This window comes from Zonotrichia leucophrys, chromosome Z, assembly GCF_028769735.1.
Source record: "Zonotrichia leucophrys gambelii isolate GWCS_2022_RI chromosome Z, RI_Zleu_2.0, whole genome shotgun sequence".
In the NCBI taxonomy this organism is placed as follows: domain Eukaryota; kingdom Metazoa; phylum Chordata; class Aves; order Passeriformes; family Passerellidae; genus Zonotrichia; species Zonotrichia leucophrys.
Window position 1 is genome coordinate 56,573,596 of NC_088200.1, and position 144,179 is coordinate 56,717,774.

Below are 144,179 nucleotides of genomic sequence, written 5' to 3' on the forward strand. Positions count from 1 at the left end.
ACAAAGGTCTGTGTCTCAGCAGAAAGCAAGAACAGCTCTGCCCTGAGTGGTCAGTAAATCCAAACATCCGCAGGAGATCAATCACGGATCCACCTGTTGCATTCCACAGCAGCAGGTAACCATTGTTTACATTTGCTGCTGAGGCCACAGCTTCTTGGAAGGGAGAAAAATCCTAAAGAAAGGATTTTTATGAAAAGATGTCTGTGACACTTGGGGTTTTTTGGAGCAAGGCTATGCACTCTCTGGCCTGGAGATGAGGCAACCCCCTGAGACAAAGTGTACATGTCCCCCTCCCACTGTCCCACCGTCACAGGGACTTTCAGCATCTGGAAGGAAAATGCGCCTGAGCACCTCTACCAGAAACACATTCCCCTGAGGAGAGACCCCCTCTGATTTGGGTCAATGCTGCTATCTGCATCTTGCAAACAACTATTGTAAGGATGTGACTTATTTGTGTGTACCACCTGAAACAAGTCAAGCGCCCTCCAAAACATCAGAGAAACCTTTGCCATCCTGTATTATCTGTGCAAGCAAACCCCAACAGATCCTGCTTTAACAAGTGCACCCTGTCTTCCTCCTTTTTCTCAGGTAGTGTCAGGTCTAACAGTTAGTAGGAATGGGAGTTCTTCTGTCTCAACAATATGATAATCATTCTCTCTCTGCCCTACTTCTAGGTTTCTGGCATTCAGAAAGGTCAACAGTTCAATTCCTAAAGGAGCTGAATACATACTTCTTTTGTATCTGAAGAACTGAATAAAACAGAGGGTGATTTTTTCTTGAGACTGTATATTGGGGACAATCTAAAACTTTCTTGTTATTCTAGTTCCCCTGGCATAGCTGCAAAGAAGTTCTACCAGCAAAAAACACCTTTTGCCAACTGGTGTACAGCATCTGTTTTGTCCATGGTTAACACACTTTTTAAACAACACTCCTTTGTGAAAAGGAGGATGTAGCATCACTGTGCTGGAGGGGAGGGGTGTCAAACTGTCCAAGGAGTTGGTGAAAGAAGGAGGAGCAGTGGGGAGTGCAAGAGGGCTCAAGCATGGGCTTGAGAGCCCCTGTGAACATACCCACAGCTGTGCCGTAGAAAGGATGCTGAGTGAAACCTTCTTAAGGACCTTTGGAAACTCTGGCTGAGGCTGAATGGAGTTAGTGCTGGTATGACATGTGTGCCATGGAACTAACTATCCTGCCTGGAAACTGCTACAAGCTGGAGGGAATTCATTTACTATGCCTTGATTTCTGTTAATCTGATTATGAGTTTCCTCCAGAGCAGGTTGTTCAGTGCCTGTTCTGACAAAAATCTGTCCCCAGCGTGGTCCATGGTATCTTCACACACCATAGCGAGTGTAGCCACAACAGAGAGATGGTCAAAACATCACTTATGTTTGTTCAGGCTGAGCAGGAAGGTGAAAAAATGCGGGTCACTCCACCCTAGTGGCTGGATGACTTGCTCTGCTTCCCTTGCATAGGTAAGAAGGAGAGAGGTTAGTGCCTACTGCTCCCACTCCAGTCTCAGCAGGCTAAATATCAACATGGTGGTGACCCTATATGTCAGGCAGTTTCATGAGGATGCAGATCATGTGCTGCTGTTTTAGCAGATTTCCCAGGCACTGGTCTCTGGATAAGAACTGAGTTCCAGGGGTTAGCTCAAGAGAAGGCAGACGTTGCAAAGAAACTGAACTTAGAAACTATGTATTAAAAATGAACTGTGCATTGCAGCAGGTGAACTGAAATGAATGCATTATAAATAATAAATAGAATAAATAGCATGTGATTTAAATCCTATAAATATAACAGAAGGGAATACTTGTGTACTGAACATTTTGAAATCTTGAAAATGTTAAAATACCACAGATGGGTAGCCAAACATTGCAGAGACTTCTGATAAAGCTCAATTTTTTTACTTTGGTTTTACAAGTGCTAGTCTGGATTGTAGGCAGTTTGAGGGCAAAAACAAAAAAAAAGGGCTGCATTACTTCCATAGCTTCTTACTGAAGACCACATTCTCTGGTTCCTCTTTCCTCTTTGATCCAGCTTAAACTGAAGGTCTTAACATAATACTCATAATCCTTCAAAGAAATCTAAGACTCTGAAAGAAATGCAAAAATTTATTGCCTTTGCTACTTTCCTACTTCCCTTTTGTATATGCAGCTTGGGATTAAAAGCAGCTGCTCTTGGTTTTTGTTTGCACAACACCCAAATCAGCAGATTTGGTCCATCTCTGGGTTTTCTATATTCTGCTGAAAAGCCTCATTTTCTAGGCAACCATCAAGCTTGCATTCCTGCAGGAGCCCAGACTGAATCTGCCTGCCTGAAGGCAGCAGCAGGTGCTTTGTTCTTGCAGCCTACTTTCCCTCATGCCACTTCTGAAATGACACAGCTGTCCTTACAAGAGATCTCTGCTTCCATTTGCATCATCTGCACCAGCCTGGAAAGCCATAAATATTCCCACTGCTTGTACAAACAGCTATATGGTAGTGCTTATTGTATCCCATGGCAGTCGTGGAGCCAGATGATCTTTCTGGTCTCTTTCGATCCAAACCATTCCGATGAAATGATTCTGTGTTTTTACTTCAGTCCTTAAGCAAAATCTCAGGCACTCGTGTGAAAAGATCTGCCTTAAATGGGGGATCACTGCCCTGGAGGCTTTGTGAAATAAACTTCAGTTGTATAACATAGTAAAACAAGAAGCTCTGAAAGCATTTCCCTATTGGTGCTACATCATATTGTCCTTTCCTTGATTTCCACGTAGTCTCCTGTTTCCTACAAACTTCAAATTAAGAATTTTTTTCTATCAAGAACATACTGCTGCTGCTGCTGCATACAAGCTGCTGCTTGACCACAGCTCTTGAATTTAGAGATGTGTTGGTGTTCTTTTCCTCAAGCAGTCCTGACTTAATAGAGCATTGTGTGCCACTCAGTGCCTGACCCCAAGACTGGCCCCGTGCAAATAATCAGAACTTCCCACAGAATAAAGTTCTGCTCATTCTGAGTGAAAAAGCAGGTCCTTCATTAACTTTACTGCCTTTTACTCATGCTATTCTTATGAGAGTAGTCCCCAGATGGCACTGTTTGGCCATTTAATATGATTATTTCTTGTCTGCTTTTTATAAAGTTCATATGCAATGTAGTCTTTGAAGAAATGCTACAGATTCTCTCCATACAGAAGGAAGGGACTGCTTCCTAGGAACCATGGCTTGATGATGGGATTATTTATTTCTTCTTGCTTTTACAGTCTCCCCCTCAGAAATGGCTTCATTCTTTTTGAATGTCAGTGTTCCACAATTCTCTGCTCTCCAGGAGCCCCTTCTTCCTACGACAGATCTCCTCTCTTGCCTTAGAATGTTCTTCAAGTATTGCAGGCAGCCAGAAGCTGACAGCAAGGCCCTGCTCTACTTGGCTAGGTGGCATATCCTAAAGCATCATACTCATAGCCTGCCATCCTTCTTTGCAGCTCCAGATTCCCATACTTATACTGTCAAGGGTGTTTATGTTTTCTTCCTTTTTTAATGTCTTTTTTTATGATTGCTTCCATTGTTAAGTCACACTTCAACTACTTACAGGAAAACCAAGGTGACTTTGATACATTTTTCTCCAGACAGAATTTCAAGCTGGTGAGGGACTTTTAAACTGTTAATAACTACTAAGATTGTTACTGCTATGGTTTGACAAAAAGCCAAAGAATAATTTTTCTTATTGCATTCAGTGCTCAGGAACGGGATCCAGAACCAGATAAAAACAGGGTAGCACAATGGGCAGAAATATCTGGGGAAGGATGACACGCATAGTGGCAGTGAGACCTTTTCTTGGGTGGAAAGAATTAAGTTCCTCATTTACTAACGAAAATGATGAGCGTCAGAAGCAAAGAATGTGTCTATTCAGTAAAGTCATGTTAAAAACAACAAAATGAGGGAGACAGATTTACAGGTACTCCTCTTGGGATTCTGAGGAATAGCTGATTAATAGAAGTCAGGGGTGGTAGGTGCTGACTGCAATAGCCCATTTAGAGACAGGACTGATCTGTGCTGTCCTGTGGATGGTAACTTGTTTACATTTTTACTAGTGATTTTTGGCACAAGAATTAGAACTGGATCATTTAAGGAGATGAGAGCAATGCTACAACAAGAGCTTCAGTAATCCCAAGTGATAAGATTATGGTCCTGAGAACCAGCAGTTAGAATCTTTGTGTTCAGCTGGAAATACATCAGAGGTCATGTGGTGGAACAAAATGCATGACAGCATGCCAGTCACAAAATGATCAGAGAACTGGTGGGGCACAGCTGGGAGAAGATCTTCAGATATATCATGGCCACTGCCAGCAGAGAGGAAAGAGACTCTCAGGGTCACTTGGGACCTACTGAGGCCTTCTCCAAACATTGTGGGCAGTGCTGGCCACTTGCAACATTGAAATGAGGGCCAGTGAGAGAAACTATAACCTAGGTGGGTGCAGCACAGCCAAAAAGGGTCAAAGTGTGGTGTCAGTTTTCTCGACAAAGTTACCAGTGCAGGGAGATGAAAAACCTGCTGAGAGTGAGAGGAGATAAACTGGATGACATGACATTCTGGCATGTGAACAAGGGATCCTCAATATGCTGACAGCGGAAATTCACATCTTCCCAGTAATTGTAATTCATCCTCTTGGACAACCTAAGAAGCCCAAATAACAACAACATAGATTGTGACTGGTTTAAGGAAGCCAGCATGTAAGACGATACGAAAATGATGAGATGTGGCCCCTTCATCTATTTCCCTGTGCCATTTTCTTGAAAAAAAGAGATGTGATTTTTCATTCTTCATTCTTTCTTGTAGGGTTTTTGGGACTCAGCTTAATCACTGTTACAAGCAAAATAATACAAAAAGACCCCTCCAAAAACAAACCAGAAGGGGAAAAAAAAAAAAACCCAAAAAATCTAGACCTGGTATTGTACCTATTACACTGTGTGGTTTTGGTGTTCTGCCTATGTTGATAATTAAACTCACAGCAGAGTCTGCAGTTTAAAAGAGAGTGTGTAAGGAGGACTCCTACTTCAATAAAAGAGGATACGCAGATACCTGTCCTAATAACACAAGCATTCAAGGAATGGAAAACCTTTCTTACTAGGGGCTGAATAGAAAGAAATCTCATCTACTTGACAGTTTTTGATTCTTGGTTATAGTAATTCTTGTGCTCATTGAAAGCTTTCAAAATTTATTAAAATGGACACAAAACTACTGGGTTTTTTTCTTTTTCTACTGTCAGGAGCCCTGGTTATCTTTGAACATCTTTCAAAAGCTCAGCTGGTTCCAGTGTTGCTGAGACCCAAGTCTCATTCTCCATCTACATTTTGAGAACACAGGCACTGAGAACAGCCTGAGTAAGAAAGAAATCCTGCTTAAGCTTTGTCTCATTTGATGGATATGCCAGAAGCTGTCTTGGAAATGGAAAAAAAAAGCTCATACAAGGAAACTTTTTCAGTTTACTAGCACAGATAAGGTTAACAGCCTGCAATTAGATGTAAGGAGTTCTTGACTTATTTCCTCTAGAAATAGAATTTACAGGCTTATAATGTCTCTGTGCGGCACTGTCAGTCCATCTTAACACTTTATTCCCCTTATCAAGTACAAAGAAACATGCAGAGAGGCAAAAATGTTGCATGAGTTGTGGAGACAGGTGGCTGAGTAAGGCAGAGAGGACCTATGAAAGGCTGGAAGTGATATTGAGACCCTCAAGATTTGGACGTCTCAAGAGCTGAGTCAAATGTCACAATTTTTTGTTGTTGTTGTCAATCAGTAGATGTAGATCATAACTAGACAGCTATGATTAAGCAATTGCATTGTGAACATTATATGCTTGGCTAGTGCCTCTTTTAGGGAGAAGGAAAGGCAATCCCAAGATGAATGGCCTGTCTGGATGAGAGCCACCAGGAGTAAGGTCGGGACTGAGCAGTAACTGGGGGAGAGGAAATTCCAGCAGTGGCCACCAACTCAGTGACCACCTACTCCAACCAGACCCCAGAGTCAGACAGAGGGAAGAACTGCACCGGCAGACTAATTAGCATGGCAAATAGGGAGTTGAGTACTAATTAATGAAAGTCACGTAATCTGTAAGCATGAATGCTGATGTTTGTTTGTTAAAATGTACAAATCCTGCAAAGTTTTGATGACTGGGGAGCCAGTCTTTTGTGGGCTACCACTCTGCTCCCTCCTTTGCACAAACCAGAATAAGAGGTAGAAATACCTCGCCTGGGTGTGTGAGAAGGTGCTACGCAACACAGAAGGAGACCACAGTTGGCATAAGAGAAACACTAAAGCAAAATTCTGTCCTATTAGACCTTAGAAATCCATGAGACATCGTAATTGGCTCAGTTGGGTGGGGGAAGCAAGAGATCCAGCCATGTAAACAAAGGAAACTCTGGAAAACCTAGATGGTTCAGTTTTTCTGTCTGGCACTGTTTTCGTGGCCTGGCTGCAGTGGTCAGGTGTGAACACAGGTAATTGCAATATGGTAATGCAGATAGTCTGTCCCAGGATCTTACTTCCCTTGAGTGACACTGCACCAGGCTTGGCCTCCTGTGACCATTCAGGCAGGTCAAGTTCCCTCTGATCTTCTTTGCTCCTTCACAGGGCAGGCAACAGCTGACAGCTTCCCTCCCCAGAAAACACACCACTCTGCCATTGCAGAAGCAAGCTGGGAAAACCCCAAAATCAATGCTCTTGAAGAGCTAGTTGATTTAGGGCATGGAGGAGAGAGGGTCCAGGTGTGATGACTCTAATCCATGAAGGAGCAGCTAGACTTTTTCCACAGGGGAGGAAATGGGTACATCTGTATGGCAGGCTGTTACTCTGTGGCAAAGCTATCAGATCAAGACATTCTAGGTGTACAGCACTGGAAGAGATTTATGCTGAAACTATAAACACTTGAAAACCTTTTTCAGAATTTGCTGATGCCAGGGCTTGATGAGGCTGATTAATTACCCTAGGTGACTAAAGACAGCTAAGCTGCTGTTTCTTCCCCCCTCACAGACACTTTTGCTTTGGATAATTTAGCAGCTGACAGTGTCTTGTTTTCCTGACCTCCCTGCAGCCACTAACACATCTTATTAAGGCCCCTTGGATAGTTTCAGCTTTCCCCTTGGCGATGACTTGGCTATCCAGCGTGAAATTTGACAAAGTGCACACTTCAGCTAGCAAGCACACCCTCAACGCCTGCCAGCCTCCCTCACTCTCTGCTTTCTTAGCTCAGACAGTTGAAGAGCGTCGGAGCATTAAGATGAGCAGGCTTGTGATGCTGGCTTGGTACAGCACAGCAATTCCCTACAGTGAAAAGCAACACATAAAGATCTCTCTCCTGGAAACAACTGCAAGACGAAGTGCCAGAGAAGAAGATGGTTTCTGAAACAAGAAGTGCTTATGTTATGTTTTGGTATTTTTTAACACAGTGTAGTGTTTAGCTAGTAAAAAATACCTAGGCCTAACGTAAATAAAGGTAGTATCATTGAACATCTGGCACCTGCAGGTAAATCACTTAAAAATGAAGGTTTTGGCTTAGAGAAGGGAAAGATGTGAGGCAAGAAGTCTATGAAGATAAAAAAATGCTTTACTAGGATATTTTAGGAATGTTATTTTAGTAAAGTCATGTGTCATGGAAGAATGCAGCTACATTTCCTACTTCATGGTTGTAATTTTTTATCACCATTGCTTGCAGGGACACAGGAAGAGAGGATTTCTGCAGCCTGAGAAATTCTCAGTCGGATAAAGACAATGTGAATAAAGAAAGCCCTATAGCACTAGGCATATCAGGCAAGCAAGGAGGATTGGAGGGAGTTGAATTCATCACCTGCATGCTGAGTATAATGTATTAATGTCATGGAGAAGCAGTAGCTAAGCAGGAAAAGGGACAGTCCGATTTCTTGTAGTAGCAGGGAGGAAGTGCTGGATTCCCTGGTAACCAAGATGCAAACATTTGGTTGTTTTGCACATGTTTCTGGATGGGATGCTTTGGCACCTGATAGGGAGTCAGCTTACACAACAGGCAGTTTCCTTGATAGGGGCACTGACAATGTCTGTTTACTGCTCCAGTCATCATTAAATCAGGAAAAACCTAGTATCACTGGGTTCCCTGTTCATTACCTCTTCAAAAAATAGCTAAGGCTGTCAGGAAGAGCAGGAGAGAGATAAGAAAGAAAGTGGGATTGAAGGAGGGTAAAAGATAAGTAAGATTAGTGGGTAAAATTGTAAGGATGAGAGATTATGGCTAGTTTTCATCATGCAAAGATGTTGCTTCAGTTGAGCCCTGATGTGGTTCCATCTCTCAGCGCCTGCTCTGAAGGCTAGATGACTGGCATTACTCTAACTTGTGGAGTCTGCTGACATTTGGAGGAAGTTTCAGACACTAATACTATCAGAATCAGTCCATCTGCTTAAGTGGTTTTGGAAGTTTTCCTTGAGGTTTTATTTGTTTTCATTCACATTTTAACCAGTTCATTTCGACTGAATGAAAAACTTACTTTGGGTCAGTATCCCATGATGTGTTCTAATCAGCAGCACATATGGGGTTCATGCTCAGTGACCCCAGTTTATGGCTGCAGCTCTGAAAGAACCTGCCTGGATAAGTGCACAAACACAGCTCTAAAGTCAGGGCTTTCTCAAGTAGGAATAACTAGTTACATCTCTGTACAACCCTGTGAAGAGAAAGAGGGATGCAGATACTGCTACTAAACAGCGCAAGCTTTGAGTGCAAGGCTCTGGGGGAAACTAACAAGCAGCTTCTTTCTCCAATTAATTCTTGCTCTGCAGCTTTGCTTTCCCTTCAAAAGCAAGTAATCTCATACTGCAGCAAGTAACAAGTCTGCAGTCCACAGAAACAAACCAGGCTTTGGCTCCCGACAGCTCACCAGCTGTCGGGTTATCTTCTTCAGTGATCCCTGGTTGCCTCAATCTCAAATCCCATAAGCTCTGCAAGCAGGGTTTCCAAAACAGCTAAATCTGAAGGCAGACTTCTGTGCATGTGTGCATGTGTGCACACGTGCGTGTATGCACAAAGATAGACAATCAATTATTTGATGTGGATAAAGTTATTGAATTATTTCTTAACATTTTTTTTCCTATGTGAAGAAATTTCAGAAGTTGGGTTTACAATGCAGTGCTTTTGCTTTGTCTTTTGCCTCAGCAACTACAAATCTCTGGAGGCTTTGCAGTGCACTAGAATGGAGGAGGGAGAGTCACACTTCAGCAGACAGTCTTTTATAACCTTTTCTGATGTTTTACTGTGTCTTAAATACAGCAGAGACCTGACATACATTCAAATTGCCATGTACTGAAGAATGGAGAAAGGATAGGAGAGAAAAAAATTACTGTGTGTCCTTCTGAATTTCTAACTACATCACGGTGCTTTCAGAGTGTCAGATCACCTTGGGAAGTCTCATTTTTTATTACAGTTTCACTTAATTTTGAATTAATTCTTCCTCACACCCCTTGCATGTAAAAATGATTGCTTTTGCTTATACACACTAATTTTGCCACTGTCCATATTCTTGCTCCACTTGTGTTTTCCCCAATACAATATTAAATGTATTAGGGACAAGTTTAAGAGTTATCAGTCCTTACAGAAAAGAGATGCTTGTTTAAACCATTGGCATGAGGTGCTCACATACTGTCAATGCTCACATTGTCAGTGTCAGAAGAGATGTGCAGGTTTCACATAAACACACATATTCAGATGTGAAATCCTGTTAAATTAGGCCCAGAGAGGAGAATAACTGAGGCAGTTCAAAAAGCAAGGTAGCAAGCAAGATACCCAGAACTTATCAACAGCAGGTAAACAGGCCTGAGAGCAAAACTACAAGGGAATTATTCAAAATAAAGCTAAGTAAGAGAATGGAAAAATTGAAAAAAAAAAAAAAACCCTGAGGAAACTGACTGCATATCATCTGTATTTGAAACTAGAGGAGAAGGGAAGATAGGGCCTGTTTTTCTAGTCAAATTGTGATGCATAAGAAGTAAAAGAATCAGGAGAGAAGGAGCTGGGGAAGTAGACATGCTGAGTGCTGACTAATGGGCAGCGTTTCATTAAGGGGTGGCAGAGGACACAGAGACTGTTGGAAGTGGGTGTGCTCCTCCCTCGCAGGACACGCCAATTTTTTACTGGTTGACTCGGCAGAGAAAAGCTGAGGGATGCTGGAGCGACTAACAGATCACCTGGCTGCTTTGAATGCTGGTGGCAATCACTCTCACCAAAAATGTGTTCCTACTGGTTCCTATATTTACCTGTTGAGGACAAGGCTTGGTTGGCTTTCAGTCTGCTGATTTCTCAGCAGATGTGGGAAAATGCCTCTAGAGAGGGCTCTGCACAGAGCACTAAATTCCTTCTCCCTCAATACACAGAAATGTAAATTTGCTTGAGTGGCTCTGCACAACAGCAGTAGTAGCAACATGCTCTCCTATAGAGAAAGATGCAAATTCATCTCCCACAGGGATGGGTTGCACCATGCTCTAAAATGTTTGCTGGCTCTGATAAAACAAAAGCCTTCTGAATCACATGAAGTGCACTGTATTGCACCTTTCCAGACATTCTGGCATGAACCTTTAACCTTCCAAAGACTATTTAAGTCAGCCAGTACCCATTGACACGAATTGGTGCACGCAGCACTTTCTGTGCACTTACAAACTGGCAAGCACACAAACACTTCCTCTGAATGCTCATGAAATCACCAGCTCTCAGGGCGTAAATGCGTTACGCACAACAGAGGGGCTTATACCCAAGAGCTTGTAAAACGGCCACAGCAGCGCACAGCAGTGACTGTCAATACATTATGTTGCAACATGCTTGTAGGCTCACAGACAGGCAGATTTAAAGTGTGGTACAACGCTAAGGATTCTCTCTGTGTCTGACCCCTGCAGTTAAGTGCTACAGTAATGGACTTGAAAGCATGTTGCTGCAAGAACTTGCCAAATGGCGATGGCACCCAGTAAATGCCCAGTGATAGGTCCCAGGGAGTGCGAATCACATGCTAGATACTGTTTTTTATGTCTGTAGAGAAATTCTTTTTTCCTGAACACAGAAATTCTGATCTTCTGTGGGAATCTGAAGGTTTGAATGACAGGAGAAAGATGTGGTTTGGCGAATTTCCACTTACTGAAAGGGAAAGTAAGCTTTACACATGAATTAAAAAAAAGACAGACATTTCTTAGATGTTGTTTTGTGTTGCATAAACATTTCCTACATTAGGTTGCTTTATATTTGTTAGGCAACCTTTCCTAGCTTCCGGTTGGAGAGTCTCACGAATTCAAGGTTTAAAGGAGAGGAAAAACACCCATAAAAAAGCAACCAATACAGCTTCTCTTGGATGCACAAATAACGTAACTTTAAGGCATACTACCTAAAGTAATTTTAAAGTTTAAATACAATGGCCCAATACATGGCTTTTTGCCATGTATTACTGTTTCAAGCAACATTCCTTGCATGGTTTTTTATTCTGAATTTGATTGCACAGCACATAATCAGCTGAAGTTAATTACTGAATACTGACTTTCATGGGCCTTCAGAGTTGTGCTTCTGCAAAAAAACAAGTGAATAGTGTCTGCAGAAATGCAATTTCTTTTAAAAATAATGGGTTTCGATCATCTCAAGAAGTGGAAACGCTATCAGTATTCAAGGCAGAATCATGAAGTGGTAAAAGGTAGCCTAAAAGTAGCACAGTGCTCAGGGATGCTCATACCTAAAGAGCATGAAAACACAGGACTCAGGCTCCTTGATTTTTTTTCTTTGTATTTGGAGACCCTATGAAAGGCCAAACCCAAAGCTTTTATCCTCAACCCACTCACACATGCTTCTCACATCACAGCAGCTTTGCCTTGTGACAGGTATTGCAAATCCCAGAATTAACAGCTGGCCAGGGTAACTGGCAGTAAAACCACAAACTGACCAACTGCAGCAGGGAAACATTTCTCAAAGCACAGTACAACGCATTTGGCTTAGGTTTACACAAAACAGATAATACATTATGCTGAGGGAAAAGACCCAGTGGGAAAACCACCCTGGTGTCTGCTCTCGTGGCTCTTGCAGGGTCGCACGGGAGCACAGGCACACAGCTGTGGGTGGTGGCTGCAAACTGGCGCCACGCCAGCAGCAGACTGTGGCAGGGCAGCTTTGTCACTCGGGAGTGACAAAGGAGACAAGGAGACACGTCCAGGTGTAAGTGGAAATGCAGCTGGCAGGGTGCTGTGCTTGTTAGATCAGGGAAAACGTGCCACTTACAGGTAAAGCCAAGGACTGTGCCCACTGCAGAAACATGAGCCACATCTTTCAAGCACAGCCGTACAAAAACTTCCTGTGTAGGAATAGGAGCAGTTTTCTCTGGGAGAATGAAATTTTGAGGCTATCTTCCTATTTCAGTATACATAGCAAGACCAGTATAAACTCTGCTTCACTTTGCAGAGATTTGGTTTCCTTTTTCAGAAAATGTAAGTTTAAAACTTACTTCCCCTCATCTTCTGATACGATCTGCCTACCGTGGTCCATTTCCATTCCAACGGAAAGATTAAGAGATACCACTATCCAGTTTTATCAAGAGGTGTGTGTTTGCGCGGCGAAAGACTCTGCTTGCCAATCACCCGCCGCAGCCACAGTCCAGGCATGACTCCTTCCTGCCCCGTCAAGCACTCTTTGCTGCAGCAATTCCACAAACCTGCTTTCCGCTCCCGCCGGGGAACGCGGGGTCGGGACGAGGAGTGGGATGAGGGGTCGGGACGCGGGGTACGATGTGGAGTTGGGTCGCAGGTGTGGGACGCGCGACCGGGATGCGGGAGGGGCAAGCGGCGGCCGGAACGCAGAGACCGAAAGCGCAATGGGACGCGAGCCCCGGCGGCGAATTGCAGAGGTGCAACGAGGATCCAGGAGGCGGGTCCGGAGGCGGGCCCGGAGGCGGGACGCGGGTCCGTGAGGCGGGCTGTGGGGGCGGAACGAGCGGCTGTACTTCCGGTTCGGTGTTGCTGTTACGCGCTCGCGGAGGGGCTGCCGGGCCGCTGGCCAATAGCGAGGCTTGGCGGAAGAGCGCGCTGGTCGCTGGTTGGCCGGTGGCGGGCCGGAGGCGGGGCCAGGCGGGCGGGGCCAGGCGGGCGGGGCGGGCACGCCGCAGGTACCGCCCCGTAGAGCCGGCGGAGCGCCGGCCGTGCCGGGTCGGGTCAGGTCGGTGCTGCTGTAGCTGGTGCCGAACCAGGATGCGGCTGCGCTCCGGGGTGTTCGCCTCCTCCTGCCTCCTCGTGCAGGCCTTGGGCGTTGCGCTATTCCTCCGCGGCTTCTTCCCGGTGCCCGTCAGGTCCGTGCCCCGCAGAGAGGCCCGCGCGGACCCTCCCGCCGAGCCGGCCCCGCCCGGCCCAGGTAACGCGAGCAGCTGCCGGGCGCGCCCGTCGCGGGGTATCGCGGAACATCTTTCTGTAGCGCCCTCGTGTTTCCAGACCAGTTTCCCGAGTAGTTTAGAACTTAACTGGTTTTCACGTAGTTATGGATCACAGGCAGGTGTACTTGCAGTCGAAAAGCCTCAAGCGTCAGCTGTCACTTTCTTGAAAGGTGTGTTTTCCTGTCGTTTTGTTTCCCTCTCCCTGACTCTGATGGAGCTGTGATACCCGGGCCTGTTCAATGGCACTTTTTTGCATTAAACGATGCCACCTCAGCTAAAACGCCACACGCTTTTCCTGTGATCATTCGCTGGCTGTGTTGTGCCCGAGAGTCATTGTTCATTGATGTTTCTGTGGTGTGTGTGTGTCTTAATGCCACCTCAACGAGACCTCAGTAGTGACAGAGCAACTGTAGTAATGCAGGTTGCAATATGTACACTCTTGCCATCCATCACTGTTTCTGTGAAATCGCTGTCTTTACAGGTCATACTCTGTTCCAGAGCTGAATTTGTGAAAGCAGAATTTTCAAAAATCTTTTTAAGGAGCCTATAGAGGATGTGCTAAAAAAGTAGTTGTCTCATATGTTCAATCACAAATTGTATTAAAGTAATGTGAAGAGGACTGTGTACTTGAGGGACTGTTTTTCACCAGTTTGGAGCTTGTGGGGTGAAACTTCAGTTTCACTTGGCAGCTAGATCAAGTTGTATTTTGCTTATACAAAGTTCTTGATTGGAACACCAAGTTATGGTTAACTTATTGGAGCAGGACTCTAAGTGCCAAACTGGGTCTTTAGCTGCTTGATATTTACTGTTAATTCTTCTGAAGTGTGTGACGTTGTGCCTGTAGGGACAGGCTTACTTAAATTGCACAACACAGTGGAGAGAACAGAAGGCTGTGTGGTTTAGAGTGTGGTGTGCTGGTATTGGTTAAGCAGGAACACAAAGAATCTAGTCTGGTAACAGACTGAGTGGTTTCTGCTGAAAGGCAGGTTGATTTTTAGCTGGAGTTTACCACGACTATCACAGAAACTTGAAAGGCTGCTGTGAGTGAAATATTGCATTCACATGTGATTATTAGCAGAAGACTTAATGTAGAAGGAGATTGTTCGGGTGGGAAGGAGATGTCAGACAATTTGGTTTTGGAAAGAGTGGTTTGTGTTGAAGAGTGGAAATGTGTGCCACAGGGCTCTACAAGCAGTTTAAATTTAGGCATGTCACATGCAAGTCTAGGTGTAGTAGGCAAAAATGGAGTGACAGTAGAAGAATGCTTACTTTCTGTAGTACCTGGTTACACTATGCTTGCAGAGTGATGTCTGGATGATATTGTCTAAAGGCAGGGTATTGCTTACTAAACCATTGTGCAGAAGGCTTTCAACCTACTTTAGACCTATTCAGAAAACAATATTTCTCCAGTGCTTCTTTAATTCCTGAATGTTTCACTTTGTGAGTCCTGACTGCTGTTGAGTGCATGCTGTCGTAGCTGTAAGAAGGCTTGATGCTGAATGCTTGCAGCACGTTATTGTAGTAAGTTCTTGGTAGAGAACCTGTGGTTTTCTTCACAGGGTTCAGGTTCATTTAGAGTAACAGTTTTCTAAGTAACCCTGGCAGAGATAAATAGGCATGCTGCATGGCAAGACTTGGACAATGTGTTGCTTTAGCTGTCTTACAGTAAGTATTTTCACATGGCTTGTAAATGACTCCAAATTCATTTGAACTTCTCAACACTTTGACTTTCTGATAAATCACACTGCAGGAGGAATTTAGGAGTAGGGCATATGTGTCTGTGATCTGAACATTTTTGGTGTCCAGCAAGCTTTCTTTCACTAAGCAGTGGATAGGGAAAAGATGTAACTAACAGAACATCTGGTGATGCCTTCTTGTTTTTCATAGAGAGCCAAAGCATGCCTGAGAAGTTGATAATTCAAGTCCTGAAAAAAACCCAAATTATCAGTTTAATTAGGATTGCTTGCAGTCAGCATTTTGTTGTTGTTGAGATTTCCTTCTTCTCCCTGCTGTGTCCTCCTCCTCTATTTTCTGATCTGGAAGAATCACTAGCAGTAACTAGTCTGTGAATGTCAGTTGGTTGATGCTTCTCTGTGTAACCCCAAAATAAAATTTCTGAGGTTGTTTTTGATGTTGCTGTGTTAGACACACCATTATCTGCAACCTGTCCAAACTGTCAACCATTTTGCAGAAAAAACCTTTACTCTGAAGGACTGTAAAACCCCTAACTTTATATAACACATTTACAGAGCGGTCAATTCATCACAATGGTGTCTGGGTAGAGGCCTGTGTGTAGGATTCTGCTTCCATTTTGCCCTTCTGTGTTTTTTCCTGATAGAGAAATGAGACGTGTAGTCGTTGGAGCAAAAATGTTGCTGTAAGACCTGAATGTCACCCTGTGGACCAAGTTCAATGCAGATGAAGAGTTGCTGTGGCCAGAATTAAATCCATGCAAGAGAAAAAGGTGGCATTGAAGGCATGACATTGCCTACTGCTTGATGCACAGCACCATTTTTCTGTACCCACCTGTATGTTCAGGGAATTCTGGAATTGGATTTTGGCCCTGCAGCTGCCATCACTGAAGTAGCCTGTCATACAGTCTTCTACCTTGAAGGGAGTGAATGTACATAAATCTGTTTGATTCAAGTTTCAGTGAAATTGTCTCTTTGTTTGTAATCTTCCTGTTATCTTATAGTGAAATTTCATGCAGAGGCATTGTTTATGTTGTGATGTGAAAAACTGGGTATTAGCACTGGTTAATGCTATGTCTTTTTTGTAACAGAAGTTGTCTGTCGTATACAATTAGTTCAGCTTTACTGAAGTAAAAAGAGAGAAGGTAGCAACTGTTACTTTGAATGCTCTCCATTACAAAGCTTTTCCTTAGTTTTCTCAATTTCATGTCACACATTCCTTTCACATCGTATTTTACTTCCTAAAGGTGATATTGGAGTTGTTGTGTTATTCCTGTTCTGGATGGCTTGAAAACTCTTCTTCAGATTACTTCTCAGGTTTGCTGTGTGCAGCTTCTTGTTTCTGGGTGTAGAATTAATAAAGAAGTTGAAAGCACTCATTTATATGGCCAAGTTGTCCTTTAACTTCTGTCTTGTCTTTGGTGAAATTTTTGGTGACTTTTATATGCCCTGTTTTTGTTGGTTAGGAATGATTTCTAACTGGACCAAGATTCCTCCACCGCTTTTCAAAAAAGTTGTCATTGTGCTGATAGATGCTTTGAGAGATGATTTTGTGTTTGGACCCAAAGGTAAACAGTTCATGCCGTATACTACTCAGGTTGTTGAAAAAGGGACTTCCTACAGCTTCATTGCTGAAGCCAAGCCACCCACTGTGACTATGCCTCGAATTAAGGTAAGTGGAATTTTTTTCTATCATTTCATTGGAGAAGCTTTTGAAGTATGAGGTGTTTCATATGCTTGGAGTTGGCATAAAGGACATGTGTGTGGTGTTAGTGCAATCTATGGCTGAATGTCTCTGTGCTGTAGTAGTGCATGTGATAGACTCCTGATTTGCCATGGGCAAGAGGTTAAGGACACGTAAGGCCCTAGTCCAGGCTTAAGTGATCGATGTAGCCTTTTTATTTGTAATCATGGGAAGGCAGTAGCCTCTTCGTTATCCAGTTTTCCAGAAACATTTTTATTGTATTTATCTAGAAACATTTTTATTGTATTTCTCTGTGTTCTTGTAACTTCTGAGAGAAAATCCAGTTAAGTATAAAATTTTTTTGTCATAGTAATGTTTCTGAAGAGCTTAAAAAGGAAATTCTGCCAAGTTCCAGATAAATAAAAGATGAATTGTGTTGGTGTCATCAAAATACTAGATCATCCAGGCTTATCAGTGGTAGATCTGAGTAGCACCTCTGCACTGAAGAGGCCAAGGCAGTGATCAATGGTAGGCTAACTAGCAGGAGAATGAAGGAGAGACAGTCTGGTAACTCTTTATAGGTGCACTTCAGTGCTTCTTCTAGAAGTTTCTTACTTAGTGTTTTGAAGGTACTGTTGTTGTTAATGTTGAGTCAGTTTACTTACACCTAAATTGTCTTTTGATGGTTTAATGACCAGCAAACATCAACTTTTTCAACTGTTTCTTTGATGAAAAGACTGAAAGTCTTTTTTCTGTCCATTAATTGAGATAGTAATATTTTTACTTTCTGTAAAACAGTAATCATGTACATCAACTAGCAGATGAGGTTATGTGGCAAGACAGCTTGTGTTCTTTTACTTCATTATATTTCCTTCCCAAAAATGTGATTTGTCTACCATCTGGCTTATTCCTTCCATAGCTACTGTCTTCTGAGCACTGGAAGTTTCCTGTTTAATGTGTCTCTTTTCTTTCATTAGGCTTTGATGACAGGTACCATACCTGGTTTCATCGATGTTGTTGTGAACCTCAATTCTCCTGCTCTCTTGGATGACAATCTGATATGGCAGGCAAAAACAGCTGGGAAAAGAATCATATTTTATGGTGATGATACTTGGGTCAAATTGTTCCCAAAGCACTTCGTGGAATATGATGGAACAACATCATTTTTTGTGTCAGACTTCACAGAGGTGAGAGGTTCTGTATGATCTCAAGTTAAATGAAGTGAGTACAAACAGACAGTGTCAGTTTTTGAGAATGAGTAAATAAAGCTACCCTTGTTCTGAGATATTCGCCTTGCAATTAAATAGAAATTGAATTTCTATGTCATTTTGATGTGGGTGCTGTAAAGCTAAGCATTTGAATCCCTCATGCATCTGCTGTAAAAAGTGTTGGGATGATACAGTAATCATCAATTTATCACTCTATAATTTAACTAAGCATGCCGTTTTTTCACAAAACTTGTTCTGGTTGGAAGTTAGACTAATTGCTTTGTTTAAAAATTCTGCTAACCACATTTTCATTTTGCTATCAGATATTTTTAATTAGTGCAATCTTTAAGAGGTCCATTAATATATTAACTTGGTGTCTTAAAGGTGTACTTTTATAGTATTGCATCACTTTTGTAATTGCAATGGAAGCAGTGTTTCTTTATGTTGTAAAAGAAGGAGCATAGAAAGTAAGTGAAACAAATGCTGATAATTTTTACTCCGGGCACATTGGAAGAGTAAATGATTTGACAAATTTACTTCATTTTTGAACCTTTATGATTTTTAAAACCTCAAGTCATTGACCTGCTGCTACTGACTGAAGTATTTTATTATTTAAGAAAGTTAAAAAGGTCTAATGTGAATTGGAAGACATGTTTAATTATTTATATTGTTGAGAGTTGCAAAAGCTTCTACCTGGAGTAAAAAGTACCAGTGTTCTACTATGTGGCTCTCAAACTCTTTATTGCAGTCCTTATGCTGTCAATGTAGTGTATTAAACACAGCTTTTTACAGTTCTTTTGGTAGTTATATACAGACTCAACACAGTAGTATCACATGGAAAATATTGTAGGGATTTTTAATAACTGAAGAGAATACATGCAACTAAAAATGTATTGTCAATCAGAGCAGGAAAAGTTAAGTTAGTTGACTTAGTTTGAATAGTACTTTTCAGTTTTTCTTTCTCACTATGTTGTCAGTTATTTTACTTATAGCAAGTTCCACCTTCTTGTATTTGCGCACTAGCAAAAATGGAGCTGAGAAATTAGGGTTTGTTGTACCCCCAAGCTTCCCATCATTAAACTGAGATTTTGTTTGTGCTTGTGATATGATGTATCACATGTGAAGTGATTAGCTGGAATGTGCAGGGTGAAAGTGACTGTAAAGTTCTTGGGACAGTTTTTAAAAGTTTCTGTGGAAGCTTTGCAATCAGATTGCCTTGTCTGCACGTAACCTGGTGTGTCCTTACCAAAAAAGATTAAATGGGGTGAAGAATCTATTTTGTTAGACAAATATATTTGAGTGCCTGACATTGAACTAATCAATTTTTTTTCTTGTTAACATTGCCCATGTAAGCTCATCAACTTCTATGAAATTTTCATGGGTAGTATATGGTTAATTTTTCTGTGCTTTTTAAAAGAGGGAAGGTTTTTTTTACCTTATAGTTGTTTGCCTTTTCTTTGAGGTTGATGATAATGTTACCAGGCATTTGGATAGAGTGCTAAAGAGAGAAGACTGGGATCTCCTAATACTGCACTATCTGGGCTTGGACCATATTGGTCATATGACTGGGCCAAACAGCCCATTAGTGGGACCAAAACTTCGTGAAATGGATAACATACTGAAGAAGATTCATATTTCCCTTATTTCAAAGGTAATACAGCTTCTGGGGTCAGTGTCTGTTAGCTGTGGACTGACATTAAAATGCTTGCTGGTTGTTGTTGTTAGCTTCTTTATTCATAGATTAAAGCGTGTATTCTGTTCTTTGGTTTCCTGGGCTATTTCCCAGTGTAGTATTTGTAAGGATTTGGTGGCTGACCTTAATAACATCTGCTAACAGCCTTTTCTGGGCAGCTGTGGGAAATAACATCCCCTTGATGTGCAGGAAGAGGAGAGGAATGCCTGCCAAAGTTCTCTCATCACTTGTGAATTAAAATGGTTGTTGATGTTCTTTCAAGTAATGAAATTGTGCAGAAGGAGGAATGGACATGTGTAGCTAATGGCTCTGATGTCCAGAATTATGAAGGCATACGTAATTCTTAGATAGCTGATACATTCAAATGGAAGTGGTGGTCTTAATCTGCATTTTTTTATGGTAAATGTAGCACATCTGAATCTGTTTTTTAGATTTGTAAATATTAGTTGTCACTTACCTAAGCAGTCTGGATACTGAAATACCAAGTCCTAGTTCCAGGAGGCCTGAAGCTCTTTTTATTGTTTGTTTTTGGCTACTGCAATTCAGAATAGCTGATCATGAAATTTTAATAATATTTTTAGTCAAGTGGGTACTATAACATGAAAAAAGGGTTAAATCCTCTGTGTGGAAGTTCCAGGAATGTTACAGTTTTCTGCTTTTTAGTGTCTTTGCTTTTGCCATTTATATTCAAGCCTTTATCTCTGTTTTAGAATACAGACCTAGTAATAGCACTTTATTTTTTGGATAGCGTGTGTACTGGTGATAACTAGAGATGATACAAAAGTACTTTGTTGTTGAATGACTGTCAATTTTCTGCCACTTTGATTTGTTAGCTCAAAATTCTTGGACAGGCCTCACTTAACTTTCTGTTTCTCTTTATTCAGAAACATACACCTCATTCAACATCATTCTTCAACAATCATTATCAATTAGTCTTCATTGACTGTTAGATTTAAATCCCAAATCAGTCAGATTTCCATCCCTAAAGCCCTTGGGAAACTATCAACCATTAGAAACAGGATTATTTTTTAATAATGAATTAATATTATGTTAGTATTCACAATATTAGTAATTTGGCATTTATATTAAAACTTAGTGAAGCCGAGGGAATGAAGAGGGGGATTATTTCTGTGTTAATGATGCTCTTCTGGGATGCCTGATTTTCTTTTCATGGTGATAGCCTTTATTTAATCTTCCAGAGAGTTTCTTGTAACTCTATAAATTCAAGGTGTTTTAAAATAGGTTTTTTGTGCCTTTTGTTTTTTTGCTAAGATACTGGCAAACATGTTAGATATGAATATGCCTTAACTTTTAAAAATTACTATTACTGAGTTACACTTAATTGCAGTGATTTCTTATTATCTGTCCCAGGGTGAGCAAGTTTCAAAACTGAAGTTAATTTTGAGACATATTCGTGTTTGAAAATGATGAAGATAGTGAAATGAATATAAATGAATTGTGTTTGTATGGTAATGTAGATTTTTTTTCTGTGATTTGCAGGAGGAAGCTTCTCTTCCCAATTTGTTAGTTGTTTGTGGGGATCATGGAATGTCTGAAACAGGCAGCCATGGTGGTTCTTCAGAAGGAGAAGTGCACACACCCCTTCTGTTTATCAGCTCTGCTTTTGGGAAGAGAAGTGGTAAGGATCAAAGACGCATGACGTTTTTTAGAACTGTCTTAGTTTCAGATGGAATAGAGTTAGTTTTCCACTTAGTGGCTTGTACAGGACTGTTTTCTGGATTCAGTATGAGAATAATGTTGATAACAGACTGGTGTTTTGGTGTTTACTCTGAATCAAGGACTTTCCTGTTTGCCATGCTCTGCCATTGAGCAGGTGCAAGAGGAGCCATTAAGGAGCATAGCAAGGACATCTGACCTGAACTGGCCAAAGGGATATTTCATGCCATGGAACATCATTCCTAGTATATAAACTGGGGCTCCCAGTCACTGCTTGGGGATGGACTGGACATTGGTCAGCAGGGGGTGACAAATTTTATTGTGAATCACTTGTTTCTCTTGGGTTTTATTCTTCCCCCGTCTTCTTTTCATTACTATTATTGGTATAATATTTAATTTTGTTTCAATTCTTAAAATGTTCTAGTCTCGACCCATGAGGTTTACCTTTTCTTTCTCCTCCCCACCAGGATGTGGGGTGTGAGTGAGTGGCTGCATGGTGCTTGGTGTAAGGCTCCAGTAGATACCAGTGCATAGTGTACTCTAATAGGGTGGAAACACTACTACTGTATATAGCTGTAACAAGAATAGCAATAATAATTATGTATAGATTATAGTACTTATTATTGTAAGGGAAAGGGGGGAGAAAGAGGAAAAAAACCCAAGAGAAACATGTGATGCACAATGCAGTTGCTCACCACCTGCTGATTGGTGCCCAGCCCACCTTCAAGCAACAATCGACAGCCCCCAGTCAGCTCCCTCCAGTTTGTATACTGGCTGCGATGTGCTATGGCTTGGACTATTCCTTAAAGCAGTTCAGGTCAGCTGCTCCTACTGTGTTCCCTCCCAGCTTCTCTTGCTCGCTGGCAGAGCACAGGACATGAAAAGTTCTTGATTTAGCATAAACCCTTCTTACCAACAGCTAAAACATCAGTGTGGTATCAACATTATTCTCATACTGAATCCAAAACATAGCCCCTGTATCAGATACTAGGAGCAAAATCAACTCTGTTTCAATTGAAACCAGGACAAGAACACACTGGCAACTCTTAATTTATATTATGCTAGAATTCTTTTTGAAAAGTGCTTTGGTTTGTTTTACAGTTACTTTGGAAGCCCATTCTGTGTGGTCCAAAACTCTGGTTTCAACTAAAGTTAGCATCTCTATCTCGGTGAATCATGAATGAAGCTTTGTAACCAGTGAGAGAATTGTGTATTTCTGAGATGATAATCTTTTACAGCACTGTCCTATCCAAATGTTGAGCGCTAATGAGATGTTTTGTCAGAATATTGAGCTAATGGTAAATGAATAGGTATATATCCAAAATCCTATTTGAAGTAGGTTGAAACTGTGTCTTTCATGGCCAGAATATTTCCTTGGCCTCTATTCTTCTCTCTCAGGCAGCTAGGATAGAAGAATGAAAATTTCTCACACAGAGTCCCCCAGAAGGAGGAAGAAAGCCCTTGGGATACTAGAGACTATTGGAAGTAGGATTATTTGATTATTTTTTAACATTAAATTGATCTGACCCTTGTGAAACGGTGAGAGGTGATGACACTGATAACATAACTATTGATTGCTAAGTCTTAAGGATAGAATATGGACCGTGTTTACAGTAAACCATTTGTTTACTGTACAGGCTGCTTAATTTTATATAACTGATGTGAGTTCACATGGTTCTAAAGCTGATTTTCTACTTGTAGGTAATGACAAAAACCAAAAACCAGACAGTTAAAGGCAAGAGGCAATAAAGAAATGGGGTGATAGAGAATCTTTAGTCTACTTTGTAGAGTTTGCTTAAACAAACTTCTTGACTGAGTGGGTAGGTAGAATGCAGTTATACCAGGAGTGAATATTTCCCTCAAAATAATACTCCCTTCTGCCTTTCATTCTGCTGCTTGTTAATTTCCATGTGATTTCTTTTCTTCTAAAACCTGTGTGCAGAAACTTGATTTACTTATCTTGCTGGAAGTTCCTGCAGCACGGTGGAGGTAGATTGTCCTGTAAAGTTGTTATCCAGCTGCAGTAGAAAGCACTGCTTGAGTAGTCCTTGACCTCTTCTCAGGTCTGTAAACAAAACAAAGTCAAGAGTGGATCAAAACTCTTGGCTAAATTTTTATTTTATGAATTTCACTAGCATGTGTTGACAGCCAGGCCACAAGAGTATAGGTTCTGTAAATGCAGTCTCCTGTTCCTTGGAATTAGTTTCTGTGAGGTTTAACCTGAATGAGCAGTTCTTACAATTCAGTGAAATGTATCTATTTACCTGTCTTTTGGGACAGCATTTGTGATTTCTAATGCCTTTGTAAATATCCAGCAGTTTACTTTTCATTGGTACAGTAATCAGGATTCTAGCGACTGCTCCTTATGATCCTACTATAAACAAAATGTACTGTGGTTAATTTGGTAGACCTCAAAATAGTTATCCTGTGGGCTTTTTACATTTAGTATGCTGTCAGAGTATTACTTGTATAGCCTTCTACAGAGATGTGTCACCCATGATTGGCTAAATGTGTTTGGGTAGTTTGGCTTTTTTTTTACCAGTTAAAAACTTGCCTTTAAAGATAAAATCTGAAAACTGCTGACATACAGGCACTCATGCAAAGAGGCTTTACGGATTATAGATGGCATTCTGTACAAGTATGGGATTAATCAGAGCTCAATGAGAAATGAGGCAAATTTTAATGCTCTTAAAAGCAGCCTTGAGAGGAATAAAGACTATATAGAATTCTTTCTATACTGCGTTTAAGTCAAAACACTTAATGCTTGAAGTTACAAAGAGGACGAAATAAAAGCATATAGAAAACCAATGTTACCTAACTAGTTTAGCATGAAAAGAAACAGCTGGCAAAACAAACAGAAGGTTCATTATGTTCATAAAATCATTCATGTCTGTAGATTTCTGTGGGACTGAAGGCTAATCCTGATAACTGCAGTAAGTTAATGGAATCTTACACAGGACCCTTAAAAAATCACTAGGTTTTCCTGCAGGTAGCCATGGATTTGGAGCCTCAACATTCTTTACCTGATGTCTAGTTCTGTTTCCCTAGCAACCTGATATTAATTAAATCTTGAGCTGTTGTCATATCAAGATGCTTCTGGAATGCTGTCAGCATTATTTTAGGTTCTCATTCTTTGTTCATATATTAAATTGACCTACTGTTGTGTTTTCTATTATTTCTAATGTAAAAGTTATGAAACCCTCTTAGGATGTAGGCTGCAATTTGATACTAAGGTGATGTCCCGGACCATCTGTTTTCTTACTGCTACTTGTATAACATTTATTTTATGTTTACAGTAGTTATTAGCATTAAAGAGTGGCACTGGCTAAGAATTTAATAAATATTGGATTTACAGCAGCAGAGGATGGCAGCTGAGAAAGATCAGTCAGCTCTCTGTAGACCACTTAAAATAGCTGATCTAACACCAGTGAAACAATTTTGAATCTAAAAAGGTGCCAGCTGTCTCTGGAGAAATAGAATGGGCTTGTTATTGAAACACTTCTTTTCCTCTCTCTTTTTCTTTCTCTTTTTTTTTTGGTCATTCTAGCTCCTCCAGCCCAGCCTGAACATGTGCAGCAAACAGATTTAGCTAGCACACTGGCAATAGGTCTTGGCCTACCAATTTCAAGAAACAGTGTTGGGAACCTTATATTGCCAGTTGTTGGAGGCAAGACAATGAGAGAACAGCTACGTTTTGTGCACTTGAATGGGTTCCAGCTTAGCAGATTGCTGCAAGAGAATACGCCTGCATATGAAAAAGGTAAATTAGCTAAAAAGATGTTACAGATATACTAAAAGGAGATTGTTTATAAAACAGTTTGGACTTTTAAATTCAATAGTATGGCATTGCACTGCAAGTTAGCTATTCTTTTGAGAGCAGGATTCAGAACAGTTGTACTGAATTCAATCTTTACTGCAACCTACTTTATACTGCTTCTGAATACAATTTTTTTAATGACTACTAATATTCCTAGTTGGCAAAAGAGCAAAAATAATGATGGAGTAAGATTAAAGTAAAACTGCCTGTGTAGTTAAATCTCAGTGGTTTCATAACTGCTCTTTGTGAGGTGTTCTATATAGGGCACACTGACTCTGAGCTATTTGGAGAATTAACACAATGGACTGAATTTTCTAGTTTAAATAAAAAGATGCTTCAAGTAAAGCTGGGAGATAATTTAGGGTAAGTTATCTTTTTATTTCATTTTTATGTATTTACTTGAAATGAGAACCTAGAGAACTGCTTATTAAAAATGCACATGTGTGTGTGTGTGTGTGTTTATTTGGAGGAAAGAATAAAAAACAAGTAGAAAAAATAAACCAAACCTAGCAAAATGTTGTATTTCATTAGGAAGCATGATACAAACTGCAGTATAAATAATGAAGTTAATATGATAATTTTGTTAAAAAAATTGAGTCAGAGGGTGAAGGAGAATGTTTTACCATTGACATTAGAAGATGTTGTCTTAAAGTGATTCTGAAGCTTGTCAGTTGATTTGTAATCTGTTGAATTATTAAAATAACTAGATGAGAATGCAGAGCTGTTGTATTGCTAGGAATAATTAAAGTGAATACCAATGTAGATTTAGCAAAATGATTGTTCTAGGTCAAGAATCAATTATCTTTCAACATCATGGCTTCAAATCATAATTAAACCTTGTCCAGGAATCGCAACAGAACAAATTCTGCTTGTAGCAGCAACATGCCTATAGCAGGACCCATGCTTGCTTGTGACTGCAAACTTATTAAAGGGGCTACCATACTGGAAAGAGTTTGGGCGGCAAAGCACCCACAATGGCTTTCTCTCCTTTCAGTAATGGAAAGTCTCAATAACATGGTGCAAATTAAGCTTTTTTTATAGAATCTTAATGTCAATTTCCCCTGTTTCTGTTGACTTCTTAGAGGGGGTCTTGTTTTTCTTAGAGTGTCATAGATGTGCAAGGCTTTGGTCTGTTCAGTTAAGACTGGCAGGGAAACAATATGTTCTGTTTCTTTAGTGTTTGATTGATGTGGATACTTCAGGCCTAGTACTACTAAAGACAATGTCACTAACTCAGTGACGTACATATGTAACTCAAGAGCTGCATGGATGGCCATTTGTTTTGCATAGCCTTTAAGTGGAGATAAATGCCATCCCACTATCCCACTACAGAAACATGGACATCTCTCCGGATTCCCCTAGTGGGAGGTTACCTTGCAGAGAAGTTACTATATTCAGTAGTCTCATTCATGTTCAAGAAGGTTGCCTGCTCTTTAAAAAAGGTAAAAAGGCTTCTGGGAACTGCTTAACCAGTCAGCCTTACCTCTGTACTTGTTAAGATCACAAAACAGATCTTCCTGGAAGACATATTAAAACATGTGGAAGACAGAAAGGTTGTTGGAAATTATTGATACTACTTTGCCATGGGAAAATTGAGCCTGGCTAATTTAGTGTCCCTCTATGATGGAGTAAATGCATCAATGGACAAAAGATGTGTCATCTACTTAGACTTTTTTAAGGCCTTTGCTAAGGCCTCCCTAAACATTCAGCTAAATCCTACAGCTGGGAAGAAGTAATCCAAATGTTTCATAGCAGATTGGGTTTTGGCTGATTGGAGACAGCTGGAAGAAGCACCATGGGATGACAGGGGATACCAAGTTGAATATCAGGCAGCAGAACACCCTTGTAGAAGGAAGGGCAATAGGAGGCATCCAAGGTGGCATTAGGAGGACAGTCATCAGCTGGTCAGTCCTGCCTCTTCTATCAGCTGTGGTGAGCGGGCATCAGGAGTCTTGGGTCTGGTGCTGGGCTTCTCAGTACCATAATTTAGTGGATGTAATGTAGTAAGTGTAGTGCGTGGTCATGAAGGTGATGAAGGGATTGGAATGTCTGTCATATGAGGAGGGGCTGAGGGTGCTAGGACTGTTTAGGAGGGGTCTTATCAATGTAGGTAATATATGATGGGAGGCAATAAACAAGATGGGACCAGGGTCTAATTGGTGATCCTCACAAAAAATTTGGAGGAAACCTTTTTAGGTAAGATTTGTCAAACACTGGAATGAGTTGGCAAGACAGGTTGTAGAGGCTTCATACCTGTAAACATTCAAGACCTGACGGGACACAGGTCAGAGCAATCTTCTTTAACTCACCCTACTCAGAGCCTTTTAATCTGTATTTATGGAGCATCTGAGCACTCAGCAGAGTTGTGCTGACAGCTCTTGAGCCCTATAAATTCTGAATTCCACAGACAAGGTCTTCTGCCAGGTTTTTTGGAGTAATAGAAACCCCAAAAGATAGTTGGATTCAGCTGGACATCACTCCCATTTGCTTTGTTGGACATCACTCATATTGAAACTGCTGCTGCAGTTTCAAGCTTTCCAGTGCGGATTCTCCTCTAGTAACAACTAGTGGATCAAAATATTTCCATTTCAATGCTAAGAGAAATGCCTGTACTTGCAAGGATAGCATAAGCCTTGGTGCTTTAAAAAAAAAAAAAATATTTTTGAATCTTGAAGTCCTGTCCAGTGCTGTAATTTACAGCATAGAGATTAGAGCACCAGCTGTTGGGACCATGAGGATGATGACAGAGTGAGGAAAAGACTCACCCATTTTAAGCTATATCATAAAATGTACATTCATTTTTGGTGGAATATTGGTTTCCTTCTTAACACAGTGATATGAAGTCAGCTGTCAGTTGAGTTGAATTGCTGTCAGATGGGAAGGCAGAATGATTTTAACAAGCTGTTTCATAAAGAAGCCATGGGTTTCCCTGAATTCAACTGCTCCAATGTTAAGAGCAAACTGTAACAGTACACAAAAATTTAATCTTCAAGTATGTTTTAAATATATCTGTTAAAATAAATAAAGAGCAGAATGAAGGCGGGTCAGTAACTTCCCCCCCCCCCCATGTTTGTTTGCATAAACATGCATTTTCAAACAAAAATGTTGCACAACATTTAATGGGACTTGGGCTTTGCTTTATTGAGGTTCAAAAGAATCCTCACACTTATATCATCAAGTAAATGAAATTTTACACGGGAAAGTTGGAGATTGACTAAAGGCTTTATTATTTAAAACATATATTTTTGAAACATGCTAATAAATTGTGATGTGAGGCATGAGATTTTCTTTTGATAGGTGTGGATACATGCAGCTAAAGAAAAAGTCTGAAAAAGGAGAATAAAAATAGCTAGCAAAAATTAAAAAGCTGAAAGAAGAATTATCTAAAAGCACACTTTGGGTTTTTGAGCAAGTTTATACCTCAGTGTAAGATAGGCAGTCCTAGGTATCTAGCAATGCTTCCCTTATGTTCTGAACTTCTGAACATGTAGTTGAATGATAAATTAGGACCTCGTCTTTGAAAGACATTTTACAGTGGAATGAAGAGCCATTCTGCAGAGCAAGTTGGCTGGTGTTATTAAAATGAGTGCAAGCTTTTCAATTTGGGACTGATCCTGAACTGGTGGTAGATTGAAATAATTTGACTTTTACTGGGACAAGTATATGTTGAAACTGGAGAAGTCACTTTTACATTATTCATTCTTTCATATAACTCTTTTTAAATTATTGTTGCCTGTGACTGGAACTAATTGAAATTATTGTCAAACATGCTTGCAAAGCTTATCCATTTGGTTGTGATAAGATGGTAGTGAGGCTGAAGCAGAAATTACTAATGTAATAATATGCAGGTAAAACATTGCCAGTGCTTTGTGAAATATGCAGCTGGGCAAGCTTTCTTTGGATTTTGCTTCAATTTTGACTTGTTTTATAAGTATCTTGTATGAGAGTGACTTCCCAATATTACCTATCTGTTACCAAAATGCTTCTCCAACAACTTAATGCCCATGACCCGTATTATTTTATGCCTTCTGCATATAAATGTGCCACTTAACCAATATAGCTGGAGTTCTCCAATGAAATTTGGCAACCATGGTCTTCTATTCCTGTCTGAAAGATCTTTAAATAATTCATTCATGAGAGTTTGGCTAAAAGTCATCTTTCATAGCAGGGACACCATAGTTTTGGTGGGCAGTTAGCATGGAAAGGAATAGATGAGAATGAAATAAAAATGCTGAAGGGGCTGAAGAGGGAGACTAGTCAAGAAGCATGAAAAGGGAGCAGAAGATGTGGAGAGAATTTATTTATGTTTCAAAATATAGCTTGAACTCATTTCAATCTTCTTTATAATGAAAAAGTGTCGTGTCAAATCTCAGTTTGATTAAAGCTCATTTGAGATGATCCTTTATGGATGTCCTCAAACGTATGAATATTTAACTCTTATTTCAAATATACTGAATGAGAAACTTTACAGGGAAGTTAAAAGAATTACAGGAAGGAAATAAAATTGTCTGTGAGCACTGGCAGCTATCTTGATAAACAGGTGTTTGCTGCTGGCTGGATTGTGCTTTCTGGCAGATTCCTGCAAGTCCCCTGAATAGCAGGGTCAGCATGCCTTGGTGTCTGCTAGAAGTCTTAGGAAAACAAACTGCACATTTTGAGTTAAACACTGCCTTTTAAAATTCTCACCTTGAATTCAGCCCACAGTAAATGATGAAATGTCTTGTATGGTAAGAGACATGAAAATAGTAAGCACAATTCTTTCATGACTATATGATTTGAGAATAGAAATACTTCATTTAGCTTCATTCACTTGAAATAAAATTTAAAATATTTCTAGATTTAATAATGCACTTTTGTTGAAAAGGCTTAAAAAAATAAAGGTTTTTTTTTTTTCCAAGTAGAATACATTGATCATCTACAAGGAGTGAAAAAGAACTGCAACTTAAGTCTTTGTGACAGCAAAGTTATTTCACTCATTGTTTTAACCTTTCTTGTCTGAAACTGTACAGCAAATGTTTCACCCTACTTAAAGCTAAAGAGGGAAGAACTGCGCATTATATAAAATTTCCAAATTGACTTTTTCTACTTAAGTTATCATTACCTCTCAAATCAAATTGCAGGGAAATAGCAAGTACTATTAGTGTGAAGTGAAATTAAACATATATTTTTCAGAAAAAATGCAGATAAATGTGAATATTCATGCATAACATAAGTTCCAGTGAGCTGTGATGTTCTGAAAATTATGTTCTTGCTTTCCATGTGTTATCAACTGAATTTGTATTGTGAATGCATACTGTATTAAATGATCAGTATTTGAAAAGCAGAGTCACAGACTAGGTAAAATAGGACTGGATCACTGCAGGTTATTTAGTCCAACTGCCCTGCTTGAGCAGGATCCCCTACAGCACATTGCTCAGGAATGTGTCAGACAACTTTTGCATATCTCGAGAAAGGGGCTCTGCAAACTTTCCATGCAACCTGTTCCAGTGCTCAGCCACCCACAGAATAAAAAAGTTCTTCCTCATGTTTAGGTAGAACTTCCTGTGCTCCTGTTGCCTCTTGTCAGCAAGCAAATTTCTGCCTGTTGCTGGGCACTGTGGAGAAGAACCTGGCTCCTTCCTCTTGGAACCCTCCTTTCAGATACTTACAGACATTGATGAAGTCCCCTCTCATCCATCTCTTCTTGAAGATGAACAGGCCCAGCTCCTTCAGCCTTTCTTTGTCGAAGAGATGCTTCAGTCCCTCATCATCTTTGTTGCTCTCCACTGGACCTGCTCCAGGAGCTCCATGTCTCTCTTGTCCTGAGGAGCCCAGAACTCCAGATGTCCCTCTGCTCACCAGGGCTGAGCAGAGGGACAGGATCACCTCCCTCAACCTGCTGGCAATGCTCTCCCTAATGCACCCCAGGATCCCATTGGCCTTGGCCCCCAGGACACACTGCTGGCTCATGGACAGCTTGTTGTCCACCAGGACCCCCAGGTGCTTCTCCACAGAGCTGTTTCCCAGCAGGTCACCCCCAGCCTGTGCTGGTGCCTGGGGTTGTTTCTCCCCAGGTACACGAGGATTACCCTGCTCTCGCCTCTGTTGAATTTCAGATGTTTCTTTTCCTGTCCCTCTAGCTTGGCATGGTATTTTTGAAGGGCTGCACATCCCTCTGGGGTGTTGGCCACCCCCTCAGCTTTGTGTCGTTAGGGAACTTGTGCATGGGTGGCCTCTGTACCTTCATCCAAGTCGTTGGTGAATAAATTAAACTTCTTTGGACCCAGTGTTGATTCTTAGGGGATGCTGCTACTAACAGGCCTCCAGCTAGATAGACTTTACACTGCTGATTAAAAACCTCTGAGCTCTGCCTTTCTTTTAGTTCTCAGTCCACCTTCACCATCCACTCGTCCAACCCGTACTACCAGCTGATGTGACGTGTGTCATTTGGTGTTTTCCCTAGACATCAGCTATTTGATAATTTCCTACTTAGCTTGTACAATGTGTTCCGGTCGACAGCATTGCTTTCTTCCCCCTCCAGTATCTGAAGCATTTAAATTGTTTGTCCTGGAAACATTTTGTGAAAATGAATGGTTATTCTAATAAGTTTGTCAATTGTTAGAGGTCTTGACAGTTTATTAGGTTAGAATTAATTGCTTTTATTCCAAGTAGCTGGTATTGCTGCAGAAAGATAGTGTAATTTTGTACCCATGAAAAACTTCTCAACTGCCATACCAGTTATATGTTTTTATACATTTTACAAGCAAATATAAAAATATGATCACATCTCCAAGTAATCTTTGTTCATGGACCCTCTTTCTTCTTTTCTTATCTCTCTTTCTCTCCAGATCCTGGGTATGAACATTTTAAGATAGCAGAAAAATCCCATGGTAATTGGATCAAACTGTATTTAGAGGGGAATAATTCAGAAATACTCTTAAATCTTGGCAAGAAGGTCCTGAAGCAATACTTAGAGGCCCTCAAGACTTTGAGTTCTTCATTAAGCAGACAAGTGGCGCAATATGACATGTATTCAATGATGGTGGGGACTGTGATCATCATGGAGGTATGAAAATCTTTTCTGTGTAAAAGTTAAGTGCACAAAAGTAAAGTATCTTGGTGTTGGATATGTAATGTATACACTTACTATTCTTTAAAATTACTGAATGTGGGTTCTTAGGGTTGACTGACATTCTTCTTGCGTGATCAATACTCCTTTTAAAGTACAATCTGGCCTTTAAAATTATTCACGAGTGCTTTTGATATGAATTACTTACATTTTAGTGTATCTAGTTACCGTAGATATGCAGATGTGCTGCAACTTTAATTACTCCCATATTAGTTAGCCTCCTATTTTTGAGTGACTTTACTGCATTAGGAAAAAGAAAAAGAGTCTGGCAAGTAAATCCCTAGCTGTTCCTCTTTATCTAATATTGAGTATAGCTGCTCCAAACAGGCAATACCTTATATGGAAAATTCTCACAGTTCCAGGAATTGTTCCTTGTACTGATAGATTTAGAGCCCTGAAATAAATACTTGCTGTAGGGTTACCTCTTCATATCTCCTGTAGTTACAAGGATAAGATATACCAAATCTTTAATTTTAAGTGGATCTCTCCAAGTGATGTTTTGGGGAAAATTCAAGTACTGGGTCTCCTTTGTCCTGGCAGGGCTCTGTGCCTTGTCTCCCATGCACTGCTCTCTGCATACAGAGAGCTTCTGAAATGGCTTTCTGGTAGAGTGCTCAGTGGAGTTAGTCACTCTGCTGATCACTTCCCAGGAATGAGTTCCATGGTGCCCTTTGTTGAATGTTACTTTAGATATTTTTTTTTTTGGACTGCAGTTGTAGATGCTTACTATTTCTTGAAAACAAATCTTAGGTGTAATACACAATCAGTCTTCATCAAAGAAATATGCAGCTACTAACCACAGAAATTTTTGTTGAGAAGTGTATGCTTAGCGTAGCTGTAAGACTCCAGCAAAATGGCTGGAGTTGTTTATTTTCTCCAGTGCAACACTAAAGAAACTGCCTTGCTCTCCAAAATGTTTTTGCCTTGATATTGATTTTCCACCTTCACTGAATAAATAAGAGTAGAGGAACTCAGATGTCTCTTCAAACTACATTATGCTATAAATGCCATTTATCCTGTACTTCGGATGAGGAGAATACCTCTGAGATGTGAACTGGTAACAGTGCATTTGTTCAAAAGACCTAAATTTAGTTTGGTAGATACCTACAGTTTCAGCATTTTCCTGCCATGAGTGCTGTTTTGGTTTTAAGTGATGGGCTGAAATGTAAGACTTAAGCCATAACTGCATATTTTCATAACCAAATGAAATATGCAGTAGAATATGAAGAAACAGCAGACTGTTGCAAAGCTTTTTTTTTGTCTACTTTACTATGTCTCACTGTAGTGTGGGAAAAATTTTAGGCATAGGTCTTCACAAGTGACAGTGAAAGATTACAGGTTGACAGTGGTCTGATATAGTTATTTTTGTTTGGATTTCTTTTAATCTTGCTCTAGCACCAACTGATTGAGGTCAGTGTAGTCCTAGCTCCATCTCTGCAGCTTGCAAACATTTCAGCGTGTGGCTGAAATTTCCCACTTTTTGATAAAGATTTGTATACGAATTGCAGAAAGTTTCTTTGTGTTGATCATCTCTGCTGCCACAGTTATGTAAGAGAAAACTTGGAGTTCTGCTTGATCTGTGTGCAGGTCAGAGCAAAGTGAAAGTAAAACCTATAAATTCAGCTAAGATCAGGAGAGATAAAAGAAGTACTGGGAGAATTCATAAACTAGAAATTCAGCATACACTTGTGTGATGGTATGAGAACTTCCCCTCATCCGGGAAGCTATTTAGCTCAGCAGGATCTCATACATATGTATTTCTCATACAGGAAATAAATTGCCTTTGACAGAGTGTATTAACTTCAGGCATTTACAGGTGACAAACAATGGGTCAAATTTGCTTGCTTAGGAGCTATTTTGATACTGGGAGTTCAAGATCTTTTACAGGGAATGAAGGTCATACATATGATTGGTTGCCACAGGTGAGGAGGCAAATTATGATTTATTAAACTTGGTAACTTGTGTGTTTAAGCCCTTAATAAATGAAAAGACAATATGGGGTTCTCCCATTTATATGGTAATATCTTACTGGGGGAAAAGAATTCCAACATAATTCTTCATAGCTTTTTTTACAAAGTATGCATATTAGCATAGGGACATGGATGACAGCAGCATGATTTTTTATGTGAATTCTTAGTGTATGCTTTAGCTAACCCCAATTTTCAAAGTATTAATTCTCCTTTTTTTTCTAGGTTCTGATACTGCTTTTGCTCAGCGTTCCAAAAGCCTTGAGCAAGCGGGCAGAATTTGAAGTGCCCCTCTCCCCTCCACTGTTCTCTCTGCTGTTTTACTTGATGTGTCTGATGCTGTGTGCTGTTCATGTCATTGTATGCACATCAGCAGAAAGTTTGTGCTATTTCTGCAGTATGTCCTGGTTAACAGCAGTTGGAGTGATGATGCTGATTTCTGCACTCATGTGTGGTATTTTATCTGCTGTTGCAAAGATCTTAGAGAATTACAGACTTCCACCGAAGGTGAGAGCGTGCATTAATTGTGTTTCAAAATATTTTATCTTTCATGTACTGTCTTCTGTCTTCCATAATATTGTCAGTTAAAATTGTGTTTTCTCTGCGTGTGCTTAAAGAAATTCTTATTTGTAATGTAATATGAATATGTATTATTATTTAAAATTGTAATTGAAATGTGTTGTTGTCACTGTGGCATGATACTGACCTGATGAAGATCTAAGAAGTGCTTTTTTTGACATGATTTGAAGAATTTTTTTAAAATATTGTACAGTATTTTCTGGTTGACTTTATGAGATTGGAAACAGTTATGCATTGTACAAATCCTATGCTTTTACATAGTTAGGTTTCACAATTGCAATTAAAGCAAGATGTAAAATGCTTTACAACAATATGAACAAAGGAAAAGTGATGATACAACAGAGAGTAATGCTGTAAGTATACCTTGTATTTGTGTTACTAATGTTTGGGGTTTTTTAAATAGTTTTGAAAATGCAGCAGAGAGAGACAATTTAATCTGTCTTTTCTACTTTTTAAGCTTAAGAAACAGAGTTTGTTAAAATCTTTGGAGTTCTTGAAGTATTCTCAGTGCGAGGAGTTACCTTCTCTATGTTACTTGATGAGTTTTATTGTTTGTGTTCAGTAGAATACAGGTAATTCAAAGGAAAGAGAATTTGCAATGCCTTTTCTTGCACTGTGAAACTTAGTGTGCTAAGAGCTGTCTGTCAGATCATAAAATACGCTTCTAGCTGTTTTTCTACTGCTTGTTAGTCATATTTTTCAAAGGTCTCTAATGTTCAATAGCTTCACTGCTCACAGTACTCCATTTGATGGTGCAGCCTCTATGCAGTACAGTCCTTCATCAATCTGTTTCATAGAATCAAGCTTGGGGGTTTAGTACCTTTTTTTAGTGTCTGACAAAATATGGCAAGTACATTGCTTTTATGATATGACAACATGCTCTATCAAAGAAAAGAGCAAACTTTCCAACTTGAAGAAACATTTTGTAACAGCTATATTTCTTACAATTCAGAAAATTCAGAATTCCTCTGTAAAGATTTATTTTGCTGTCTGTGCAGATATGTGCTATAACTCCTGAGTGTAGATTTAAATTCTTATAAGTAGGGTTGCTAATATATTTTATTCAAACTATGCCAGATTATATTTTTGTTTCCATAATTTCTAAGTGGTTTTTTTTCTTAGAAAAAGAAGAAAAATATAATCTTGAAATAAGTAGAAGTACAGCTTCACTGTAGAAATCTCACATGTACTTGGTGTGCAATGACAAACACAACTACAAAAGATTAACTTGTTTTTCATCTTGTTACTAGGTTTTCTACTTTTAGTAAACAGTAGAAATCTAAATACGATGCATTTTGTGGACCTCCATAAAATTTACGTACATACCACTTCAGTAGCATGGAAAGCAATTGCAAGAGATGATACATTTCTTCTCCAGGGGGATAGTCTGAAAGAATCATGATAGATCACAGAATGATATCACAGAATCACAGAATGATAGAATGGTCTGGGTTGGAAGGGATACAAAAGATCATCTGGTTCCATATCCCTTCCATGGACAGGGACACCTTCCGCTGGACCAGGTGCTCAGAGCTCTGTCTAGCCTGACCCTATTGGGGCATCCACAGCTTCACTGGGCAACCTGTTCTAGTGTCTCACTACCCTCAGACCATCTGCTTCAAGTTGATAATACACAAATGAGATTTTCAGCAATGTTTTCCAGGTTTGTTATGTGTTTGTTTTTCCAGGTCTGGGGCAGATAGAAATTAAAAATATTGGATTCTCCATCCCAGGCTGTTCTTGTGATTTTATTCCTACCTGAGATATATCTGAAAAGGGGGAAGCTTAAGTAAATCTTATGAAGTTTAGGCAATAGTAATTGTGGTTGGGCAGACATGACTTTATATTCAGACCAGTAGAAATACATTTTTGTCATCCTGTCTTCACTCCTATTCCATAGGTGACTGAATTACTGGATGTATCTCATCACATCAGTCAGGGAGGCTTTGTTGTGTCTGTTCAAGTTCCAAACACAGCTTGAAATATTTCTTGGGTTTAGTTGGTATGTGCCTGCATTCCAGATATGTGTAAAAACAGTGACTTGGTTCTGAATAACATTTTTACCAGTCTCAAGACTGTTGTAGAATGATGTGGTGGGGTTTTTTTGGGTCTGCTTAGACAAATACAGAGTCTGGAGAAGGTGAAAGGAGCAGTGTATAAATCTGGCGCTGCTTGTCATGAAGATGTGTTCCAAATGTTCATCTACATCTTTCATGCCCTTTCCAGTAGAATGCCTAGGTTTCAGGGAGAAATGGGTTGTTTTCATATGCTGTGTGTTGATCTCAAGGGGCCTTCTGTGTGAGTTGTGAGTATCACTTATGCTAAAATATCTCTGAATCCAAGTGTTTTGCGACCGGTGCATCTCCATATTGTGAATCTGCCTGTGGAGTCCACTTCGGACAGAATTCTGAAGCTCTCACCTTCTGATGGTGGGAATAGAATCCTGAATCTTGGCCTTTCTGGTTAAAAAAAAAAGCTAAAAAGCCTTTTCTAAGCTCAAGCTATACGATAAAATGCAGGTATTCTAAAAGTAATTAAGATAAGCTCTCCTGTTAATAGCTTCAGAGCTTTTTTCCTTCAAATTGTTTCCGTTCTCTTCTAAAGATTTCTCTGAAGTGCTTCTCATTTGTAATGCTTTTTTTTCCCCACTGTGGCTGAATATAGAAACTGATTACCAAGTTCATGAATTTTCTGAAGACCAGTGCAGGGAGTGTTAGCATCTGCTTCCTGATGGTTATTTATAGATTCTGATTGCTGTGTTTCTAGCAGAACCAGTCCCTTCTTTTAGTGATACTTCAGGCTTTAAATAGTTCTGCAGCCCTTTATGAATTCCAGAAAATTGTTAAAAATTTTAACTTCTTGTTCATAGTTTCACTGTAAGTGCTTGGTAGTTGATATAAGCATGGTATTTACTACTACTAATTGTGGTTTTTTTCCCTGTTTCTGTTAGAAATAAAAACTAACCATTTTTTTGAACTAGAATACAGAAGTTAAGGCTTGTCAAGTAGAGATTTTGAGAATTTTCATTATGCAGAATTATAGTGGGTTTTTATCATATATACAAAATGTCTTTCTTTCAGTTTATTTTAAAGCACCTGTTCATATAACAGTACTTTTGATTTTCCTCCTTTTTTTGATATTCTTGATGAATTGAACAATGTTACATTTTTTTGCATTTGCACCTAAAATACTTTTCTCATTTTCTGGTCTGGGGAGAAAAAAGCTCATTGGGTAGTGTCTTTACCAGGTAGTGTTCAAAAATTATCCCAAACTGCTGTGAAAATGTAGGAGCAAGTGTGATCTGTAGTACTTTGTCATGGAAAAGTTACCATCATAGATAATCATGGGTTCAGGGAGTGCAAGTATCAGAAGGGAACATAATGATAAGTGTTTAAATTGTGAGTGATGGTGAGCATGAAAAATAAAATGTTTCTCCTCTGAAAAGTAGTAGCAGAATTTCTCAGGCATTAGCTGTAGATGGTTAATCACAAAAAAAAAAAAAAGGTAACTGGAATAAGACTTAGAGTGCAGGAGGCTTTATTTCAAAGTGAAGAAGTTTCAAAATTTAATGATCAAAGGTGCATGTACTCTGTCATTTATGTACTGACACTTTTGCAAGCTGGCAAGGTATGTTCAAAGATGGGGCAGAGAGGTCAGTTTCCATGTTGCTTAAATATTAGTGCTGATACATCGGTTGTTGAAGTTGCCTTGTCTTAGGAGATGATATGTTTACATCATTTGAAGCCTGGCATTTAAAGATTTCTAAGCAAAAGCTTTTGTTTGAAGTTTTTTTGCCAAGATACCAAACAAACTGAGAGTAATACTGTTTTTTTAGTGTCTGGAGTGTCTGCTGAGTTCCTGAGGGCTGGAAATGTTCAGCAGCTGGAAAAACAGAGCTGTGAATATCAGAGTAAGACCTACATTTCAATGCCTTTAAATCAAATCTAAAAAATAGGTACAATCTTAAAAATCGAAGGTTAGACTGTGTATGACACCATACTCATGGCATTCATAATAAGGCACAGTTAATACATAAAGAATTAGAAGTAAATGTAGAAAACCTTGATGAAGACATTTCTAGAGTTTCTGAATATCAGGGCTCGGGAGATTACAATTTGCATCATAATTTTCAATTTTGCATAGTGATTTAACTCTGATCTGAGATGTGGTTTATCAGTAAATGTCGTTGGATTTTAATCCTTTGATGTAAATATAGGAGTAATTTTTTTCTCTTTTCACTGAAGTTAGGAGAGACAAGCAGGCAAGAAATACAGATTTCTGATCCTGGGACATTTCACATTAATGCCATCATTTTAATGAGGTTTTTGTATGTTCCCCATTGATAATGCATCACTTCTTCAGTTTTCATGTCGGTTGCTGACAGAAACCAGATACAAGAGACCGGTCCTTCGATGGATTTTATGTTATGTCTTACAAAGAAGACAAATTATATCATGGACTTTTTCATTCTCATTTATTTAGGATCTCAGATTTCTTTGTCTCTGCAAGCTGATGGTGCTTACATGCTCGTTTATTTAGTTAGCCAAGATCTTTAAGGTCAGCATGATAGAATTATTGGGATTTAAACTTGCTGAAGATCCATCATGTACTGTTCTTGTCTCAGCTTTGTGAATTTCATGCTCTTTGGTCTTTGCAGAGACTACCTTGTCCTTTTGTTCCAAATACCAGCTTATGGTATTTGCTTTTCAGAACAGAATACTAAATAAACCTGAGTTTGTTCTTCCACCAAAGAAATTTCAAATGCTAGTAAATTTAGATTGAACCTGGGCTTTTTTTTCTGATTATTGGCATTTTTCTCTCCATTATTGTTGTGTGTAACCTCATGAAGACTTTTTTGGTTGTGTGGGGTTTTGTTTGTATGTTTGTTTGTCTTGTTGTGTTGTGTTGGTTTTTGTTTTAAGTTAAATGAGTTTAATGTAATGTATTCTTTAAGAACACAAAAAATGAAGAAGATTTGAATAGGTCATAATTGTAGTTATAGCTCCTGCATTCTTTCACATACATCTCATTAAATTTCAATTTTGCAAAAGTTTTTTTTTTTCCTAAAGCAAAACTTTTTCCTAAAAAATTTTTTTTTCCTAATAACATTAACTATCTTCTTGCATCATGTGTTTGTTGTCCTCTCGGTGGTACATTGTCTTGCTTATTGACAAAAATACATATGCTGCTGTCAGTAAGTCATAAACACAAGTGATACTTGCATTTAAGATGCTCAGAGCTACTTGTATTTTTTATACTTGCTTACTTATTATTGGCTCAAAGGTCAGTTTGGTTTGATTTTCTATTAACATGACTTAAACTGTGTACTGTACTATTATACACTGTGCCTCTTTTAATTTAGTAGTTTCTCTGTGAAATTTATCCCTGTGAATATTCAAGATTTTTAAAAAAGTTTTTTCATAGGTCAGATGTAGGAGGATGATGTAGTTAAAATACGCAGTTAAAGAAATGAATGTGAAAGTAGTTTCAGATATCTTTGTTCTGAAGTAAAAATGGCATGCAGTAATTTCAGTCTGGCTTCTAAATTTTTGATTCACTAGGTGCTTCAAATACATTATAAGAGATTCTGCATAATATTCTGTAATAGTGCAAAATTAGATAAAATAAAATAGTAATGTGTGACAGTGTATTGACAATGTCTTTCCCAAAATTCTTCAGAAGCATGTATGCTAGCCTATTCATTAAGGTATTGTTAGGAAGCTCCTGGTGGTTCCACTGTCCTCTGGTTCTTGCTTTTACTTTTTCTGGTCTCAAGTTTTGACATACAGGCTTGTCCCCAGCTACTCGCAGTTGCATCTTGAAACACCCACAGGTGGGACAGGGAATGGGGTTGAACAGAATATAGGAGAGGATTTGGTAAGAGAGGATAGACCACAGTGACCGGGCACACGGCTCAGTCTGAGATGTGCACTGGCTCCTGCTTTTATGTAACTGAATCCTTTCTCCTTTCCCCTCTTACTTTGCCCCTGCTTCCAGCATGTTCCTCACCACCCCCTCTTCCCCACCCTTGACATTCTTGAAGCTCTCCTTAATGATTTGATACAGATCCACAGGCGCTCAGATATCTGTAACGCCCAGGTGCTGTCACTTCTCCCTTATCTGTTACAGAGTCCAGACTGATGCTCTTCAGAGCTGTGCCTGTGATTTCTTACTGGCCTGTCAGTTAATGGCTGAAGAGTTTTGGTCATCTTTATGATCTTCCTTAGTGCATACTTACCATGGTTGTGTCTCTCTGTGGTCTTTTTATGGCTTTGTTTATGTGCTGAAATGGTTCTTTACTTGATAACAGCAATAAACTGGGTACTCTCAACTTCCTCATGCCCTTAGGATTTCTCTTTAGCCCTACCATTGGAGGTAGTAATAGTAAGGCAATTCCAATTAGCTGCTGAGAACAGGAAATTGAGCTAATGAAGCTAATGAAGGCATTAGACAAAAAATATTGTGGTTTTAGACAAGCACAGTTTGTAAAGTAAGTAATAGATGGTTTAAAGTAGATTTTATGATGAAAGACGCATTTCAAGCTAATCAAGGTCATGGGGATGCCATCAGGCAGCAACTTTGTTAGCTTGAGTAGTGAAGGCTGTCACTGCATTGAGTTGAAGATATCACAGATTTCAACTACTAGAGAATTACCTATTATCTATATCTCAAGATTTCTGCTGGATTTCTATTTTTACTTCTACAAATATGCAACAGGGCATGAACTTCTTTTGAACCTTCTGTTACAGAGTGGTAGGGAATCTTAATCTGTAAAGTTGTGATGATTATTCATAGAGAAGTTTTATTCCTTAAACAGAATGCAGTTTTAAAAATCATTACTACGTTGTAGTGCTGAGTATGCTTCACTGAAATTTTGAATTTCTGAAGATAGATATAAGTTATCCTGCTATTTATTTTGTTTTCATTGGTGAATACATACAAGTGAAAGTTTTACATACTTTTTCACCACTGCTTTTTTTGTGTTTTGTTTTTTTTTCTTTCAGAATCCTGTTGCTTCCAGTTATAGCTGGTCAGAAATAGATGTCCTGATTCTGGCTGGAACTATTGGCCATGTTTTGAGTTTGGGGGCAAGCAGTTTTATAGAAGAGGAACATCAAACCTGGTATTTTCTTATCAATACACTTTGTTTGGTGCTGTGTCAGGAACTTTGTAGAAATAATTTTCTTCTGAAAGAATGTGACCCTCAACATGGCACCAACGTGAAACAAAATTTTGATAGTATTGAGGAATCCTCTGAGTGCAAGAATATAGACATTCCAGCAGCAAGTGGAAAATTGGGCAAGGCTACCTCTTCCTCTGAATTCCTGAAAGGATCAGATAAGTGGATAAGCTTAGCAACTCCATGGATCATCCTTATTTGCTGTCGGCTGCTTCGATCCTTGAATCAGACAGGTGTTCAGTGGGCTCATCGGCCAGACTTTGGACACTGGTTGACAAGGTTGGTATCTGATTTATTGTCACACTTTCTGCCTTATTTAAAAATTAATGTGTGTTGAATTTGGTGGAATATGTATTTTTCTATATGGTCTCTGATCAGGAAGTGCTGCAAACAAGCAGATAAATGGTGAAGTGACATAAGGAATTTTTTCACTTCTATTTCATGCAGGAGTAATTCCTTGTGTACTATCAATAGTTTATAATCTTTGCCCTGCACCATGACATACCTAATTAATGCCAATTATACATGATAGGTTTATCAGAAGCAAAAAGTAAATATTTTCCATGTGTAAGTCAACAGCGTCTGGTTTGAGAAATTAAAAACTGCTTAATAGAATTAAACTTTTGAAATGCAGGCTGGAAGGTTCTGCATAATTCCAAACTTTCTGAAGTCACAGGAGAAGATGCTGCACATAGAAATCTTCCTTGTCTATCACATGCTTGTAATGTGTGGGTGAAAAGCTGAAGGAATTTATTGAGTGTAATATGATAAACATGAAAGGGATTTTTTATAACTGAAAGGACAGCAGAGAAAGGCTTCTGCTTTTTCTAATGCCTTTCAGTATTTTTAAGGACTAAAGTTACTATTCAGTGATACTTGAACTGTCTCATGTACTTCAGTTAGTGGATAGAGATGCAATACTTTTTGACTATCTAGTCAATGTTTTGCAAACAGCAGATGAAGAGGCTCTGCTGTGTAAGATAAATAGATTTCTTGCCAGTATTTTACAACACATGGATGAAATGTCATTCATCATTCATTAAAAATGACATGAGGAAATGGACTAATATGAGACTTGTTATTTATTGGCAGCCTCACAGATGAAATGCTAATTGCAGTGACAGGCATAAGTGCTGAAAGACATGAGTTATGAGGGAATTTATTGCATTATAGCAGTTGTTCTATACCAGAGTGTCGCAGACATCTTTTATGAAAAATGCTTTCCTTAGGATTTTTCCTCCTGAGAATCTGAGAGGCCTCAGGAACAAAATGTAAACATTGATTGATTATCTGCTGCTGTAGAGTGCAACAGGTAGATCTTTGATTGGCCCATGTTAGATGGTTGTAATTAATGGCCAATCACAGCCCAGCTGGCTTGGACAGAGAGCCGAGCCACGAACCTTTGTTATCGTTCTTTGCTAGCCTTCTGATGAAACCTTTTCTTCTATTCTTTTAGTATAGTTTTAATGTAATATATATCATAAAATAATAAATCAAGCCTTCTGAAACATGGAGTCAGATCCTCATCTCTTCCTTCATCCTAGGACCCCTGTGAACACCGTCACACCAGAGCTTTCAGCATGCATTTCTGCTCTTGAGGTCAGGAAATGAGGAAAAAATGTCATATTTCCTATATCAAGTCCATATGATAGATAACTCACTTCTTCAGTATGAACTAAGCCAATGTGTGAGCAGGATGAGGTATGATTTGGTGTGACTGTGAGAATTTTTACAATTAATCCTGAGCATCTGTGGAAGATTTATTTGTCCAGTTATGTCCCGAGCCAGATATTTTTATTCAGACAGTCCTTTTCTTTGGAGTGTGCTGGTGCCACAAGGCCATGAAACAAGGACCTGATACTCCTGCAGCTGAAAAGTTTGTTTTGTTCTAGATACATGCTTTTACTCATGTGGTCTGCCAGAGATGTTTATTTACTCTTGGAAATGTTACCAGACTTATAAAAATTGTGTGTGTGTGTATGGACTTAACTTTCGAAGATCTCTCTTGCTTTAATATGCTCCCACCTCTGATTTCTTGGTGCTAAGTATGCCTGGAAAGCAGCTAAACTTTTTGTAGCTTTGGCCTGTAGGGATCTCAGGGGGATAACACAGATGGAGTGTAGGCTGCAGATAGAGCAGGTGCTTCCTAATTTATAACAAAAGTGGGAAATCCTGTATGCCCAGCTCTTAACACTAGTTGCCTGTCAGGAACTTTCAAGCAACCTATTCAGGTAAACCGAAAGCTTTTTACATATTTTTGGTTTACTATGGTGTTTTCTGTGCCTTTTTTTTTTTGTATTTTTTGGTGCTGTTTTGTTTGTTTGGAGTTTTTTTTGTGTGTGCGTGTCTGTGGGGTTTTTTTTGTTTCTTTTTGGTTTTTTTTTTTTTGTTATTGTTGCTGTTGCGGAAGGAGAGGGGAGAAGGGGGAGAGGATTCTATTTTTGTGTTTGGTTTTTGTCCCTGGGAATTGGAAATCATGTCAATTTGAATATGTCCATATCTTTCTCTGCACTGGGTCACCCCTAACTGGAGCTATGATTGAACCCAGGGTGAGAAATAACCTTTGTCTGTCTTTGAGTAGGGTTCTGCATGTGCAGCTCCACATGCTATTGGTTGTCTTGGTTACAAGGGCATATGGCATGCTGATTGTTGAGTCAGGGTCCACTCAGGCATTTAGAGTCACCTCTGAGAAGATGGCCAGCCCCCAGTCTGTCCTGATATGTGTAGCTGTTCCTTCCGAGGTGCAGGACATTCCTCTCGCACTCATTGAACTTCATAAGATCAATGGTGGGTAATTTCTCCAGGCTGTCAAGGGGCCTTTAAATGTCATCAGACCCACCTACTGTACCAACCACCCCTCCCAGCTGTGTATTGTGTGCAGACTTGCTGAAGGGGCACTGCCCCGTGCCCCATGTCTGTAGTGGAGACCTTAAGCAGTATTGGCCCCAGTGGGGGCCAATGCCCAAATCCTAGGGTTGACAGGTACTGACTGCCCTCCACGTGGACTTTGTGCTGCTAACGGCAACTCTGTGAATCCAGCATTTGAGTATTTTTCAGTTTGCCTGACTGTCCACTTATCTAGCATGAGATTGCCTATGGGAATGTTATGGGAGCTGTTATGGGAGCTGGTGATCAAGGTTAAAAACCTTGTTAAGGCACAGATAAACAACAATGTGGGGTTTTTTGTGGTTTTTTTTTTTTTTTTTGTGCTCTTCCACTGAGCTTGTCTCATCACAAAAATCTGTCAGGTTGATAAACTATTCTCCTTCCTAAAGCCATCACAACCCTATTATTAAAACTGTCTGCCTCCCCCTTCAGTAAGGCTGAAGAATAGCAATTAGACATCAAAACAAAACCACCAGAATTTTACAGATTAATTTCTTCCTCTGTTCTCTGTCAAATTATGGCCTCACATTGAGTATATTTGCTTAGGTCTTGAAGTAAGTAGAAGAGAAAAAATTCTATGTCTGTAGTCTTAGGCTATGACTGATTGTTTGGCTAAAATGCTATATTTTGCCATACAAGGCAAGGAACTTTATTTCTCCTCACCTCACTGGCCTGTATTTTACTTGTTCCTGTGTCAGTATGGTGAACCACTACGTGACTGCATAGACGTGTCTGGAAAAATAACTCAAGATGGTATGGGAAACTCTTGGCTTTCAGTTGGACTTTCACTTTTCACTCTAATTTACCATCAGTCTTGGCAGGCAATGGGGCTGACTTAGTAACAGGAATGCAGGATGGGAAATGTATACAAGTCAGCACTGCTGTTGTTGGAATTACTGTAAGAAGAGAATGTGGAAGTGTCTGCATCTTTTGAAGTGCTCCAGACAAACAGTTTTTTCTTTCTGCTGTTGTGAAGCATTCCTTACAAAACTCACTTGCCTTTCAAATCTAATTGAGAAAGAAGCAATGATTCCCTGCCTTGTACTCTGGGAGGCTTAAAAAGCTTATGCAACAGTTCAGAGTGTTGTGCCATGGCAAGCTAAGAGGATGTATGATTAGGACTGTCACTGTCACAGTTCTGCCTTCTCCCTTTCACTGGTGCAACTACTTCTTCTGTGTTTAGAGACCAAATGAAAGAACTGAGCCCTGGCAGCCCTGGCACATGTTCGCTCAGGCTGCTGTGGGACTACATATTGGCTAAAACAACGGAGTAATTTTCAGCCTAACAGGAGAATATTATGTAGGTGTCCATGGTGACATAAACTTCGGTTGCAATATGGAGTTAAAAGATTAGTAATATTTGAAGTATGACAATTTTTGAACTTGAATGATGGGATGTAGTTGAGTGTATGACTCTTTTGAGTTGTGGCTCACTGAACAAGCTTTGGAAAGGTTAGTCAATGATGCAGCTAAATCTTTACACATCCTGTGGTCTGTAAAGTGTCTGGGAATTCCTATTTGGCTAGCATGCTTGCATTTTCTTCGGTCAGGGGTTTTAACATCTTTGTTTCTTCTCCTTCACATGATATTAGGGTTGTAGAGATGTCTGTTTCCCTAGTGATTTGATCAGTATTGAGATGAATAGCATGAATTAAAAGTTGGTGATAAACTGAGTTGCATAAAGCATTTACTCTTCTTCCCAAAACACATTGCTAATCTATAAGGTTGATTGTTATTCTATTTTTAGTATTAGTTTAATTGGTGTAGTTATGTCTTAATAGCATGTTTTTTTACTAGTAAGAATTAGGAACCTTACTTAGATCATGTGTGCTGTTGTTAGTTTGAGTTTGTGCTACTCAGACTTTTTCTAGCCAGCCTTCTGTTTTGTCTCTAAGATAAACTAATGAACAAACAGCCCTCTTTTTTTGTTCCTCTGTATTTATTTTCTGGACATCTGTGCTCATGCTCAGACTAGGATTTTGCTTAACTAGACAGTGCTAAAGGGGCTCAGCATTTAAAACAGAGAGACTGTTGTCTAGATTTTCCTGTTTCATGTAAGCATCAAAACACAGAAAATCAATCTATCTATAGTGTGTTGAATTTGGCTACTAGGAAAGCATTCAGCAGTGCTGAAATAAGGAAAATGTTCTTTGTTACTTGCAGACAGTGAAACCCGAAAAATACTTTGATGGGACAAAAAGCAAAAGAAAATCAGACAGTAGATGAAATGAAAGAAAACATGCAATCTAAATCTTGGCTGGAAGTCAAGTTTTCGTTTTGATTGGTTGGTATTCAGTTAGCTTTATTTGGCTGTTAATCTTGGTCAGCGCTGATACTTGAAAGTATCTTCCATGTACTTCCTCCATGGAAGTGTCAGCTTGAAGAGAAGTGACAAGAAGCATCAGCATGGGAAGATGATAACATTTTCTTTAAACAATATATTAACCACCCCCAAATGCCCTTCCCCTCAAAGCTAGCACACCTTGTGACTTTTGTGTATTTGGTTGTAAAATGAAAAAAACAATTTAAAAAGACCACGTCCACTTAAGTTTTTAATCATGCACATTTACAATTTGTTTCACTCTACTTGTATTTGCAGTAATGAGGTGAGGTACAAACAGTGGAAGAAAATGTCTTCAACCTTCCTTTTATTAGCAGAAGTATGAGTGTAGACCTAACAAGCTGTTACAGTAGGAAGATAGAGCCAAAGTGCTCTTTTTTCCTTCCCTTCTCACCAGATTTTCTTCTCAGGGGGCTATTGGTTCTTCACTTTCACTATTGTGATTTGTCCAAAACCCAGGACAGGGCAGCTGAGATCAGAATAGTTGTTTGTGCTTGTATTTCTGACAAGACTATCAAAACCATGTAGAACTTTCCATTATCTTTCAAAATATACGCTAATTGCATGTGCTTTTAACTGCCTAACTGTAAGAACCTTGACTGGAAAAACCTTAAAACACTAGGTGATTTGTGCTGACCTGACTTGGCTGTCTGTAAATCCTTTCCTTGTTTCGTCAGCAAATGCTATGAAGCATGCGGGTAGGGTTTTTTCCAGCAGATTTATATGATTCAAAAAAATTCCAAACAAGATCACAGGAGACTGTTACAAGAAGACCTGGACATGAGATGTGTGTTAATCCCTGTGCTAGCAGTTAAGAATGTAAACTCAATGTGTATTGAGTTTTTTAGATAAAGAGACAAAGATGATGATGAGGTTGTGCTGTTATTTGTCCCTAATTTGTCTTGCTCTCACACAATGACTAGCCAAGGAGAATATAACCAGAATGGTTAGAGTTTTCTGTAAGTGCTCATTTGAAAAGTGGCTACTAAATTAGTTAGTTACATTTTGATCATAAAGAAGGTGGTGCTTGTGTTACCTTCATAGGTTGCTGCAGGAGTCCACTGTTTCTGCTCTCTCCATGTGTAGAGGAAGAATAATTGGGAGGAGAAACATCAAGACTACATTTTCTGTTTCATAGTATTCTAGATTTTGTGCCTCTCACTTTTCTCCACTGGGTTTCAGAGAATAGTTCATCTCTTGGGAATTTTGTTAAGGTGTACAAGCTACTTGACTGGGTTCTGCATGCAGAACTACCAGGACAATTTATCTGCCCTACAACCTTTCCTCCATGACTTTTCAAGCACCACACTTGGAACAGCTATTGATCAAGCTCCTGATAAAGTGTATACTGGGGAACAGGAAAGTAAACTTGTTTTTGAAGTACATTAATTTTTATTAAATCAGAGATAAAACTGAAGTTTCATAAGTGATTGAATTCAATGGAGCTAACAGCCCAGGCACACTGTTGATTTCTTGAAGTTAGTGATCTTTTATCATGGTATTTTGAGTTGTGGAAAACAGAAGATGGAGCCCTTAGCTGTATGGGCTATGGAAAATCTACATGTTGTTCATAACTGAAGGCAGATTTAACAAAATTAGTGGTTTTATATTATTTGGGATACTGGGAATATTTTCTGGCATGGGTTGGCAGTTCTTGGACTACAGCAGGCTTTCTGAAGCTACATGTTAAGGAGTGGGTGCAGATCTTTGCCTTACCCTATTACATTTTGCATTGCTGGCTCCTACTACTGAAGATTTAAATATATATCACTGGCAGCATGCTCAGTGGAATGCCCTTGTTTCTGGAATGAGTGTTACCTATTTAAGATGCAGAGGAACAAACAAACAAGCTGTATCTGTGATCTTCTCTGCCAGTGATGCAAATTTTCTGTCTGTCTCTTGAATGTATTGACAGAATACAATGTTCTGCAGTTGCTTAAAGGAATCATATTGTGCTAACGAGTCTGTGTGTGTGTGTTTGTGTCTGTTTTAAACTATGTAAGTATATTTTTGGTCATTTTGGGTAGATAATGTGCTCTATAGGTGGTATGGTAGGTAATGTGTCTAAAATGAAGCAAATACATATGTAGTTATTTCAAAAGACAGTTCTAATCCTGTAGTGCAGAAATATTTGTATAGTGCTAGAAAATAAAATACTGTAGTATAAGAAAAACACACCATTTCAAAATGTATAAGTTACAAAACTGTAGTTTAAAAGCAGTAGACCCTTTTCCATTATGCAATATGCAGCTCAGTTTTATATAATTAACAGAATAACTAGCATATGGTGGAACACAATAATTACACTTTTAATATGCATGCTTGAATAGCAAACCTCATTAATAAAACTGCTTTTCTAAAAATACTAAAATATTTTACCATACCTCTTGGAAAGTTCATAACAGACACCATTGCAGTGATTAATTTGGTGCTGCATTAATTAATACAGTTTGTTTAATACAGTGCTGTAGTTAAGGCTTTATCAAATGTGTTTAGCACTAATTACTGGTTTTAAAGGGTTTTTTTTTGTTTGGTTTTTTTTCCTAGCTCTGAACATAAATCTGAACTCTCCTTCTTGGCTGCAGTCTCCCTTCTTATGATCTTCGTTCTGGTTCAAAGAAGATGCTCCCTGGTTTCAAAAATTGCTATGGCACTTGGGCTCCTGGGAGTCTACAGTTACCGGGCAGCTATTGGAAATGTCACATTTCCATGGCAACATGGTGGCAAAGATATTTCAAAGTAAGTTCATCAGCAGATAAGTATCTGTTTCTAACAAGATGTTGAACACTGCTTGTCAGGGGATGAGGTGGATGGGATGTTCTAGGTTGGAATTACATTCTTAGGAATAGAATTGTAAGTTGTAGGTAACCAGCATTGAATTTTTGTGATGCGTGCTTAATTTTAAGCCACATGAAGTGTCTTTTCACTGTGACACATGAGAAGCCAGTCAGATAAACATTAATATGAGGGAAATATAGTAGGTATACTCTATATTTTTTGCTACTAAAACCTCCAAATGGACCTTCTCTTGTTTTTAGTTGGAATTGCTACATCTAGCAGAGCACAAGCCAAGCTCATTTAGCTACTTCTTAGTTTCAGAAGTGCTTAGTAGTTCAGAGAGCTGCTTTTCCATACCTTACTTTTGCAGTTGAGTATTCTATTACATGGGCTTTCAATAAAGGTAAGTCATGCTTGACCAGCCTGACTGTCTTCTGCTATGAAACAACTATAGGGATGAACAGGGGGAGAGCAGTGGATGTTGTTTACCCTGATTTCAGCAAGGATTTCAACACTTTTTCTGACATTTCAACCCTTATAGACAAGCTCAAGTAGTGTGGACTGGATGAGTGGACACTTAGATCTTGGCAGCCCTCAACAGGCTGGAGAGTTGGTCAGAGAAAGAGGGGTGACCTGCTGAGAGGCAGCCCTGTGCAGAAACACCTGTGGGTCCTGGTGGACAACAAGCTGTCCATGAGCCAGCAGTGTGTCCTGGGGGCCAAGAAGGCCAATGGGACCCTGGGGTGCATTAGGGAGAGCATTGCCAACAGGTTGAGGGAGGTGATCCTGTCCCTCTGCTCAGCCCTGGTGAGGCACATCTGGAGTGCTGTGTCCAGTTCTGAGCTCCTCAGGACAAGAGAGACGTAGAGGTCCTAGAGTGAGTTCGTGGCTGGACTCTGAAAGTGGTTAGGGGACTGGAGCATCTCTTGAATGAGGAAAAGCTTAGGGAGCTGGGCCTGTGTAGCCATGAGAAGAGAATGATTGAGAGACAACCTCAGCAATGTCTCTGAAAGAAAGGTGTCAGAGAACCACCAGGCTCTTCTTGGTGGTGCCAAGCAAAAGGGCAAGAGACAATGGGCAGAAACTGATGCGCAGGAAGTTCAATTTGAATATGAAGAAGTTGTTCCTTACTGTGAGGGTGACCAGACACTGGAACAGATTGTGTGGAAATGTTGTGAAGTCTCCCTCACAGGAGATATTCAGGAACTATCTGGAAACAATCCTGTGCAACATGCTCTAGTTTGTGCAGTGTGCCCTGTTTGAAGCTTGAGCAGGAAGGTTGGATCAGATGACTTGCTGTAGTTTCTTTTAGTCTTAGTTTCTCAGACCTTGCACTTCTAGAATATAAGGTTACAGTTTGTAAGCTTACTGATCCTCCTTCTTGTCAGCTTTTTTGAACAGCATGCTGTGTTTCCATCAGAAGCTGGCTTTCACTGGAAATTAAGAGGCAAATGAATTTATAAGTGGTTTGAAGATAATGTAAGTGCTAATTACACTTACAAGTTAAAACGTACATTTTTTTGTAATGGAATTGCTTAGGGATTTCAAAAATACTACCCTTGGATTTAACCTGTTTGGCAGAATTGGTTGGTCTTGACCTCTCTTGAAAGGTTCTGAAGTAAGTATTAGTAAGTAACTAATCTTTCTGGTATATTTACTTATTAACTTTTTTTCAATTTTATTTTTTCTTTAGGGGGATTACTGAAGCTCGTTTTGTTTATGTCTTTGTTCTTGGCATAGTCTTCACTGGCACTAAAGATTTACTAAAGTCACAGGTTATTTCTGCAGACTCCAGCACGAAGAGCACAGGATTATGGGAAGTATATAGTGGATTGGTTCTACTGGCAGCTCTTCTATTTAGACCTCACAATTTACCAGTCTTGGTATTTTGTCTGCTGATTCAGACAATGATGACAAAATATATTTGGATACCATTGAAATTTGATGCAGCACAGATTACTATCATGCACTACTGGTTTGGCCAAGCTTTCTTCTATTTTCAGGTAAGCTGAATACTCTCTCCGCTGCAGAGGTGGGAGATGGAGTAGTTTTTCAGAGAAATATTGCCCATTGTAAATAAAATGCTAACTAAATATTACAGTGGAAGACTTTACTGAGTTCTCAGAATGATTTAGTTGCTAAATGCTTTAATAATGTTTAATTTTCAAAATCGGGGAAAGATGCATTCATTAGTGTCTTATCCTCATTGTAGATTTCCAAAAGTGTTAAAAAGATCAGAGAGCTGCACCCAGATGATTTTGGTCTGTTAATGGGCCTCTTAAGTATTTTTCAGATGATAATTACTTTAAAAATGTCATCTGAGTTGATTAATACCAGTAAAAGACAAGTGGCTTTTGTCGCTGGTTATTGAGAATTACGATAGGTCTATATACTGTTTAAGACTGAAAGAAAGTGCTGTAGTTTGTAATACCTCTTATGAGAACCAGAACTACTTTTCTTTCTTACTACATCAAATGATACCTTCTTTCCTGGGGAGCCTTACTAACTTCAATAACCTAGTCTCTGCATTGCAAATAAGGTTGCAGTTCCACAAAAACTTTGCTTTGCACTGAAGCTGGAGAGGATCTTTCTACGTCTAGTATTGTTGGAACCTTAGCGTAACAGGCTGTCTAAAGAGAGCATTTGTTAACCTGGGAATCAGGTTTAAAAGGTGGGGTTTGCAAAATTTCAATGTGGGACTTCCATTGTCTACCTCTGGGCCATGGCTGGGGATGTGGAAACTCTGGTCAAGCTTAGGCTACTATGACTGCAGATTGAGGGTTGGCTTGATTGAGAGTAGTGTATGTCCAGTTAGGGGACTGCTGATGCGGGTAAGATCATCATGATTCATCCCTTTGTCCCCACTTTTCCTGTTCAGAGGGCCTAGCATGTCTTGCTTGAGTGGCTTTTGCATGTTTTGAATGTTACTATTCAGGCAGTCAGTTTTGATTACAGTCTTCTGAGAGCACCCCTTAGTGCAGCTGGCAAAATGCTGAAGACAGAGCTGTCTCTGTACTGAGGTACCAACCCATAAGAGCTACCGAAAATTTAATGGTGGGGAGGCTGGCACGAAAATCGTAGTGGAAAAGAGACTAAAAAAGAATGGTTTCGATTTTTTCATAAAGCGGCAAATGGTTCATGTTTCCAGTGATGCTGAGTTCTTGATATACTTTGCTGAGAATTTCACAGTACCATGAAATTACAGGAGAGTTGAAGCTGGAAGATGCCTCTGGAGATCAGTTAGTCCAGTCTGACCCTGACATGAATCAGCAGATCAAACAGACCAGGTTGGTCTGAACTATGTCCATCCCTATTACAAATGCCTGAAAGGATGAAGACTCTGCAAGCTCCCTGGGTAGTTGGTCCAGGGCTTGACCACCCTAGCTAGTAAAAAAAGCTTTTTCTGATTTTAATCAGAACTTCTTCCATTTCTGTTTCTGTGTATTGCTTCTCATTCCTTTGCTAGTCACTATTGGGTGAGTGAGAAAAGTCAGTCTGGCTACATTTTCTGTATTTCCTCTCATCAGGTATTTATACAAATTGTTATGATCCTTGCTGAGCTTTCTCCTCTTGGGAGTAAAAAGATCCAGGGAGTTGCTTGTATGACATGTGTTTTATTCCTGCTGTCATCTGTGGTGCTTCCGTGGACTTCTTCTGGCACACCCTTGGCTTTTCCATGGTGGCAAGCCCAGAACTGTACCCAGGCACCCAAATGTGCTTATTAGAGAGAATAGAGATATCCCTTATATAGCTTAATGGAGTCCTGGATGCTGTTGGTCTTTGTGCAAAAAGGACAATGGCTGGCTGATCTCTTCCAAACTGCTTTCCATATGGTTAGTTCCCAGTGTCACCAAAGGCATGATTTTATTCCTCCCCAGGTGCTAGATTTGATATTTCCCTTTGGTGAACTTGCTGAATTTCTTGTAATTTCATTCCTTCAGTCTGTTGAGGTGCCTCTGATGGCACTTCTGATGGCAGCCGACCCATGAGCTGTATCTGCCACTCTCCCAGTTGTGTATTGTGTGCAGACTTCCTGAGAGAACCCTCTGCCCACTGCCCAGGTCATTGGTAAAGATGTTAAACAGTTATCAGCCCCATCGTCAGTCCTTGTGGCTGATCACTAGTGATTGGCCTCCAGATGGACTTCAAGCTGCTGACGGCAGCCCTGTGAACTCAACATTTTAGCAGTTTCCAGTCCACATGACTGTCCAGCTTCCTAGCCTGGACTGCATCCATTTGTTTGCCTAAGCAGATACTTAAAAGTACTTGTGAGGTGAATGTGCCTTGGATAAATGTAGCCCATGTATCTTCAACCAGTACTGCATGATGGAAAGGAAAACAAAAGCTTCCTAAAGTAATAGTTTTGTTTTGGAAGTTTAATGTGGCAGATGAAATGTTGTGTCTTTTCTGCTCTGAACGATATGCAAAAAACTTTGGACTAACTTTTCTGGAAGAATTTACATCAACTTTGAAGCAGCTATAAACATCTTCCAGAAATGAGCTATTAGAGCTATGAAGAGCTTGAGACATCTTTCTGTTTTACTGTGCTGTGTCAAGGGTTTTTTTTCTATACCAGTAAAAACATATTTATGCAAGACCAATAGAAGATAACATGATCTAGTAACATCTGTTTCAGCTTTCTAGTGGTCTTAAACTGGTGTTAGGGGGAAGACTGCTCTTTTTCGTTATGAATGTTTTGCAGTTTTAACTACCCTTGCGATTGAGGAATTTTTGCATTTTTAGAAGATTGGAAGTGATTTCCATTTTACGTGACTGCAGATTGTGTTACTGCACATCCTGCAGTTTCAGAGCATCTGCCTAGGTTCTATCACTCTGCTGGCAAGTTTGACATTTCTTCTAAAAGTGTTTCCTTTGGAAGTGATAATTTCAAGTATGATACAGATTTCAGCAAACTTCAGGATATTTGAAAAATTAGATCTGACAGGGGAGTTTCTTCCACATAGACATGTTGCTGAGTCACAGCATCCAAATCTCATAAATGAGAAATTCTCCATTGCTCTATTATGAGCCAGATTTCAGATGAGTCTTTGTGCATCTCCCGTCACTGTAAGATCTGGAAAATTATGTGATCTGGGTGATACTTACCTATCAGAACTTCTGTTAGAAGCACAGCAAAGCTCTTCCCCCATGTTGCTTCTCCTGCTGCTGTGTATGAAATAGAACAGGCCCAGATAAGAAGCTGCCTTTTTCTGTCCCATCACAGCTTTGAAAATATTATTTTGAATAGCAATGGCTTAGCAAAAGTTTTGAGAAATTCTTTAGCACAGTACCCTTTAAAAAAGTATCAATTTCAGAAGAACATGCTAACAGTCTTCTAGAATTTTTTTGTGTGTTGGTTCACAAAAACCAAGGTGCATGCCTATTCATGAGGCCCAAGGCTGATTAAAATGAAAAATGAATTGTAATAGAACAGGATGGATTTCCTCTATTGTTTCTCTTTATTTCTCTTTTTGTATTTCTATTTTCAGAACATCTTAGAAATGTTTCAGAAATAGAGAAATCAAATCTTCTGATGAAAAAACAACAGCTTTTAAGGGTCAAGTCAGATGGAATTTTCTTCCCCCCCCCACCCCCTTAGAAAAGAAGTTTTTGGTTCTCTTTTAGAAATGTTGTAAGTACATTTATATTAGATGCCTTTTTAGGGTGGAGATTAAGAGTTTGACCAAAATACCCATCTTTAGATGTTGGCTTGTTCTTTCATTCTCTGATGAAAAAACTGTTCTGAAGGTATGGAAAGAAGCAAATTAATTCATACAGGGGTAAGAGGGACCTTTTTTTTGCATTTCACAATTGAAAAAAAGTTATCTGATATGCAGAATATTAGCATAGAAAAGTAGAATGGTTGAGCTGGTAGTTCATAAATGACAGAGGCTACAAAGGTGCTTCAAAATCTAATTAATGCTCTCTCTTAAATTTGTAAATTTTTCTCAGTTTATGCTGAGAATAGTTTTTCCAGTCTGGGTCCATATTTCCAAGGACGGAAGGAACTTCTTCCAAAAATGATGTGTAATTTCATGCCTCTTTTATGTTGTTTTGTGGCATTCTGATCTGCATTATCTGGGAAAATCAAAAAGCTGGCGACATACAAAACCAAATTCTTCATTATTAGTTTTTTTAAAAATGTATTTGAATGTCTTCTTCTCTTTCCTTTGAGTTCTGTCTAGAGATTAATGACTTCTTGCAAAGGGAAAAGTGCTCACTCTGTACAGCTGAAAATCAGAATTGAAATGTTTCTTTAGTTTATTTGTGACACATAATTAACTGGCAACTTTATACTGATAATGAACTGCCAGTCACTGGACTATAGATGCAGGTTCCATACCAGATATACAACAGGTGAGCTTTTACCAATATTTATGCTATTTTGTGTTTTTTGGAAAAAAAATCTGAAAAATCCCCTGCCCTGGGACGCCAGGCTCCCAAACACATGGAGGTAACCTCTTCCTGTTTACTCACACCTCCTTTGACAAATACAGGCACTCAAACTTTCTTCATGTGTCTTGAGAGTACTATAGGCAAGTGACTCAGATGAAGCTAGAGATGATTCTCCATGGTTTTGTACATTCTCCAGCTCTTGCTTAAGTGAGTGATGGAGGCTGGAGGTCTGGATGTACCCATACAGGTTCAGTAACAAATTTTACTTGTTTGAATAAGCCATTTGATCTTTTTTCTTTATTTGTGGGAAAACCAGGAGGATCTTTGCTTAGTGACAAGCAGATTCAGATGCCCACCTTACTTCTGTGCCTCCCCATGGAGTGACCGTGTTCTTACTGAGTACAGTTCAGGTGTCCCAGGTTTAGGATCTACCTGTCCTGTCCATGACCATCAGTGCTGAGTTCATACATTTGGACTGAGTTAGGACAGGGTTGTCTTTCAGACTGAGCATGTATGGTTTGTTCTCAGACACTGAATAAACATAAAGGAAATACAGCTGGGCTGTTTCTGAAGGGAGGAGTCCATCAAATTCTCCCTTTCAGTATTGACCTCTGCTCAGCTTGCTCTTGGTAACAGTCATTTGTTTACTGCCTCAGGAGCAAGCAATACTTATGCTAGAATTCTAGGGGAGAGATGTAAAGGAAGCACAACTGTATTATTAGGTGTGATATGTACTGCTGGTGTAGATTTAAATGTCTTCCTTTATTTCTCCAAGTTTTGTGGTCACTAGAGCTTCAGTATGAAGCTTACTGAGTTCAGAGTGATGCTAAGGTTTTAATTTCCAGACAGACATAAAGATGTAATGCAGCATACAAAAAAATAGCAGGCTTATGGTTGAAATACAAAAACTGAATACCACTGAAATTCACTGGTGATGTAGATCACATTGAATGCTAAATTTATACTGTGCTGGCTAAATGAGGCAGGAGAAGCAAAAAATAAATGAGATATGGAATGCTTCCATCTGGAAGTAGGAGAGAGGTTTGGAGAACTACTTTTTGCACATGTCTTGGTGTGATTGTGAAGTAAATGAGAGTTGCCCATGTTGCTGAGTCTTTATTAAGTCTTGGTAGACGATATGTTACATAATGACTAAAGGAGTAGCTCTGTCTTGCTGAGTGTGGATTGTAAGTGATGGCCTTTTGAATGTGATAGTAAAAATAGCCTTGTTCAGGATAGCATATTTAATGAATGAGGCACTGTTCTTTCAAAAAAGTATTGTAGAGTCCTTCAAGACTTCATGGAAGTAGATCTGCAAAAATCCCAAGTGTACAGAATAAGCAAGGCTGACAGGAACAGATACTACTTTTTATTAATCAGTTGCTATAACTGAAGAACATGGGGGGAAAAATGAAGTGCCTGGGTGTGGAAGTTAACTTTTTAATTTTGAATGTAATAGGAAAAAAATTAAGGATGGGTTGAAGACAAATACCTTGATATTACACTTGGTTTTACATTCTGCATTTCGTCTGTGTCTGAGCCCTGAGTGCATCTTTTGTCTCAGTTTAGTTAGCAGACTTCAGGGTCATGTCCTTGATTGAGAGAGGAGCTGATGTAGAAAAGCAGCAGGAAAGGCCTGGCTCTTCTTTCCATTCTGGTTCTGCTTTAATCTGATGCTTTACCACCTGTGTTTTGTTCCAGCTGTGTAAGCAGGTATGTGTGTGCCTGTCTTAAACTTTCTCGATCCTGACCTGGACCTGGACCTGATGGCTGGGCTTTCTGGCCTAATCTTGAACTTGCCTTGTCACTACAGACTTGCAATCCCTGGGCTACATCTAGCCCTGATCATTATTTCTGGATCCAGGTCTGATGTGGTCATGCCACTGAAGAGTCCTGACTTACTGCTCTCACCTGCCTTGTTTTCACACTCTTTTCCCAGCTTATCTTCATTTGCAGAACCAAAGTCCCTTTCTGCTTTCTTGCAGTTTGGATCTAAAAGGCAAATCTGTTGAACAGTTGTAAATTAAATGGGAAGGCTATGTGTAAATGTCATTTTTCCAGCATTTTAGTAAGATTTTTGTGAATATTAAGCAGAGGAAAAGGTTGCTCACATAGGTTGTGTAGTCTTCATGCTTGGAGGTTTCTAGAGATTGTCTGGATAAAGTGTTGTCTTATTAATGTGGAGCTGGGTAAACCCAATTTGTTTTCTAGTCTTGTTTTAGTAATTAAGGACTTGGTTTATCACTTTGTGTGAATTGATGAAGTGAAGGAAAGTTTAAAATATTCCAGTATTGTCAAAAATAGATGAAGTTAATAGATTTAGTCAGAATACTGCTTATTTATCAGGATATTATTGCAAGATTGAGAGTCTCTTGATGAATTTTGCAATCAGCTTGAATAATTGATTGTTTTCTCCTAACTTGTGTACATCTCATAACTCAGCAGTCATTTCCCAAAAGTATGTTGTATCTTTGTCGTTACTATTTGTCCTTAAAATACAGTAAGAATAGAAATAAATTACTTGGGTTTTTTTTCTCTTTAATAGCCCAGCTCATAAAAAACTTATTTTGCTGTAAATATTGCTAAAAATATTGTTGTTTCCTTGTGTGAATGCTCATAAATGAACAAAAATTCGATGTATTTATTTATTAGTCTTATGGAGTTTTGTTGCCATGCTTGCAGCAGTATATCTGCAGAATTGGAGAAAGAAAATACAATTCCAGTTTCTGGTGTTTCTTAATCACTAGAAGAAACCAAAATAGGTTTGTATATTTAGAATTATTTGGATCTAATTCGACTTGCCTTTAAGTAAAGAGATGGACTGAGTGACTATTAAAGTGATTTTAACTTTTTCTTGTTATGATTTGAAAGCATTGTAGGATAATTTATGTTGGAAAGGACTCACAGTTCAGTCCCATTTTCAGAACAGTGTCAACTGTGAGGTCAAACGAGATGGCTCAGGGTCTTGAAACCTCTAAGGTCTGTCTGGAGACAGCAGAACCTTTCTGGCCAATCTTTTCTGAAATACTAGAGTGGTATGTTAAAATAAAAGGAGGCACTCTGAATTGTCAATTATTTATTATTGTGTGGCATATTAGAATTTATAGCTTTGAAAATTTAGTGTAAATACATGAATTTGTCTTAGAGAAAGGTATTTAATGTGAAGAAAAAAATACTTCTTCCTACTCACTGGGACTCTTCCAGTAGAACAGTGGCAGTAGTATCCATGAGACTCAGATTCACAGTAGGAATAAGATGTTTGGACACTTCGCAGTGTGATTGGAGCTGTGTGTGGATCCAAATGTGTGCGTCCTTGTTCTACAGCTATGTCACTTTAAACAAAGTCAAAGACAGATGGAGTGAGCCCTGTGGTGAGGGGACTCAGGGAGCTGAGGAGAAGGAGAACCTGTTCCTTCCTCCAACTTCCTTGCTTGCCTTGACTACCTTCCATAGGGAAGTACGTATTTTTGCCTGCACCAGGTCTGTAGGACCAGTGACATGCGCTGCAGAGCAGCATTTATTCTTGCTTCTTCGCATATACAGTGACATGGGGAGTTGCCCCAAGATGCCGAAGACCAACCATGTGCGTGAGGATTAAGCAGTGTAAAGAGACTTTTCAGCTCCTCATGACATAAGCAGGAAGGATCTCCTAATATCTCAGCTTTTCTACTCTGTATGCATCATGCAGTGAAGGGCAATGAAAAATAAGTAGATGAGGTGGGCAAAAGACCTGCTGCTGTTGACAGGGACTGGAGGAAAATAAAGCAGGTTCCTTCCCTACCTGTCCCTCTCAGACTGTAGCTTATTGAGAAGCAGCACCTTGCTCAGCACTCAGAGTACTTACCTTATCTTCATGGTGAGATTGATGGAGATGGTGGCTACTCATAATGGGCTGTGAATGGTTCCATCAACACAGATGCCTTTTTTCTCTTAGGTTTTAGAGCTGTCTCAGGAATAGGGTTTTTTGCTGATGCCTCGTTAGTTATGTACCTAAAAGAGCTGCCTATCTTTTATGCTTCCCTGTGTGCTCTGGGCTTTGTGACAGAAATGTGTATTTGATGATAGCACTTCCTTGCTGGGTTAACTTGCAGTTCAAGAGGACTGCAGTCACTCAGGTGACCTGAGGTCAGGTTTGAGGGAAATGGAGAGCTACCACTCCTCATATGCTCTGTGGGGATTGAGTCCAAGGCTATTGATGGTGACAGCTGTCCTTACATTAATGTTGTTCTGGGATTCTGTAGGTGGAAGAAGAGGGTTTGATGGCTGTTAGAAGATCAGTGCTGTAGAAACTGATCAGTTTCTCAGGATACAGCAAGAATATCTGAGAGCTTTCTCACTAGTCTGAGGAAACCTATCTGTGACCTTTTAATTTAAGAAATATTCTGCCTTAATCATAGGGTGTGTTTGTTATTTTAGGTATTTGGGTAAAGTTAAGTACTTTTGGATTTTCAATGGAAAATACTTCCTTCAATTTTACATTGTTTCTTGTTGTTTAGTGGTCCTGGTCACTGGAAAAGAAAACTAGGTAAAACATGCCAGATTTTGACAGCTCTTGGTACTTTAATTGCTGTATGTTCCTTCTGTTTTTCTCTTGGTAGTTTTAAATGCCTCTTATTGATGATTCAGGCTATATAGACTGACTTCTGGTCTATTTCAATGCAATCTTATGTGGTACAGGGAATTGAGAAGGTGAAGCCTCTCTAAATTTGCCTGTCTTAATCTGTTTACAGGCAGGAACTTGTGCTGTGAGGCAGGCAGGTGGGCGATGTAATGTTCCATTACAGCTCTAATTTAGAGTCCTGCTGTCTCTAAGGGCAAGAAATATTTATTCCTGGTGTAATTTTAGGCAGCAGACCTAAAATTTTGTGTTCTAACCTTGTGTGACAAAAATAATGCATCTTTTTCATTGATGTGTCTGAAATCAGCAAATGGAGCTGTTTATTTAAAATTCTTTATTTTTTTAATGTAATTTATTAAACAATAAGCATGTTAATTTGCAGAAAAAATAAGACTGACAAAGTAGCATGTTGTTTATGCCTTTGTTAATCTGTAAATTTTAGTTAAAAGCACTTGTTTGGTAAGCTATATTATTGAAAGTCAGATGTAAAGAATATGGCTGTACTGTAAAGCAATTCAAAGAGTAAGCCCTTAATGGGGGCAATAATTACTATTATTCTAATGTATTTAAAATGTATCTTTGTAGGTATTTGGATATTTACTATTTTATCCCTATTTTCAGGGAAATTCAAATGGCATTGCTACTGTGGACATTTCAGCAGGTTTTGTGGGACTAGACAGCTATGTGGAGATACCAGCTATCTTCCTCACAGCATTTGCCACATACGCGGGACCTTTCCTTTGGGCCGTCCATCTGCTCTGCTACTTGAGTTCTGAAGTTAGGAGGTAATAATTTTTGAACTAAAGTAATGCTACTCTATGCATGCTACTCTATGCACTGCAGTTATAAACACCATCTATAAAGTGTATATGTTTGCAAAGAAATTTTTGTTCACATAGTCTTTTTCCCTGAAAGTTAGTTTTGTATTAAAAAAATGCATGTTAATTTTTTTTAGTATAAGTTCACCTAACTTAACAACCAGTTCCATTTTATCTGCAGAAGCTTTGCTTTGGGAATATACATGCATGTTTTCCTAATTGTGTTTCTTAATGAGTTCTCAGTTTGCTGTGCTAAATTACTTAATTTTTGTTTTCTTTTTATGACAGCATGTTCTGCCTAAAAACATTTTTTCTTGAAACCTTTTGAGACCTGAGAAGGGCTTTTTAAAGTATTAGAATAGAATTCAAACTTAACTAACATGATGTTCTTTGAATGTCCTAGGACATAGTGACATGCCAAGTTTTATAAATAAAACACATAAATATTATTGTGTGTTAGGTTATTGCAGTCATTTGTAGCTAAAATATTTGTACTTCTTTCGGTATCTTGTGTAGTGGATGACTTAAAGTAAAATGAATTATTGCATTGGAATTAGAATTTTAAGACGGTTGTAAAAAGCTAATGTAATTTAGGAGTGTGCATATAACATCTGATTGGACTCTCTAAAATTGCTTTTAACTCATCATTCAGGGTATTTAAACTGTGTGGTACAATATGTTTAAATAGGGGAGTTATTGTATCATATCAATGTACAAATGCCAAAACTTCATGAATTTTCACAGAATTGACATTTGACAGTGATAAAATTCTTACCATCTCAAAGTCTTTTCTCTTTTATCTACTTTCTTTTAGTGATTGTAAAAATATTACGGTAGGCTCAGTAGGTGGGATTTTAGGCAGTATTTAGTTTATCACAAATTTTTACCTTACTTGTCAACATCTATAAACCTCTGACTCCCTTTTAGCTACACAGTGTCATTGGTCTCACTCTGTCAGTGATTTTTTGTTTTCTGGATTCTCTCTCCTCCTTTTGCTTCTCTGTTTTGTGCTACACCTACACTGTGTACTTGTGTTGGCTCGTTAAAGGTGTAGGGAGATGGGATCACCAGCTGACAAAACTGCACAGACCAGTGGAGGTTTTTGAGCCCGGAGGGACCTGTTGTACCAGACTAAATTTGTGCCCAGTCACTGTGTCCATTTTTCTGGATTAACAGGCCCCTAAGAGGTATTCAGAATTATTAACCTTTGTTCACTGATTTGCCTGTCTGCTACATGTCTCTGTAAAGATGTCTAGCAGTCTCTTGTTGCTGTGGATTTATGCGGACCAGTGCTGGGCCATTGTACTGATCTACTCATGCACTTCTTAGTGTAAGTTGAGACTCACTGTAGAACCTTACCTCTTAGGCTGAGGCCAGCTACCCTGAAGTTGTCTTTGGTCTTAAATAGGTTGATACTTTGGTCTAAGTACTAGTGTTTGAATATAATACTTCTGAAAGCCAGGCTTTTCTCTGTTCATTCACCCTGTTCATTTTTTTGCTTCAGCAAGAGTATATGTGGAGTACACTAAATATTGTTGTTTTGATTTGCGTAACCTTAGAAAGCCCTTTTCTGAATTTTCCTTACTGCCTGCTGACTTGACACCAGACTGAGTTATAACTCTATTTCTAATGCTCCCCAGTTTAGCTTTAGTTACTGCTTTGCTCAATCAATACATTTTTCCAGTGTCCAAACTCTTCAAGTGTTCTCCATTCTTTCACTCTATTTTACAAAACAGTGAACCTGTACATATAGAAAGTGTTGCCACTTGTCTTCTGATAAATGTTACCCATGAATCTGGGTATTGCTTGCATTCTTTCAATGTCCTGATTTTCCCAATTTCTTTATACCTCTAGTGTGATTTGTTAAAATAGCTCTGTGCTGTTTTGAGAGTTCACATCTGTGTTTCTGCCATGTTGAATTTTTTTCTTGTAGTCTAACTCTCCATTCTTCGTCGTGGTACTGTAGGTGCTTTTGAACTGGCACTTTTGGTTTGAGCTTGGAGGATTTCAAGCAGAGTAGAGAGCACTGCCTTGGTGGCATTCTCTGGGGAAGGAGGAGAAAAAAATTTAGCTTCTGTAATTTAAAGAACTGCAGTTTTATTGTTTAAAACCTAGACTGCAGACTGTGATGAACACTAACATACAATGAAGAGAAAATTATAACATACAGCATGTTTTGGAAAGCCCTTCTAACAAAATAACAAAAAACTTTAGGTGACAAAATCTTTGAGTGTCTGTACTTGTTTAATATTGCTTCAAATAATGTGCCTCTACAGTAGTGTTTCTTGTTGTTCTGATATTTTCCTGGTTGAATCTTTGCAGATTAAATCTCAGCTAGTAGTGTTGCCAGGTACAGAGCTGGCTTAACCTGCTCTCAAGCGGGTAGCTACGGCCAGTAACTCCCACATCACTTATGTAAGTAGATTCCATCAAGCAGCTTGTGTCTCTACCCATTCTAAGGTTAATTTCCTTCAACTGGTAAGATTGTTTCCTCAATGAAACAGTCCATAAATATGGACTGGAACCTCTAGCTGCTGGGACTTGCTTAAATTGATATGTTAATCTGCTCGGAACTTGGTCTATAGGCTTTTTGTTTTTTATTCTTGTGCGTTGCCATTGCTGTCCAAATGGTTCTTATTACTTGCTTGTTACTCCTGGGAACCAAAACTGAAATTGAAGAAGAAGGCAGGGGGTTGGCTACTTCATGTGCTTTCTTAAGTGTATGGGACACTGAACTTTTTTTAAAAAATTGCTAGATGCTTTAGGGTGTTCTTTATAAAAGCTTCTTACTAACTGCTTTATAGCAATATGCTTTGGTCAGTGGAATTCAAACCTCTGCTTTTTGATTGTGGTTCTGAGAGCAAGATTAAGATGTGCCCAGAACCACTCTAGGAGTATCATTCTTAGCAAAGAGCCTTGCATTCTGCAGCCTGTTTAACAGCTGTTGCATCTGAGGAGGTTGGCCTGGATAGAAAAGCCTGATTCCAGGGCTGTCTTTGTTAATTTCAACCACTCTAGTAGAGTCCATGTAATTAACAGCTGCATCAGTTGAGTTGGCTTACCAGACCTTCTTGCACTGGGCATCCCTGCATAGGTGCAAGTACACATACATTCATTTCCCTCTCTTGGCACTTTGCATTTATGAAGTCACAGAATACTTGAGTCTGGAGTCCAGCCCTCCTGCTTAAAGGAGGGTCAGTCAGAGCAGGCAGAGATATTCCAGGGTCTTCTTGAACAACCTGTTCCAGGAGCTAAACAGTTGTTCACTGGTGTTGAAGGGCAATTTGTTGTGTATCATTCATCCTTTCACTGAGCACCAGTCTGAGTACATCTTCTTGTGCCCATGAGACATTTATGAACGTTGGTGAGAACCCTGCCAAACTTTGTCTGCTCAAGGTTAAACAGTCCCAGCTTTCTCAGCCTCTCACTTTGTCAGATGCTCCAGTCTCTGAAACATATTTGTGAGCTTTCAGTGCATTCTCTCCAGTAGACCCATGTCTGTCTTGTACTGGAGACCGCAAAACTGGATCCAGAACCCTAGTGTGATCTCACAACTACTTAACAGAGAGGGAAGATCACCTTCTTCAACCTGCTGGTTCCACTTTTTGCACTATGGCCTTGGGTTGGTTCATGGGAACATTGCTTGCTTATGCTCAACTTGTTGTCCAGCAGGAATGGCATACGTCCTTCTCTACCTAGCTGCTTTCCAGATGGTCAGCCCCAAGCCTGTTCTGGTGTGTGGTGCAGAATTTGGCATCTCCCTTTGTTAAACATCTTGAGTTTCTTGTCAGTCCATTTCTCCAGCCTGTCAAGATGCCCCTGAGTAGTAGCAGACCATCTGCTGAGGCAGCTCCCGCACAAACTACTCCTCCCAGTTGTGTATTGTGCAGACCTGCTGAGGGGGCACTGCCCCATCACCTACTTCATTAGTGAAGTCATTAAGCAGTACTGGCCCCTGTGTGACATCCTGTGGTTGACCACTGGTGACAGGCCCTCGGATGGAATTTCGACAGCATCTCAATAGTTTATCAGTTCACCTAAATGTCCACTTTTCCTAGTCTGGACTAGGCTAGGAAAATATCAGAAAATACCAGTTTGCTTATGGAGATGTGATAAAACATTAGGAACCTACTTGTGAGATGAAAGTGCATTAGATACATGTAGCCCATGTATCATACCAGTATTTTGCTGGTATGATAAGGTGGAATAGAAGATAAGGATGTTTTCAGATAGTACATTTGCTGTGGAAATGTAGTTGGAAGTCCTTAAACAATTTGCTCTCATCTGAATAAACTCGTGAAACTATAAGATATTCTCCTCATATGGAAAGGTAAATGTGCTTCTAAAATAATTAAGTGGCATGTGATAGACACTAACATGGATATTACTGCCACTTTTAATCGTTCAGCCTCTCCTGAGAAACTTGGCAGAATAAATGTGAAGGGATTTTCACAGACAGAAATAGAAAGAACTCTTTAGGTTCAATCTCCATGGAAACTGTACAATAACTCTTGAAACTATTTTTGAGATGGGGAGTACTGATTAAACTGATGCCTGAACTTAACCAAGTGTTCTGTGTGTGACTTGCATAAATTCCTGTGAGTATCTGGTTCTTATAAACGGTAGTTTTTACAGTGACCACTCCATTGCTCTGATCTGGATTAGAACTTTGGGGTTTTCGCTCCTTAAAACTGGAAAGGGGCTGTGTTGTTGGATAATTTAACCTCTATTATATGACCTCACTGTGCAGTACACTCCATATGGATTCAGTTTCCGAGCTCCTACCCAAACAAAATTGTCATGTGGGTGATGTTCACAGTGTTGTGTAATTACCACTCTTCAGTTAGGCATCGTGATAGTTTTCAGATTACCAGCACATTGAAATCTGTGTTTAGTTGGTTTAGTTAGTTAGGTGTCAGGGTGAACTGGTGGGTGTTTCCTAGCACTAGAAGCCTGCATGCCTATTAGTTTTTGTTCCTCAGATATCAAAAGTTGTAACAGTGCTTTCACATTAGCAAATGGCTTTCAGGTAGCAAAAATGGATGTATGCCCAACAGGAGGGTGTTAATAGTTGCATAACTTTAATGTTATGCCTTGACTCTGTTAATGTAGAGCACTGGCACACCAAACTTAAATTTTGCTCTGAATTCTTTTATGATGCTGATCTAAACAGAATTAGGAAGGTGTTCTAGCTGAAGGAATTTCAGCAGTTCTTATCAGCTTTTGCTATCTTCAGCCTAATGTGTTTGATTGATTGAGTCCCCCTTCTTGGTTTGAAAATACAGGTGTCTGTTAAGGAGGGCAGGAGCCTCTCTTAAAATGGAAAATGTAAACTCCCTCCCTCTGAATTATTAGAATTCTGAAATTAAGGGGCTCTCAGGCAAGATATGGGAGTAGGAATAACTGTTCTTTATCAGGAAAAATAAAAATGCAGTAATACAAACCAACATTGGCAGAGTCAGAATACAACCTGACACCCCGTGGATCAGGGTGTTGGTAGCAGTCTGATTGAATGGTGGCTGCAGTCCTCCTGCAGTGACAGGGGTGGATCTGTTGGAGCAGGGATCCTGTAGAAAGGCATGATTTTCCTCTGAAGGTCCAGTGGTGGTGTAGATGGGCCTGGTCTTCCTCTGGGAATCCAGTGGAGAAGAAAGCTGCTCCTGTGGGAATCCAGTGGGAAGAGGCTGCCTGTTGTGTTCCGTATCTCAGATTATATTTTGGAAGGAATGCTTGGCTCCTCCCCCTGAACGAAGCATCTCACAATGGGATGATAGCACTTTATCAGTCATGCAGGGAGACTCAGTGGCCCATTAACAGAATTTATCTCCTGGAGGGAGGATGGGTCATGGAAAAGATAAAGGAAACTGCCTAATTAAGAGAAGATAACTGCCCCACCTCTAAGAGATGGCAATAGAATAGACAACCCCATTTGCAATCTAAGACGCGCCCCATTCACTACCCACGTTAATGCATTAAAACTTTTCCTTCTGACATAAGGTGGACATGCAGTGAGTGTTTCAATACCTTTTTTTTGAGTCCTAGGTAGAAAGTGTCTCCTTAAAGACAAAGGACAGTCCAAACATTTTCCACTGAACCCTTTGATATTTTATACAAACAGTTTTTAATTCTTCTGTTTAAATTCATTCTGTCTTACTTAGATTAGCTGAACAAGGTGTAAGCTGAAAAAATGTTGGCATCTATGAGTATATGCTGCTGCATTCTCTAAAATTGTAATATTTGTTATCTGTTATACTGTAGCAGTCTCATTCTCTAAATAAATAAAAAGAAATACAGAGGTCATCTACTTCTTTGTTGATAATGCATGGAAATCTGGAAGTGGTTGGCTAAAACTGGGCTGGGGGTTTTATTGCCATGAGCTAGAGGAGTATTCTGCTCACATGTTTTTCCTGAAATGCTGTCATTGTAGAGATGGCTGAAGATTTCTCTTGGACTTTGTTACTACTCTGTGATGGATACCTCTTCAGTCATTCCTTTTTCATGTTGTTGAGACACTGATTTTTCCTATGAGGCTTCCTCCAGGCATCCGTGACTTTCAGTGTTGAAAAGTATTTTCTAATTGGAAAGTGATTGAGCAAAGTAGGGTTGCTTCTGTTATAAACAAATAACAAGTTACCTCCAAGCCATTTGCAAAATGAATATCATCCTTTTGCTCCATTAATCAGTTTTAGGAGCTGAAGCACTTTCTATGTAAGTATTAAGGAAACTTGTATGCACAGATTTTATGAGTAAACAGATTGGGGGTAGGTTAGGTTATTTTTGCTTTCTGTAGATAAAATTAAGTGTCTGAATAGATTTAGAACTTAAAAAATTAAAATCTAATTTTTGGTGGAGTTAGCATATCCAACATGAGGTTTGCTTTCCAGTAATGACTGTTGACCCTAATTGAGAACTTGTCCTCCAGTGTGCTAGCTACTGCCCAAATCATTGAGACTTACTCACTTGGCTTTAAATGGTCTTATTGATGCTGTTTATTGCAATTGCTATGAGATTTGTTCTCATCAGCAGAACTGCAGTCTTAGGTAGAGACCACTTTGAGTAATATCAGCTACACTTTTAAATTGAAATGGTCTATCACTTTTTCTTTGTGGGTAATACTGAATTGAAAAGGTTCTGAAAATCTTTTTTATTTCTGCCCAAGCTCTGGTTTGAGGTTGTCATGGTTACATTGTCTTCTTCCTCTTGTTCTTCTGGTTTTCATGTGACTTTTGCTCGAGCACATAGCTGAGTTGATAGTTCTCATTGCATCTTTAGACTGCAACTACCTACAGTGCAAGTATGTAGTAGCACTTTGCTGTACAAAAAGTATTTGTTCTTTATTTTTGTTTGGAACCTCTGTGTTGTGAGACAGCATTTTTCTGCCATCCTGTATGGTTAGATTTCCCAAAGTTGCTTGCACAAAAGAGTTCATTAAATGTTAATACATGCAAAGCCTATTGAATATATTAAGACAATCAGTATTAACTGTGTTAGACCTGAGTAGCCTAGGGGAAGTTTTGTGTTCCAGTGGTAAGCATGTAGAATATCCTCAGAGAATAATGACAGTGTAGTCAGAAACTGTTAGCAGGATTCTAAAAGGACCTGAAAAGATAGTAATGAAAGGTTGGATAAGTTTTGTGTCTGTAAATAAACTTATAGCAGTCCTTCCTATTGTTACTGAACTGTGCTTACTGGAACTTAACAGAGGAAAACTAAAACAACCACATAATTCTGCAATAGGAGGAATTTTAGTAAGTTTGTATGGAGAAGGCATCAGATTTTTCTACACTACCATGTAAGAAAATTTTGATTAGTCAGCCCAGCTGATAGCAGATGAAGAGCTGTGAAGCTTGGTGCTGCTAAAAAATGAAGATTTCATTTTCCCGTGTGCTTTCCTGCTGTCTCTGACTCACTGTCCTTCTCTATATCTTGCCTGCTGTCTCTTGTCTCATTCTTCTGTATCTTTTTCTTTAGCTTATTTGGTATCTTCCGTATCCCTCTCTTGTTATCCGCTTGCCAGCAGCACCCCACCCCAAACTTCTCTTCTTTCTTGGACACACTTTGCACCTGTTTTTCATACTTTTTCTCGCTTGCATGTGCAACACATCTCTCCCTCTCACACTTCATTCGAGACAAGACCGCTGCATGCAGACTGAGACAGACCAAGATGGAAAGCATAGAATTACAGGAGTAAACATTTTTTTATGTATATGAAGTGTCCCAGTAAAACGGAGGCACCTGGATGTGGTTTGACACCTCTGTTCATTCTCTTCTCTCTCACTGTGTCAGTCTCTCTCTGTCTATGGTGCTACACCTGTCTTCTCTCCACCCCCCTCCCTCCTGCTTTCCTATCCTGTCAGACACTTACCCTTCTTGTGCACATTGCCTGTCTCTCATGGCTGTGCTTTCATCATCCCTTGTGTTTGGGTTTCCTGCCTCTTTTACATGCAGACTTTTCCTACTTGCCACATGTGTTTGATTTGTGCCTCTCGTGCTTCCTGTCCTGGCTATGCTTGCCTCTCTCTCTTGGGCTTCCCCACTCTCGTGCTCTCCTCCTCAGTGCCCTCCTGTCACTCTCATGGTTCTGCACCTCACAAGCAGGCTTCTTCCTGTTTCATGCTTCTGCATGAGCTTTCCTCCTCACACACTTCCTCACTCACACTTCCCCATCCAGGCTTTTCCCCTTCTTTCTTCCTCACTTTTTCCATCTCTCAGTCATGCTTGCTCCTTCTCATGTATGTGTTCCTCCTGCATTATGTGCTCTTTACATCTTCTCTCACACACTTCTCCCCTTCTCTCACACACATTTCTCCCTCTCTCTCGCCTTTTTCCCTCACCTTTATGCTCTTCTCCTGATTGGCACACTTCTCTCCTCTTTTGAGTGTTCCCGTTTTGCATCTCCCCCCTTGTATGCTTCCCCCTCTCACGCATGCAACTCTCATTGCTCATGCACTTTCTCCCTCTTGCAAGCATGCAAATGCTCTCCCTCTGTCATTTGAATGTGCTTTGTTTTTCTCTTGCTTTCTTGTGCATTTTTGGTCTCTTGTTTCTTTCTCTTGTGCATCCTTATGTATCTTGTTTATCCTTTTTGTGTCTTCCTTTCCCTTTTGCAGCTTTTCTCCTCTGTTGCATGCCTTCCCATGCCTCACAAATTTTCCAGGTTTCACATGCACACAGATACTTTCAAATCCAAACTACTTGCACTGTCCTTCTCTGCCCCTTGTTAAATCTTTTACCTGGCTCCTCATCTTCTCCCTCACCCTTCTTCTTTCACATGCCTTTTTCTCTAGGACTTCCCTCCCTCATTCTATGTCCCTTTATCTTTTACTTTCTCCTTTGTATGTATTCTCTTGACAGACATACTTTTCTTGCATGCACTATGCCTCCTTAAACTTGCAATGTCTCACTTGTGCTTTCTTCTTCTCACTCGTTCTCTATCCTTTCCACCTATATAGTTTTTCTTCTAAATCTGTAGAGCTTGCCCCAGCCATACCCTGCTTTGGCTTATCTTGAACCTGCTTTTCCTCCCTCTTAGATTTGCATTTCCTCTTTCTTGGGGATTTCCTATCTGTATTTCAAGCATTTTTGAGAGTCCTTCCCAAAGCAGAGTGGCTTCCCTTCCTCTCTCCCCTCTGTCATTATCTCCAGTTGTTCTTCCTCCTCTCTGTTGTTCCTTTCCCGCATCTCTTCCCCCTCTCACTGTGAAGCTTCTTCTCTCTCTATGTCTGCACCCACATTTCCCTCTCTCTCTCTGATAGGTTTTGCCTTTTTCTCATGTGCTTTGCTTTGCCTGCCCCTCATCTGTATCTTTATCAGTGATCTGTACAAGGGGATTAAGTCGCAACACCAAGTTAGGTAGAAGTGTTGTCTACTGGAGGACAGGAAGACCCTGAAGAAGGATCTGGACAGGCTGGATTGATGGGCTTAGGCCAGTGGTATGATACTGAAAAAGGCCAAGTTCCAGGTTCCTACCCTTGGATCACAACAACCTACAGGCTGGGAGCAGAATGGCTGGAAAGCTTCCTGGTGGGAAAGGACTGGGAGGGGGGTACTCATAGAACATCAAAGGCCCAGGTGGGTCTCAATGGCCAATGGCATCCTGGCCTGTGTCAGCAATAGTGTGGCCAGCAGGAGCAGGGCAGTGATTGTCCCTCTGTACTTGGCACCGGTGAGGGCACACCTTGAGTGCTTTGTCCAGTTCTGGGCCCCTCACTACTGGAAGGATATTGAGGGACTGGAGCATATCCAGAGAGGACAGTGGAGCTGGTGAAGGGTCTGGAGCACAAGTCCTATGAGGAGCAGCTTAGAGAATGGGATTATTTAGCCTGGAGAAAAGGAGGCTCTCTACCAGAAAGGAAGTTACGGCTAGGTGGGGGTCAGTCTCTACTGCCAAGCAGCAAGTCATAGGACAAAAGGAAGTGACCTCAAGCTGGGGTAGCGGAGGTTTAGATAGGATGTTAAGGAAAAGTTTCTTCACTGAAATGATTGTCAGGCACTGGAACAGGCTACCCAGGGAAGTAGCTGGGTCATCATCCCTAGAGGTACTTAGATGTGCAGATGTGGCACTTAGGGACATGGTTTGGGGTGGACTTGACCTGGGTTCATGGTTATACTCAAAGATCTTAAGAGTCTTTTCCAGCCTAAATGACTCTGTATGTTTTTTGCATGTACATTCCCTCTCATGCTTTCCCTGCTATCCAGTGCTTGCTTTCTTCTGCGTGCTTTGCCTCTCCTGCCTTTCGCCTGAATATTGTGCTGTGCCTCTCTCATGTGCCTTTTTTTCCCTTGTAACTCTGAACTTCCCTTTCTTATTCTGTCACTTTGTTCTTGTGCTTTGACCTTTGCTTCCACTTCTGTGTTTCTTCTTGCATGCATTTTCCCTCCTTTGTACACTTCATCTCATATGTATCTTTCATTCCCTTCTGCATGTTGTCATCTTTACACACATGTTGCCTTCTCTCTCACATACTCTCTGTCTTTCATGTGGGCTTTATCTGTCACATGCTTTGCTGTTCCCTCATTTGTCCCTTTTTGTCCCTTGTGTCATGTGCTTCACCTCTCTTTCTCTCTTTCTCTCTTTCTCTCTTTCTCTCTTTCTCTCTTTCTCTCTTTCTCTCTTTCTCTCTTTCTCTCTTTCTCTCTTTCTCTCTTTCTCTCTTTCTCTCTTTCTCTCTTTCTCTCTTTCTCTCTTTCTCTCCTTCTCTCCTTCTCTCCTTCTCTCCTTCTCTCTTTCTCTCCTTCTCTCCTTCTCTCCTTCTCTCCTTCTCTCTTTCTCTTCCTCCCTTCCTCCCTTCCTTCCTTCCACCACTTCCTTCTGCCACTTCCTCTTTCTCTCTCTCTCCTCAGTGTTTTGCACTCATGCTTTGTCTCTTGTGCGTGTGCACTTCGACTCTTGTGTGTGTGCTTTGCCACTCTGTCTCCCACAAATGCATTTTGCGGCTTTGTCTTTTGTGCTTTGCAGTCATTGTGTCGATTTAGGCATTTTACTCTCCTAGTCTCTCTTCTTATAGTGTCTTTCCATCTTTCAGTTTTTCTCTCCTTGGACTTTGTCTCATGACAGCTTTCTGTCTCCCACTATCCCCTTTGTGTCACTTGCTGTCTCATTCTTTGCCTCACTGTACTTCTCTCTCCTGCTCACTCACTATCCCTTCTTCTCAGTCACACCCCCAACCATTCCTCTCCCTCCTCAACTTTCCATCTCACTCTACATCTCTTTTTGCCTCCCTCTTCCCCATCAATCTGTGTCTCTTTGACCTCTGTCCTTCTCTTTCTTCATCTCTTCTGCTGTCTCCTGTCTTTCCCTTCCATGAGATGGGCTTTTCCTCTCTCATTTGTATCTCTGCCCTGCAGCTTTTCTTATCTTCCAGACATATTTTGCCTCTCACTCACTTCACTTGCATGATGTTTTTTCCCGTGTTTGCCTTTTTACATTCTTCCTTGCTTTGCCTTTTTCACTTTCTCCATTCCTCATGTGCGTTCCCAGCTCTTTGACACATTCTTGCATGCACTTTCCCTTTATGCTTTCATTTCCTTGCTTGTGCTTTCCCTACACTGCTTACTATTTCTTGCTCTTGGCATTCCACTGCCTTCCTTTCTCTATCCATCTGTCTCTTGGGCTTTTTCTTTGTCTTAGATGTGTTTTCTCTCCCTCCCCTCCTCACAAATTACCTCTCAGTCTCACTCTTTTCTTCCCTTTGTGTAGCTTCTGCTTTTGTCTTTTTTTGTCTTAGGCTTTCTCTGGACTCCTCTTTGCATTCCACTAGTCTCTATCCTTCCCTGTTTTCCCTCTTAGCAGTGTGCTTTTTTCAGTCAATTCCCTCTTGCCTCTCAGCCTTTGCCTCCCTCTTGGCCATGTTGTCCTCTTCCCAAAGAAACTGTCTCCTTCTTGTAGAGGTGCTTTCTCTTCCATTCTGATCAGCCTTCTCTTTTACAGACCTTGTCCTCCTGTTTAAGGTTGTAAACTTAAACACATCTGCTTTCTCTCACATACATAACATCTCAAACACATGTTGCTTCTCTCTTGGTTTGCTTTTTCCTTATGTTTTTGTGAATGTTCGTGCTTTTATATGTTTCTTTTCTGTTTTTCTGTGTTCCTCACTTTTTCCTCCCTGCTGTCATCCTGTTGGCTTCTCTTTTTCTTTTTTTCACTTTCCCTGTGTATTTTTCTCTCTTCTGTCTCCAAATACCCACCCTCCCTCCCTCCCTCCCTCCTTTGATCTTCCCATTTCCCCACTCTCTTTACCCTCCTTTTACTCTATCTCAGATGTTTTCCCTTTCACATTCACTCTTGCATATGGTCTTCCCTATTTACTTTCTTCACCACTCTCACTCTGCTTCTGACATGCCATTTGTCCCTCTCTCACATGCTTTGACTCTCTTGAGTGTTGTTACTTTGTTTTGCACTTCCCTCTTCTCACTCTTTCTTCTCTCTGCCATTCTTTCCTCCCCTTTGGTTGCTTTTCCATGTCAGACACATTTTTCTACTTTGATGTGCTCACTTTCCCTCTTGCTCATGCTTGCCATCTCTTGCTTGTACTTTCCCTACCCCTGATCTCTTCTCATTCCCATGCCATTCAGGCGCGCTTTTCCTCCCTGATGTGCTCATTCTCCCCTTTCCTCACAGATTTCTCTCAAAGGGAGCTGAGCAGGTGGTCTTCTTCCTCTCAGCAGCCATTCAGGCACAGGGAGGTGCAGAGGTGCTATCAAAAGAAGGCTCTAAGGAGCATGGTGAACAGGGTGTGGCCTGTGTTTGAGGGAGCAGCGTGGCAGTTTGTGCAGGCAGGGTGGCAGTCATCCTCCTAGTGGAGTTTTTATTTTGTGTTGAGGGTTGGTTGGTTGGTTGGTTGGTTGGTTGGTTAGTTTTGGGGTGTTTTCAGCAATGGTCTCTAAACGATGCCATAGCTAATAAAAGTGTGCCAACCCAAACAGAACCCCCCAACACATCTGTCCAGACCCTTTCCTGTAAGGAGTGTTTGAGCCTGTGAGAAGTACCAAAGGATGGATGATGCCTGCCTGCGGTGTGAACAGCTGAATGATCTCCCCTGTCTGGTGGTCAAGCTAAGGAGGAAGTCGAAAGACTAAGGAGTTTAGGGAAAGTGAAAGGGAAGTATTGTGGAGTTTCACCCTTCCATCTGTGAGAGAAGCCCACCAGGAGCCAGAGGACTCCTGTGCCTCCTACAATCAGGCAGAAGGAGGAGACCTAGTAGATGGAGGAGGATGGAAATGGGTTCCTTCTTGGGGACTTAATAAAAAATTTTTTCTGACCCTCATTACCTGCCCAGGTGCCACTTCAGAATAGGTATGAGGCCTGGATCCAGAGGGTCAGCCAGATGATATTGAAGAAAATAATCTGCCTGGAGAGCCTCCAGATTACATTTCATCTGTCAGATGGATCACTAGCATTAAAAAGAAAAGTAGTCATAGTAGGTGACTCCCTTCTGAGGGGAGTAGAGGACCCTGTATATTGACCAAACCCATCCTACAGGGAGGTCTGCTGCCTCCTTGGGGCCTGGGTATGGGATATCACCAGGAGACTCCCTGGGCAGATTCAGCCCTCTGATCACCCTCTGCTGATACTCCAGGCTGGCAGTGATCAGACTGAAAAGAGGAGTGTCAGGGCAGTTAAAAGGAACTTCATCACTCTGGGTCAAGTGGTTGGTGGGGTAGAGTGATGTTCTGCTCAGTCCTTTCAGTGGCGGGGCAAATGATGAAAGGAACATGAGAACCCACATTTTCACCAAGCAGGCTGGTGCCATCAGCAGAATTTTGGGTTTTTTGATCATGGGGCTGCTTTTACACCACATGGCTTGCTGGAGTCAGATGGGCTTCATCTATCTATTAAGGGCAGAAGGTTTCTAGCCCATGAATTGACAGGACTTATTTAGAGGGCTTTCAACTATGTTCAAAGGGGGTAGTAGATGCAACTAAGCTCTCCACAAACAAACCCATGCGTGGTAAGCCTGAGTCAGGGGTGAAATCAGCAGCCCAGTTGAAGTGCATGTACACTAATGTGTGCAGCGAGGGTAACAAACAAGAGGAGCTGGAAGCCATGGTACAGCAGGAAAGCTGTGACTTTGTTGCCATTACAGAAATGTGGTGGGATCGACTTGCATAACTGGAGCGCTGCAATGGATGGCTACAACATCTTAAGAAGGGACAGAAAAGGGAGAAGAGGTGGAAGGGGATAGCCCTGTATGTTAGGGGGGCTCTTTACACCACAGAACTTGAGATTAATGATGATATGGTTGAGTGCCTATGGTTAAGAACCAAGGGAAAGGCCAACAAGGCTGACATCCTGGTGGAAATCTGTTATACACCACCCAACTAGGATTAAGAGGTGGATGATATTTTCTATAGACATCTGGAAAATGTTTCACAATCACCAGCCCTTGTTCTTGTAGGTGCCTTTAACCTTCTGGGAACTCAACACAACAGAGAAGAGGCAGTCTAGGAGGGTCTTAGAGCGTGTGGAGGACAACTTCTTGTCGCAGCTGGTGAGCGAGCCTACCAGCAGCTAGACCTGCTGTTTGCAAACAGAGAAGGGCTGGTGGGAGATGTGGTGGTTGGAGGCCACCCAGTGCACAGTGATCATGGAAATTACAGTTTTCAGTATTTGGTGAAACAAGGAGCGGGGGGTCAAGTCCACACTGGACTTCCAGAGAGCAGACATTGGCCTATTCAAGAGACTTACTCAGAGAATTCCTTGGGAAGCAGCCCTTAAAAACAAAGGGGTCCAGGATGGATGGGCATGCTTCAAAACAGAAATCATGAGGGCACAGCAGCAGGCTGTCCCCTATGTGCCAAAAGATGAGCCATCGGGGAAGGTAACCAGCCTGGGTGAGCAAAGAACTTGTGAAGGAGCTAAGGAAAAGAAAGAGGGTGTATCACCTTTGGAAGGAGAGTCAGGTGTCTCAGGAAATGTTTAAGGGAAATGTTGCTTATTTGGTCATGTAGAAAAAAAATTAGAGAGCCAAAAGCCCAGTGGGAACTCAATCTGGCCACTTCTGTGAAGGAAAATAAAAAATGTTATTTTTAATACATTAATGGCAAAAGGAGATGCAAGGATAACCTCCATTCTCTATTAGATGTGGGAGGGAATTTAGTAACTAAAGATGATGAAGAGGCAGAGATACTTAACACCTTCTTTGCCTCAATTTTTAACAAAAAGGCAGGTTGTCCTCAGGACAGCTGCCCTCCTGGGCTGGTGGATGGGGACGGGGAGCAGAATGGTCCCCCTGTTATCCAGCAGGAGGCACTCAGAGACCTGCGGAGCCACTTAGATGCTCACAAGTCTATGGGCCCCGGTGGCCATCCCAGGGGCAGGAGGGAGCTGGCAGATGAGCTTGTGAGCCTCTCTCCATCATTTACCTCCCCAGCTCACTGGGGAGGTCCCAGATGACTGGAAGCTGGTCAGTGATGTCCATCCACACAAAGGGCAGGAAGGAAGATCCAGGACACTGCAGACCTGTCAGCCTGACCTCTGTGCCTGGCAGGAGAATGGCACAGATCATCCCAAGTGTGGTCACGTGGCACCTCCAGGATGGACCAGGGCTCAGATGCAGCCAACATGGATTTAGGAGGGGTAGGTCCTGCCTGACCAACTTGATCTCCTTTTTTAACCAGGTGACCCACCTGGATGAGGGGAAGGCTGTGGATGTTCTCCATCTGACCTTCAGCAAGGCCTTTGACACCATCTCTCCACAGGACTTCCACTCCTGGAAAAAGCTGGCAGCCCATGGCTTGGACAGGAGCACTCTTTGCTGGGTTAGGAACTGGCTGGATGGCCGGGCCCAGAGAGTGGAGGTGAATTGTGTCACATCCAGTGGGTGGGCAGTCACCATGGTGTCCCTCAGGGGTCTGTGCTGGGGTCAGTCCTGTTTCATATCTTCATTGATGATCAGGACAAGGGGATTGAGTTCACCATCAGTAAATTTGCAGATGACATCAAGCTGGGAGCAATTATTTATCTGTTAGAGGGTAGGAGGGCTCTGCAGAGAGACCTGGACAGGCTGGATAGATGGGCCGAGTCCAAGGATATGAGGTTTAACAAGTCCAAGTTCCAGGTCCCAGACCTGAGTCACAACAACCCCCTGCAGCACACAGGCTGGGGATGGTGTGGCTGGACAGGGCCCAGGCAGAAAGGGACCTGGGGGTGCTGGTCCACAGCCGGCTGGACATGAGCCAGCAGTGTGCCCTGGGGGCCAAGAAGGCCAAGGGCATCCTGGCCTGTGTCAGGAATAGAGCGGCCAGCAGGAGCAGGGAGGTCATTCTGCCCCTGTACTGGCACTGGTGAGGGCACACCCTGAGTGCTGTGTCCAGTTCTGGGCCCTCAGTTTAGGGAGAATGTTGAGATGCTTGAATGTGTCTAGAGGGAGGCAATGAGGCTGGTGAATGGTCTGGGACACAGGTCCTGTGAGGAATGGTGGAGGAGCTGGGTTTGTTTAGCCTGGAAAAAAGGAGGCTTAGGGAAGACCTTACCTCTCTCTACAGCTGCCTGAAAGGTGTTTGTAACCAGATGGGGTCAGTCTCTTCTCCCCAGCAACAACTGACAGAACGAGAGGACACAGTCTTAAGCTGCGCATGGGGAAGATAAGATTAGCTGTCAGAAAAAAAAATTCACTGAAAGAGTGATTGGGCACTGGAACTATCTGCCCAGGAGGTTGGTGAATGCAACATGTCCTTAGACATGTTTAAAGAAAGACTGGATGTGGCGCTCAGTGCCATGGTTTAGTTGATGAGGTGGTGTTAGTTCATAGGTTGGACTTGATGACCTCAAAGGTCTTTTCCAACCTAGTTAATTCTGTGATTCTCCCTAAGTATCCCTCTCTTTTCCCTTTGTTATCCCTTTCCCTTTGGCTCTGTCATTTGCCTCTTCTACTTTTGTTCCGTCACACTTGCCCTTTCACAGGCTTCCCACACCCTTTTCCTCTCTGTGTGTCTTTTACCCATGTGTGGTGCACCTATCTGTCTCAACAGCTTCCCTCTCAGATGCATCCTCCTCACTCTCATGTGTTTCCTCTCTCGCATAAATTCTGCCTGTCATGCTTACATTATCTCCCATGTATGCTTTTTCTTGCTTGCTGTTCTCATTCTCTGGCACTGCCCTCTCTTACGTGTATTGCTATTCTCCATTTTTGTCTTCCTTCCTCTCTTGTGTGCTTTCTGTCTCATAAAATTACCCTTCCTGTTTGCACTTTCAATGCCACTTGTGCTTTCTGTCTTGTCTAGTGTCATTGTTCCCTGTCTCGCTGTCACTATACCTTTGTCTTGTTCCTTCTCTTTTTCTCTAGCTTTCTCTCTCTCCTCATTTCCCTCTTTCTTATTGTCCTCAGTTCCCCCTTACTTCTCTCTTTCTTCAACTTCCACCCTCTGTCACTTGCCTCGTCTTTCTCACACACTTTCCCAGCAGTATATGATTAGCAAATCCTTCTCACCTGCCGTGCCTCTCTGTCATGTGCTTCCCCATAACTTTTCATGATTTATTGATGTCATGTTCTGTTCACCTTGCACTTTCTCACACCTCTTCCCCATCTTCACCTCGTCCATATTCCCTCTGTCACACACATCTTCCCGCATGCACTCATTCAGTTTTATTGTCTGTCTGGTATGTGATTTTTGTCTTGGACGTGCACTTTGTGCTCACTCTCTAATGCTTTGCTTTCCTTGCATGCTTTTTCTTCCCCTTGTGCTATACTGTTTCCTTTTTTTATCTTGTGTTAAGTCTTTCTCTTTCACTAACCTCCTCTCTCACACATTCTCACCTTTCTCACATTTTTCCTCTTGGATTTCCCTTTTGCTTATCCTTCCAGCCTCTGGCTAATGCTTTCCCCCCCCAGCTTGCTACCTCCCTCTCTATTGCTCTCTGGCCTTGTCCCACTTGCTGCCCTTCACACTTCCTCTAGCTTTACATTTCTCACAGTATGTTTCTCTCTCTGTCATATGCCCTTACTGCTGTCCTCAGTGTTCATGTCCTCTCTCTTGAGTGTGCATTTTCTCTGTCTTGGATGCTCTTTGACCCCTTCGCTTGCATGTCTTCACTCATTTGTGTGTATCATCTTTCTCTTGCACACCGTTGCCCTCTGTCCCTTTGCTCTTCTGCTGCCCCCCTTTCTTGCATTGCTATACAAAGCACACAGTTCTCCTCTCCTCTGCTTGTACTTCTCTTACTCCTACTGTCAATTTCCTGTGCCCCTTTCCTCCCTCTCTCTCATGCTACCCCTTTTCATCTTTTATTATCCCTTTTGCTTTCCCTTCTCCCGTCTTTCTCTTTCTCTTTCTCTTGTTTTGCTTCCCTCTTGCATGATTTCTTGTTTGTCTCCATCTTCCCCACACTTTTCCCTCTATCATGGGCTCTCTCACTTTGCCACCTTGTAGTTTTCTCCCTTGCATGCTTCATGTCACTCCCTTGCACTTCAGCCCCTGCACATGCTATCACTTTTGGTTGTGCTTCTTGTGTGTCTCTCACTCAGTAGCACTTCTCTCACTGTCTACTTGCTAGTTCCCTCTCTCTGCATTTCTCTCTTCCATAATTTAATTCATCTTGCTGCCCCCTCACTTACCCTCCAAAATTCACCCTAACACTCCTTCTCTTGCTTCCTTACTCTTGCCTCTCACACACCTTGGCACTCACTGGCATACACAGGTTCTGTCACTCCCACATGCTCCTTACCCATCAGTCTGTCTCTCCTGGAGTCTTTCCCTCTCCCTTCACCCCTCTCTGGACATCCCTTCCCTCCCACCCACTGTACCTTTGGCTCCCCCTATCAGACATCTTTCACCTTCTTACCCTCTTTTACTTTTTCACACACTCTATCACTTTCTTCCTTGCTTTCTCACACTTGCCTCACAGAGCTTCTTCCCTTTCTACCATGCTTGTCTTGCCTCCTGCTCTTCTGCATATGCCTTTCCCTATCCCTATGGCACTCCTTACATGTTTTTTTCCTTTCCTTGTGGGTTGTCTCACATATTTTGTTTCTCTTTTGTACTTCATTGCCTTTATTGCTTTCTCTTGACCACATTTAGTTTCAGTTGAGCAGTATCCCAGTCTCTCTTGCTTGTACTTTTCTAATTACTTGCACACTGCCTTTTCTTACCCATGTCTTCACTTGCTCTTTCACTTCCCCTCTTCTCTTTTGCTCATGCTTTCTGTCTCACTTTCACACATTCCATCCCTCTTTCACACATTCTATCCCTGTTTGTTTTTATGCTTTCCTTTTAGTTAATGCTTTCAATTCCTAGAATTCTGTATCATGGCTTTACCTTGTTGCATGTGCTTTTCCTTTGGTCTGCTGCAGTTTTCCTTGCTTGCTCTTGTACACTTTGCTCCCTTGTGTATGCTACCCTGCCCTCTCTGCCTCATACTCTGTTGTTGATTTACTCATTTTTTAAGTTTCTACTGCCTTGCATGCATGCTTTCCTTCTCTCTCTATAGTGTGTCCCCCTTTTTCTGCATGTGTTTTTCCTCTCTGGTACACTTTCCCCATCTCACAGTCTTACGCTTCCTCTCTATTGCTTTTACTTTCCCTCTCCTGGGCACGCTTTCCTTCCCTTATGCAGCCATTTTCCTCCTTTCCAGTGCTGACTTGGAAACCTTCCATCTCATTTGTGCACTTTCCTGCTCTGTCACATGCTTGTGATTCCACATGTGTATTCCTAATAAAATTATCTTCTATGTAAATTCTCTCTCATTTTTTCATCCATTTTCCCATGCCTGTCCCCTCTCTGACACCTTTCCATTCTTTCTGTTACACCTTTCCTCTCTCTTGTGCACATACTTTCTCATCTTTTCTCTGGCGTCCCCATATGCTCACACCCACAGACACATTCAGTGTGTTCCTGGTATGCTTTCCCTCCTTTACCCTGTTGTTTTTCATCTTTCTCCCATACTTCTCTCATGTACTTCTTTTCCTCAGTTTCTTGCTCTATTGTGTGTATTCGCTCTCTGACAGGCTCTTTCACTTTCCCATACACACTTTACCTCTGATTTGCTCAAGTGTCCCTTGTCTCTACTGTGGATGTTTATCACTTTTACACTCTCTTGGTCTTTTTCAGTCAACATATGTTCCCCACTTCTTCCTTCCTTCCTTCCTTCCTTCCTTCCTTCCTTCCTTCCTTCCTTCCTTCCTTCCTTCCTTCCTTCCTTCCTTCCTTCCTTCCTTCCTTCCTTCCTTCCTTCCTTCCTTCCTTCCTTCCTTCCTTCCTTCCTTCCTTCCTTCCTTCCTTCCTTCCTTCCTTCCTTCCTTCCTTCCTTCCTTCCTTCCTTCCTTCCTTCCTTCCTTCCGCCACTTCCGCCACTTCCGCCACTTCCGCCACTTCCGCCACTTCCGCCACTTCCGCCACTTCCGCCACTTCCGCCACTTCCTTCCTTCCGCCACTTCCTTCCTTCCGCCACTTCCTTCCTTCCGCCACTTCCTTCCGCCACTTCCTTCCTTCCGCCACTTCCTTCCTTCCGCCACTTCCGCCACTTCCGCCACTTCCGCCACTTCCTTCCTCCCTCCCTCCCTCCCTCCCTTCCTCCCTTCCTCCCTTCCTCCCTCCCTTCCTCCCTCCCGCCACTTCCTTCATTCCACCACTTTCTCCCTCCTCCTTTCCCTTCTGCAAATTAACAACTGCAATCTTCTGAAAGTTGTGTTCTGTCTGTTTACATTTTCTGTCTCAGAGCCATTACAATTACAGTATCACCAAAACTAGGGCATGAAAAATCCTGTTCTGATTTGTCTGTCTTCTCAGCTGGGGTCCAAAGAGGAGGAGGGTCTGCAGCTACTAATCAAGGTATCTTCATAAAACATCAGATTAATCTTGCAATTAATTACATTTTGTTCAGTGTTCCTTCTGCACTTAATGATATTAGCAGTGTTTCATCTTTTCCATCCTTGCAGAGGTCTTAGGTCTACAGATCATGCTGTAATCCATTTTGCTTCCCAGAGGAGGTATGTGGGGCTCTGCAGTCTTTATCCCAATGCTGAGCATTGCTCTTAAAAGTAATTTGGACAAAGCTGAATTACTAAGAAGTCCAACACTCCTATAAACTTGCCTAAGTAAAAAGTGTGTATAACACTTGGGCTTAGTAAGAATATCCCTGTGTAATCCCAGAAGGCATCTCATTGCACAAGAAGGAATAAAAAGTCTCTGAGGATGAATATGCTGTGCATTGTGCTAGAAAAAGCTGTGAAGAAAGTTGGGAGCAGTATTCTGATACAATGCATGAATGCACAGTTCACTGAAGAAATTATTCCATTGCCCCTTTCTCTTCAGTATTTTGCATATTCCTCCCTATTTATTCTGAAACAGATTAGAGCATAGTACCAACTTTGTTTCCTCTCTTAAATCAGCAAGAGCTGCGTGATGATGTTGGACTCTGAGTTGTTTATTGCTGCTACTCAAGCACAAGCAGAGTCATTCAGAAGAGCGCAGCTGGAAAGAGAGGGTCATACTTGCAGAGCTTTGCTTATATACCTCTCTATTGTCCCTATTATACCTCTTTACCTCTATACCTCTAATACCTATTTATTGTAGCAATGTTTCTAGATATAGCCTGTACTTTTGCTGGTATTGGCCTAGTCCTACTATTCTTACAAGTTTTTTTCCTTTTTCTCCATTACTTTACTGTTCTCCTCTGTTCCATGACCAACATAACTTCTTGGTTCTGGTAGCTATGGATAGGACTGTGTATGACATACTGTCATTCTGCATTTATCTAGGATTTTTCTATCTTCTTTTCTCACACCTTTTCTTGAAGTTAACAAATTCTTATTGAATGTGTGTATTACTGGGATGGCAGGAGTAATTTGAGGAGAGAACTGTTATTTTATTTAAGTCGTAAGTTTAAAAATAGTTACTGTAGTGGAAAAACACAAGAAAGAATTGAGTCTGCCCTCAGTGCAGAAGAGTGAGAATTACTTCACAGAACCACAAGACACCCCAGGTTGGAGATGCCCTTAAAAGATCATCTGGTCCAACCTTTTCTGGGAAGAGGAGCGTCCATGAGATTATCTAGCATGCTGTCCAGTCTTGTCTTGAGAATTTGCAGTGAGGGGAACTCTACCAGATCCCTGGCAAGATTGTATCTGTGAGTGATAGTTCTCACTATAGAATGTATCTTTTTCATACTGAGATGAAACCTCTCCCAGTGCTGCTTGTACCCGTTGCCCTATATTTTCTCCACCTGGTGAGGAAGGCATCTCCATCCTTTGTTGCCATCTTGAAATAATAAAGTACAGGAATGCTGTGATGAAGTCTCCCTGAGCCTTCTCCATGAACAAGAGACTTAACTTCTAATGTCTTATGTTGTACAATTCTTTCATGCTCTCGAGTCCTTCTTTAGAGCCCCTCCAGCCTGTCCATGTCTTTTTGGAAGGGTGGGGAACAGAACTGAACAGGTATGGCCTGACAAGCACTCAGTAGAGTTGGGATAACCACATCTCTCCCTGCTAGTAGTGCCCTCGAGAATGCAGCCCAGACCGTAATTTGCCTGTTGCTGCAGCAGTGCTCTGCTGACTTGTGTTTAGCTTGTTTTCCCTGGTACCCCCAGGTCCCTTTTGGCAGCGCTATTTCCCAGTCACATGCATCCTAGCCCACAGCCCGGGTGCAGGACTTTGTGAAACTTCATAGAGGTCTTGATCAGATCTCTCTGTGAGACAGCTCTCCCTTCTGTCCACTTCAACACCCAGTTTAGTGCCCAGCAGCACATTAGCAGAGGTGTTTTCAAGTCTTACCCTCTAGACATAATTAATCCAGAATTAATCATGTATTTATGAAAATGTTCAGCCATTTGGGGCTCAGTAGCATTCACTGTGATACCTTACTTGTGACTGACTGCCACAGTGAGTAAAAAACACAGATTACCACCTCTTCTGGCCTTGCTGGCCAGTTTCCTATCCACGCTTAAATAAATCGTGCTTTACCTTTCTAGAAGTGCCTTGTGTCACTGTCAATATGTCTTGTTATACTGGTATATTTTAACATGTTACATTTGAATTTAATTGAATAACTTGGACACTAACAGTCTGTGTTAAATTTCTTCAGATCCCATCTGTCAATAACAATTGTCGGATGCAATTTTTCTTTACACCTTTAGCTAAGGTCATGAAGAATAACTGTTTGTTTACAAAGATGGGCAGGAAATTGTGCAGATGCACCTTAATAGAAAATCAACCTGTGAATTTCCTTGTTTTTCCTTGCATGTATGACGCCGTTGTAAAATGCTTCAGGTTTTTTTCCTACTGGAAACTTTATGAAGTGGTCAGTGAATTTTGGAAGAATCATCACAGAAAATTGACTGATGCTGGGCTTTGAAATATTTAGGGTTTGTGTTTTGCTTGTTAGGGTAGTTTGGTTATACCTTGCTGCAGTAAAATCTGGGACAGTGTCAAAGGAGTAGACTGACTTGGTTTAGTGTTTTTTTTTGTTTTTGTCTTTTTTGTTTTGTTTTGGTTTTTGTGGGTTTTTTTGTTTTATTTTGTTTTTTGGTTTGGTTTGGTTTTTTCAGAGTTTTTTCAGTTCTTTTTTTTGTGTGTGTATGTTTTTGTCTTGGGTTCTTTGTGTGTGTATGTGGTTTTTTAGTTTTGTTTTGTTGGGTTTTTTTTTTTGCTTATTTTGCTGACATGAAGCTCACAGCACAACTGATTATGCCAACAGTGAGAACCAGAAAAAACATTGATACAATTCTACTTTTCATACTCTTGATGCTAGAATCAAGAGAATTGAAGTTTTAAGTCCTAATAGCTTTTTACAGCTAAGTCTGTGTGAGAACCTGCTGAATGCTGTACTACAATCCACATGTCCTACAGTCCCCTGTAACTTACTGCCACAGACATGATCTTGCTCAGGTAGTTGTGCCTTCTCTGCCTTTCTTACTGGGAAAAAAATGCAGAGGGCAGAGAAAAATCAGTTCTCCCCAAGTTCCTCATTTCCATGTCAGCAGAATACACTTTACAGCCCTTTTATCTTGCTGGCAAGCACCATTTTTGACATCTATCCGTTGATAGGGTGTGGTGACAAAAATCGTGACTTCATAGCATTAAAACTGTGGTTCTGATTGGTAGTTTCTACCAGAATTAATCATGTAAATTTCCAGAGGACTCTTGGTTCCTTTGGAACTGCTAAATATATAAAGTGTTTTTCCATGAAAACATGGGATTGTGTTCTATAATCTAAAATAGTGTTGTAGAATTATACTAAGTGAGAATGGGACATGTGGGAGAGATACAGCAAATTTGTTCTTGCTGCTGAACTGATTGATACTTGCTTAGATCAGAGAAATTGCAGATACACATTGCAGATACACTAAGATGATGGAGAAATTTGGAATGCTACGCAGCTTGTTTCTGAGTGCAACCCTTCATTAGTATGTATGGGGCAGATGAACAAAATCCTGAGTATTTTTCAGAGGGCACTAAACAGGGAGATCTTTGAAACTGCAGAATGCCTAGAAAGAGAAGTGCCACTTAATACTGTAGAAGATGTTAATACAGTAAAAATTGCCTTCAAATAGTCAAATTCAGGATCTCCAGTAGGAGATAACTTAGGCAGTGATGTTCAACTAGAAAAGGGGGGGTGGAAGGGCAGAAATGCTAGAGGGTAACTTGCATTGAAAGGACTCAGCACATTCACAGTGAAACCCTTCAGAGTGACCCTCCTCTTCCAGCCCCAGAAGAGCGACAATACTAGGGTATTCCACCTGCATATGCCTGCATGTTTCTATGCTGTTTATTTGGTATGGTGTGTTGGAAAAAGGGTTGGAACACTGTAAACACTGTAAAGATTGTTTTAAAATTCCTTGTGGATGCATTTGTAGGACTGTTAGTGGAGATGTTTTTCTTGATTTTTAAGCTACAAAACTTGTTGCCACCAGCTGCCAAGTATTCTGTACAACTATGAGACATGTTTTCACAAGAAAATAGTGGTTTGGGTTATTTTGTTTTGTGGGGGTTTTTCAGAGTGGATTTTTTTTTTTTTTACATTGTAGTTTTTTTTCTTTTTGCAAGACTTGTATTACTGAGTGGCACCTTAGAGATGGATTGAGAGGTGAAAAATTTGTTGATGGAACATCTACTATTAGGGTTCAGGATATCAAAAGAAGTGGTAAACCTATTAATATAACAGTTTCTTGGGCATATTTTACTACACATTAAATATTTTCTGTTAAGAGACAGTTTTTGCTGAAAGCCAATATTTTCTAGACCATACTTAATGTTTGCATTCTAATTGCAGCACGTCTAGTGATTTTAATCTGTAGTGTTCTTTGCTTCAGAACTCTCCAAAAACATTTTTTCCGGGATCTCACATGAGGTTTGGATATGCTTTGTCATCTGTAACACATATGGATCTCTCTTTCAAGTCCCCATAAGCTGACTTTCTAGATGAGATGATTATTAGAAGCTGAGTATTCCTTTTTGTTACTCCTGCATTGTGCAGAGGCCTTAATAGTGGGCTGTTTTTGTCATAACATGGAGGTAGTTTATACCTGTCTGTACTCTACTCCTTTAAATAATGAAAGGTATTAATTGCTGAAGAACGACTCAGTGTGGATTAGTTACAGTTTGATACTTTAGATGTGTCCTGTAGTCTTCCATTATTTTAATTGAAACAGCACTGAGAATTTGCAAGGTTATTCATTACTGGCTGGTCCAGATCATAAACATGAGCATACATGGGTGGCATCCCACAGACAGCTTTCTCTGTTCTTCTGGTGAATTAGTTTGGAGTAACTCAGAAACTGGTGGAACTAGTGGGTTGTCATGGTCATGTTATCAGTAGCTGCCTAATCCATGGATGCTGCCTTCCTTGTGGCCTAGAGATGCTGTGTGCACTGTGTCTGTAGAATGAGAAGAAGGAGCCCACAAAGGACATTGCAAATTTTGTCCCTGGCCAAAGTAAGAGAAAAGGATTATGATGTGCTAAGTTGTTGCCTTAGGATCAGGCCAGGTAGGTGTCACTGCTTCTGCTCAGTCACTCCAGTGCTCTGTCCGCAACGATGCGTGTGTGAACGCTTTCACCAGCTCTGAGATAAACCCAGTTATTCTGCTGCTGAACCCCACTAACAGTTTAACTTTGTGGATACAGTGTGCTTTTGCTGCCTTCTCTAAATTGCACCACTGAGTTATACAGCAAAACTGTCCAAGTTTTCCCTCTAAAGGTATGTGTCAGTGTTATCTTGAGAAGTGAAGTGAGTGCTGAGAGCTTTTCTAAGTAGAGGTATCCTGTAAGTAGAAAACAGTTAGCTGTTTTTATGATATCAGAATACAGAAAGAATTGGATCATTGACCTGGAGGTTCATCTATATGATCTATCAAGTGCATTTTTTAACTCTAGAAAATATTTTTAAAAATGCGTGTTTGTCTGACTGGAAAGCCATTTCCTCTGTTTATTCAGTGGTCATCTGACTATTACAAATACTATTTTACTACAAATACTGTTTTAACTCATATCAGCATCAAAACAGCTAAGACTGAGTGAACTGAACTTTGTTTAATCTTTGTGAATAAAATCAGTTATTAAATCTAAAGTTGGTTATTTACACAAGCTCACTGAAGATTAAGATAGTTATGCAGAAGCAAGGAGCAGTCTAATTCACTCACAAGTCTCAGTTTTCTTGGCTAAGCAGCAATGGCAATAGTTTTCTGTGAACGGAATATATGTTTTTCAGTCATTCATGCCTGCTGTTCTTGATTTTAAAACTCTGCTTTCATTACCTGTTCTTCCTTCTACTGAAAGCCTTGGGAATTTAGATCTTGACTTCACTTGAAAACACGGCTGTATCCAAGTTATTTTTATTTTAAAAATAAGAAGTTTAATGGTTTATGTAAAATACTGCGTTCTGTAGCTTACTTAGTCATAAGTAACTAATTAACATCTTGCAGAAGTGCTATAGCCATGTTAAATTTTTATTACTTGGAACAAGATTAGAATTAAAAACTGGGAGGAGCAGAACAGATTCTCAGATCAGGATTTCGCTGTAAAACATATCCACTCTTTGCCAGTGTGTTCTTTTGGGAACTGCTTATGTAAAATATTTTGATGGGGAGAGGAAAATGTTCGCTTATTATTCCAGTGAAATAGTTTTTTCCTTCCTTTTGTCTGAAGGGGTAAACATCTGAATTTAGTGTGAATTAATCTCAGCAGATGTATTTTGGGGAAATTGGACAGGGGCCAACCCAGCATTGCTTTGAGTTAGTGCCTCAGGAGAGAGAGGACAATCAAAGTGCAGAAAACCTCACTTCCATTTTCATCTGACTCTTGTCACCCACCAAAATAATCAATGTGGCAAATATGGTCCATGTAAGTTACATGGGGCAGACATTTCTTGGGATGCAGTGGACCCAGCTGAGCTAAGCACCTGTGACAGGAATGCAGTGTATCACTCTTGTGAGCCTTAGAATATGGTATTTGGAGAATGTTATGTTAGTTAGCTTTGTGAAGCTTTCCAATAGCACGGTTTTTATGTTGTTCTGTACAATGTTGCTGGCTACAGGGGCAGTGGTGCACTCTGACAAGTTTAATGCCCTTTATGAGGGGGCTGCATGCTCCATCTGATTGTCTGTTGAACTGGTTAGAAGCTTGTGAGAAGTACTGTTGTCCTCTCTTCCTCCTACCATTCAGGTTTGGTGGAATGGCACTATAAATCCAACCGGAGACAAAGCGGTCTTGAAACTGCTTAATGGAAACTTTGACAATTAGAATAAAATGCATTAAAGTACAAAACAATCTAAGGTTGAAGTGAACTACTGGGCACCTTTATTGTAATCTATGCTTACATCTGATGTACACGTTATAGGATATATAGAGGTGACAAGAACAAATTTTATTGCTTCATCATTGCATTAACAATCAGTTTTCTAAAACAAAGTGGAGATCTCTGAATACTCCTTGTGCTGTGAAGTAATGCTGAAGAGGGGAGGAACTCAGGTGTCTTTTCTGAGTTTGCCTGAGAATGACGTCCTGTGTTTTGTTCCCAGGAACTCTGCAGCAGTGGGTCACGGCTGTTTCTGCTACGCTCTGATGCGTTCCATCCCTGTTGCCATCTACGTTGTTTTGGTGACAGGTCTGCGCTACCACCTGTTCATATGGAGCGTCTTCTCGCCAAAGCTCCTCTACGAGGGAGTGCATGTGTTCATCACAGCTGCTGTCTGCCTGTTCTTCACAGCAATGGATCAGAACCACTCCTACAAAGTGCAAGACTGAAAATGGGTGTGTGGTGTGTGGTTTTGCATCGCAATGTCCACTGTGCCACTGGATTGGAAGAAGGAAAATACTGGCTTTAAATTGTTGTGGAGATTTTGAAGAGTAAATTGTTAAAAGAGTTGTTTATTTTAGTCAAGATCAGTCTTGTGTTAAAACTGAGCTTGCTATAGAAATGTTGAATTGAAATAAACTGTCTTTTCAAGGATACCTTTTGTTCTATAGCTGTCATTATAGCACTTTCCAAATAACAGAATGGTGATATTACATGTTTTGAATTTGAAAATGTACATCTTGATATAAATACAGACCAGTGCCTCGTAGGCACAGAAGAAATCCTGTGTGCATATAATTTTTTTACTTTCTTAGACTACAGAATCCTAAAAATGTGCAGGATTTCTAGGTGCTGTTCAAAAGATCCTGAATCCATTAGCTTCAGGGGATTTTTGTGTTTGTTTTCTTTCTAGAGGATGCATTGAAACTTTTATTGTACAGACATCCCAGGTAAGAGGTTTTGTTTTGCATAAGCAGCAAGTATTTCTGTTTAAAAGCAGCATTTTTCTTTGTAGGATGAGTGCCATCATTGTTTGTAATGGATTTCGATTTGCACTTCAGACACTGAATAAGAAACACTTATGGTCTAACAAAGTAATGAATCTTTTATGGAGTCCATTCACGGCTAAAATGTTGTTTCTTCTTATCAATGTATAAATGATAAATCAGGTTGGTGCTGCTATGCTGAACATTTGATCATGTTTTCCACACATGGGTACAGAGTTTTGGGCAGTAAACAGGAAAACAGTTTAATGGATTAAGTTAGCAGCAGAATAAAATGTGTAAAAGGTGTGTTTGCAGTTTGCATCACCACCCCCCTAGTGACCTGTCTAGCCATCTCACTTGAATTAATTTCTGTAATTTCTGTAATTGCTGTAATTAATTTCTAACAATGTTGTTTTTCCTTGGTTCTGTAAAGAAGATACATGTAAACGACTATACTGACTGTCAGTATTCATGTGGGGTCTTTTTACTTCTTAGTTTTGTCCATGTTTTGTCCATCGAGTTACTCTATATTTGAGGTATATCAGAATAGAAGCAGATGTTTTAACTTTTGTTACAAATATGGAAAAATAAAGCTTTCAAGACCGATATAGCTGACAGCACAGTTACTTTTTGTCTCATGTTACAGATAATGCAGATCTCAAAATGTAGGCCTTTAGTTTTTATACATTAATACTAGGCCATCTTGATTACTCATAATGAAATATTTTTTCAGGCTAGAAAACGACTAAAATTTTCAATATACTGCCAGCATATTGCTCATTACCTGAAGGAGAGAATACTCCATCTTAATGTCCTTTACTGTGACCTGCTGGAAGATTGAAAATTAAATACTTCTAATAAATCAAATTTTACTGGCAATTATGGTTATTTGAAGCAGTTTGTATTTGTGAAAGTGCATCTACCATTTTCCCAATTCTCAATTTTTTTTTTTGGTTACCTGCTGGCTAGCTGCCATTTTGGCATTATCAACATATTCTCTGTTTACTTACATTGTTAATTTGTAAGCATTCCTCCCTAAAATTCATACAGATTATGTTTATAAGACATTTAAATCAGTGGAAGAGGTTGCTAATAAAGAGATGGAAGGCATAGAGCAGAGCTTCTGGTGAAAGAGTCCTAAAACAATGTGGGATGACATTTACAAGGTATTTTATTGCTTCCTTCTGGGTTTGTGTTTTTTTGGTTTGTTTTTTTTTTTTTTTTTTTTTGTTGCTTTTTTGTTGTTTGGATTTTTTGTTTGGGTTTTTTTAGAGTTTTTTTTGGTTGGTTGGTTGGTTGGTTTCTTTTGTTTGGGTGGGGTTTTTTGTTTGTTTTTTTTGTGGTTTTTTTTTTTGCTTCTAGTATATCTCTTTTATCAAATAGTGGAATCTAAACTATTGTGTGTGTATTAAGATTGAATTTTTTTCAGATTACTTAGTTAAATGATCAGTGTCCCCCTTCTCCTCTGAAGTTGAAAGATGTCCAGATTGGATATAGGATTAAATGGCTTGGGAAAGCTGTTACTTAGGTCTTCAAGACCAGGAAAGGGGGGAGGAAGGAGAAGAGACTGCATCTCTGTCTCAAGTCAGCTCATGAGTTTGCATGATATATGAAAGAAACATGGTGCTCTCAGCTTCAGAATCGACATTTCAATTCTTTTTCACCCTTTCCCTTTGGATGTAGGCAAATGAAATAATGCTTCATGAGCTTGTGGGCTGTAGCAATGCAAATCTTAGGCAGTGAAGGAATGAATTAGTTCCTGCTGCAGGCAACCAAGCTTTAACTGAGGGATTATGTTACAATAATTTTATTTTTAATCAACATGAAGCAAATGCCTGAATACAAATTCTTATCTCACTAGTTAGTTGTTGCACCTCACTTCTTGTCATGTTCAGCATGTTTTAAACCCGCAGACAAGGAGACAAGTGATGTGGGAAGCAGGAATGCTACTGGGGATATTTTTTGCCATTCTGAGCATATCAGTTTCTTCTGTCCATGTCACCTGTAGTCCCTGCTCCAGTGTGGGATCAGACTGGAATTCCTTGGTAGTGCCCTGTGCATAGGCATAGACTCCTCCTTTAAATACCTTCTGAGCAGGGATGTTTTCTCTGTTTGGATAAAATTTTGCCATGTTAAATATTTCTGCTCAGCACCTTTACAGACAGTGCAGCCAGTTACTGTGGGTTACTGCCTGCTCTGTTAGATTTCACTAGGTCACCACCAGCCAGCACAACTCAAAGCTCCTAGCTGATGTCTGGTCTGGTCCCATGGATTTGCAATGGTGAAGCTTGAGCTTCATTCTTGTAAATGAATTCAGGTTTAAGAAAAAATATTAAATCTATTTGTCTTTCAGGTACTGCATAGATGTATTTCTGCTCTCTAGGAAAAGAAGCCTCCATTTTCCCTGCTTCTATATAAGCCAGCACAAAATCCGCAGTGAGAGCCCCAGCCTTTCCAGTAGGCAGGACACCTGTGTTAGGCCACTGTTCCTCTGTGGTTCTCTCTGTAAGGGTCAGGGCAGTTTCTGGAATCTCTCACATCAGGCATTTGCAAACTAAAGATCCAAGATTTAGCTCCACAATTGCACAGTTGCAGAGGAGAGGCCACAGTTGCAAGATACCATGAAAGACTTCCTCTGAAAGACCAAAGTTTTCCTGAGTGCTTCACCAGCAGAAGTAGGGGAAGGGAGCTGTCATCCCACTGGTCAGTGGGGCAGGAGAAGGAGCTGGCTGATGTCATTAGAGGCATCCCACTCTCCTGACTGTGAAAGACTGTGTTCAGGTGATGTTTGTGAGGCTGGCATTGCACCATCTAACAGAAGTATGGAAAGTCTGGGAAATAGCCTCTCTTCAGTCCACAGGCGGATAATACAGAGGGACACTCTTTGCCAAGAGCTAGATGGAGGGAAAATGACTGAGAGGGAGTTTGCCCAATGTGTTTGGCCCATTGGTACTTGATTTCTTCTTTTAAGAGTTGACAGACTCTGTGGAGAAGGGAAGACCGTGGATGTTGAACAACTTGAGCAAGGCCTTTAGCAGGGTGTACTTGGGAGCCACATGTTGAGTTAATAGATGAGTAGGCTTGAAGGATGGACTGGATCTTTGGGCTCAATGTCTGAGTCACTCTGTCTCAGCCTTGTTTGTCAGAGAAGAAGTGATGTGATATTAGGGCAAGGCACTTTAGGATTGTTCTTAAGCTGGATGAGGGGAGAGACCAGAGCAAATCTGGAGATGGTACCAAGTAGGGGGACTGGTGTATATGCCAAAGGGAGAACCACCCTTTGGAGAGAGCTTGGCACACTGCTGACAGCCTGCGGTACGGCCTGGCACATGTCCCTGGCTGGTGATGGTGCAGGATGGTGCCCACAGGCTGCTGAGCAGCCCTGACAGCCTGATCCTGTTCCCCAGCTCATCACTGTTCAAGGAGCAGGCGCACGCACGTCTGCATGGACGGACAGTGTATTCAGTACCTGGCCTAGATCCCAGTGGCCTGCCTTGCTGCTGTCAGTCAGACAAGGGAACCCCAGGTTTCCTGCTTCTGTTGCTGGTATACAGACCTTTTCTCTTACGAGTGAGCCCAGCTTGAAGTTTACTGCTTGCTTGTTCATAAACATCTATCAAGATTAGAGGATGCACTCAAAAGAAGTAGGATTTAATGAGAGTAGGGAACACTCAGCAGTGGTGAAGTGAAGGACACACACAGAAATACGCATACTAGAGGCCTGTTTATACAGAGTCAGCACTTTTTCTCTACATTTTCCTCTGCTTTTCCATGTTTATTCTTTTCTGAGCCATCTTGGTCCTTCCTTTTCTTGTCCTTTTGTCTCTTCCCTAAGTATTACATAATGACTTGCATGTTCTATCAATCCCGTTAAACACACATCATAAATTTTACTGAATCCTGAAGTGCTTTTCCCTGTGGATCCCATGAGTTGTGTGCTCCTCCAGGCAATAAATTCCTTGAGTCTGCAAGGTCTTCAGGAGGAGACGTTTCTTTTTTTTATTAATCCTGGTGTACTTCACACCAGGGATAATTGTCCAGCTGCTTACTAAGTGATTATATTGTCATCTAAATAAATTAGTATAAATTGCTGATTGAGCAATTAGGATAGCTGAGATCCTCAGCAAGTCCTTGCCCATCTGACCTTTGTGCAATCATGACCAGTCTGTTATCACCTAACTTCACAGTGATTGGTGCCTTGTTTCAGCCTGGGCATGAGGATGCATCAGAGACCTTTTGGCTACCATCAGCTCCAAAGAGGGAAGGCACAGAAGTGAATTTTTCTCAGAGGAGGAGAGGAAGAGCTTCAAAGACAGCAGGCACAAGCTGGAGTACAGGATATTTCCAGGAGTTCAGGGGACTCTTTTCTTACCTGTGTGTTTACTGTGGGGATGAGCCCCAGGTGTCCACCCTGGGAGATCTTCCAGCACTGAGGCAACCTCATTTAGTTACCCCCACTGTGTGTTGGAAGTTGTACTGTGTGTGCTCTGAAGTTCTCTTCCAGCCAACATTCAGCAAGGATTCTGTGTTTTTATTGTGCTTGAAGCCGTCTCTGCAATTTCTTACTGACCATTTCACAGGTTACATCCTGAAGTCAAAAACTTTGTAATTGATTTCATAATTAAAAAAACCAACAAAAAAGAAAATGTCTGTGTCATTTAAAAAAAAAAATAGATAAACCTCACAGTTGAAAATTGTTACTAGTTTCTGTAGCCATGCATTTACAGCCTAGTTGTAATGTCACCTGCCCGCCAGTGCCTCTGTAGCTTGAGTATTTCCAGACTTGATTGCAAAAGGTTCTTCATTCTGTATTGTCTCTGTTATGATTCAGATGGTTCCCCAAAGTGTTCAACTTGCCTATCGGGCCTGAAGTGACACTTGTGGCCTGACTGTGATTTCTGCAGGCCCATGTTGAGTATGTTTGGTAGGACACACATAGGCTACTAATTTACTATTTTCAGATTGAGAAATAGGCCTGTGGACATTAATTCCTTTTGTTTTCCTGATGGGGGACAGAGGGTCATCCCAAAGAACTTGTTACCTGTCCCTCAACATTTGGTGAAAAGCTTGGGTTGCCATGAGGAATAGCCCTGTTCCTTCAGCTGTCTCTCCTACTCAGTATAACACTGTTGTCCTCCCCACCTGCAGGGTGCTGAGGACACATTTTCCGTGTGATACAGTGGTTAAGGTGTAACTCAGTGAAAAGTTCAATCTGTTGCTCAAAGCACCACTGTTTTTGCATAACATCATTGTCATTTGAAGAACTAAGGATGCCAGCCACTATACATGGGCCTTAAGCATGGTACTTAGTCTCAAGATGAGCTATACATGGCAAAACTTTAACCACCTAAGCCTTTTTTTGACCTCTGACATTTCCACTGCAGTGTGTTGTATTTGCTGATGTCTGCTGCAAAGGCTACCTGTGATGCAGAACCTGACACAGTCCCATTCAAATGGGACCCAGCAAATATGCACCCAGTGCTGCGTGTTGGTGTGTCAGTCACCAGCAGGAAGACTTGAGGTCCCAAACACTCAGAAGACCCTGCACCTGTTACCCTGAGGGCTGATTCTATCTGTGTAGGTAGGAAGACTTGAGGTCAGCTTTACCTAATAGAAAAAAGCCCCGAAAAGCTGATGTCTTTGGAGGCAGAAGGAGTTCCCAAAATAGCCCTTCTTGGTGTTAGGCTTTTGCTGACCTGCAGAGTCTGTTAGTATGGTTAGTTAGAGGTCCCTGGGGAAGCTGAGTCTGTGGTTACAGGGACAGTACTGGAGAGCCATGTAGTGTCTGGCTTGCTGGTTTGGCAAGTTTTTGTTTGTACTGTGCGTAGCTTTTTGTTTTGGATAAATGTTTAAAAGAGTAGCATGGCTGGAGTCAACCCCCATAGCAGTGAGTGGCTTAGGAGTGGATGAACTGCTTCTTAGATTTTGCTTGCACATGAACAGTCAGTGCTTGCTTGCACATCAGTGGTCAGGCACTTTTGGCAGTGGCAATGAAAGCCTAGTTCTTCCACAAAAGCCCTGCTGGAGGGGCCTTGTCAGTGGAGTAAGGTTCCCTGATCCTTTCCTTTCACAACTGGAACACAAGACAACTGCTGAGAAAAGACAGAGGCCTGTTAGAGAGGATTTTCACAGCTGGAGGTGCTGTGTTACGACTGGAGATTTGTTGTCCACAGCTCTGACAAAGACGTGCTTCTGGGAGCGTGAACATCTCCTTTCTGCTCTGTGAGGCAGAAACTCTCCAACGTTGCGTGTTTAATGTTGCTCAACAGTGTGCCACAGCACATAAGTAGCGGCTTCCCTCCTGCTTTGCCATAAGCGTGAGGGCAGCCCTGTGGAGATCCACGATGGGAGGGAAAGGGTGGCACTGCCTCAGAGACCCCAGCACAGCACAGCACAGCACAGCACAGCACAGCACAGCACAGCACAGCACTTTGTGTGGTCACTTGCACTGAGGTGCCTGCAGTGATAAATCCTTTGGTGATCAGCAGCATGGGGCACAGCTTTGGTTTACAAGGCGCGGTCTGATGTGTGCAGCGTGTGAAAGATGGATATGCGGAGAGCCATTCTCAGCTGTGTGTGATTAGGATCTCCATGCCTGGCAGGTCTGGGTGCACAGAGGGCAACCCAGGGAACCCCTTTAAGGGAACTGGAGTCATTTGTGAGGCTCACAGTGGCAGACTGAGAGGATTCCCTGGTGGGATGTGAAGAACATTTAAGGGAAAGTAGAGCTGTGGTAAGGGATGTGCAAGGATGAAACAAAATGGTAGTTTTTGAGAGCAATGATGTTGAACTTTTCTGTTGAGGGGTAGTTTTTGCAGGGTGGGCTGTGTTGTCAATGCCATCTGCCTTAAACACATGAAGCAACACATGAATGCCATGCCTTTCAACACATGTAGCATTTCTGAGTGAGCAAAAATAAATCCCTTTTATGAAAACACCAGAATTTTAAAAAAGGGAAAAACCAACTAAGCAAACCAAACCCCAAACCACATCAAACCAAATGAAACGAAATGAAACCAAATGAAACCAAACCAAACGCAAACTAGAAAAACCCAATCACAATAATCAAGACAGTTGTCTGCTTGGAACCAATAGTTTAGCTACATATAAATTCACAACAGCTGATTTCCAATAGGCTTTGATTTCAACATCCTACTCAAAAAGTTTTGCTAGTGGAGAGAAAGAGGAACAGAAGGAAATAAAAAGTATGCGAGTGACTGTATCTGTCCTGCTGACCTGTTTAAATCAAACCTGGAGAAAAACAGAGTTTGCAGGATATTCTGAGTTTCCATATCCCTTGGCTAAACATCCACAATGTCTAATGTAGAAAGTTCCCAGGATAGGCCTCTGCTACTACCCTGACTTCAGCAAGGCTTTTTACACTGTCTCACATACATCCTGGTAGGTAAACTCAGGAAATGTGGGTTAAATGAACAGACAGTGAGTAGTTCTTATAAATGCTTCTTATAAATTCAGTGGATCAAGAACTGGATGAAATGGCAGAGCTTGGAGGGTTGTGACCAGCAGAGTAGAATCCAGTTGAACACCTCTAGTGGTGGCATTCCCCAGGGATCAATACTGGGTCCAGTCTTAATCAGCTTGTCTATCAACACCTTGAATGAAGGGATAGAATGAACCCTAAGCCAGTTTGCAGATGATGCAGAACTGGGGGGAGTGGCTGGCACACCTGAAGGCTTTGCTGCCCCTCAGAGGGACATTCATGGGCAGGGGAGCTGGGCACAGAGACACCTAATGGGGCTCAACAGGGGCAGGTTTAGAGTCCTGCACTGGGGAGGAACAGCCCCAGGCACCAGCACAGGCTGGGGGTGACCTGCTGGAGGGCAACTCTGTGCAGAAGGAGCTGGGGGTCCTGGTGGACAGCAAGCTGACCATGAGCCAGCAGTGCCCTGGTAGCCAGGAGGGCCAGTGGGATCAGGAAGGGCCTGGGGACATCAGGAAGAGTGTGGCCAGCAGGTCAGGGGAGGTGATTGTGCCCCTCTTCTCCAGTCTAGTGAGGCACATCTGGAGTGCTGTGTCCAGTTCTGGGCTCCTCAGTGCAATAAAGACAAGGAGCTACTGGAGAGGGTCCTGTGGAGAGCTGCCAAGATGATTTGGGGCCTGGAGCATCTCTCTTATGAGAAATGAGAAACTGTGAGAGCTGGACCTGTTTAGTCTGGGGAAGAGAAGAGAAGACTGAGAGATTTGTAATTGCACACAAATATCTCCAAGGCACATGCCCAGAGAATGCTGCCAGAGTCTTCTCAGCAGTGCCAGAAACAGAACAACGGTTAATGGCCATAACCATGACACAAAAAATTCCACCTCAACACAAGGAGGAATTTCTTTACATTGAGGGTGGCAGAGCACTGGAACAGACTGTCCAGGGAGGCCATGAGGTCTCCCTCTCTGGAGGTGTTCAAAACCCACCTGGGCATGTTCCTGTGCACCGCTCAGATTGACCCTGCTTTGGCAGCAGGGCTGGACTGGGTGATCTTCTGAGGTCCCTTCCAATCCTAAAAATTCAGTGATTCTGGGCAGTCAGAACTTAGGTAGTGTCCATTCCACATAACAGCAGCCTGACCAGTCCATGCACATAGGCTTTGGACAAAGAACAGCTGTTGGAACCTGGCCTTGCTACTTCCCCTGGTCCTGGAACAACCTTATTTAAATGCAAAGTGAAGAAGCTCCTACAAGTTCCTCCTTACTCACTAAAGAGACAGTCATCTGACAAATGTGCCTCAGTAACAGAATTTTGCTGGGTTTTTGATGAAGGCTCTTATCCACAACCATGGCCAACACCTGCACCTCTGCCTTAGCATCCTTGTGGTGGAGTCTGGACAGCTGCTGCCTGTTTTGATTCCTGAGTACAAGTGCAGGATCAAAATGAGTCGCACTTTCCATCTTTCCCCCACACTGCTGCACTGTCAGGGTATGTGACACTGTCTGCACTGCATTCCCACCTCAGCAGAAAGGGAGCCAGGAATGTCACACAGCCTGCCTGAGACTTGGACAGTGAGCAGGGAATGAACGCTTTTTCCTCCTCATTGAATGCTGTAGGGCCGTGTCTGGGGGCTGTCTGCCACCCGAGGAGACACACAACACTGTCCTAGCTCACAGATCAGCACAGACAGACAAAGGTCTGACTTTCCTTCTGCCTTTTTGGGATCATTTGTGTGAACCCGCTTGCTTGCCCTAGGGTGAATTTTGCACAGCAAAAATCATGATGCCAAAAGTATACCACGTGCTATATACCACAGCCAGCAGACAGGTATAGACAAACAAGATATTTAAAGCCTGAAACTCAGATGATAAAATACTAGATGATTAGCAAAGTAATTTTACTCCATTTGTAACAAATGTGCTCATTTGCATGAGGAGTGCAATGAACGTAGATTAGATGAAACAAAAGCACAGAGATTGGGCAGTTTTCCTCTTTTATGCAAAGACTATAATTAGTCTGTATTTTGATATGTGATGGTTTGAAAATATCTTAGCTGCATACAGAGCAAGTGTAACTTCCCTGGAAGTGTTTTTCACCTGCTGTTAGATGCTTAAATCGAATTGCTGGTTTTTTTTTCATCAGACCAATTACATTATTTTACATTGTTACATGTGACGTGCCTCCCCCCCCACCCCCCACCCCAACTCCACTAAACATACTGTTTCCCTGGAATGGGCTTTTTAATTGAGCCTTACTTATTCCCACTGAAATCAGCAGTGCTTTTCTCACAATGCCAAGAGAGCCCTAACTTGCAAATAATTTCCAGTTGCCATCACTGAAATCTCTTACTTGCCTGATGCTGTATTGCTTGAGATGTATGAAGTACTCTTAGAAAATAAAGATCGAATCAGTTTAATTCTTCATTTGAAATGTTAGTGCCATGCTGCTTTTATGTAGGCAAATGCATATTGAGTCCTATTTTCTGAGTGTAATTGCCTTAAGTGCTGTTGATCTTGCAAAGAGAATGGTGCATTCTCTAATTCAAGGACATCAAAGATCCTGATCCTGAAAATGCTTAAGCATGTGGAGAAGGCCTTCCCAAGGGATGACACAAACATCCAGCTACTCTTGTGCTCAAGGCTGGGTCTGCATTTGCCAGACTGATACAGGAGAGGCACTCTCCATCTTACCCCTGAGCAGGGCCGGTCGTTGGAGGGAGAGACTTGACAGGAGAGGAGAAGTGGTGAGAACAGTTGCAGGCAGGAAAAGAGCAGTGTGGATAGAGTGTTTGGAATCAGATGGAAGTAGCCAGATAGGACATAAAAAACACCAGGAAGGCAAATGAACAGAGGCAAAAGAGGAAGACTGAAATATGTGAATCCAGTGTCAGAGAGTGATCCTTCAACTTATTGGTGGCAATGTGAAAAAGCTGGGTTGAAATCTGTTTTCAAGGTGTTTCTTGAGGGCTTGTGATTAACTTCAATCCACTCTATTTGTGAATTGAAATACAAAAAAAACTAAAGGGGGCTTAAGAACATAGTCTGGACAAAATGACTAACGGTGGAAAACTAAGTTAATTTGAAGACCAGTAGCATTTATAAGAACTACCAATTTAAACTCTCTGCTCTTACTGAGAACTCTCCCTCTCCATCTCAGGGAACGTTCATTCTGTTCCACACTGGATGATTTCTCATGACCAGCATCCCACAGTACAATATCTGAGTGCTGGCCAGGCTCACTGTGTGTAACCTGGCTTGCTGACTAGCAAGCCCTTCATGGGATCCTGTCATGATCCCCCTCTGTGCAGCTTCAGACCTGCACAGAGCAATGTGCCTTGATGTAGTGCAGGTAGAAAAACAGCACAACAGAGACATTGACCTGAGCAGGTCCACCTAGCGGATCCAGAGAAGAGCCACAAGAACGAGGGCTGGAGCACTTCTCCTAGGGGGACAGGATGAGAGAGTTCAGGCTGTTCAACCGGGAGAAGAAAAACATCCTAGAAGACTTACAGCACCATCCAGTACTTGATGGGACTTTATAACAAAGATGGAGACAAACAATTTATTAGAATCTGCAGCAATCATTTTAAATTAAAAGAAGATTTAGAATTAAGAAAAAATTCTTTACTGTGAGGGTAGTGCTCGGAGAAGCTGTGGATGCCCCATTCCTGGCAGCAATCAAGGCCAGGCTGGGTTGAGCTCTGAGCAACCTGGGCTAGTGAAATGTGTCCTGGCCCATGGCGAGGGGGCTGGAGCCAGATGACCTTTGAGGTCCCTTCTACATCAAACCACTTTATGATTCTAGGATTCTATGAAATTTAGACTAGATGTAAAGAAGAAATATTTCATTATAAGGGTAATGAAACACTGGCACAGGTTTCCCAGGGAGGTCATGGATGCACCATTATTGGAAATGTTAAAGGCCAGGTTGGACAGGTCTCTGAGCTACCTGATAGAGTTGAAGGTGTCCCTGCTTATTGCAGGGGTCTTGGGCTACAGGATCTTCAAAGATCCCTTGCAAGCCAAATCTTTCTACGATGCTATGGAAAGCAGGAATAGAGTGGGAAAGCTGTAAATGTAATGTACAAATATCCATAGACATTGCACCCTGAGCATTGCTGGAATTGATAGTACAGAGCAATTTCCTTTTTCATGCATGAATGTTGTACAAAACACTCATTTTATGGCTCCCACTTCACAGAGCTGCTTCCTCCCTCAAGGTAACATCTCAAGAAAGGTCCTGTCCCTGCTTGTGAATGAAGGAGGGAAGCTTGTTTTAAGGAGGATGAAGTTAGAAAGTGATTGAGAATTTTCATTGCTTTAAAGAGAGAGAGTTTTACTGGTGAAAGAAGAACACAGCAAGTCCATGAATAGATATGTATCTAGAAATCCCTTATTTTCTGAGCACAGCCTCTTACAGGAATACACAAAACCACTCCAAGTGGAACTCAGCATCTGTATTTGCTTGTTTTGCTTGTTTCTGTGTCGTGGCTTCTAGCTTTCAGGAAACTTCTAGCCTCTCTTGCTTTAACTGCTGAGTCCTTGCACTACTCAGCTGCACACAAACCAGCTTGTGGGAGCAGCACTGCCACGTGCCTCTTTCAGGGTGCATCTCACAACTTCATGCATGCCTTTCTGTATATGTGTTTGTCCCTCTGCTCCATCTCACAGAGGTATGTTGAGAGAAACAACTATGTTTCAAGAGGGAGAAGAGCTAGTTTAGATCAGCAGTGCTGTGCCCCTACTTTCACAGGGCCATTACTGCCTTGTTGGCATGTAGACAAAAGGGGTAGGGGGAAGTTTCTGGGATTCTGCTCCTTTTGATGAAAAATTAAATTTTTTCCCAAATTAAATGGCACAGATCAAACACATCCTCTTCTGCATGCTTCTCCATAACTGCTGTCTGTTGTGTAAAACAACACAAAACCATGAGTATTTCAGTCTGCTGACTGATGAGGCTGGCAGCATGCTATGGCTGGAAACTGCAGCTGGTCTAGCTCTGATCTTGCAGGAGGAGGAATGAGGAAGGCAAAGGGAAACACTTAGCCTATCCTTTCTTCTGCTGTGTAACGTATTTACAGGAAAATGAGCTTCTACCCATGCTCAGCTTCCTCAGTCCAGGCTGAATTCACAGCATTGATTTCATGCTTAGAGATGGGTCGCAAAATGGGAGAGAAAACTGGCAGAGGCAGGTTTTTCTCCAGAGCCCTCTGATTAGAGCTGCAGTATGGCCAAGACAAGGAGACAGTTCTCTGGGTCCCTCCAGTTCTAGGCAGCCAGGAGCTTTAACTGCAGTGTGCTTTTACTCTTGAAGTGGTTTGACCCTGGCTGGATGCCAGGCACCCACCACAGACACGCTCTCACTCCTCTCCAACAGTGCACAGGGGAGACAAAATAGAACAAAAGTGTTCACGAGGCGAGATCAGGACTGGGAGAGATCACTCACCAAATACCATCATGAGCAAAACTGACTGCACTTGAGGATTTTAATTGAATTTATTGGCAGAAAAATCAGAGGAGGATAATGAGAAATAAAAAAAGTATTACAAACCATCTTGCCCTCCTCTCCCCCTGCCCCTCCCCAGATCTACCTCCTTCCCCAGAGGAGCAGGGAGACAGGGAAAGGGGTTCAGTTCATCACACATTGTTTCTGCTGCTGCTCAGGGGCAGGAGTTGTTCCCCTGCTCCAGTGTGGCATCCCTCTCACTGGAGGCAATTCTCCATGAACTGCTGCAACACGGGTCCTTCTTACACAGGGTGCAGTCCTTCAGGCACAGTCTGCTCCAGCATGGGTCCCTCACAGGGTCACAAGTCTTACCAGGAAATCTGCTCCAGCTCCTCTCTCCATAGGTCTGTCAGGAGCCAGTTCCTCCCAGAGGGTCACAGCCTCCTCTCAGGCATCCACCTACTCCAGCGCAGGGCTCCTCCATGGGCTGCAGGTGGATCTCTGCATCCTGGTGATCCTTCATGGGCTGCAGGGGCACAGCTGCTCACCATGGGCTGCACCAGGGGCTGCAGGAGAATCCCAGCTCTGGCGCCTGGAGCAGCTCCTGCCCCTCCTTCCCCACTGACCTTGGTGTCTACAGAGTTGTTCCTCTCTCATATTCTCATCCCAGTCTTCTCTGGCTGCAATTGCATCTGCACAGGAACATTTTTTTCCCTCCTAAAATATGTTACCACAGAGGCATTACTATAATTCTTGGCTGTCTCAGCCCTGACCTGTGGCAGGTCCATCCCAGAGCCATTTGGCATTGGCTCTGTTTGACATGTGTCACCATTGAGTCAGGACTGGGAAGGATAGGTGACACATACTCTGTACATGATCAGAGGCTAATAATAATTTTATTAGGAAACCCATTCTTTTTATACATGGTTTTATACAGGTGGACCTGATTGGTCCTTTAATCAACACACCATCACCATTGGCTAGCTAAGAAATCACCCTCCGTTAAACATCTTCCCATAACACATTCCATATGTTCACAAACACCAGGTGCAGAAATGTAAGAATTGTTAAATTCTTTTCTCTGACCTTCTCACAGCCTTTCCCAGAACAATTCCTGGGAAATTTTCTCTCTCTGACCAGGCTGTCGATATCCACAGACATGTGACCACTCTTGTAGTGCCCCCACCACCAAATCCAAACAAACCTAGTACAACCCCCTCCTGCTGATTCTCTTTTCCTTTGTATGAAGCAGCTGAATGTCCATCAGAGCTGAGGTCCCTCCCTCAGACAATGAGCTGTTTTCCTCTGTGCTGTGAATATTTACACTACTTACACAAGCTGAAGGACTGAGAGGGAAAGCAAGGAGCCCTGCCCTCAGCACAGCTTGCAGTGTGACCTGCAGGGAACCCGGAGAGATATCCCTGTGCACAAGGCCAGGTCAGATCTTCTAGAAATGACTTGATTTCTTGCAGAGGCAAGGCATGGAGGGTAGAGAATAAATTTTATTAGCTAAGGCAAAAATCAGGCAAGTTCTTGTATGAATGTCTACACAAAGAATATGCATGTGAGGGAAATATCAGTGATAAAAAGTCAGAAAGCCAAAGGAAAACATGTGCTAGCTCCCAGAAATCCCAACTAACAACATTCCTTGATATGGCCATCCACAAGGGCTTGTGGAAGAAGCCAGCTTACTACACTGCAGCATCTCACTACCAGCAGGAAGGAAGAGCTTGGTAATTCCTGCAGCTCTGTGGGAAGCTTTCAGCTGGTGCTCTTAGAGACTGATGTCCTTTAAACTAGTACTGAGCAGTCCCACTCATACTTGTGAATGTCCATGTTCATGTAAGTATCTAAACAGAAATGATTTCTCTGGGGAGTCTGCTCCTCTGGTGTGTGAGAATAACATTTCAGTGGTTCCTTCCAACTGTGGTTCCTTCCAGCTGGAGACTTCACTGACCTGAAAACAACTGTTTTCCAGACCTCAAAGATAATATGTGAAGAAAAGGCAAAAACTTTCTTAAACTGCACAAAGTGAGCAGGGCCATCTTGACCAGACAAAAAGCCTGAAAGAAAAGCAACACAGAGTTTCAAGAGGCTTGTGTACTGCCAAGAATAGAGTTATCTGAAGGTGTACATGGATTTCCAGTCTAATCTAAGAGGGGAGCAGTTTTCTGGGCGTGTTGCTCTCTCAGGTGCACCCAGAAAAAGCAAGAAGCTGGTTGATGAGTTGCTGACAGGTGAGGGTGGAGCTCCTTGAGGACATTGCTTCAAGGAGCTAAGGGCTGCCAGAGGATGAGGCTCCCAAATGAAATGGAAGATGGGGAGCTCTTAATTTCTGTGCTTTACAGAAAGCCACCACCATTTTCCCAAGTGTGCACACGCTCATTTAGGAGATTTGATTTTCAGTGTGTGAAGTTCTGGCACAGATGGGTTATGAGGGAAGACAGAGCCCCATATCCATGACGTGGGCACTAGCCCTGCCTGGAGTTAACTTGTTGCCTCTGTCTTAAGAGGATCTACCTCGAGGGTCTGACACAGGCAGAACGTGGCAGGAAGGGAATTTAGTGTGAGATCCTTGGTGAGGAGGCCACCCTCTGCAGACAGGGATGGGCCAGGGCAGGTGGTTCAGGGCTTGTGCTGAGGCAGTGGCACTGGGACTGTATGAAGGTGAGCAACTCCACTGGCTGCTGGGGCAAGGTGTAAACTCAGCCCTGGTCCTCCATAGGCTGATTTTAGGGTGTTTTCAACATGTCCTTGAAAGCAGATGCATGCCCACACAGATTGTGGAGCCCCAGCCCCTGGCCTCCTGTCTCACAAATGCTGCGTGGGGGCAGAGCAGCTGGAGCTCCCTGCACGGATCTGTGCTGTGATGTCTTCTGGAGAGCTGAGCAACAAGGCAAAAGCCAGCCCTTACATTCAGTTGTCTGCTATGTGCTGCCATTAATCCACTTCAGTTTATTTGGCAGCAGAGATCAGAATGAATTAATTTGGGATTTTCAGGCTGTTGAATGTTTTTCCTCAGGCAGATTTGTGTTGAATTCTGGGCTCTGGGAATTAGCTGCTATTTAAAGCAGCAGTGTGTGAACTTTCCTGATGGCTTGTGCTCTCTCTGTCCAACTGAGACAGAGGAAGAAGTGATGCGTGTGGGTGCTAGTCAGTGCTCTGCCTTGGCTCCTCCATCCCCAGTGGGATTGATCTTGTTGAGTTTCTAGGAGGTAGGCTTTCAAATCTTCCTGAGTGCTGGGGTCTGCTCTGTGGCAGCGAATGTCATACTAGAGACACCTGTATAGTCCCCATCTCTCCAGGAAGGGAAGGGGCTTGGCATCCACTTCTTTAGGGCTAAAGAAGACGGGTTTTTGCTGTTTGCTTCTTGATGCAGACAATCCCATCTGCTGATTCTACTTACAGAGCTGCCCCAGGGGACCTGTCTTTGGTGTTGGAAGTAAAGCAGCTAAATAGAAAGATTGAGCTATGAAAAGGCAGCCGGGGAGGTTGGGGAGTGGTGCAGGGACATGAGGAGCTGCTGTGGGAGAGAAAATGTCTCCAAGCTGTTCAGATTAGAAGCAGGAGCCTGTGTCCAGGGACCTGAATGTGCCAAGCAGGGGCTGCCCTCTGCCCAGCCCAGCCCCAGCCTGGGCAGGAGGGTTCACAGCAGCAGCACATGTTGAAAAGGATGAGCCATGTTTACCTGCCTGCCTGAGCATTCAAGCACACCCTTCATACCTTTGGTACCTCCTCGTAAGAGATTCTTTGACTTGGGTGCACTCAGTAAGGGTCACAGGAGTCTGTGAGAAGAGCCTGGAGTCTGGAAATTGCTTGCTGAAAGGCTTAAAATCTCACATAGAGGCTGAGATCTGCAGCCTGACCTTCAGATGTGCAGAGAACATACCAAAGGCTTTAACATTTGGAAACAAAATGACAGAGCTACCCAATAGCTTCGCGTGACTGACACCTGGTTTTCACCTCCTCTTTATGTTCAGCTCCAGTTTTCCCCCTTTTTGTATCATAAAGTAGCTTTTGCTTTGCTCTGCAGTGAGAATTTAAAGGGGGAGCGGGGATGAAAAATAGAATAGGTGCAGTGGGTCTGGTCTTGATCTTGCAAATCACTTGTCTGGGATGCTGCAACACAAGGTCTCTGAGATCCACACAGCAGGCTGTGGGCCACAACTGGCCCAAACTTGCACTGGCCAGAACCTGACCATCAATCCTGTGTTCAGAAGCCATAGCTCCATTTCCTCCAGTAGCTGCAGGAGCAAGCCTTGTTCTAACCCCTGGACAGACTTATCCTTTGACCTCACCTGTAATCTCACCTGTGGTTTAGAAACATGAATCTGTTTTTTGAAACATTTAGAAAAATCAGTGCTCATCTCACACCTTTCTACTTTCAAACTAGGAATTTTTAACTATAGGTCTGTGACAAAAAAGACAGCAGCTAGAACTGTCCTGGTGACTGATTTTGTATTTGCAAGTTACTATAGAAAACTTTTCAATCCAGAAATATTTTAGCTGGCACTTGTTTAAATTGGATTCTCTGAAAATAGCATGAGTTATTTTGGAAATCTTTTCTGCCTTGCGCTTCTTAGTACCTATTAGGAAATTTTAAGTGTGCATTCACTATGCTAAAAGAATAATGGAGAACTCAGAGCAACCAGTTCTGTGTGGGATGCTTAAGGCATTAACATATTTTGAAAAGATTATTTCCAAATTAAGATACCTAAAGTTGGAACTGATCGTAATGTGAAATTCCTGCCGTTGAAAGATACAGAGTGGGAAACGTAGAGACATGGAGCCATGTATGTGTTCTGGATTAGGATTAAGTGCTTGTGTGTGCACTCTTCCAGCCTACTGCTATAGCATTACTAATATCCATTCATACATAACAGATTTAAAAGCTATTCACTATAAGAGACAGTTTTTGTGGTCTGAGAACTTCACATGGAGATACTAAACTAAGTTCTGAGAACTCAAACAATATTATTTGTTATTATATAGGTGGTCTTATTGTTTCTCTTTTTGTACCTAGGAGGAAATTTTCCTTTCAGAGGGGAAATTACCACTGCTTCCACAGCAAGGAGAATACCCTTTTGCCTGTGCCTTTATTCTGGAAGGAGGAGTTAGTGCTGGAGGAAGCCACATGATACTGGATGGAGATGCAGAGGGGTGAGACTCTGTCAGATATGGTTTTGGCCACCCTGCTGCCTCCTAGGAAACCTGTGACTTTGGAAATGTTAATATTTGCTTCTCTCTGAAAACCTGAGATGTCTTCAGGATCCCCTGAAGGATCCTGAAGGAGTCCTGGGAGGAAGGGAGTGGGATATTTGTATTACAGGCTGGAATATCTGCAATGTGCAGGAGTACTCTTGTAAGCTTCTGGGAGCTATTCTGAAAATAAGGAAGAACTGCAAGGTAGGGACAATCTGTAGGGATGATAAAACTAATGCCTCTTTTCTCTTTTAAGTCACAGGACCACACGTGAAGCTCTCCTCACAGCATCCAAATGCACCTTCCTCTATTTATGCAATCATATGGACCCCATTTATGGGCCTTTTCCTGTAATGTGTGCTTGTAAAGCGCTAAATCCCTCCAAAACCTCAACATGCATGACAAAATGTTTGGCATAAGAAAGCCATATGCTCTTCCTCCTTGCTTGTCCTGCTGCTTGAAGCCACCAATTTAGGCATAGCTATGTGAATGCTCACTCCTGAGGGGCAGAGATTTCTGTCCACTGCTTGGACTTCTGCATCTCTTTCTTGGCACACCTCCTTACAGAGTTCACTGCTGCTCAGTCAATGAATTCACTGCAAACACACACACACACACACAAACACACCCCTACACACAGTTTCATAGCTCTGCATGGCTCGTCATCCAACACCCAAAAATGAAACATGTCTGATCTGCATTTATTCTAAAAAGTTATCCATAGTCTACTGAGTTAATTTCTTTTCCTTCAGTAATGAACTGACAAACCTGCTCTTAGAAACAAAGGATAATGTCTGCATTTGAGGTTTTCTCCTTACACAAAATTAACTCAGCCCTCAAGCTCCTTTGTGTTGTGTTCACTGCATTGCAACAGTGCCTCCATGCTTATCAAAGGAAATGTGAGCTTTTTGAGAGTGTCTTGAGTAATAGTCAAGCCAAACAGCTACTGGTGGGTATTAAAATACTTTACTAGTTAAAAAGTTCATACAGCAAACATTTGTTAATGTACAAGAGTTCTGGAAGGGCAGTCAAATGAATCCAAATCAAATTGAAACTTATTATGGTCATGTCTCACCTGGCCCACATTAAATGAATCTTGAGAGAGTGTTTGAATACAGCCCTGTGGAACATGTCATCAGAATGCCTTCTAATGAAAAGGCATTAAAAAATTATTTGGCTAAAAAAATGTTTTCCAGTGCCCTTCATGCCCCAATGCCTTGGAGTGTTTTGGGCTCACAGCATTGCTAAGCAAGATCTTTAAATTTGTGGTAAATAAGTACCCTGGAGAAAACACATAATGAAGAAGAAAAGCCCTGGTTGTCTCTGTGCAGTGGTTCTTCTTTTCTAACACTCTCTGATGACAGGCTGGGTGACTTAGGTCAGCTTTCCAAGCACATCTTCCCTTTCACAGCAGTTGGAGGCATCCTCTTGTTCCTTTGGATAGGATGCAATCATGGAGCAGAACTGGGACAGACTCTTCCATGCATTAAACTCTCTCTCAAACAGCTGGAAATACCTTCAAGTTTTTTTCTAGCAGCTGGGCACAGACAGACAATGTTGATGCATCTTCTTTTCCTTGCAAGGGGCCACCCTGAACTTTATAGCAGTGATTGTGACACTGCTGCAGACGCATGCTGGATGAAGGAATGACACAGGCTTGGAGACCAGCAGCCTGCCACCTCGGTCAAACCCTGCTTGCCCCAGGAAAGATTCAAGGAATACACACTGGCCATGATGCAGGAATATAAAATGAGGTGGGATCTGGGAGACAATCTTCCTTCACATGATGATGTGAAGTTGCTGAGCTGTGTCACTGCTCTGGGAATGGCTGCAGCCTGGCCCAGCAGACATGGCAAGGGGACAGGAGCGTGGATCCTCCCTGTAGTGCTGCTGTTCTGTGGTGAAGAGGCCATGGCCACAGAACCACTTCCCTCCTTCCTTGCTCTTGGCTTTTGCTACACAAGGTACAGAGCTTGGGGCTGAATCCCACTCTATGCTGGAGAAACTCTCTTCCAGGAGCTTCTTCTGGCTGGTTTGGCATGTTGCAGTCAACTATGACAAGGGTGTGCTGGTGGCACGCACTGACAGCTAGGGGGACAAAACTGCTGGCATGGCCTGGGATGTATGCCAACATATCCATTGATAGGTAAATATGTCTTTCTGCCTAGGAGGAGAAGGAATTTTCCTGTCCACTTTAAGGGGACAGCTAACAGTGGGATGTGGTGCTGGATTGGATCAAGGCATCAGGGGGCATAAAAGAAATTACAATACTAAGGTTGTAATAAACACAGATTAGAAAATAATTACTGAGATATGTCACTACTCTATAAAAGAACCTGGAACCATGTGAGCTGGGTGCTCACAGACCATTAGGACAAAGATCTTGTCAATGAAGAAGGCAGCCCATATTCAGCATGACAGATCTTAGGCTGGTATTCACCCAGAGGATTATCCTAGAGAGAGTCTGGGATGAAAAGAGCACCACTGGGATAGCAGTGGAGCAACAGCGTCACCACTGTGCACACTACTGGGGTGACTGCGGCAGAAATGCTGTGTCCAGCCCTGAGACTGCAGCTCAGAAACATGCTGCTAATTTGAAGGAGGCTCTGAGAGGAGGGAGAAAAACAAGTAGGATACCAGGAAAGTTGCTTTTGTAATGAAACAGTTGGGAGTTCAATTTATTTGACTAATCACCCAGGAGGCCACTGGCTGACTTGATCCAAATCTGTAAGTACCTTCTGGAAACAGAGATGTGATGACAGAGGGCTCTTCAGTAAAGCAGGCAGACAGATAACAAGGCCCAGTTGCTGTGGATTAAAACAAAACAAATTCAAAGCTGAAATGAAGGGTTGTTTCTCCCATCTGGCTTAATTGAGGGCTGTGATGGAGTCGCAATCTTCCAGAGATTGCCCTTGAACCTCAGCACTCCTGCCACATGCATCTAGCAGAGCAGCAATGCCTGCCTTGCTGCTCGCCTGGGGAGGTCTGGCAGGGCCCTGTGGGCTTGCCTTAACGCCCACTGTGGCTCAGTCCTCTTCCCCAGAGTGACTTGCAGGTGTTGCATCCTTCAAAAGTGGAGGAATCACATAGGAATGCAGCAGCAATGCATCAACCCCCTGGCTCATCTCAGGGCTTGCTTTACTGCTCTCTGGAGGCACGGGGCAGGCAGGACAACCTGCATGGTGCTGGTGCTGCAGGAAGCCCTGCCCTGGCGTGGGTTGCTTGGCCAGGGGTCTGAGCGGAAGGCACTGCCTCTCTGGGGATAGCTCCCAGGGTACCCAGACACTTGAATATTAGAGAGGGGACTGCCTGCAGATTCAGGGATCTCACCCCATGCCCCTTCCCTCCTTTATCTCAGCATAACCCTTTGCTCCCCCAGCCCCTCCTGGGCCCCAAACCTGGCTGATCAAGTGCAAGGCCAGTCTGTCCTGCTCGAGCGCAAGGGAGAGAGGGAAGAATCGGGAGAGAAGGGCCGCAGCTGGATGCCAGATCAGCCTTTCCTCTGTGCTACTTCAGGAACAGAAAGACTATACAGAAACTTCTTCCTTGGCCTAGACAAGGAAGGCCAAGGACAGAAGAAGAATTGGCAAGACACACGGAATTACAAGCATGAAGTTAAAGCATGTACATTTGGGCTGTCCATGTTGCCATGACTCTGCATGGCCTGAAGAAGACAAACATAATCTTAGGCTGAGACTTATCTCTCTCCTGCTTGTGGGAACTAGCATGTCCCCATTTCATGGTAGACAAACTCTCAGGTGTTCTGTTTTCCATGCTCTGTTGTCTGCACCATGAAACAGAGAAACCTTTAGGAGTGCAGGTCTATTAGATGATCATGATGGAGACAATAATGGAAAAAATATCTTGTCAGCTATGCATTTTTCCTCCAAGAGGGAGTTAAATAAAATGAAATCTTTGCTATCAATCTGGGATCAGAGTCTGGGAGTGAAACAGATGGAGCCTGGACCTGGGCTGTTGACATGGCTTTGTCTATGGCTGTATTGAACCTTACTGCTGCTCCTGCTATTGGATATACTAAAGTTTTATTAGTTGCACAAAAGTTCAGGGATGGTTTCCTTGATAGCTGAATGGCCAAATTCTCACTGGTAGCTCAATGGCCAAATTTTCACTGCTATGCCGAGGACTAATTCTAATGTTCAGGCAGCTATGCAAAGTTCTATCCTAGCAATGGAAGCAGCTATGAAAATAGGAGATACTGTCTCTGAGACATTGTATGACCTTTTGAATCAAAAGGGAAAAAGAGATTTTCTGTGAGCCGTTCTGCTCTACTAGGCAGTAACACTCTGCATTTGTTAATAGCAAACTGCTGCTCCCTAGCAAAGGATTTTCTGCTCTTTGTGAAATATGCACTGCAACACTGAAGTACTCTAAAGAGGAAAATTTTGTTTGCCAGGAAGAAGATTGTAAGAGTCATTTGGGTGCAGCCTTTCTTCCCTTGGAGGAAGGTAAGAAGGCTACTACAGGCATGATAGAAGTTGCTTTTATACCTACATTTTTATCTAGTTTTAACACATTCCACAGACATGATAACAGGAAGTGACTATCTGTTACCCAAAGCTATAATGTTCTTCTGACCAGAGGTCTAATGCTGGTTCTTCCTCTGTCATAAACATTTCAGTTTAGAAGCTGTAGACCCAAGTGATGCGCCCTCTGCATGTGCATCTCCAGAGGCCCCACAGCTGTGTATGCCAAATTCATGCTTTGGAGGAAAACATGTTTTTTGGTTGTCCAGGTTTCCCCTGGTTTTTGGTCTGTGGGGAGACTGGCTGCAACTCCTGGGATTTTCTTTCTCTCTCTTTACTTATAGTGCTTCCCATGGTGGCAGCCTTGTTTCTCCATTGTTCTGCTCATGTCTGTGCTGCTTCACAAGGCAGGTAGGAGACAGCAAGTGCTGGGACACAGTGATCTTCGGGAGACACTTGCAGCTTCCTTTTATTAACTCCAGAGGCCTCTCTTGAGTTTGCAATCTAAATGGCTTTGGACTGGATAAAGGCAAACCCTTCCCTGACAAACTCTCTGGAGACTGCACGTGTGCTCAGGGCTTGAATCAGCAGAAAAACTTCCAGTGACTCCTTATGCTCTGAATAAGGCATGGAAAGTCAGGCCAGTAGTGACAGCATGGAAAACCAGAGAATTAGTACCTGAGAAGCACAGGGAGAATAGAAAGAGAGATGGGATGGTTCTTCTAGGTCTTTGATAAAAAATTCTGTAAAAAAAAAAAAAAGCCAAAAATACTTGCTTTCTGTTGTGAAAAAAAGCTGATTTTATAATGAGTGAGTAGGAGATTTCAGTTCTGGCAGGATTGGCTGGCTCTGGGCTGATAAAACTGTTATGCTTCCAGCTCTTTCACATATACCATCTCTGCTGAAAATGATGTTTGGTTGAAATCTGCCATATTTGGATGTTTGCCTGTAATTCCAGATGTTCAATGTCCTGATCAGAGTTGTTATGCAGAAATTTCAAGCTGGAGCACTGCAGAGGAGCTGGTTTGTTCTATGCAAGTGCAGTATTTGCTACACACTGAAATGGGTGTGTTAAACCGTCAGTACACAATGCAGAGGAAGTCACTCAGGATCCCAGGGGTCCATTGCACAGTCTCGTCTGTGACGGGACTTGTTCTGTGCAGGGAGCTGGACACAGAATCACAGAATCACTTCTATTTGAATGGGGTGGGTTGGAAGGGATCTTAAACATTACCCAGCTCCAAATCCCTCACCATGGGCAGGGACACCTTCCACTAGATCACATGATTCAAAGCCCCATCCTACGTGACTGTGAACACTTCCAGGGATGGGGCATCCACAGCCTCCCTGGGCAACCTCTTCTAGTGCCTTAGCAGTCTCACAGGGAAGAATTTCTTTCTAATAACTAATCTAAATTCTCATCTTTTAATTTTAAACCATTCCCCCTTATCCTATCTCTGCATGTCCTTATAAAAACTTTCTCTCCATGCATGGACATGATTTCTGTCCTAGAAAACCCTCCATGAGGAGAAACATGGCAGGCCTATTTGGGGGGAATATGTATGATACTGAATGATTAAAGTGTTTTCATGATTAACAGGATATTGAAAATCTCTGCTTCAGAAGATAAGAGAGATTATTTTCCCCCTGAGACTAGGATCTCCCCTTTTTCTGGAGAAGTCTATAAATGAAATGGAGGAAATGCTTGACTGAGACCAGAGACTACGAATCACCCAGCTCCAGTATCCAGACTTGGACAATGTCTAGCGACAAATGTTCTTCTGGTCAAGGATAATATGGGAGATAATATTTGGAGACAATTTGGCAATTCACCTAAAATCCTTTTCTTGATACCTCTGACAGCTGAGTTTTGTTGACAAAAATCTTTTTCCCATTCTGTGTTTAGGCTGTTGCAGAGTTCAGTGATGGGTCCTGTTCTGTGGTGTGGGATTTCTGTGATTTCTGCCACTCCAGGAGTGCCCTCACCCCCCAGCTGTCCCTCTCCAGGGACATTGTGCCACCTGTTGTCACACAGGGCCTTTGTCCTTTCCCTGGCCCCCTGCCTGCCTCTGGCCGTGCTGCCCGGCAGCACCAGGCAGCACGTCACCTTGTGTGAGCACCAGCACTCCCCACTCTTTCCCATCTCTTAATCACTGATCCTCAGAGCACATCACCTCAAGCATCTTCTTCTTCCAGTCACAGCCATCTTTGCTGACCTTTGGGAAGCAAGCTTGCAAAATGTCTCTTATTTGCTGTGGGCTAGAGAGGGGGAAAATTTTAATTACTCTCTGAAACCAGTGGGTTGGACAACCTCTCCCTGCAGCCCCTAAGCACTGTGCATTCTCTTCTGTAAATCAGGTGCTTTATTAGATCCACTGTAGCAGAAAATGAAATGTAAAACTGAGTGTAGACTTATTTTAGACACAGTAGTAGCAGAATTAAGAAGGGAAATATGTTTGAATTACTGGGGGAAGTAATTTAGGAAGAAATTGGAATGGTTAATTAGAGAAAATTATCTCTATCTAATTCTCAAAGGCTAATTGAAATGCTCCAGTCTTTTTCTTGAAAGGAAAAATCTATTTTAATAGCTTAGATTATTATCAAGGAATGTAACTTTGGTGGTAGCAAAAAAATTTTCATAAATTTTCCAAGAAAAAATACTGTTGAAGTGGCATCTGAGTATTATGACAGAGATGCAAAATCATAGTGGGCCTCTTTTCTTTTATTGATATTTTATTCCTGGGGGCCTGGAAGGTTGGGGAAAGGAAGAAGACAGGGAAAGGGATTTATGAAGCTTTCCACATTTCCATGTATACCATAAGTGGTAGAAACTTTGAGACCAAAATCTGTATCTGTATGATTCCTGAATCTTAAACCGAATAACAAAATAAACACTTAACCTCTTGATAAAATCCCAGGATTTGTAAGGATGTTAGTAAAAATACTTATTTTGTACAGGAGGTATGATATTGCAAGTTCCCAATGTTGTTTTGATTTGTTTCAGCTAAAGAAAAGTCTAGTGTTGATTAACTACCCTTCTTCAATTTAATCTTTTACTCAGGGTTTCAGTTGTTAAAATAAGAGCTTGGAAGTAATGCTTGACAACTTTCCCAAAGCAGAATTGTGTCTTTCACCTGGGGTTTTGCAGATCGTGCTGTCTCTGAGGTGGTTGCAGATGATCATCTTGCAACTGCAGAGTAGCTGCAAAGGCCATAGCAATGAACACCCTTGTTGCACCACCAGTAGGTTCCAGTCTCCTTTGCCTTGGCTGGGGTTCTTTTTGGTCTCATCTCTAATGCAGTAGTTCTCTTCTAGCTGAAGAGAATTCTCTCCCCAGAGAGAAGTCCTGGTACCTGATCCCTTGTGGAAGCTCCAGTTGCTTGAGAGAAGCCTCAGCTGCATTTTATCAATTTTCCAGTTGGAAGAGGACATTACTCCTTTTCAGTGTGACTAGTTTCCTGTCCTGCCCAGGCTGTCCCACCTGTTGCAAAGGACGTAGTGTGTTAGAGAAATCTGATGAAACAGGACCTGGACATGGTCTGTGACTGCCACTATCACTGTGAATGTGCTGCACCAGAATTTGTTGCTGTTGGCACCGTACCTTTTCTGGAACAATACAAAGCATTTGGACACCAAATTTAGTTCTTACTTTCATTTGCCTTCATTCTCACAAGAACTAAAAGGAAGCCAACAGCTCTTCTTTCAGAAAACCCTTTTCCTTCCAAAATCAGTAAAAACCTGCTGCATAGTTACATGTTTAGCATGAGTCCAGGCACCAGCCTGTGTATGATCATCAGGCATGAGGGAGAGATTGTATGGGAGACTCCAGGAAATTGTGTTTGGAAGTCAGCAATACAGACCACACAAGAATAGCCTTTAGTTTTCTCCTGAGATGAGGTAAACCTATTCAGTTACCTTTGGGAAGGATGAATGACATTTAGTCACTGGGTAGATAACTCACGTCTCATGACAATATCTGCAATTACCTAATGAGAAGTTGTAGGTTATTTTTTTCCTCTGGGAAATAAATTTTCTGTGTAGTTGTGCATCTTCTGCACCAGGGATGCTTTGCATCTAGTGTAAATTCTGCTTTTCACTGAAATTTTTGCAAAGAAGTGGGACAGATTCTGGCATTTTGGTCTAAAATAAATATGCAGTAATTTATATTTTCGGTAGAATAATTCCATTCTGCCAATGTTACTATAGTAAACTTGCCTTTATTTATTTGTTTGTTTGTTTGTTCGTTTTATAATCCAGTTCTGACAATATTGTGCTTGGAAAAACATTAGAAGTGTGGACTACTTTCCATAAAAGTGGTCAGTAGTCTACGTCTTACATAAGTATGATGTGGCAGCTTTGATACCAGGATACTGACTAGTGAAGTTATCTTTCTACCTTACAAGCCTTAATGTTAGGTACTTTAGTGACAGTGAAATTCCATGATGACTCCTTTGTGCCAAAGTTGGTGAGCAGGGCATGTACTGTTCTGTTGATTTCTTTCCAGGGCATGTACTGTTCTGTTGATTTCTTTCCCAACTGTTTATTAGCATCTAGCCCACAACTTTTGTAATCAGGATCAAAACCAGTACTCTGCTTAAATTATAAAAAAGGAGTTAAAGGAAAGCAATCAGCACATTCAGTCCTATGTTTTCAGGCAGAGATTATCCTTTAGCTTCATTGGAAGCTGGAAAGAAACAACCTACAAGCAGCTTACTTGGTAATAACTTAATGCCAAAGAGTTTTGTGTCTTTCCATGGAGCAGTAGATGCTGGCCAAAGGATTTTAGTCGGGTACACCACCGGAGTTTTCTATTATCACAGACACTGTGTTTACAAGTGTAATTAAATACTTTCAGAAGGGATTATGTAATAACACGTGGAGCACATGAAAAGTAAAGCCAGATTCTGCTCTCATTTGGACTATCTTTTATGTGGAGGAAATGCAAGAATTTAAACAAAGATAGCTCATATACAGCTACTGTACAGTCCGAGTCTCAGTTTCTCCAAGCTGCCACATGCCTCAGTCCATCCCTCAGCCTTCCTCCCAGTGCTCAGGCAGCTGCTAACCCAATGCTGTTGTGCTGTCACAGCAGGGTGGATGCTGTGTGAAGGATCAGGCTAATGTTTCTTGGAATTTGGTTTGCTCTCTGGCTATGCAGAACCTCGAGTCCACCAGCCCAGGTGCCTGAAGCAGATGATGACTCCTGCCAGCTGTCACCATCAGAGGGCAAGGCAGCAATGTGGCTGTGCTCAAAATGATGGTTTCATATGCCTTCTACTTGCATCTGTGATGCCCTAAACATGACAGTACAATAGTGATGGGAAAAGGGAACTTGGAGGGGTAGGATGCAGCTGCAAAAACAGAAGGAGACAGAAAAGTATGAAGTGGCATGGCAGAAAAGAGGTGGGAAGTCTGGGTATGAAATGTAGGGGCAGAGAATATCAGACCTGTGAAAGGCTAGAGAAAGAAAGAGGCAGACAACAGTTAAAGTGGCTGAAATCAGTGTGGAGAGCTTTCACTGAACAGGCCAAAGGGAGAAAGGGAAGTCTCTCCTTCTATTTTTAGCCAAGCAGCTGAATTACTCCACTTCCCTGCCCGCGGGGGTCAGGTAGTAATGGAAACCACCCTCTGAGCAGCCACTGAGCAGGATCAGGGCTGTGCTTTGCCTGCTGGTAGGGCTCATCTCCAGGCGCTGTGTGATGGCATGTGCTGCAGCACAGCCCTCCCCTGAGCTGGAGCTCAGGAAAATGGCAGTGCTAAGGGAGCTGTCCAAGTTTCGGCACCTGCTGGCCATCCCAGGGGACGGGGGCATCAAGGGCTGCAAGTGGCCTCCCCTCTTGACTTCATCCATGCCTGAGCATGTGGTGTGTTCCAGCCCATGGGTGTGCCCCCATCAGCCTCATGCAGTGCAGCCAGTCTCCATTTCTGCACTCAGTGCAGTCCCTGTGCCTGTGAGCTTCTGTGCCACATCATTTTGGGCATATTTGGTAAATCCTCAACTCTCTAGAGAGATTATCTTCCTGATTTGTCATCAAGCACCTTGTTCTTTTTCAGAGGGCAATTCAGTGCAGCTAAATTAGGTTCCTGTCTTGCTTTGTGTTTTTTCTCTGTCTAATGACTGCAGAGTACATGCTTCCAGCTCACATGCTTAAGATAGTTATGCTGTGTATGTACTACCGGTTATTCCTGGCCTTGTGAGGTGGCATCATCTCAGAAATACAGATCAAGGATGTGCCTAGCTGAGAAAATAGGATGGGAGATGATATATAAGGCTGAGGGTGACAAAGAAAGAGAGAAAATCAGAGCAGTCCTGACATGAGTGTTAATAACACTTACAAAGGCTTGGGTTTCCTTCTCTGCAGGGAGTTCTTGGAGTTGTATTCTCAGGAGCCATTGTCGTCAATGGTGGCCTGTGGGGAAGTATAAAAATCAGTTCATTATACAGATATTTTGGTTAACAGTTTTTTTAAACTTCAATTTTTTTCTTTCATCACAGCCCTGAAGCTGGTGTTTGCAGAAGAAATGGATGAACCAACGTCACCTTTTTGTCATTTAAAGGCCTATGAAGAGAAGAGGAGGTGAAATGTAGCAGTTAATTCACCATTGCCAGTTCCACACCTTTTATGCAGAACATAGCCATCAGGTTTAATTTTTGGTTTTGCATTTTTGAGTTATTATCCACAAAGGGTGGGCACAAGGGGGCCACAAAGGATGAGGGTTTCATGTCTCTATTGAGGTAATCCCTTGCAGTTGGACTTGCGGCCTGTGAAGAGCCAGGCTTTGCCGGGCCTGTGTGGCCCTGTACTTTGTTAGGTCTCCCTGCAGAGCCTCTCTGCCTTTGACGGGATCAAGACTTCCTCCTAATATCTCCCCTGGCTTTTGAATAACTATTGAGCTGAATTTGGGCAATTTATCCCAGCTGCTGCTCTGGGTCTTTCAACTGGTGAATGCACTGAATGCACTGAGGCAGACCTGAGGGCAGCAGGTCTCCTGATGAGCTCAGAGCTGCTGTCTGCCTGCTGGCCCTGAGCAGGAGGGCTATCACCCCACACACCCTGCTGAGCTTGGCTGCAATGCCATCTTGCTGTAGCAGCCACTTTCTATGGCTGAGAGACAGGACTGGCTGTCAGGATCTCTGACTTGGCACTCCCTTCCTTCTGCACCTCTGGTGCACCAGTGGGAGCTTAGTGGTGCTGTGACCAGCAGGTAATAATAATCTGGGCAAACAACCTTCTGCTGTATCCCACTTCTGCTCCAGGGTCTGGGCTCTGCGTGCCAGTGCAGTCCCAAGGTGGGGACTGATGTCATTCTTCTGCAGGGCAAGTAGCTGCAAAAGGAGAAACATAGGAACTCCTCTCACAGGTGAAGGAAAAGCATAGGAAAAGCATATGAAAAGCACAGGGAAACAAATGCCTGAATATCAGCCACTCAGCATCTCTGTCCTGATTTAGAAAAATGCATAGAATAACAGGTCACACTACCTTGGTCCTCACCTATCTTCTGGCTGATCTCAGGGACTCCAAGGTTCACTTTTCCTTGAAGGGAGACAGGAAATTAATTTTCACTGGGGATGCCAGTAGAAGTACCTGCTGAGTATGGGCAGTATTTCTCTCACTGAAAGGCAGGAGATGGTCTTATCTGCCTTCACCAAAGGGCTGTAGATGGCCCTAGTAACAATGGATGATTATTGAGGAGGTTTTGGAGGTGGCTGGTAGAATAATTTTAATATTGCTGGGATTTTATTATACCTGAGATGTGTTAGGCCACTGACAGCCTTGGGCAGACTTTTTTTATTATTGCTTAAGCTGACATGATGCATCACTGTTGGTTCCTGCTGTCAGCTAGATCTGATACAGTGACTATCTGTTCCTGCTGTTCTGGTTGTGAAGTTTTTTCAATCATGCAGATTCTGCAGATAGGATCTGTGCTGTGATTTGAATATGAAATATTTTGGGTATAGAGAAACAATGAGATTTTTAGGAAGCTGAAAGGTACATGAACAAGACTTCAGTGATGCTGCATGTTTGGATCTTGACTCATTTGGAAATCCAACAGATGAAACCATCTTCTTCAAATTTTACTGGCAGATGTATGAATGGAGCACTTCTCCCTTTCTGACTTCACTTCACGATTCCAGACAATCTGACATTTCTTCTTCTGCTTCAGACCTGCTGTTCCCCAGCCTGCACCCTCACAGGCAGCACATGGGTCACAGTGGTTTACAAAGAAGGTATTTATGTCTTTGGCTTCAACTCAGAATCTAATTTGCCATATGCATTTTGAGGTGCACATAAGCAGACACCTCAGGCAAGCTAGGAGAGTGACTAAGAGGCAAGGAGGTGCTGTGGATGCACCCTGGAAGTGCTGCTGTGTTATGTAACGAGGACCTGGCTCGACGTAAGCATTAGGTCACAGCCTTGAACACATCCCTGCCTCTTCCAGCAGGTTCAGACAAAGCTGCTGACATGAACAGCAGCTTCAGTGCTGCTTCTGTGTTGCTTCAGCGTCTGCACAATAAGCAAGGCTGAATGTATGTCGTTTCATTGCTCTCTTGCCTATGCCAAACCAGCCATAGGCAGTACCTTGGTTTTGGGGACAAATGAGGGTTAAAACAAACAAGGAAAAAAAAATTAGAGAAAACAAGAGAAACTGTTGGTAGCAGTTACCGTTCAGTTCAGACAGATGACAGCATTTTATTATCTCTTGCATGGTATCCAGGGGAACCTCAGGAGCTCCCTAGCAACAATATAGCAAGAAAAGGAAGTGTCTTAATCCCTGGAGCTAATGTGTTTGTGCAGAGCTATGGCCTGTTGGCTCTATCTGTCCTGGTTGTAATGGTATGGAGAGCTGCTACCTCCTCCCACAATACTGCCAGGCAGCAAAAATGGCAAATGCAGCAATTTCTGGAACTGAGATAGAGGAAAAGGAGCATACATAGTCTAAGGAACCACGTGGTCAACCCATGAGAAAGAAAAGACTTCTCCAGTCGTTAACTGAGATGCATGCCAGTCTGTGTATTTTGTAGAATACAGCTTTTGTGATCTATGTTACCCCTGCTCTCCTAAAAATCCAACTTTTCTCCTTTCCTCCTCTCCTATCTCCATTTAATTATCCCTTTATCCATATCAAATGTTTCCTTGTTTCTGAAGATGACATTTGTGATCCTGCAATTGTTCCCCTTACTGCTCTGCTGTAAGCGGATCATGACAAAAAGGGAAATCTTTGTTCCCTCAGGACTGGCTTTATAAAGGATCCCAAATTTCCTTGATGGTAAGGCTTTCCAAGGCTTTCAAAGGCCTAATGTCTAGGAACTGAGAGACCACTAACACTGGAGGCAAATGGCTCCATGTCAAAATGTCACCTTACAAAACTGATTGTAGATTTTTAATTTTGAAATTGTGTTTAGAGATGTCTCCCCTTTATCATATATGGCATCAGTGCTCCCTAATTTCCTCTGCACTTGGGACTTGTACAGCTGTTCCTATTTCCCTGAAGGGCACCAAGACAAAGCAAATTTTGTACGAGTTCAACTTTGGCAAAAGGCAGTACCTGAGGGTTGGTGTGTCCCTCCACTTCTTCCAGCAATCTGCTTTGTTCCACTTGGTTAAGCTGATGCATAAATCTCTGTAACCAAAACTGAGCTGTTAAAAAAAAAACAAAACAACTCCCTCGCTCTCTCATAATAAAATCTTGGAAAAACTACTGTGTTGCTCTGTTATCTCCACATGTAAGTTTTGTTCTTGGCAGGCACAGGTGCATCTTTTTACAGAGATGGGATCACTAGGAAAAAGTTCATGGTTGGTCTCAGGTGTCCATGGGACTGGTAGCTCCCTTCTGTTGCTCACCAGGGTGCAATTTCCAGGCACCATGTTAAGGTAAGTGCTGCAGACACCTGGAACAGAGTGTGCCTTTCTGGCTGGGAATGTATGAAGCATTTTGTCTAAAACATTGTGTTATTTCCCTAGATTGTTTGGGTGATTGGAAAGGGATGGAGTGTTCTTTCTCTGTGGCATACGTTGCTTTCCCCTGCCTTGACATGAAAAGTTTTCCTCACTAAAGAAAACACGGACACAGCTGTGCAATTTTGCTGTGCTCTAGAGTACTCTGACTAGAGGGGAATAACATTTGCTTCACCACTGATGCACATTGCACTGCAGACACCTTGTCATGGTGTATCTCTCCTCTCTTCAGCTCTGCCATGGATACCTGTATATTATGACACTTTCAACATCAGCAAGGTATAATTTTGCCACTTTCATAGCCATGCACTATCTCCTCTGCTTGGTCATTTGGAGATGAATCTGTGTCCCCCCACCCAGTGTGGTGCTATTGCAGCATTTCTAGCCATGATGAGCTGAGCACAACTTGGGCTGATGATTCATTACTGGTAGAGTGCTGAGCATACAAATGAGAGGGTACAATCAGCAGTGAGGCTTGCTTTGCATATTTCTGCTCTGCTTTGCTTCACCAGTAGGAACATTTCTCAGACCAGCCTGCAATCCTCTGCAGCCATGGCAGCCTCTCTAGTGATGTAGCGCTGTAGAAACTGCTCTGACAGGCACAGGCAGTGAAAGGAACCCTGTACTTACTGAATGTGAAGTGCTGCTGGCATGCCCCTGTGCTAAGCTCCTCCTTTCCTGGTGGCCTCTATCAGTGTGTTTTATTAGTCAGGCAATGAGGAGTTCAAACAAAGACTGAAAGAAAAATAATGGATATATGCATGTCACTGCCTGCCTAATATAAATCAGTGTGCAATGATGAACCATTATTATTTGTGTGCTTCTAGCTACTTGTAGATGGCCACAATCCAGATTAGATGCTCTCTGTGCCAGTACATCTGATTGTCAATAAGAAGCAGCTGGACTCAGCTGAAGCAAAAGCTTTTTCCTGCATATGAGAGAAGAGTGTTGCTAAAGTTGGCTGACTCCCGGGCTGTGTAGGATATATTCCAACAATAGTGTTGTGGGATTTTTTTTGCTAAACACTTTCCAGCTTTTTTTTGAAGAAGTGTACTCAGAATTTCCCATAATGCATTTTGCAAAGCTGACAGTCAGCACTTTATATGTTCTTTTCTCCTTCTTGTGATATGAGGTAGGTTTTTTTTGTGTAATTCTATTGACTGTAGTGATTTTATTTCCATTTGTCCACATCAAAGAGGTCAGAATCAGGACCTGACACTTATTCACTGGTGTCTGAAAGGCAGGTGGAGGTAGAAAGGTATAAACATCAGTAAAGAACACGAAAGGATTAAGATGCCAGCCCTGTTGCAGAAAAATCTCCTGTTAATGCCTTGGTGGCCAGCAGAAATTCGTAGTTCACTGAAACCAGCAAGTGGTGGTGTGGTAGACTAAGAGCTCACCCATTTCCATGCATGCATTTGAGTACAGGAACCCTGCATCCAGCTCTGGGGTCCCAGCGCAGAAAGAATTTGACCTGCTGAAGCAAGTCCAGAGGAGGCCACCAAGATGACCAGAGGAATGAAGCACCTCTCCTATGAGGAAAGGCTGAGAGAATTGGGATTTTTCAGCCTGGAGAAGAGGCAGCTTCAGGGCGATTTAATTTGCCCTTTCAGTAACTGAAGGGAGCCTAAAAGAAAGAAGAGGAGAGATGTTTCCAGGAAGATGTAGTGACAGGGCAAGGAGAAATTACTTCTAACTGAAAAAGAGTAGGTTTGGATTAGATACAAGGAAAAAATTCTTTACTGTAAGGGTACTGAGGCACTGAAACAGAGAAGCTGTGGCTGCCAGATGCCCCAAAGTGTTCAAGGCCAGGTTGGATGGAGCTCTGAGCATCCTGGTCTAGTGAAAGGTCTCCCTGTCCATGGCAGGGGTGTTGGAAGTAGTTGGTCTTTAAGGTCTCTTCCAACCCAGGCCATTCCATGATTCTGTGATTCTCTGACTTATGATCCCTCAGGGAAGCAGAGAAACTGGACTGTTATGCTACCTCCCAGCTGCCAAAATGGCCTGTTGTGTCTTTGCATTAGTTAGTTGTATTGAGGTTGTAGTGGTATTCCTAGGTTGAAGTGGGTAAATGTTTGTTCTGATGATGCACTCTGATGCCCATCTCCTCTGAGCAATACAGTTATTCATAGAAGCGAGGAAATTTAGCATGCAATAGTTCAGGAAACTCACTCTTTCCTATTTGGAGCCCTAATTAGACCAATTAATCACTGCTGCTTCTGCCATCTAAGCTCTCAGGCTAGAATATATTGTCCTCTCTTGTCAGAGCAGAAATGTAAAAATGGCTTCCCTTTACCTGACACTTTGCCAGTACAGCCTTTATCAGTGTCTGTCTCCCACCAGCTTCTATCTTTCCTGAGAGCTGGAGCTGAAAATGCAAAGAACAAAATGATGTGGCTGTTCCAAAAGGAGCTGAAAATGCAAAGAACAAAATGATGTGGCTGTTCCAAAAGAAAGAAGAGGTGTGACATTTTAAGAGATCATCTTCTACTCTGTTTACATGGCTTTTAGCTGGATGCCTCCATTTGCATTACCTCTCCTGGGAATTTCTTTTGGGTTTCCACATTGCTGTAACAAGGTGACCATTTTAGGGGGGGAATACCCTGACATTTCCACTGTAAACAGGGATTTTCTTTCCACTTGATGCAACTAAAACTTCCCCTCACAAAATCTCTATTCATTGAAGTTCTCCAGGTATGTGCCCAATCCTCATCCTGCCCAGGAGAGGGCAGGATGAGGATTAGGTTGTCTGTGTCTGTTTCAACTCCATATTTACCCCTTGTCTGGTCCATCAGTACTCAATTTAACTGGTTTAATGTGATTGTCATTCTGCTCTTCCTGCTTCCCCATGTATCAATGTGCATCAGGTGACAAACTGTAGGGCTGGAGATCACAGGACAGCACCCTGGCCCTTTCTATCTCAAAGTACATAATTCTGCAAGTTAGGGAGATCTGTGCTTTGGTCTCTCTTCTCTCTGTTCTTGTTGTTCTTGTGACAGCGACTCCTCCTCCAGGAAAGAAAGGCATTTCCTTTGGCACCTGATCTGGTGAGGTGCACCCCTGAGTGCACTGAGGGTGGGCCTATGCTGAGGATCTCTGAGGATGTCAGGGGTCTCAGTATAAAGTGAGAAGCTGAAGATTTGATCAGTACCCTGCTTTCCTTTTTCTCCTGAGAAAAACTAGGGTGGAATCTTTCTGTCCACAGACCTGCAGATTCCACTGGATTCCATGGAGTGTGATGGGGAAGAGTCAGGTGTGGCTCCATGATGCTGGCAGTGCCTGCACTTCTGCTGAGATTCAGTGCCTGAGCGGGGCTGCTCTGATGTTCTGCTGCAAAGCTGAACAGAATGGATGAGCTTGGCTCTGCAGTGGCAGTAGGCAAGATGAAGATGGCCATCTGTCCACAGCCAGCATACACATTTTTCTCTTACACACACACACACACACACACACACACACACACACACACACACGCCTGAAAAGTCCCAACATGTAGCTATGAACAAAGAAAGTACTGGACTGGAAGTCTAGTCTAGTCATGTATAGAAGTTTTTGAATATTGTCTAGAGACTTGCAGCATTTCCAGCTGCATGTATAAGGGAAGTTGAAATTAATGGTCTTGTTAGCCTTTGCTAACATTATGAATGGTCTGACAGTAGCATTGTGAAATATCAATTTTCTTTTGGTGTACTTTCTGCTGCTTCCTTATCAGTCAGCTTCAATGCCTCTTACAATGAAGCAATTCTCTGAATCTGAGATGTTAACACTAATGTTTGTCTTTTTGCTGCCCTTGATGAAAAATTAATGAACCATGAATGAATCAACACTTCTTCCCTGTTTGTGCTTTCTTCCTTTTCATGCTTGGATGCCAAGATGCATTTACTGAAACACGGGAACAGTTGCTTTTTGACTTCTCAGACAAATCCATCCAGGAAAACTTGCAACAGGGATTCCTCATTCTTGGACCTCTAGATCATGCAGACCTTAAGCAGATAAGAATTGCCACAGCCCTTCAGTAAAGGACAGCCCAGAGCAGCTCATAGCTGTTGTAATGTGCCAAATATAATTTGTTGCTCATTTCTACTTATTGCCCCACCAGCTGATTGAGTAATTCAGTACACCATTTGCAGGCTCTCCCCATAAGCAAAGAGGCAACAGACAGTGTGCACTTGGCATTCTTGAGCTGATCCTCTGGAGAAGTTGCTAGAGGAAGTAGAGGATAAATACTAAACCCAAAACACAACACCTCTGTTGTGAACATCTGCAATTGGATCACTCACTGTTTTTGGAGGGGGAGAGAGAGGGTACCAATAAAGACATTTAGTTCTTTTCCCATTCCCCTTGACTTTAACAACTTTCTTTAGCAGAAATGATCCAGAAGCAGCTCCCCAAATGCAGCCAAGCTCCGGCTGCCCCCAAGACCACTGCACAACAAGTTTGGCACTGTGACAGCAATCTGCTTTCCTCCTTGCTGTTGCACAGAACAGCATTTCACCTGGGCTGCTCCTCACCCACCATCACGCGCCCACAGCATGGTGCCACAGCACTCTGACTCTCAGGGCCACGAGCTCCCCACACGTATCCAGGGGCTGGATTAGTGCGGCACAAGGGACAGATGCTTGCTCCCGCAGACAAGACAAGCTCCATTGCTTAGGGAAAAATGAAGCTCAATGCAGTAGACAATGATCCAGGTAAACCCAGATGATGGTGGTGCCTTTCAATACATTTCTAGTAGCTCTCTAAGGACTTCACTGATAAGGAAGTCTCTGTGCTAGCCAAATGCATTTCTGTGCAGCTATCATCTCCCAGTTTGTGGAGAGAAGCACCCTTATGTTCCATTCAGAATAACAAACCATATTTCTTAGCAACAGTTAGGACAAGAGCTGTATCAGAATTTCTTTCTTTTTGATTTAGAGCAAAAGATGAATCAGAAAGCAGAATATGATTTTTTTTTTCCAATCTTTCAGTCTTATTTTGAAGATAGCAATTTTTTCAGTTCTAGTAATTTTCAGTGCCCAGGTCAAGAGGATAAGCTACTGGAATTAGCATATTTGATTACACATCAAAAGGTTTTACTACAGATTAAGTAGTTTTCAACACTTACATTTCCTTTTCCTAGGAGTCTAATTTAGACAATCTGCATACACTAGTAGCTTCTGTGTCATTCAGGAAATTGTACATATTCCAAAATGTAAGGAAATAGAAATTCTCAGTGGCTCTTTCCTTTCTAGTGCAAGTATGAGCTTCTTTTGGTTGGACTTCTCCATGTTTCTAGGAGCTATTGGACCTAGACTTGTCAAGATCTGCCCCTACTCAGATCCACCACTGACAATCCCTTAGACATACATTTTAATAATGAATGGATCTTGAGACTATACATATCTCATCCAAAATCCATAACTGTCTGATTGCCTATAACTTCCTTTTTTTGTAGCACAACTTTATGCTGTTGCCTCCTTCATTTGTGAGGAAATGTCAGAATTTGAATGTTGGCAAGTAAGGCCTCATTTGCACCATGTGTCAAATTCCTTACATGACCTCTACAGGAATTGATGGCACTCAGTAGTTTGTAGGACAGCTCTACTTCATCTCCCTAAATTTAATAATTTAAATGTCTGGAGATTTCACTGAGTATTTTTGTGAGATGAGTTTTCATTTAAAATGTAGAACCTGGGAGAAAAAGCAAATTTTGAAAGATACTTCTCTAAATCTAAGTATTAGGTTTCCAAAAATATAAACCCTGAAAAATAATCCTTTTAGATATTATAGGTATTCTTCCATTTTCAAATCTTTATATAAAACCAATGAATGCTTTGGAACGTTTAGTCCTCTGAACCCATTAAGAGGATCATGATAAGCTTTCTCTCCTCCCACACTTCACTTTATCCTCTGCTAACAATGGCCACAGAGGAGACAAACTGGTAAGGATGCTTGAGGTGTTTAAATCCTACCTGCTGAAGTGAAACAAATGATTCATTTGCAAACACCATGAAATGAATTTCCCCATCAGACACACCTGTGCCAGAAGTAATCTATAACTGAAACCCTGGGAACTTCTGCTAAGTTGTATTGCTATGGGAATACATCTGCTCTTGACTTTTCTGTGTTCTGGTGATGAGTCAGTACGTGTTTTTCACTAGAAGTGTTTCCTTCCACAAAGCTTAAGGAGGTCTTCCAGATATCTAAAATTCCACAACCAAAGTAGTGGCAAACTGTAATGTCATCTCCACCCCTGCCTCAAGGTAAATTCACTGAAGTTTAAGGCATTTGGGTCTGAAAAAGCACTGAAACAGGAGAGCAGGACTTCCACCTGTAAAGGAAATACACCTGAGATAGTCTTATGGCTTCTTAGAAGAACTGATCTTCAGTTACAGACTATCTAGGCTGACATCAGGGAGACGTAGCCATAAACTGCAGCTGAGCTTCCCCGTGGTGCCCGAACACTGGCTGGATAGCACATTGCACACCTGGCCAATAGAAAGCCAGGCAGTTACTTAAATCATATTTTTAGAAGATCAATTTGAGGATTTCAATCTTCAAAAGCCATGCAAGGGAAGAATTTCAGAACTGGTAGTGTAAGAATGAGAACACAATGTACTCAACTTAAAAGCTCAGATTTCTTCTAGTTATTTTGTTTGGGCAGTGCCTCCTTTGGAGCAGGAAACACTGTATGCTGAATTGTTGCAACAGGTAATTGAAGGTCTTTTCCCCTGAAGTCCATTAGCCTGTGGATTTCCTGAAGTCCATCTGTTATCTGCTAAACTGTTACTAGATGAGCGGCTGCTGATTCTGGAACATAACCCTAGTCCCATGCCATTAACTACTGAGAGATAATAATTAAGAAATTTAAAAACTGGACAGTGATCATGACAAATTTGAGTCTTACCCTTGTGCATTTTAATTGGAAATATGTGCCTGTATTAAGGAGAGGTAACTCTAGAACATGTATAGAGTGCCATCATACAAAATGAACAGATTTTTACCAGCAGAATTTATCTGAAATATTTGAACATCTTGTAACTGAGAAATACCTGACTTATGGAAACAGACTCAACTTCATGGTAATACCTGAAATTTTATACTGTGGTTCCATTTGTACCAGTTGTAAGCATCTGAAAACCAAGTTTTTGTAATTGAAATTGTAATTAAATACTAGTTTCAGTTATTATTACTATTAGACATCCACCTAAGACAATAAAGAATATGAAATGAAGAGCATTAGGCTTTTCTTATAGGATATGCTGTGCTTTAAAACTTATTTTATTGATCCTAAAGTTACAAGATCAATTACTGACATTTTCTTGAGGATCAATCTTGGATTAAATGGCAAAATGAAGAAAAGGTTTTCATATGTACTATATCCAAAAGCAGAAACAGATTGCCATTCTCATGAGAACATCCAGAAACCTTTTCTGATTAATTAACAGTATGTCTGAAATATATCTAGGTTATACCAGCCGCCATAGCACTTTTTGGTGAACCAAAGAAGTCCTACAGTGAAATCAAACTTTGAGTAAAATCTGTACTACTTTAATACAGTTTCCCTCTAACATAATTTTTTCCTGTTTTTAGATTAATGTATATTCTGTCTGTCAATTACAATGCAAAGTATAAGTAAGATTTAAGCAAGGATGTTGGAGTGTGAAAATAATTCATGTGAATTGCTAATAGGCTGGTGGGAATAAATTATTTCCACATGAAGGCAAATCCTGTCTCATCAAAGACAGCAGACTTGATTTTCCACTGTTTCAGACCTTGACTAGCCACTATTACCTGCAGAAGGAACACGAATGCTGAGAGCTGAAAGCTACAAAATCAGTATTTCACTGTGACCAAAACAGTAGTATTGAACCTATTCTTCCCTCCCTTTGAACAGATGTGAGTACAGCTGGAAGCAAATTAAAACAACAAGCCATAAGGCAAAAAGAAGTCATTACTTCAGGTAGGCAAAATGGAGATTTGATAGCACATACATGTTTCTTTTCCCTTCTGCATGGTTTTGCCAGTTAAGGCAGAAGCCTTGCAGTTATCACCTTTCAGTGACAGGAATTGATCAGGTTTGTGTTCACCTTGACAATCCTATGATGGAGAATGGGAAATAAAGGGACAGTATGAGTCCTCTCAGGTAATTAACCTAAGCTCCAATGCTTCCCACACCAGCCTATTTTCAATTTTGGCACAGTATAGTTCATACACTCTAACATTATTGCTCAGAAGATAGAATGATGACTCAGGTTTACTAAAAACAGCTTCACAATACTGCAATCATGCCTGTGAAGCTTCATCTCTTATCCTGTATTTGTAAGTTTCTTCTCACTGAGAAATAAATTTGTGCGGTGTTTTGTATTTTGTCAGAAAAGTTAGTCACCAGACACCTGAAACACTGATATACCATCTTTAATAAAACATGGCTTATTTGGTCAATTTGCCTGCCAATTCATTTTCCTGCTTTTAAAAACATGTCTAAAACACCACAGCTGACCTCTGTTAATACTGCTGTCCATAGAAATCACAAATAACTGAGAAATTATATGCCACTGCTGCATCCTGTCATGCCAGAAGATCGAGATTACTTTGAAGATTATTTAGAGTAGGTGTTACATATAATTTGTGCCCAGATCCACTGAAGTCAATGAAACAACGCCTACTGGCTTCCGTGGGAGTCTGACTTGGACATTATTCTGGCAATCTGTCCACCACTAAATTAAACTATTCCAGGGATAAAAGCCCAAATGGAGAAAAGTAGAAATTTAAGAACTAAAACTGAGCTGCAAATAAATATTCAATGGCATCCTGAAAAGACTTAAATAAAACACAAACACACTTACACAGGCATGTACACACATATACATACAAAAAAAAGTTATGACTTTAACAATCTTAAAAATCCATAGTCTAAAATTGTTTACATTTAAACAATTGAGCATAATAGGTAGCTTTCTTGACTTTCCATTTATTTCCCTGAGCACTGATCTTTGGAACATCTGGAGTTTCAGAATTGTCTAGTTCATAATTCCTAAAATAACTATCTTAAGTAAAATGCTGTCTTTTTATGACAAAAAATCCATTCCTTAAGTAAAACTAGGATATAACTTCCATGAACTACAATGTATGTAGCCAATTTTTAAAAAACCAACAACTATTATCACGCATCTGCATCTGTGTTTAGGCACCTAGCTGGTTTGTCTGTTTTTCAAAATCACTCTGCAGTCTAGCAGTTCCCATTTAATTCAGTATCAGGTACTATGCTGTCTCATAAACTCATTCAATTGGAGACCTACATAAGAATTTAGTTTCTCTGCTTTACTCATTTTGCAAAATCTCGTTTGTATGAGCAATAAAGTATGCTATGGAATTGGTCTTGTGCCTAAATCAATATTACAGGCAAAGATTACTGGACTTCTTACTTTCCCATAAGGGGTTAAGAATGTGCATCTGCAGAGAGGCAGCATAAAACCAATCTTCAGTACTAAAATGGGACCTAGCTAGGGCATATGTTTTAGACTGGCATTCCACACCAGGAAATCTGCTGGCCAAAAGGAGCTCTATTTTAAATTTCTGCTATTTAGAACTACTCGAAAAATTGGCAAATGCTGCTTTTCACTCTCTTCTCTAGACTAGAGCTTTAAATGTGAGCTTCACAGACATCAGTTTGCAACTTTAAGACTTTTCAGGCATCCTGCATTTTAGATTATACAAAGTGTGCAAGTCAAAACATTTTAGAAAACAACAGTGCAGAGGTTTTTTGACTATTTTAGAATCAAATCTCTCTCTCTCCAGTTCTAGGGCTGCAAATTACGTCAGCCTCTCTGCAACTAAAAAGTTCAAAATAATTTTCCATGAACCACAGAAATAGACTGTAACTTTGCATACTCTTAACTCTCTCTCCACTCTGTCTCCCCTCCTCTTCCACCTTCCCCCCACCCCCCCCAGCCCCTGGGTAGCTGATACACTGGCATTATGCAGCAGGCTCCAAACAAAGGATTAACAAAAAGGTTATTTTGTAATACTTCATTTCAATATACCTTAAGTTGAGTTATATACCTTAACTGGGGTGTTGAACCAAATGCAACCAAGAGAGTTGCTATTTGGTTTTGCATGCAACATGAAATCAAGCCTGTGTCTGTTCTCAAATGATGTAATAAAATATGCCGCATCTGATTCTCTTTCATTAGCACTTTTTTTATGCTATCTGGTACTGGCATTCCACAGCAGAATCCAAAAAGAAGGATTTAGCACTTCTTCTCTTTCCAGAAACCCTTTTTAATACTTCAAAGTTCACTAAGAGTTAACAGCATACGATCCCATCACTTTCCCCCTCCCCCTTTTCAGAAATTAGACTGGCCTTTCTTTAAATAAACAAACAAAACAAACAAACAAACAAAATCCTTGCTCTAAAATAGGAGTATAAATACTGTTTTGAAAACACATTTGGAAGATGTCTTCCAGGATGATTTATATATATATATATATTTTATCCTTTAAAACTGTGACTACTGCACCAGTTAAGGCTGTTTACAATATATATATTTTTCAAATAAAACTTTTAATATTCAAGCTTACCAGATTGATGAATTGTAACAGGTAAAATGGAACTCTTTACAAGGTAAACCATGTAGTTGTACAAAATAGAATTATACCCTTCACCTGTGCAAAACAAAAAGAAATCCTGCCTTGCATTAAAAACACAGAACCTGTTTACAAAAAGGAATGTGTACTACATTTGGACTTCCTTTTTAACTGCCATATCCTAGCAACATCTCAGTTATTTTAGTAAAGGAACTAATCATCAATTTTAAACTGCAGTGAATTTACCAAACATTTTCACTATAGACTTCTGAAAGCTTTTACAGTAAGAAGTTATCAACAAAAGCAGGCACGTTAGTGTACAAAAACGTTGTTGAATTTTTTCCTGTTTCTTTTTCAAAGTGCAGGTTTTTCTCAATGTGCATCTTACAAGACCAACGAATGTTTTAACTCACTAAATCTTAAAACAGAACTCAATTCTCCCAAGGAGTAGTGTAAACGTTAAAGATCCCCAATACACCTCTAGTAAACGTGACACAAATGTCTCTGCGTTGTTTAGAAATTTAGCTCTTTTGAGAGGTAAAGAAGCTTCATGACACCTTTTCCTTACACTGGCTGGTTATCATAAATGGGTAACTCTGGACTGCTAAAGCTGGAGACTGATGAATCACTCGAAGGGAACTAAACTTGGCTACAGAGGAGAGGCGACGGGAGGAACCAACCCTTAGGCGTTTCTTGCGCAGCCTTCGGAAAATTCAGCCGCCGGCGGACGAAGGGTCGGTGTGGGGGAGGGCAGGGGGGGAGAGAAGAGGAGAGCAGGGAGGGAGGGAGGAGAAGCTTCCGCAGAGCCAGAGGCACGGCGGCACGCCGCCCGTGTCCCGCTGCGCCCGCGACGGCGGGACCATGCCGTCTGTGGTGCGATAAGTGTCCCCGAGCCCCGCGGCTGCGGAGCGCTGGCGGGCCCGCTCCCGGCCGTCACGGCGATCCGGGGGCCGGGCGGGGAGCCGGGCGTCCCGGCGGCGGCGGAGGCAGGCGCTAGGTGCCGTGAGCGCAGGGCTCCCCGGGGTAGATCTCCTCGTAGGCGGGGGGCTGCTCGCTGGGCAGAGGGTAGCAGTAGGGATAGGAGGCGTTGAGCTCGGGGTCCATGGGCGAGTAGCCGGGCAGCTCGACGGAGGGATGTCCGCCACAGTGCACCTCCACGCCGGCCTCGTCGAAGACGTGGAAGACGCCCACGTTGATGTAGGAGACGGCCTGGAAGGGGCAATCCCCGGGGCTGAGCTCGGGCTCGCCGCCGGAGAAGAGGGAGCCCTGGCTGTGGCGCGGCGCCCGCCGCCCACCGCCGCCGCCCCTCCGCCGCCGCCGCCGCCCGCCCGCCGCCGCCGCGGCCGGGGCCGCTCGCCGCCGCCGCCGCCTCCGTCCGCGCTGCTGCGCGGCCTTGTAGTTCTTGACAAGAAGCAGGTTAAGCAGGCCCAGGAGGCACTCCAGCGCGTTGAAAACGGTGGAGAGCACCAAGCCTTGCTGGTAGTCCCGCAGCTTCTGGCAGCGGAGCGCCGCGGCGGTGCCGTCGGGGGCCGCGGGTCCGCTCCGCGGGCGGGCCGCGCCGCCGGGCTGCAGCAGGCAATAGTGCGAGTACTTCCTCTCCACCAGCGACACGGTGTCGCCGTCGATGACGGCGCCGGCGAAGGCGCTCAGCACGCCCAGCATGAACACCAGCACCCCCAGAAGCAGGAAGTTCTGCCGCCCCCCGGGCGACGCCTTCTCCACCGGCCCCGACGGCGCGGCCGCCGCCTCCGCCCCGCCGGGGCCGCCGCTGGCCGGGTCCGGGTCCCCGGCGGGGGCCAAAGCAGAGGCCGGTGCCGGCGCTGGGGCCGGTGCCGGAGCCGGCGCCACGGGCGCCTCGTCGGGCGGGCGACAGCAGAGCAGCGCAGCGGCGAGCAGCGAGAGGCCGGCGGCCAGCAGCAGCCCCGAGTAGAAGGCGCCGGCGGCGGTGCCCAAGCGGAAGGGCTCGCCCTTGAGCTCGGAGCCCAGCGAGAAGCACTTGAGGCCCACGGCGGCGGCGCTGAGGGCGCAGGCGAGCAGGAGGCAGCTGGAGAGCGCGGCGCAGGCTCCCCGCACGCTCCACTTCATCCTCCGCGCCGCCGCCGCCGCCGCCGCCCCGCCGTCCGCCTCATCCTCCTCCCGCGGCCCCCCCCGGCCCCGCGGCGGCGGCGGCGCGGCGCGGCGCGGCCATGCGAGCGCGGCGCTCCCCGACGGGGCGGCTGCGCTCCGCTCCGCTCCGCACGGCAGGCAGCTGCCGGCCGCAGTGAGCCGGGCGCGGCGAGCGCGCAACGCTCCCCCCACCGCCTCCCGGTCGCCGCCGCCTCCTCGTCCCCGCCCGCCCTCTCTTATCGCGGCGGCTGCGGGGAGGCGATTAATTATGGATGGAAGCCGCGGCGGGCGGGAGGACGGAGGGGGCGGCCCACCGGGCCGTCGCGGGTGGCGGGGGGAGAGTGCGACCCCCGGTGAGGCCGGGGGCGGTGGAGCTGCCCAGCCCGCCCTCCCACCCGCGATGCGCGGGAGGGGCCGCTCGTCGCTCTCCGGCCGGCCCCGCACCGCGGAGCGCGGCTCGGGACGCGCGGCTGGGCAGGGGTGGCGGGGGTTTGAACACCCCCGCGGGTTCCGTTGCCGAGGGCTGCTGCTTGGCTCAGTGTTCCTGCCTTCTCTCCCTCTCTTAATTTTATTTATTTATTTCTTAGCTCCTGCGGTCGGCAGGAGGCCGGCGAGCCGCCGTGCATCGCTGTGACCGCGCTGCGGTCTGTCGGCCGCTGTGATGCAGCGAGCGAGCGGACCGAGCCCCCCACGCCGCGCTGCCCGGCGCAGTGCTCCGTGCAGGCGGGGTCGGCGGTCCCCAGCAGCCCTCTTTGTTCCGGGCACCGCCGGTGAGCCCCGGTGGGGTTGCACCCCGTGGGCGGCGGGGCTCGAGGGACGGACGGACGGCCACAGCAGCACCCTCGGGACGCCCCGTCCGGGAGCGCCTGCAGCGCTGCCGGGCGTGGAGCTTTTTCGGGGGGTGGGTGCCGCTAGCTGCCCCGGTAAATGGTGGCCCGGCGACTCCTCGGGGAGCGCCTGCAGTGGCCTTGTGAAGGAGAGGCTGGAACCTCAGCCTTGGAGGGGCGAGTCTGGCAAGGAGCTCTTGAGGAAGGCTCTTCTTCGCCAGTCCTTTTTTCTTCCGGGAAGCTGTAGCCTTTCAGCTCCCCCATTTTCCCTATCTGCCGTGCGCACGCCAGCCTTGCTGGGTATTTTTAGCCGGCGCCGCTGATTAGCATTCAGGGGAGCAAGCGAGAGAGAAAAAGCAGTTTTCCAAATCGTTTTCTCTTCCAGCAGCGCAGGTGCACCTGTTGGTGGCAGGAGGGGCGTGTGTGGCGTTTTATCCGGTGTTTAGCTTTCTGCAGAGATGTGACATTGCTCCCTCTGTCTCGTCGGGGTAGGCCCTCTTGGCACGTCCCTGAGGACAGCAGCACCCAGCTGTAATCTCCCTGGGCAGAGGAGCGCTGGTCTCCTTTGCAGCGGGTGCTCCTTCCCGAGACAGGTTTCTGGGCCCTGTGTGGGGCAGTGATGCTCCCAGGGACGCTTGGTGGGAGGCTGTCCTGCCTGGCGTCCAGCTCTCTAAAGGTTACAGTATCCAGAAGTATCATTGGCTCAGTATCCAAAAGCTAATATCCAAAAGGGATGCGCCATCCTGCCCCGCAGGACCACGCAGCCAAGGGAATTTTACTCTCTCCCTCCTGTTCACAAAAGGCCCATGGAGCATGGAGTATGTGAGAAAACACAAAAGTCCTGACTGGCCTTCTTGTGTCCCTCGAGAAAGGAATGGCCGGGTATGTGAACCCCAGTCATCCCCAACTCTTCCCAGGTTTTCCCTAACCCTGAGGACTGAGTGTCTTGGCCTGCTCATCTGTGGCCAGGTGAAGATTCTGCAATAGGATCTGTGACTTTGGCTTTGCTATTGGTGAGTGCCTGGACTGCTGCGGATGATCTTCAGGTGTCCGGGAAAGAACTCACCCCATCACTCTTAAAACATGAATGCACAGAGGACACACAGGACTTTATAAATTGCAGTATGCACCGCTTGAGATCTCTACTGAGCATCAAAATATTGCTTCAGAAAGCACATGTAAACTCTCAAACCAGCTGTTAATCCAGAGAACCCTGGTAGACACACTCTGTGTGGAAGATGAGGAGATGTACTTAGTGGGGAGGAAACACTTAATGAACTAATTATATGTAGAATGTGCAAAGTGCCTTACTCCCTGACACACAAGATAAACTTACATGTGGGCAAAATGTGTGATTTGTGAAACTTGATTGTCAAGACCTTAAAAAAGTGAAATATTTATTGTGGCAAGTGGTGAGAAGATTAATTTAACACTAAATAAATACAAAACCAAGAAAAGTCTTAAGCCTTTATGCATCATTTTATTAATCAGCATTTACCTTAACAATGGTTAGAATAGAAAAAGCAAAACAAATTTTCCATTGGCGGCAAATTGTTCCCTTTTTGTACAAAGCGTTCATCTTGGTGTTCCTTTCCATCTAGTTTTGGCAACCACCAGAAGTAGTCAGCAAGGCTTATCCAGCATGGTTCTTCAGGTGTTCCTACAGCTGTTTCTCGTGTTCAGTCTTCCTCATCTTTAATGTCATCTTCTAAAGAAAGGACCTTTTCCTCCCTGTGTTTGTGATAGGAGACTGATCTTTGATTGCATCCCACAAATCTGTTCATTGTGAGAGGCCAGGCTAACACACAAAGTTAATAATGCAATTAATAATTCTGCTGTACCTTTTTATTTCTCCTGTGGAGCAGCTTGCTACTGTTAACCTTTTCCAGCCTTTACCTGCTTCTTCCCAAAATGCCTCTTTTTCTTCCAAGCACCGTGTTCAATATGCAAAGCCAGAAGTTTCACTGCCAGCTTGTTTCGCCACATGTTATTTATTCATAAACTTTCTGTGTTTCGCTGCCACTCTGAATTAGCCCAGTTTTTCACCAGGTTATTTACAGCTTTGCACTGTGACACATTTTTAGTAACACACACATACACATAGACTTGCACACAGAGTATGGTCATTAGCATATCCTGCACATTGAAGGTCAGTTGCTTTGGATAACAGGTCAAAAAACATTGTAATGATGTTGGTGCATTAATAATAATAGACATAAGACTGTAAAACATCCATATACCTATACTGAATGATTTGTTGATGACCGAATTGGCATTACTATAAAAAGAAGGGCTGACCTACTGTCGCAAATGAAGGTCACTGAAGAGTTCTCTGGACCCCAAAGGGTAATGCTGCTCACCTCAGTCCTAGCTAGTGGCCCCTTCCAGTACAATTAGGATGCCCTTTTGCATGTTCATAGCTGATCTGTGTGTGTCTAATTCTTCAGCCAGGTTTGCCTTCTGAAAAAAAATAGTATCTGTGAGCAACAAAAGATGGGAGAACTGCAGGCCACTTGGCCTTGACAGACATCAGCTGCTAAATTAGTCATTGCAGGTAGTTTTGAGTCCCTGGCAGCTGTTTTATCACTGAACTTTATTAGTCATGTTTTCCTTTTCCAAAGTTTATGAGTTGTTTTCAAGAGTCATCATGGTGGGCTTTGGAGCAAGTGTATAAGGTTTTGTAGAATAGCACTGGCCTGGAACGTATGTTCCCAACAGTCTCTTCACAATCATGGTCAGGGCTTTCTGGGTGTTGCAGTGGTGGTCATTTATGGCCAGGTCCTGTCTCCAAAGAATGGTAGGAGATCTTTGGTTCAAGGTTTTGTTTGGCTCACAGGGGAGCTGAGGGAACTCTGCTTGTTGGGTTGGGTGCCTTGTTGGGGGTAGTCAGTCACTGCCGTGACCAGCTTGGTGGCTTGCTTTGCTTGCTGTGCACAGAAATTAATGTTTTCAGTAATGTGGAGATCAACCTCTTAACTTTTTGTGGTGACTCAGTGGCACAAAGGACAACAGAGCTATTAATTATTTGCACTCTAGGCTTGAAGCTAAAATGCGTGCTTGTAAAATAGATGGAGATCTTCAGCTTATGCCACCAAAGTGCGTTGCACTATTTTATTGTCTGCCTCTTCTCCCACACTGTGTTTATGATAAGATATATGTGTTGTTATTTCTGTGCCAGTTTGATAAACAGTTGTCATAGCTTTAACTATTCAGTCATGATGGCTGTGTAACCTACCATAACTTATTCTGTTTCCTACTACTTTTTCCTTTTATTTTTTCCCCCTGTTTCCATAGGGGACATTATGGACTGTAAAATCTCCTTGCAAAAATTGCTGTACACACAGTTACTAAGAATACATTAGAAATTAGAAATTAGAAACTCTGAACATGAAACCCATCGCATTTCTTTCTGATTCTTCTTATTTCCCATTTACAGGGTCTACAAGCATATTTCTGTGTGCCAGAGGCCTGCTGTTCTCTAATTTTCACAGTATTTTATGGGAAAGACTCATCTCTGCAGGGAATTTATGGAGAACACATGCTAGAAAAGGACCTACATAAGGCTAAAACTCTGGACCTAACTGGTCGCTGGGCACTGATGAAAAAACATCTGCAAATGCTGTTTCAATGGGTGACATTTCAGAGAGGTTGGGAAGATAATATAAGGATTTAAAATAGAGAAAGCAAAGCCTGTGCTAGAAGCTGAACATGTAAGGCTTTCCTGGCAGCTGATAGTGCTAGGAGTTTTGGAAAAGGGAAGAAATGTTTGAGAAGTTAGGGTTATAAAACAGCGAGCTGGTTTGCACTCTAAGATCATGGTGTAATTTAGGTTGGAAGGGACCAGTAGAGGTGTCTAATGAGATCTGCTCAGGCACATCTTTGGGGTTGGACTGGGTTGCTTGGGGTATTTGATACTATTTGATATATTACTTAAACAATGGACCTCTTTACTTATGTCACAAAATTGTTAAATTATGGCAATTTTTTTGAAAACTAATAGTTTCCTAACTACTGTTCTAATGGTGGGACCCGGATGGTATTTTGTTTTGTGGGTTGCAAGAAGTTGTCAAGCTGATCATAAAAAATTGTTGAACACTTTGCCAGCCAAAGGTGTGTCAAAGTCCTTCACTTTGGGCTCTCAGATTATTTTGAAGTGTGTTTCAGCTTAGTCTTTCAGTTCAGTTCAGTCTACATAATTGATGTGTTCTCAAGATACGGATCTTTGGGATCAGGCTTAAGACATATCTCTTAGCTTCTGGTTAGGCCTTCAGCATAAGACCTAAGCAGCAATCATACATCAGCTTTGTCTCCTGCTGAACAGTGCTAATAAAGACATTAAGAAGTTTGAAAGTTCCATATGGTTTTGTGGCTGAGCCCCACGAGCACCATGCAGTCACTGTCTCACTCTCCCACTGTTGGGACTGGGGAGAGAACTGTAAGGGCAAAAGGCAGAAAATTTGTGGGTTGATATAAAGATCATTTAATGAGGAAAGGAGTAGCTGCATGCACAAGGAAAGAAAAATAGGGAATTAATTCACCAATTCCCATGGGAAGACAGGCATTCAGGCATCTCCAGAACAACAGGGCCCCATCACACTTGACAGTGGCTTGGGAAGACAAGCACCTCACTCCAAATGTGTCCCACTCTTCCTCCTTCTTCCCCACTCCTTCTTCCCTCCCCCCCCCCCCCTTTAAATGTTGAGCATGATGTGAAATGGTCTGAAATATCCCTTTTCAGGGGTAGTTTGGGTGGTCTGTCCTGGCTGTGTCTCCTCCCAACCTCCCAGGCACTCCCACCTGCCTCTCCAGCTTGGCAGTACAAAAAGCAGAAAAGGCTTTGGTTCTGTGTAAGCCCTGCTCAGCAATAACAAACACATCTCTGTATTATCCACCTTGTGTTCAGGACAAATCTGAAACACAGCTCCACATTTGACCCTATGATGAAAATTAACTCTGTCCAAGCCATAATCAGCACAGCATGTTTAGGGGAAAGGGAGCTAGCCTCCTAATCTGGGAGAAAAGGGTTACTTAGCTCTGTGTCCTGTAATTTGACACTGTACTCTCCCATCTGTTGGGACAACAAACCTGCCTGCATCTGAGAGGAGGAAGGACTGTGTGTGCAGGAGATGAGATGAGATGCACCAGATGCTGCCCACTTATTCAAGAAGGTGTCTTGTCAGTCTCACCTGCCCAGGTCCAAAATTTAGGTACTGCACTTGACACATGGATCTTGAGAACTCTCTGCTGATGCTACTTTTTCTTAGAGGAGACTGTCCTCAGAAGATGCTGTACTTCTGAATTTCTGTGCATCTAAATTGCATTTCATTCAGTGATTGTTTCATATCAGGGTCATAACTTGCTCTTGAAGGAGGGACTAGAAGTCACCTTCTATTGAGTGCTTTACTAAACTTGTTGCCTATTGGGGTGCTTCTTTTTTAGCCTAAATAACCTTTAATTTTCTACAGAAAGAAATTTCAAGGCAGGAGTGGAAGGGAAGAGAAGGTCTCCACTCCAGCAAGAGTTGTGAAACACTGTGAAAGTGTACATTAGAATCTTCAATCAGAGTAATAGGGAAATCATTCTCCTACCTGAGGCTGCCTTGTAAGCAAAAGTCATGGTGGGAAGGTGTAGCTCACTTGCATAATGATTTCTTCCTTTGGCTGGATGTTGAGACAAGGAATAATCTGGCTGATTCTTGAATTCAAAGAGCATGGTGAGTCTGCCTTCATGTAGATCTACACTGCTCCACAGTCTAGGAAGTGCCTTCCTGCTGCCTGAGGGCTCAGTGTGGCTGTTGCCTGAATGATGCCTACAGATTTTTGCTTTTGTGGTTGAGCTGTGATTTCTGCTGTAGCTTGGTAAGAAAGCCACAAAAACTGCTGTCCTAGCTGCCTGTCACAGCTTGTTTCTCCCAGAGGTCTCAGGCCCTATCTCAGCTGCTTCCCTGGTCTTTTCCTAGTTTGTAGTTGCAAATGAGCCCCATCAAAGTGCATCCTTTTCCATGCCAATGGAGAACACTTTTGGATGTTGGTTGGTGAGCAGTGAAGCTGGTACTACTGAAGGAGCAGCAATGGGTGAACAGCAGATGCACTGTCCTTTTTCCCCATAGCAGCAGCCGCTGAGGGAGGAGCTGACTCTCCATGGGCACAGGGTAGCCCTGGACTTTTCTTGATTCCCTGAGACACTGGTGTATGCTTTTAAAGGGCTGGTAAGGGGTAACTTTTGTCAGGGCACATAAACTCGCTGTTCTGAGCCTGCAGCACCACTGGAAATAAATTTTAAGGTTAAAAAAGGGTGGAAATCGTTAGCAAATACTGGGATGCAAGGGACTTCATAAGATACCTTGTAAGGCTGCTGGTCTTGCACACATCATGTCCCTGTCATGGCACCCATGAACAACTCCCACTTTTTCTCTGGAATTCTTTGCCTGCCTGTTGGAAGACTGTGCTGAGCCTGACAGCTCTGGTGATTAGAAACTGCCTGTCTCAGTGCTAAGTGTATTTTATGGTCAGCTTGCACACATTTGTTCTGTGCCAACATTGTCCTTTAACTTAAATGGCTCTTCTCCTTCTCTGATGTTTACTCTCTGGATGTATTTATAGACAGCAAACAAACTCCCTCTGAGATTTCATTTTGCTAAGCAGACCACGTCTTTTTTCCTTATCCTTATTCTTTTTTCCTTTTCTTTTTTTTCCACCCTTTGTATTAAAAACTCTTTATACTCTGCAGTTTGACTTCATCCCTAAGCACATAACCAGGACAGTATGCTGTATCTTTCATGGTCTTACCAAGGCCTTGAATGAATGATGGCATTACAGCTTCCTCATCTCTAGCAGAATGTCCTTTCCCAGTCTGAGAATTTTGATTCCTTTTTACCCAGGTCTTTCCCATAGAAAGTGATACTTGTAATCAGAGCACCTCATTCTTTGTCCTTCACCCAGCTGTGGGGCTGCCAGCTGGGGGCACTGATGACCTTTCCTCCTATGTGACTGTTTTCCCCCGAATTTCTGTTATTACCTTAAGGTAACTCAATTTTTTTCTTTTCTGATATTTCAAAAGCTCTCTCTGTTGAAAACTTCATTGTGCCTCTCGCTACTCAAAGAACCTTATGT

At 42.1% G+C, this 144,179-nt stretch overlaps 2 protein-coding genes across 3 annotated transcripts; one reads left to right on the forward strand and one right to left on the reverse strand.

Moving 5' to 3' along the window:
- Positions 1-13,119: 13,119 nt before the first annotated feature.
- PIGG (phosphatidylinositol glycan anchor biosynthesis class G (EMM blood group)) lies at positions 13,120-91,640 on the forward strand. 2 transcript variants are annotated; one of them, XM_064736359.1, is made up of 13 exons: positions 13,120-13,360; positions 16,537-16,742; positions 17,732-17,941; positions 19,425-19,613; positions 21,156-21,294; positions 24,880-25,092; positions 31,977-32,194; positions 34,450-34,731; positions 41,808-42,262; positions 49,758-49,949; positions 51,682-51,991; positions 61,624-61,787; positions 90,272-91,640. In XM_064736359.1, exons 1-13 carry the CDS (start codon positions 13,201-13,203, stop codon positions 90,495-90,497), a joined length of 2,964 nt encoding a protein of 987 aa, XP_064592429.1. In that variant the 5' UTR covers positions 13,120-13,200; the 3' UTR covers positions 90,498-91,640. The 2 variants fall into 2 exon arrangements, with proteins under 2 accessions (XP_064592429.1, XP_064592430.1); XM_064736360.1 differs by lacking the exons at positions 13,120-13,360; positions 16,537-16,742; positions 17,732-17,941; ... (3 more) ...; positions 31,977-32,194; positions 34,450-34,731 and adding an exon at positions 38,647-38,713.
- A 39,685-nt stretch (positions 91,641-131,325) lies between these two features.
- Positions 131,326-136,234, reverse strand: TMEM271 (transmembrane protein 271). The gene has a single exon (XM_064736252.1). It carries the CDS (start codon positions 136,217-136,219, stop codon positions 135,128-135,130), a length of 1,092 nt encoding a protein of 363 aa, XP_064592322.1. The 5' UTR covers positions 136,220-136,234; the 3' UTR covers positions 131,326-135,127.
- Positions 136,235-144,179: the final 7,945 nt, after the last annotated feature.

What these genes read in the sequence shown, in the direction of transcription:
- PIGG (XM_064736359.1), top strand. Translation starts at nt 13,201, where the DNA reads ATGCGGCTGCGCTCCGGGGTGTTCGCCTCCTCCTGCCTCCTCGTGCAG. An exon ending in ATTACAGACTTCCACCGAAG is followed by an intron (nt 34,732 to 41,807) that starts GTGAGAGCGTGC and finishes TTTTTCTTTCAG; the next exon opens with AATCCTGTTGCTTCCAGTTA. An exon ending in TTGAGTTCTGAAGTTAGGAG is followed by an intron (nt 61,788 to 90,271) that starts GTAATAATTTTT and finishes TTTTGTTCCCAG; the next exon opens with GAACTCTGCAGCAGTGGGTC.
- TMEM271 (XM_064736252.1), bottom strand. Translation starts at nt 136,219, where the DNA reads ATGAAGTGGAGCGTGCGGGGAGCCTGCGCCGCGCTCTCCAGCTGCCTC.